The sequence below is a fragment of the Gossypium hirsutum genome, chromosome A01, assembly GCF_007990345.1.
Source record: "Gossypium hirsutum isolate 1008001.06 chromosome A01, Gossypium_hirsutum_v2.1, whole genome shotgun sequence".
In the NCBI taxonomy this organism is placed as follows: domain Eukaryota; kingdom Viridiplantae; phylum Streptophyta; class Magnoliopsida; order Malvales; family Malvaceae; genus Gossypium; species Gossypium hirsutum.
The window spans coordinates 119,347,495-119,463,761 of record NC_053424.1 but is presented as its reverse complement, the minus strand read 5'-3'; the positions used below and the strand labels follow the sequence as shown (position 1 = coordinate 119,463,761).

At 34.4% G+C, this 116,267-nt stretch overlaps 15 protein-coding genes and 1 long non-coding RNA gene across 33 annotated transcripts; 3 read left to right on the top strand and 13 right to left on the bottom strand.

Moving 5' to 3' along the window:
- The first annotated feature begins 10,450 nt into the window (after positions 1 to 10,450).
- Positions 10,451 to 13,760, top strand: LOC107958074 (ammonium transporter 2). The gene is made up of 4 exons (XM_016893740.2): positions 10,451 to 11,223; positions 11,316 to 11,601; positions 11,677 to 11,780; positions 13,170 to 13,760. Exons 1-4 carry the CDS (start codon positions 10,579 to 10,581, stop codon positions 13,602 to 13,604), a joined length of 1,470 nt encoding a protein of 489 aa, XP_016749229.2. The 5' UTR covers positions 10,451 to 10,578; the 3' UTR covers positions 13,605 to 13,760.
- A 630-nt stretch (positions 13,761 to 14,390) lies between these two features.
- Positions 14,391 to 17,095, bottom strand: LOC107958073 (BAG family molecular chaperone regulator 4). 2 transcript variants are annotated; one of them, XM_016893738.2, is made up of 4 exons: positions 16,732 to 17,095; positions 16,036 to 16,355; positions 15,786 to 15,932; positions 14,391 to 14,840 (listed from the first exon to the last, which is right to left on the bottom strand). In XM_016893738.2, the coding sequence occupies exons 1-4, from the start codon at positions 16,889 to 16,891 to the stop codon at positions 14,637 to 14,639; spliced, it is 831 nt and encodes a 276-aa protein (XP_016749227.1). In that variant the 5' UTR covers positions 16,892 to 17,095; the 3' UTR covers positions 14,391 to 14,636. The 2 variants fall into 2 exon arrangements, with proteins under 2 accessions (XP_016749227.1, XP_016749228.1); XM_016893739.2 differs by lacking the exon at positions 16,732 to 17,095 and adding an exon at positions 16,490 to 16,652.
- Positions 17,096 to 20,934: 3,839 nt separating this feature from the next.
- On the bottom strand, positions 20,935 to 22,080 carry LOC107958072 (cytochrome c-type biogenesis protein CcmE homolog, mitochondrial). The gene has a single exon (XM_016893737.2). It carries the CDS (start codon positions 21,974 to 21,976, stop codon positions 21,221 to 21,223), a length of 756 nt encoding a protein of 251 aa, XP_016749226.1. The 5' UTR covers positions 21,977 to 22,080; the 3' UTR covers positions 20,935 to 21,220.
- Positions 22,081 to 22,898: 818 nt separating this feature from the next.
- Positions 22,899 to 24,305, bottom strand: LOC107961287 (UPF0098 protein CPn_0877/CP_0992/CPj0877/CpB0906). The gene is made up of 2 exons (XM_016897459.2): positions 23,592 to 24,305; positions 22,899 to 23,170 (listed from the first exon to the last, which is right to left on the bottom strand). Exons 1-2 carry the CDS (start codon positions 24,027 to 24,029, stop codon positions 23,096 to 23,098), a joined length of 513 nt encoding a protein of 170 aa, XP_016752948.1. The 5' UTR covers positions 24,030 to 24,305; the 3' UTR covers positions 22,899 to 23,095.
- Positions 24,306 to 26,265: 1,960 nt separating this feature from the next.
- LOC107958071 (receptor-like protein 7) lies at positions 26,266 to 29,682 on the bottom strand. Its single transcript, XM_016893736.2, has one exon. The coding sequence runs from the start codon at positions 29,680 to 29,682 to the stop codon at positions 26,266 to 26,268; it is 3,417 nt and encodes a 1,138-aa protein (XP_016749225.2).
- A 3,758-nt stretch (positions 29,683 to 33,440) lies between these two features.
- LOC107960718 (receptor-like protein 9DC3) lies at positions 33,441 to 36,723 on the bottom strand. Its single transcript, XM_041097595.1, has 3 exons — positions 36,067 to 36,723; positions 35,325 to 35,833; positions 33,441 to 35,073 (listed from the first exon to the last, which is right to left on the bottom strand). The coding sequence occupies exons 1-3, from the start codon at positions 36,721 to 36,723 to the stop codon at positions 33,441 to 33,443; spliced, it is 2,799 nt and encodes a 932-aa protein (XP_040953529.1).
- A 1,229-nt stretch (positions 36,724 to 37,952) lies between these two features.
- LOC107960717 (receptor-like protein Cf-9 homolog) lies at positions 37,953 to 51,721 on the bottom strand. The gene is made up of 8 exons (XM_041097557.1): positions 51,673 to 51,721; positions 50,354 to 51,263; positions 49,715 to 50,238; positions 48,338 to 48,505; positions 46,072 to 46,178; positions 43,977 to 44,822; positions 43,675 to 43,932; positions 37,953 to 38,405 (listed from the first exon to the last, which is right to left on the bottom strand). Exons 1-8 carry the CDS (start codon positions 51,719 to 51,721, stop codon positions 37,953 to 37,955), a joined length of 3,315 nt encoding a protein of 1,104 aa, XP_040953491.1.
- An 8,619-nt stretch (positions 51,722 to 60,340) lies between these two features.
- On the bottom strand, positions 60,341 to 63,363 carry LOC121219408 (receptor-like protein Cf-9 homolog). The gene is made up of 4 exons (XM_041097524.1): positions 62,394 to 63,363; positions 62,073 to 62,155; positions 61,794 to 62,024; positions 60,341 to 60,652 (listed from the first exon to the last, which is right to left on the bottom strand). Exons 1-4 carry the CDS (start codon positions 63,361 to 63,363, stop codon positions 60,341 to 60,343), a joined length of 1,596 nt encoding a protein of 531 aa, XP_040953458.1.
- A 1,962-nt stretch (positions 63,364 to 65,325) lies between these two features.
- Positions 65,326 to 72,830, bottom strand: LOC107958070 (RNA polymerase II C-terminal domain phosphatase-like 2). Of its 8 annotated transcripts, XR_001700575.2 has the most exons (18): positions 72,325 to 72,812; positions 71,771 to 72,241; positions 71,204 to 71,414; positions 70,774 to 70,931; positions 70,604 to 70,674; positions 70,406 to 70,511; positions 70,227 to 70,316; positions 69,832 to 69,973; positions 69,324 to 69,730; positions 69,194 to 69,251; positions 68,614 to 68,747; positions 68,305 to 68,358; positions 67,956 to 68,052; positions 67,390 to 67,544; positions 67,152 to 67,292; positions 66,714 to 66,787; positions 65,966 to 66,083; positions 65,790 to 65,872 (listed from the first exon to the last, which is right to left on the bottom strand). XR_001700575.2 is itself a non-coding variant. In XM_016893734.2 (16 exons), exons 1-16 carry the CDS (start codon positions 72,592 to 72,594, stop codon positions 65,764 to 65,766), a joined length of 2,607 nt encoding a protein of 868 aa, XP_016749223.2. In that variant the 5' UTR covers positions 72,595 to 72,830; the 3' UTR covers positions 65,326 to 65,763. The 8 variants fall into 8 exon arrangements, 2 of the variants coding, with proteins under 2 accessions (XP_016749223.2, XP_016749224.2); XR_005928798.1 differs by lacking the exons at positions 65,966 to 66,083; positions 67,152 to 67,292 and adding an exon at positions 65,326 to 65,566 and having other exon boundaries at positions 65,661 to 65,872; positions 69,832 to 69,964; positions 72,325 to 72,830; XR_001700570.2 differs by lacking the exons at positions 65,966 to 66,083; positions 67,152 to 67,292 and adding an exon at positions 65,326 to 65,566 and having other exon boundaries at positions 65,661 to 65,872.
- Positions 72,831 to 74,222: 1,392 nt separating this feature from the next.
- Positions 74,223 to 81,716, bottom strand: LOC107958069 (putative serine/threonine-protein kinase). 3 transcript variants are annotated; one of them, XM_016893731.2, is made up of 7 exons: positions 81,181 to 81,716; positions 80,897 to 81,023; positions 80,359 to 80,471; positions 79,921 to 80,131; positions 78,650 to 78,887; positions 77,037 to 77,187; positions 74,223 to 74,836 (listed from the first exon to the last, which is right to left on the bottom strand). In XM_016893731.2, exons 2-7 carry the CDS (start codon positions 80,976 to 80,978, stop codon positions 74,492 to 74,494), a joined length of 1,140 nt encoding a protein of 379 aa, XP_016749220.2. In that variant the 5' UTR covers positions 80,979 to 81,023; positions 81,181 to 81,716; the 3' UTR covers positions 74,223 to 74,491. The 3 variants fall into 3 exon arrangements, with proteins under 3 accessions (XP_016749220.2, XP_016749221.2, XP_016749222.2); XM_016893732.2 differs by having other exon boundaries at positions 81,177 to 81,566; XM_016893733.2 differs by having other exon boundaries at positions 80,897 to 81,017; positions 81,181 to 81,566.
- Positions 81,717 to 84,873: 3,157 nt separating this feature from the next.
- On the bottom strand, positions 84,874 to 87,297 carry LOC107958068 (mitochondrial inner membrane protease subunit 2). Its single transcript, XM_016893729.2, has 5 exons — positions 87,006 to 87,297; positions 86,117 to 86,329; positions 85,965 to 86,037; positions 85,357 to 85,516; positions 84,874 to 85,277 (listed from the first exon to the last, which is right to left on the bottom strand). The coding sequence occupies exons 2-5, from the start codon at positions 86,280 to 86,282 to the stop codon at positions 85,170 to 85,172; spliced, it is 507 nt and encodes a 168-aa protein (XP_016749218.1). The 5' UTR covers positions 86,283 to 86,329; positions 87,006 to 87,297; the 3' UTR covers positions 84,874 to 85,169.
- Positions 87,298 to 88,591: 1,294 nt separating this feature from the next.
- On the bottom strand, positions 88,592 to 90,032 carry LOC107958067 (chlorophyll a-b binding protein CP29.1, chloroplastic). Its single transcript, NM_001327669.2, has 2 exons — positions 89,497 to 90,032; positions 88,592 to 89,121 (listed from the first exon to the last, which is right to left on the bottom strand). Exons 1-2 carry the CDS (start codon positions 89,992 to 89,994, stop codon positions 88,762 to 88,764), a joined length of 858 nt encoding a protein of 285 aa, NP_001314598.1. The 5' UTR covers positions 89,995 to 90,032; the 3' UTR covers positions 88,592 to 88,761.
- A 4,962-nt stretch (positions 90,033 to 94,994) lies between these two features.
- LOC107958066 (high mobility group B protein 1) lies at positions 94,995 to 97,568 on the top strand. 2 transcript variants are annotated; one of them, XM_016893724.2, is made up of 8 exons: positions 94,995 to 95,177; positions 95,734 to 95,803; positions 96,362 to 96,484; positions 96,574 to 96,631; positions 96,724 to 96,768; positions 96,920 to 97,000; positions 97,109 to 97,180; positions 97,284 to 97,568. In XM_016893724.2, the coding sequence occupies exons 2-8, from the start codon at positions 95,736 to 95,738 to the stop codon at positions 97,350 to 97,352; spliced, it is 516 nt and encodes a 171-aa protein (XP_016749213.1). In that variant the 5' UTR covers positions 94,995 to 95,177; positions 95,734 to 95,735; the 3' UTR covers positions 97,353 to 97,568. The 2 variants fall into 2 exon arrangements, with proteins under 2 accessions (XP_016749213.1, XP_016749214.1); XM_016893725.2 differs by having other exon boundaries at positions 95,175 to 95,302.
- Positions 97,569 to 98,139: 571 nt separating this feature from the next.
- LOC107958064 (probable envelope ADP,ATP carrier protein, chloroplastic) lies at positions 98,140 to 102,061 on the bottom strand. The gene is made up of 10 exons (XM_016893722.2): positions 101,589 to 102,061; positions 101,073 to 101,129; positions 100,840 to 100,902; positions 100,672 to 100,728; positions 100,483 to 100,566; positions 100,125 to 100,193; positions 99,933 to 100,045; positions 99,682 to 99,851; positions 99,277 to 99,355; positions 98,140 to 98,510 (listed from the first exon to the last, which is right to left on the bottom strand). The coding sequence occupies exons 1-10, from the start codon at positions 101,925 to 101,927 to the stop codon at positions 98,384 to 98,386; spliced, it is 1,158 nt and encodes a 385-aa protein (XP_016749211.1). The 5' UTR covers positions 101,928 to 102,061; the 3' UTR covers positions 98,140 to 98,383.
- Positions 102,062 to 103,767: 1,706 nt separating this feature from the next.
- On the bottom strand, positions 103,768 to 108,860 carry LOC107958063 (vacuolar cation/proton exchanger 3). Of its 7 annotated transcripts, none has more exons than XM_041115896.1 (12): positions 108,440 to 108,860; positions 107,766 to 107,833; positions 107,622 to 107,650; positions 107,230 to 107,426; positions 106,936 to 107,148; positions 106,075 to 106,203; positions 105,563 to 105,679; positions 105,419 to 105,471; positions 105,107 to 105,224; positions 104,387 to 104,477; positions 104,242 to 104,306; positions 103,768 to 104,119 (listed from the first exon to the last, which is right to left on the bottom strand). In XM_041115896.1, exons 1-11 carry the CDS (start codon positions 108,704 to 108,706, stop codon positions 104,245 to 104,247), a joined length of 1,344 nt encoding a protein of 447 aa, XP_040971830.1. In that variant the 5' UTR covers positions 108,707 to 108,860; the 3' UTR covers positions 103,768 to 104,119; positions 104,242 to 104,244. The 7 variants fall into 7 exon arrangements, 6 of the variants coding, with proteins under 6 accessions (XP_040971830.1, XP_040971827.1, XP_016749209.1 ...); XM_041115893.1 differs by lacking the exon at positions 108,440 to 108,860 and adding an exon at positions 107,931 to 108,355; XM_016893720.2 differs by lacking the exon at positions 108,440 to 108,860 and adding an exon at positions 107,931 to 108,354 and having other exon boundaries at positions 105,107 to 105,181; positions 105,418 to 105,471.
- Positions 108,861 to 110,505: 1,645 nt separating this feature from the next.
- Positions 110,506 to 112,021, top strand: LOC107958062 (uncharacterized). Its single transcript, XR_005928777.1, has 2 exons — positions 110,506 to 110,703; positions 111,176 to 112,021. It is a non-coding gene; the product is annotated as an uncharacterized lncRNA (long non-coding RNA).
- The last annotated feature ends 4,246 nt before the right edge of the window (positions 112,022 to 116,267 follow it).

Sequence of the window (116,267 nt, the reverse complement as noted above, 5' to 3'; positions counted from 1 at the left end):
TTGTTTGAAAAGTCAAAAAGGGTGGGCACCGAAAGTAGAAAGTAAAATTGGTTGGCAAGTTGGGTTAAAAGTTGGCATGGGATAATTGCAATTTTGGTCCCTAATTGTATAGGGACATTGCAAGTTGATCCTTGAACCTCAACTATAAATAGGCCTAACCATTTCTTACTTTCTTCATCCCACACTTGTCATTCTCTACTTAAGGCAATTGTTCTCTCTCCCTATTTGTAAACTTTCACTTGTATTTTTGGAGTGAAATATATTTGGTAGTGCCCGAGGACGTAGGTAAAATTTGCTGAACCTCGTTAAAATTCTAGTGTTCTTTATTTTTGTTCTGCATATTTTGCAAGTGTCATTGTAGTGATTTATTGTGCTATTAAATTACGATAGAGGGATATTCTGGCTAGGAAAGATCTGGTATGTAAGCGATCCTCGTGATCCACCTCTCTTTCCTGGGAATTGAACTTAGTGTGATTTTTCAGTACAATAATTTTACTCTTTCACACGCTTCCGCGCAACAATTGGTACCAGAGCCAGGTTCGTACTTGGGGAATACGACCGTTTACGGTACTATTCACGTATACGGCACTATTCACGTATACGGTACTATTTACGTATACGGCACTATTCACGTATACGGTACTGTTCACGTATACAGTAGTTGAGATTGAGGAGAAAATGGCAGCAGCATCGTCATCAGCAAGGACTACTGTGACAAATGCAAAATTTGAAGTAGAGAAATTTAACAGTACCAATAATTTTGGTATGTGGCAGTGTGAGATCCTGGATGTCTTATGTCAGCAAGAGCTGGATATAGCCCTTGAAGAAAAACCTGACAAGATGGATGACAAGGAGTGGGCCAAGATCAATAGACAGGCGTGTGGTACAATCCGCCTATGTTTGGCCAAAGAGCAGAAGTACTCCGTCATGAGGGAGACATCAGCGAAGAAGCTGTGGGATACATTGGAAGAAAAGTTTCTAACGAAAAGTCTTGAAAATAGGTTTTATATGAAAAAGAAACTTTTTCGGTTCACGTATGCACCTGGTATGTCGATGAATGACCATGTGAACTCATTCAATAAAATTTTAGCAGACTTGCTAAATTTGGATGAGAAATTTGAAGATGAAGACAAGGCATTATTGTTGTTGAATTCCCTTCCTGATGAATATGATCATCTTACCACCACATTGCTTCATGGGAAAGATTTAATCACATTTGATGCAGTCTGTAGTGCGTTGTATAGATCTGAGACTCGAAAGAAAGATAAAAGAGATCACAGAGATACAACTGCAGAAGTCTTAACAGTAAGAGGTCGTTCACACAGCAGCAAACCTGGTAGAAGGGGTAAGTCCAAAAGGAGACCCGCCAAAGATGAATGTGCCTTTTGTCGTGAGAAAGGGCATTGGAAAAAGAATTGTCCTAAGCTACAAAAGGGCAAGGCTATTTCTAATGCATGTGTAGCGGAGCATGATGAGGAGTCAGACTTTAGCTTGGTTGGCATGGCAATGGCATGTCAAACGGATGAGTGGATATTGGATTCGGGATGTACTTACCATATGTGTCCTAATAAGGACTGGTTTTCTAGTCTTGAAGAACTAGAAGGTGGAGTTGTTTTTATGGGCAATGATAGTGCCTGTAAGACAATGGGTGTAGGTACAATCAAATTGAAGAACCATGACGGCTCAATCCAAGTTCTGACAGATGTTCGCTATGTACCCAGCTTGAAGAAAAATCTCATCTCATTAGGGGCCCTAGAATCTAAAGGGCTCACAATCACTTTGAGAGATGGATTACTAAAGGTAGTAGCTGGGGTATTGACGGTGATGAAAGGCACTAGAAGAAATAACTTGTACTATTTAAATGGAAGTACAGTTATTGGATCAACATCAACAGCTTCTGCGAAAGATGCAGATTCAGAGGCTACCAGGTTATGGCATAGGCGATTGGGACATGCTGGTGAAAAAGCTTTGCAGACTTTGGCGAAGCAAGGCTTGTTGAAAGGTGCAAATTCTTGCAAATTGGAATTCTGTGAACATTGTGTTCTGGGCAAGCAGACGAGGGTAAAATTTGGTTCAGCAATTCACAATACGAAAGGAATTCTGGACTATGTTCACAGTGATGTGTGGGGACCTACCAAAGTGGCTTCTTTGGGAGATATGCACTATTTTGTCACTTTTCTTGATGATTATTCAAGAAAAGTATGGGTGTATCTAATGAAAAGAAAAAATGAAGTTTTGGATGCATTTCTGAAGTGGAAGAAGATGGTGGAGACTCAGACAGGTCGAAAGGTCAAACGACTTCGATCAGATAATGGTACTGAGTACAAAAATGATCCATTTCTACAAGTATGTCAAGATGAGGGCATTGTGCGACACTTCACTGTTCGAGATACACCACAGCAGAATGGGGTGGCAGAACGCATGAATCGGACTATACTGGAGAAAGTTCGATGTATGTTGTCCAATGCTGGATTGGGCAAGGAATTTTGGGCTGAGGCAGTTACATATGCGTGCTATCTAATTAACCGATTGCCATCAGCTGCAATAAATAGAAAAACTCCTATGGAGATGTGGACTGGTAAACCTGCTACTGATTATGATTCTTTACATGTTTTTGGTTCCACTGCATATTATCATGTAAAAGAATCTAAGTTAGACCCAAGAGCAAAGAAAGCATTATTCATGGGTATAACTGGTGGTGTAAAAGGATACCGTCTCTGGTGTCCTGATACAAGGAAGATTGTTTTCAGTAGAGATGTAACTTTTGATGAATCAACCATGATGAAGAACGAGGATTCACAAAAGGATGACAAAACCAGTAGTACTTTGCAGCAGGTGGAGTTTGAAAAGGTTAATGATGATCCAGCTAATATTGAAAGAACAAATGATGAAGAAGTTTCGACCCAAGAACTTCTACAGCAACAAGATTCAATTGCATATAGGAGGCCAAGAAGAGAGATTTGTAAGCCTGCTCGCTTTGATGATATGGTGGCCTATGCACTTCCAATTGCAGATGATGATGTTCCTTCCACTTACACAGAAGCAATAAGTAACTCTGATGGTGTAAAGTGGAAGCAAGCTATGAATGAAGAAATGCAGTCTCTTCATAAAAATAGGACTTGGGAGTTGGTGAGACTGCCCAAGGGAAAGAAGGCAATTGGATGCAAATGGGTATATGCAAAGAAGGAAGGATTTCCTGGTAAAAATGAAATTCGATACAAGGCTAGATTGGTAGCAAAGGGTTACGCTCAGAAAGAAGGAATAGACTACAATGAAGTGTTTTCTCCAGTTGTGAAGCATTCGTCTATTCGGATTTTGCTAGCCTTGGTTGCGCAATATGATCTTGAACTAGTTCAGCTTGATGTGAAGACCGCGTTTTTACACGGTGATTTGGAAGAGGAAATCTATATGACTCAGCCAGATGGATTCAAGGTTGCTGGAAAAGAAAATTGGGTTTGCAAACTGACAAAGTCGCTTTATGGATTGAAGCAATCTCCGAGGCAGTGGTACAAGCGATTTGATCAGTTCATGAAAGGGCAAAGGTACACAAGAAGTAAATTTGATCATTGCGTGTATTTTCAGAAGCTACAAGAAGGAACTTTCATATACTTGCTCTTATATGTTGATGATATGCTAATAGCATTTAAGAGCAAAGTTGAGATTGAAAGATTGAAGACTCAACTCAATCTCGAGTTTGAGATGAAAGATCTAGGAGAAGCTAAAAAGATTCTCGGCATGGAAATATGTAGAGATAGAGCTCATGGCAGAGTTAGCTTGTCTCAGAAGCAGTATTTGAAGAAAGTACTACAGCAGTTTGGCATGAACGAGCAGACCAAACCTGTAAGTACCCCGTTGGCTTCTCATTTCAAGCTTTCTGCACAACTATCTCCTTCGACGAATACGGAACGAGAATACATGTTGCAAGTTCTGTATTCTAATGCAGTGGGTAGCTTGATGTATGCAATGGTGTATACAAGACCCGACATTTCACAGGCAGTTAGTATAGTGAGCAGGTATATGCATAATCCTGGAAAAGGGCATTGGCAAGTTGTGAAATGGATTCTACGGTATATTCAGAAGACCGTGGATGTTGGATTACTGTTCAAGCAGGATAATACACTTGGTAAAGGTGTTATTGGGTACGTTGATTCTGACTATGCCGGTGATTTGGACAAGCGAAGATCAACCATCGGTTATGTGTTTACACTTGCTGGAGGACCAATAAGTTGGAAGTCTACACTACAGTCTACAGTTACATTGTCAACCACAGAAGCCGAGTACATGGCTGTAACAGAGGCTGTAAAGGAGGCTATTTGGTTACAAGGTATGGCTAAAACCTTGGGGTTGGTTCAGGAGCATATTAACGTGTATTGTGATAGTCAAAGTGCTATTCATTTAGCAAAGAATCAAGTCTATCATGCACGTACAAAACATATCGACGTACGATTCCATTTTGTGCGGGAAATTATTGAAGAGGGGAAAATTTGTCTTCAGAAGATCAAGACTGCAGATAATCCCGCAGATATGATGACCAAGGTGGTAACATCAACCAAGTTCGAACATTGTTTGAACTTGATTAATATCCTACAAGTTTAACAGTTGAAGAAGGCACTATCAAGTATTGTTGTCAAAGGCAGAAAGAATTGTGTGAAGATAAGATTATCCTAATCAAATCTTCAAGGTGGAGATTATTGGAACCCACCCATTGTTTGAAAAGTCAAAAAGGGTGGGCACCGAAAGTAGAAAGTAAAATTGGTTGGCAAGTTGGGTTAAAAGTTGGCATGGGATAATTGCAATTTTGGTCCCTAATTGTATAGGGACATTGCAAGTTGATCCTTGAACCTCAACTATAAATAGGCCTAACCATTTCTTACTTTCTTCATCCCACACTTGCCATTCTCTACTTAAGGCAATTGTTCTCTCTCCCTATTTGTAAACTTTCACTTGTATTTTTGGAGTGAAATATATTTGGTAGTGCCCGAGGACATAGGCAAAATTTGCTGAACCTCGTTAAAATTCTAGTGTTCTTTATTTTTGTTCTGCATATTTTGCAAGTGTCATTGTAGTGATTTATTGTGCTATTAAATTACGATAGAGGGATATTCTGGCTAGGAAAGATCTGGTATGTAAGCGATCCTCGTGATCCACCTCTCTTTCCTGGGAATTGAACTTAGTGTGATTTTTCAGTACAATAATTTTACTCTTTCACACGCTTCCGCGCAACACAAAACATAGGATTCAACATCAAATTCAACATTAGATATTTTCATTTCCTCCATTTCCACTAATTTTTGAGCTTTTTCATATAAATCAGTAAGCTGACGTGGCTTTTTTTAAGAGCATATTTCAAATATTCTTGGCCTACAGCTATTGTAAAAGTGTCTACCATCCATTGTCCAGTCAAATCTCTAGTGCCCATGGTCGTGGTATGGAAACATTTGATATAGCCCCGCAAAGGCTCGCTAAATTTTTGCCTACCAGATAGAAACCTTCAGGAAGAGACATATCATCAATTCATTATTTGGTTAATTAATCGTCTTTAAAATTATACATTGTCAGTGCATCAAATATTAACCTAATAAATAAATTAGTATAGTAGTGAAAATCTTCCTTTAATCGTATTTCGATAAGGACAAAATTTGTTATTTTATAAATTTTATGCCACGTTAGGTTTTATTAAAAACGTCTCATATTGTTTAACGGTAAAATTAAAATTAAAAAAAATTATTACTTACAACGTACTATGCGTTATAATTTCATTTTTTTTATTTTTTTTTGATAAAATTTAAGAAGAAAAGAAAATTCAAATCGAAGAGTACGTAGGTCAAAGTTTTGAAATGGATAAGTATAAATTTATTTTGTTTGTCGTACCTTAATTTAAAACTCTAACCGTGATTATACGCACCAATAAACTATTGATTTAGAAAATAATGACTTATATGGATTTCTGTTAGAATCAAATTTGAAATTCAAAATTTTGTAGCGGATTCATTCTAATCCAAAATTGTTTCCATGTAGAAAATTTTAAGAAAATAATGTTAATTTTTTAGTGTTTAATTCGGGTTTTAGATTTGATTTAATGAAAATTAATAATTAGCTAATAATATTAGCAATCAATTTTCATCAAATTAACCTTAAAAATCGAATTAAATCACATTTTTAAATTATATTTGACATATTTAATATAAAATTAAACAAATTCACAAATAATAATAAATTTATGCTATTGAAAAAATCATGAGAAATTCAAATCTAATAATATTAACAATTAACTTTCATTAAATCAACCCTAAAACCTGAATTAAACACTAAAAAGTTAACACCGTTACCTTTACATATCAAAAAATAACATAGGTACCACATTAGAAAAAAGTATCACTTGAGTACCAAATAATAGATTGAACCTTAATTATTAGATTATTTTTTAACAAAACTTATTTAATATCAATAGGGTTAACCAATTTTTTCAATTTAAATGATATATTATAATTGAGTTGGATTGGGATAAAATAATTGAGTTTGGTTAATTTAAAATATAATATATATTTATTGAGGAGAGGCTACCTACTTTTGAGGTTTTTGAAATTTTGTTCATTGGGAGCTGGCTAAACCCTCAATAGATTGGTATTGTCTTCAATTGGAGGTTCTTTTGTCAACATTGTGGAGAGTTCGAGTGTCTAAGGCAACATGTTCAATAGAGCAGTCATATCAAACGGGGATGCTCACATCCCTAATTAGTTGGTGCCTATCATGCACCACTTACGATTTGATCTAATGAGATGTTCACTTTGTTGAACTCGACGCTTTAGGCACTTGAGCTCTCCACAGAGTTAGGAGACAAAATCTTGACCAAGGACAATATCGACCCATTAAAGGGCTTGTTAACTCTCAACAAACGACACTACGAAGACTCCTCCGAAAGGAGTCGACCTCCCCTTAACAAAAAGGTCAGGAAAGCATTCCTTGGTGAACTAGGAGAACAAGACTGATGTGTCCCCCATTCCTTAAGTTCACTCGCAAGCTAGGGTGCATTACGAGATCCTGATGTGTCCCCCCTTCCTTAAGTTCACTCGCAAGCTAGGGTGCATTCTGTGTTAATCTCTGCTAGCGGATTACCAGTGATAATGATGATAGCACCTTGATCGAAGCAAAACATAAGGTTCAACATCAAATTCAACATTAGATATTTTCATTTCCACCATTTCTATGGACTTCTAAGTTTTTCATATAAATCAAGGACGTGATGTGGCTTGGTTTTTTGTAAGAGCATATTTCAAATAATCTTGGCCTACGGCCATTGTAAAAGAATCTACCGTCCATTGTTTTGTCCAATCTCTAGTGCCCATTGCGGTATGGAAACATTTAATATAGTCCTACAAGGGCTCACCAAGTTTTTTGCCTAACAGGTAGGAGGTTCATTGGTGTGCTCGTAACAGTTTTGAGTGCTTGAAAATGACACAAAAAATGGTGTCCTAGCTACTCGAAGTTGCAAATAGAATCTTCAGGAAGAGAAAGTTCATCAATTCTTCGCACTTAACAACGCCAGATACTCCCATGACACTTAGTGATCATTGTTCTGCATTAATTGTTTAATTGGGTTCTTATTCTCTTCATAAATTGAAAAAAAAAATTATACTTACAGCACATTATATGTTATAATTTATGCTTTTGTATTTTTTTTAAAAAAATCTGAGAAAAAAAGAAAGTTCAAATTCTATCCTTTCAAAGAAGAGTAGATAGGTCAAGTTTTGAAATCATTCTTTAATTTAAAATCTTAACAATGTTTACACGCGCCAATATACTATTAATTTAGAAAGAAGAAACTTAACTAAAAATAGTTTAATGCATTGCATAAGGATTAAATTGTTGCTAATCACATCACTCACATATACTACATTCAATACTACATTTAATAATGATGTAGTAAAAGTTCAAAGCTCGAGCTATCGTAAGAGCTTAAACAATGGAGAGAACTTCGAGGATAAAACATCGAAAGTTTCCTCATCTCTTTTGAGTTATGTACAATCACATTAAAAAGTGCCGATTCATCTCTAATTCTCTATGCCGCATCTACAAGGATTTCCCAAATCAGAATCATAACTATAAGATAAATTTAATACATTGGATAAGGATTATATTGTTGCTAATTACATTACTCACATATACTAAGTTCAATAACAGGGAGCTGCCCTTAAATTGGGCTTTCATCCACAGGTCAATGGGCCAAGCAATGCACAACCTGGGCATAGCGAAAAGACATAAAAGTCAACTTCCTCAATGATTCATCTATAAAGAGACAAGTCCAAGCTATCACTATTAAGTTTATTAATAAGAGCTAAATTGTCCGACTCAATAATGATGTAGCAGAACTCCAAATCTCAAGCCATCATAAGAGCTTGAACAATGGCAAGAGCCTGCATCGAAGGTTTCATCAAGCTTTCGTGTGCAGCTTTTAAGCACATTCTCGTACAATCACACCAAAAAGTGTCGATCGATCTTTAACTCTCTACGTTATATTTACATTGAGCTTGAAGTTTGATCATTCTTGTTTTCGCTTGAAACAACCATGAAAGCTGAAGTTCCCACTTAACTTGATTATTTCCTATGAAAGCTAGTGAATAATAAGTTTGTACAAAAGTCAAACTTGCATTACAGGGTTTTTTGATTAAGGCAACTTGTCCGTTCTATAATCACAAATAATAAATCTTAAAATTATATATAAACTTTGATTTAATGTACAATTTTATACATAAATTTTAATTTGATTGGATTCAATTCTCACAAATTATTAACACAATTATTAATATAACATCATTTTATATTTATATATTGCATACACAAATAATTATATTTATTCAATATAAAAATCATTTGATATATTTATTTAAATGTGTATAATTGAATCGAAATCAAAATTTTATGTATACATTTGAACTGCAATCAAAATTTCATAGATATAATTATACCAAATCAAAATATTTCATATATCAAATTATATATTAAATCAAATTTAATGTATATAAATATGAATAATGTGTTTGAGACCTTCGTTTTTGGATATTTGTTTCATTGGGTTTCACTTTGATTTTTGGACCCACTTACTATTGCCGCCGTTGTTTATTAGGATGGAGCCCAAATGATACACCATTGGCTCCATCTTCTTTTAAAGACCCTATTAATTGATATCAATAAATTTATATTTTTTAAAAATTTGATTAAATAATTATTTAACTATTCGAAAGTTTTTATTTCAGATTTTTTTTTAGAGTTATGTTAGTAAGCTCCAAGCAATAATTCAATGATAGGTACAGTAGATTAATACGCATCGGTGAGTAGAAGAGCATACCCTAAATTCAAGTCAAATTGACAATGTCGAAGATCGAAGAAAAGAATTGTTTAGATTTTAGTTAGGAGCGGAGCCAAAAAAATTTTGAGGGGGATCGGAATAAAATTGTATATTTTTATGATAGCAAAAGTGAAATCTTATAATTTTAATAGCTTATATCTTTATAATTTTAAATGATTAAATTAATTTTTTCTCATTCTTGAAAAGTTAAAGTGTAATTTTATCGTATATTAATTTAAATTTTTAAAATTTTAAAACTATAAAAAAATTAAAAATAAAAATTTTTATTTTAGAGAGGCGGGAACACCTGCAACTTTGAATTAGTGAAGATAATACATAGAGAAAAAAACATAATATAATAACGGTTTTACCAATCTAATCAACCTGCTAAAAATTTTATCGTATCTTTTTACCACTGGAGTCCGTGTTTTGCTGGGAAACTGTCTGAATTTAAACAGTTGAAAAAGTACTTGAGTAATAACACGTGTGCTTTTAAGTCAAGTTCAAAATTCCGTAACCAAATCAATCTCTTCGTATGTCTACTTAATGTATATTTATTCATCCTAAATCTTTAGTATAATTACAAACAACCATTTTACATTTCTTACAAACTGATCCTTTGTCCAAATATATCAACAAAAAAGAAGAATCTACAACTATTCAAACGGCTGCCTATTTTACCAGTGTGAACGTAATAAAAAAAAAGGGTTTATTTTTTTGTTCTTTGCTTTGTTGGTTTGGAATTTCATTAAGATTCAATTTCATACTATCATAAGTTGTCATCTTAATCTCACATATATTAATAACAGATTAATTATTGACGTAATGATCAGGATGTTTATTGTTTTAAATATAATTTAAGTGTGAATTGTGTTAATCGCGTTGCTGTTAAGACTTTACTCTCTTTTAATTAACTCTAATTATGTAAAGTAATATTAGGGATTGTGATTGTTTATATTATATTGTAATTAAGTATTAAAGATTACGATTATGATTTTGGTATTATATTATACTAATTATGATAGTTGACTATACATGATTTTTATTCTTGAAGTAGGAATCTTCCAAAAAATTTCCCAAAAAAATAAATGGATTATTTATGTTAGAAAATTAAAAGCATCTCCAAAATGTATTCTCACTTCACCTAACATATATGTATATAGCTACACATTAAAGAAGATATTTTGTTCAAAAAAAGATTCTGGTCTGCATAGCCGACGGTAGGTTTTCCGATGGCTGCCGAACAGATAGCTTATACAGTAAAAGAATTCGCCCCAGCAGTACCGGGATGGCTAAACAAAGGAGACAATGCATGGCAAATGACGGCATCGACATTAGTGGGGATTCAAAGCATGCCTGGTCTTGTCATCCTCTACGCTAGTATTGTTAAAAAGAAATGGGCCGTCAATTCCGCCTTCATGGCACTTTACGCCTTTGCTGCAGTCCTCATTTGTTGGGTGCTTTTATGTTATCGTATGGCCTTTGGTGATGAACTCCTCCCTTTTTGGGGTAAAGGTGCTCCGGCTTTAGGACAAAAGTACCTTCTTGGCCGAGCCAAGGTACCGGAGAGTAAGCACAGAGGCTACAATGATGTAGATGATATCACCGAGCCTTTATATCCCATGGCTACCCTTGTGTATTTCCAATTCACTTTTGCTGCTATTACTCTTATTTTGCTCGCTGGTTCAGTCCTTGGCCGTATGAATATTAGGGCCTGGATGGCTTTTGTGCCTCTATGGCTTATATTTTCCTACACTGTTGGAGCTTTTAGTCTTTGGGGTGGCGGCTTTCTTTATCATTGGGGTGTCATTGATTACTCCGGTGGATATGTTATTCACCTCTCCTCCGGGATCGCCGGTCTCACCGCCGCATACTGGGTAACATAACATAAACTACACAATCCTTTGCTTATTTGTGTATATAGATATAAATATCAAGTTCCATAACTTTCTTACAAAACATGGCACAGGTTGGACCAAGGCTAAAATGTGACAGAGAAAGGTTTCCACCAAACAATGTTTTGCTAATGCTTGCTGGTGCTGGCTTGCTATGGATGGGATGGTCAGGTTTCAATGGCGGTGCACCATATGCTGCAAATATTGACGCTTCAATAGCAGTACTAAACACAAACGTCTGTGCAGCAACAAGCCTTCTTATCTGGACATCTCTTGATGTTGTGTTCTTTGGAAAACCTTCCGTGGTCGGAGCTGTTCAAGGAATGATGACAGGCCTTGCTTGCATCACCCCAGGAGCAGGTTCATAATTTAACCCTAAACTCTAAACTCTAAATCTGATTCAAAAGCTTAAAAACCGTATTGTTTTCATTCCAGGTTTGGTGCAATCATGGGCTGCTATTGTCATGGGGATGCTTTCAGGCAGTATTCCATGGGTATCTATGATGGTCCTCCACAAGAAATGTAGCCTGCTACAAAAGGTTCCTCATCTTTGTTTCTTTGGGTTAAATTACATTTTAGGGTCTGAACTTGCAGCTATCCTCACATCTGGGTCTAATCTTTTTTTTTCTCAGGCCTGAATTCGAGAACAATAGTAAAATTCAGGGTCTAACTTAGACAAAGAAAAATATTCATACCCAATGTGAAAATAATTACCAAAATTAAAGTCTCACATAATGATTTAACCTTTTTCCTGTGTTGACTAATTTGATGGCTTAGGCTGATAACTTTGAATGTTCCAATCACTTTTTCTACATGAAATTCAATACAAAGTTTGACCCCTGAAAAAATCTAGAAAGATTAGGTAAGTGGTATTAAAGCACTAGTGGTAAAATGTCTAAAGTCATTGAATTTAGGAATCCACCCAACCCCTCACATTGGCGACCATTCCTGGACCTACCATGGCCTCAACTTGCAAACCTTGGTGCTTCATTAAATATATATCATATACAACCAAAACTATGGTCCCTTGTATCTCGTGTAGGATTTTATTAGAATATTGTTTGTTGCATCCATTTTCTATATCATATTAAAGGTTTCTAATCATCCTTTTTTGTCGTCTTCCATGAGAAATGAGATTTAATTTTGAACCACAGTGTTTAAGGCCTCCAAGTTTGATTGGGTTAATTTAAATATTAAATTTTGATTAATTTTGGGTTTTCAACCTTTAATTTTTGTTTAACTTATTTTGTGCTGCTTATTCTAAGTTGAAATAAATATGGATTATAATTATTTTGGGTTTAGTTTATTTCGAGTTTAGATCAATTAGGATTCGAATTAGATAAATTTAAGTTGAACTTTTGCAATCAAATTAAAATGAGTCGAGTTTAAATTTAGATTGATTGGATTGAATTTTCATATTCAAATGAAAATTGACAAGTCCAAATATTTTCACTTACATAATCAATGCTTTGCACCCTTCGGAATTAATTCATTCTGGGTTCTTGTCTTTTAAGGTTATGATTGTCTTGTGTTTAATTCATTTTGAGCACAAGTCATTTGGGTTTAGAGTCAGTTTTTATATCTTGTTATTATGGGTCCATATAATTTTTATTAGTTATGATCACTTAAAGTTTTGGTCATTTTGGGTTACTGGTTTAGATCGTTTTGAGTTTAGGTTAATTCAAGTTTGAGATTGTTAATTTTTTATGATTAAATTAGATAAAATTTACTTTAAATTTAAATTGATCGTATTGAATTTTTAAGTTTAATTGATTGGATTGAATTTTTAAGTTTACATCAAAATTGACAAATTAAGGGTAATTTCACAGTGTAATCAATGCCTAGTTATTTTCTAAGATACTATTACTGGCCTTTTTCATGTCTTGAAGTTTGAACTTAGGCTATGAAGTGCTTGTATGTCACCACAGGTAGATGATGCTCTTGGTGTATTTCACACACACGCAGTGGCTGGCCTGTTGGGCGGCCTCCTCACCGGGCTATTAGCAGAGCCAGACCTATGCAAGCTAATACTACCATTCGACACAAGGGGTGCATTTTATGGTGGCAATGGAGGAGTACAATTCTTGAAGCAAATAGTTGCAGCCTTGTTCGTCATTACTTGGAATGTAGTCTCTACATCAATAATCCTTCTGTTTATAAGGCTGTTTATACCATTACGAATGCCCGATAACCAGCTCGAGATCGGTGACGATGCTGCCTATGGAGAAGAAGCATATGCTCTTTGGGGTGATGGTGAAAAATATGACCCAACAGAACATGGTTGGCACACCTCTCAGTTCTCAGAAGTGGCAGCACCTTCACCTTATGTCAATGGTGCAAGAGGAGTAACCATTAATCTTTAGGTGCAGTCAATTAAACATTTCCTGTAAATATGATTTTATAGGTAGAGGTCTTCAACTCTTTGCTTATTGAATTTGAGAAGTGGAGATTATCATTTCCAATGCTTTGAATTAAGCCTCAATGTATTTTTGATATCCGAGTTTGATATTATTTTTTTAATATATTACTTGTATTTTTTTTGTCTAATTTGACACATGTATTTGGTAAAAATTATATATTTTGGGTACTTAAAAGTAAACATTGTTAACTTTTCAGTGTTTTATTCAGGTTTAAGGTGATTTAATAAAAATTAATTGCTAATATTATTATATTTAGATTTATCGTAATTTTATTGATAAAATAAATATATTATTAATAGTGAATATATTTAATTTTGTATTTAATTTATCAAATATAATCGAATCACAAAGTGATTTAATTCGGATTTTAAAGATAATTTGATAAAAAGTTAATTGCTGTTATTATTAGTTAATTATGAATCCTCGTCAAATCAACTTTAAAATCTAAATTAAACACAAAAATATTAAAATTATTAATTAAAAAATAACACAAGTACCACATTATAAAAATATTAAACTATCACAAGTAGCCAAACTATGGATTAACTATTATGGCTTGAATTAATGTACCCCGAATAGGAAATCGATTCTATTTTACATCTTCGAATCATTTCAGATTTGAATTATTTTAAATTTTAAAATCAAACACATAAAATTAATAAACTATTTTTTTTTTCACAATATTTTTCTGAAAACATTTTTCAACTGCAACAATGGCAAAACTATCAGTAAAGGAAGGATTAGTACGGCACTATTACATTACAAGACTAAGCAGTTTTAAGTATTTTATATTATATCCCAAGCAATAATAATCTGGACATTCAGTTGTCCTTTCAAGGAAAGTAAAAAAATCCTCTCAACTTGAAAACTAAAATAAATGCCGCACCAAAAACCATTACATAATAACCCTGCATGCTGCATATATCATGTTCTGCAGTTAAGTTTTTATAGGCCAAAGAATGGAGCAGATAGTAACTAATCAAACTTTTCCCACTCCTCTGTAACTGTTGTCGACGATGACATAGGTTGTGGTGGTGGAGCAGTCGAACTTCCCATTCCAGAGTCAAATGTCTCCCATTTCGTTGTCACCGAGGCAGCTTTGTTACTGTCGTGAAATGGATTGGAATTTCTGGCTTTCATTTTGTCCAGTGTCTCGTGGAAACCTTGGACACGACGTACCTGGCCAAGAAAAAAAAAACAATTTGATACAACAGAGTGGTGCTTGACACATGATCAAACAGGAGATTATATATTTGCCTAATCTAAAAATTTGCATAAAATCCATTCCTCTTTCAACACAAAAGTAAAAGATGATGCTCTGCTAGAATTCGTGCACCAAAATTATGTCTAGATTATGGCCAAGAGAGAACAATAGCAGTTCTATATTTCTCATATAGAGTAGTCATTGGCAGGCATGAAAATGCAATTAGAGACTTATTAGACATATTCCCAATATCGGTAAACGTATCATTGAAGCCCCTATGCTAAGAGTAAGACTGCATTTTGCCCCCTCTACTCAAAAAAGGGCAAATTAGACCTTGTACATTATATTAAAGAGCAAACTGATCCTTCTATTAAAAATTCCATCCATTTTTGCTATTAAAAACTGATTTTTGTACATCAGCATAAGGTACATGCGACATGGCACGTGTCACTGTCTAATTATTCTGTTAGCCATGGAATTTTTAACAGAAAGGACAAATTTGCTCTTTAATCTAATGGATAGGGACTAATTTGCCCAATATTTTAGTAGAGGAAGCAAAATTCAATCTAACTCCTAGTACAACACCCTCCATTATACTTTTACCTCCCAATAACCAAATAATAGGAAAGGATACAAGTCACAAAACATTCACAAGACCTAAACATTCTTTCGTAATAGCCAAGATCTCTAAATGGCCATCAGATTTCAAAATCCTTTCCGGCAATATGCAGCATAAGGACACAAACAACTTAGATTAAATGATATAAACACACATCGATACTCATCCATGAGGACTATAGTTTACTAATCTTAGAAACTCAGTTTAAGTTCTTTAGCCATCAGTTAAATATATGTATACTGAAAAGATGAAATAAGTAAATGAACATTGTGTTAGCAACTTCAATGCTTACAACACCAACCTCAGCCTTCCGTTGTAACTTAGCTTCTCCTTCAGCTTCGATCCCATCCAATTTCAGCAACTCTCTCATGAGTAACTCTGCCGATACATCAAATTCCTCAGCTGCGATCTTTGTCCCACTGTTCACAGCCACTTCTATTGCAGCCACCTTTCCAAATAAACAATAAAAAGAAAAATCAAATTAAATCTCAATTGAGTATAGTAACCTTCGACGTCTATACAAAATCAACACAACAAGCATACAAACTCACTCTTTCAGAGAGCTTGTCAACTTCATTTCTGACTCGAGCAACCGCAGCAAAAGCCTTTGACATCTCTTCAGTTTCCCTGATCTCTTCAACCTTACTTTCCTTTCTAGCTATTGATTCTTCAACCTTCTCTTCAATATTCGCCATTTCCTCGACCTTTTTCACTTTGCTTGTTGGATTTTCTAAAACCAAAATCTTGGATTTATCCTTCATACCAGCAGAGCTCAAATGCACATTATCTTCTTTCTCTTTACCCCTAAATAATACCCTTTGTTTATCAGGTTCCAAACCCGTTTTTTCAGCAATTTGTTTCTTCAATTCCCCTATAATTACCCCATGAAAACAACACATATCACTTTCAATCAACATAATAATTTACAGTTCATAACAGTGATATATCAAGCAGCACAACAATCCATTTCAGAACATAATAAATGAAATAAAAATAGAATAATACCAGAAGAAATTTTACAACTGGAAGATCCAAGACCCATATGAAAGGCATAAACAAAAAGAAGATAAAACACCTAATAATCCTTCATTCATTTTCGCTTCTTCCTTTACTCATCATCCTTTAACGACGAAAATAGCTCTAATTAACGCCCACAGTAACAATTTACCACGACGCGCATGCATGGAACCAATAATTACCCAAAAAAGTTTAGGCGGTAAAGAAAGGTACAAAGGACGAGAAATTACCGACAGTGGAATGGGAGGGGGCAAAGAGTTGATGCTGGGCCGAACCATAAGCGACGTCGATCTTGATCATGGGCCCGGAAGAAGAAGTAGCTGCAGTTTCGTGATTGTGATGAAGATTATTATCATCACCATCTCGGCGGACCAGTATGCCCCCTGGCATGGCCTCACCTTTCCCAATGGGTTTTTTTTGAGGTTGCAAAGATTATTGGGTACTGATTTACACACACAGAGCAAAATGAAATAAGAATACGTAGATATGTTTTTGCTCTCCGTTTGGGAAAAGGGATTTCAGAGTTTCAGTTCGGCTGGGATTGAAGTAACGTGTTTATGCTGTAGCTCTAAATTCTTCTTTAATATAATCTGGCCCAGTTTTTCCCTTTCTAAAATATTTAAGGCTTAGGAGCCTTCTAATTTTTCAAAAATAAATAATAATTAATTAAGTCCAACATCCAGGTAGCAAATTCATCAATTAACCTCTTTGATTACCCATTTCTATTGTTAAGTATTATTATTATATTAAGGTGACCATTAACTATCACTAAGTTGACTATTATAAAAGCTTATAATCGTTAATAGGATTTCCACATCCTCAACAGAGGCGGATTTAAGGTGTTAGCAGGGGTTTGTTCCCCTAAAATATAAAATTATTATTTAAGTTCTTAATTTTTTAAAAAAATTTAAATTAATAAAAATAAAATTACACTTAAACCCCTAAAATTAAAATTACTCACTGAACCTGATTGTTCATTCATAAAACTCACTGAATCTTCAAGAGAGCAAATAGAAAACCTTTATTTAAGCAACCCCTTTAAATATATATCCCTACTCTTTGTGTGATTACTAACCTTATAATTCTACAATATAAAAGAAAAAGAAAAAAAAAAGCTATTTTACATTTATATTACTTCTTTTTGGATCTACCACTTGGAAGAGATTTCCATGTATACCGAATAAATCCGAATTGTACTAATTTAAGAAAAAGGGGGAGGGGTAAATATCATATTTACTCTCACGTAGGATTAATGGATTATTGATTGAATTATAGACAATAGTTCCTTATGAATTGTGAGCCACAAAATCGCAAACAATGTTGTATTGGTGCAGGCAGGCAAGGGCCATGGATACTGAATTAGCATCAGATTATTGTCTCATTGCCAAACTTTGCAGCATTCTTCCCACATGATTCTTCCATACACTACCATCTGAGCTGTAATTGAATCCGAAAAGTAAAACTATTCCAATCAAGCAATCTTATTTTCACTCAGATGGTTCTTACCTAATGCACAACAATATTGCATTATCACAGTGCAAGTGAACAAATTTCGTTGGCATCGAGAAATGGCCAATGAACCTAGGCTTAGCGTCTGCCACTTAATTCCCGAGCCAGGTCTTAGGTAAGGAATCCTGGCAACTCAATTGAATTAGGTGTAAGAAACATCAGTTACGCCGCTGGACCTAGTCATTCAGGGGTTCAGCACTTAGTTGAATGAAACTGTGCCTCAGAAGAGATCTGAGCCCAGCGCAGAAAGGACTGCTTCTCTCACCAGTTGGAGAACAGAGCTTTCAGGCATCGGGATCATAGTTTTAGCCTATGACTACGCTCTGTGACTACCTCCATTAACATCATCTATTCACCACCAAGATGAACTCGGCTCCAGTATGTTATCATATATGACGGGAGGATATTCAGTAGCACAGACACAGTAATCATACAAGAGTTAATATCATATCATATCATGTCATAAGAAAAGGTTTAGGAATAAACAGAGCTTTCAGACATCAGGATCATGGTGTAACCTAAAACTAAGGTCTGTGACTACCTTCGTTGACATCATCTATTCACCACCAAGATGAACTCTGCTCCAATACACTATATAAATGACAGTGGAGGATATTTAGTTGCACAGAGTAATAATACAAGAGTTAATACCATATCATAATATAAGGTTTAGGAATAAAGAGAGCTTTTATCCATGGCGGAACCTACCTGACCACACCTGGAACAGGTCCTGTCTGAATAACCAATCCACATTCAATCATTCAAAAATTGGTAAATGTCCACAGACCTCCACATACATTTAAAACCCCCCTTTCTTTAAGAGGGAGAAGGATTGCACCATTAGCACACACAAAACGGAAGATGTAAGAAATATGTTACCCTTGCAAGTAATTTTACGCTAGCATACCTGACAAGACTTTGCAAATTGAAGAGATAAAGAGATTCCTTATCACAGGCAAATGGGCAAGACCCTGCAACTTTGCATATATTAATTTGTTCCAAGCAAATACAGAAAGCAGCTCTTAAACTTTCATTTTAGAGTTGTTCAAGCAAGAAAACCCAATCTCAAAAACAAAACTATCACTCTCTGTGCATAATGTTCTCTTCCTCCTAACAATTGTTTGAATCTTCATTTGAGGGTTATCGGTCCAGATCTTTGACATCCAATGAGACAAAGAGAAAGGAAAAGATAAAACAGAAAAAGTATTGTATTAAAATAAAAAATTTCCCAAATCCTCTGTCTATGGCCATGTTTATGTCTGAATACCATAATCATAGCTAAGGAACAAGGAACACTTAAACCATCTTCAATTATGATAACTAGAAGTTCACTAAAATGAAAATCTCATAAACCATTTCAAAATTCCTTTATCATATAGTTATAATTCCTGTCTATTTGTACTGTCTGCACTATTCGAACGAGAATTTTCAATGGAAGTTATTATCATATCTTTTTCATCGTTTATGGAAAATTCAATATCCATTATGCTTCAGAAGCTTCTTTTAATCTCCCACCTCAACAACCAAAAAGTAGGAGGAAGAACTATGACCAGATACAAAAAAAGATTAAGACAGAAAAAGATCAACGATGAACAAAATAAAAAGAGTCTGCTTCAAATCCTAAATGAAACATAATTTCCATAGAGTATCAAGGTGTCAAAATAATGGAAAATACAGAAGACCAGGTGATAACTAATATCATGCTAGCATGCAGCTGATACGAGGCATTCAGCAGGGATAAAACAGGTTGCCTCTTCCATATTAACATGAATTAACTAAAGACTCTCACGATCACAAGCTTAGTTCATAATGGCCATTAGACTCATTACTGATAAGATGTTCCTATAGCTGATAAGTGATAAGGAATCAACTTACAGCAATTCTCTGATACTATCATCCAAATACCAAAATTTGTACCATATAACCATTTTCACTTTTCCAGTTCCATTAAATTTGAAGGAGAGGAGAATAGAAGGTTAAACCAAATTCTAGATCAAATCACATTAGGGGCAGTACAACAACATAATTACAAGGGGAAAAAGGCCTCAAATGATTAAATTTCAGCCTATTCCTCTTCCTCATACTCACTACTGTTATAATTCCATAAGAAATGTAACTCTCCATCTACCAACCTATAATTTTAACTATCAAAATCCAATAATCCTCAAATAATTTAAATACCAATGTAAGGAAAAAGAATCAGACATACCAATCAAGCTACAGATTACTTTGCTCCTTCAATTATGATGACTAGGAATTCACTAAAATGAAAACAACATAATCCATTTCCCAATTCCTTGACCATAGTTGTATTTCCTGTCTCTTTGTAATGTTTGCATTATTCAAATGAGAATTTTCAACAAAATTTATTGTAATTATCTTAGTTTTCTCATCATTCACAGAAAAAAAAAAATCTTCCATGATTCACAAACTTCTTTTAATACCCACCTCAACATCAAAAAGTAGGAAGAACCATGTTCAGATACAAAACAGATCATGAGGGGGAAACATCACTGAACGTTATCAACAATAAACTAAACAAAAAGAATCTGCTTCACAATCGATGTGAATCATAATTTCCATAGAATTATCCGAAGGTACAAAAAACCAGGAGAAAACTAAAACTGTGCCAGAAAGCAGCTGATACGAGGCATTTAGCAGGGATAAAACAGGTTGCCTGTTCCACATTAATGTGGACAAACTAAACACACTCACAATCATAAGTATAGTTCATAATGGTCATTGGACTCAAAACCAATAAAAATGTCCCATAGCTGACAAGGAATCAACTTAACAGCAATTATCTAATACCATCATCAAAATACCAAAATTCGCACCATATAATCAGTTTCACTTTGCCAGTTCCAAATACAATTTGAATGAGAATAAAAGCTTTTAAATCAAATTCTCGATCGAATCATAAATAATGTAAATTGCGAGGATGTATTATTCAAGCTAAAAATGACAAAGAAAACAATCACCATTGGTGACAGTACAACAACATAATTAAAAGGCGTAAAGAAAAAAAAAGGCTCAAATGATCCAATTTCATCCTCTTCCTCATCCTCATAATCACTATCTTGTTATAGTTCCATCAAAAATGTAATTATCTCATCTATCTATTCAATTCCAACCTATAAGTTTAACTACCCAAATTGAGTAGTCCTCAAATAATTTAAATTCCACTATAAGAAAAAAAAATCGTACCAATCAAGCTACAGATTCCTTAGCTCCTTCCAGCCCATCCTCAATCATCTTCTTGTTCTTCTCAATTGCAGCAGCAACCTCTTGAGGCATATATTTCTCATCATGCTTAGCAAGAACTTCAGTCGCCGAAAAGTAACAATCACCGCTCCTTGCTTTCGACGAAACGCCCCTTGTAGAAACGTCCCTTTTAATCTCTTCCGTGAACGGCTTAACGAATCCTTCAACCACAACGGAATGTCCTTCTCTAAACAAATCAGGTAGCGAACCTTCGTACCTAACCAGAATATCAGTTATCAAATCGGTAATGACGAACTCCATTTCTTTAGAAGAACTGGGTTGAACCACGCTTCCTTCGAGAACCAGACCACCGAGCCTGAACTTTGTTTTCGATGGGTTTTTCGTGTATTTCTCGAGGGCGTCGGTTGGGGTAACGTAAAAGACTAATTGGTCTTGAAAATTGTTGAGGACTAAAACTACAAAACCCGCGACGCAACTGAAGGTTAATGCGTAAGTCCAGAGGCGGCGGGTCTGGAGCTGGCGAGCTCGGGCCCCGATGTCGACTTTTTTGGGTCGGGTCGGGATCCGCCGGGTGGAAGTGGAGAGGAAACGGAGGGTTGGAGACATGAAGTAATGGTGAGTAGTAGAGATGGGAAGGGGCGCGGGGTGAGAGATCGACGTTGGAGATCTGAGGGTGGAGAGAGTTGAGCAGTTGCGGAGGAGATGGGATCTGAGACGGAGAGCGGCGAGCCTAGTGGCCATTGGGACTCGCTTTTGCTTTTCTCGGGAAAATGATGGAAAATTCTGCGGAGAAATAGTCTCCCTTTTGGTTTCCTCGAGAAAAAAGAGAAGGAAAATTCTGGCGGCAGTTTGGGTTTTGTTAGCTTTGATGGCGTGGTAAGCACGGGTGACTATTCCTTTTTGGTTAAAATCTGCGACAAGTCCCTTTAATCTTACATATTTGAAATTTAGTCTTTATTTTTATTTCTAGTAATTTAGTCCCTTTAATAAGTTCATTTACTTTTCAGATTTCAAATTTTAGTTCAAATTATTATTTAATAACATTATTAAAATAGCAATATTCTTCTTCTTTTTTAATTCGATAGTGTCACATTTTAAAATAAATACTCACTTAGTATAGTTATATAATAAAAAATATGATATTGTAATTAACAGGAATTTAACAAAAGAGTTATAGTGGCGTTAATAATTGAACTTGTATTTTTAAATCCGAAAATTAAAGAACCTAAATTTCTTGAAATAAAAGTAAAAAGACTAAATTTTAAATATATAAAAAAGTACAAGGACCTAGGACGTATTAAAAAATAGCCATCCTAAATTTCATTGACACTCTTTTTCTTTACGCACACGTACTTATAATTTGATTTGTATACTTTAAATATATTCCACAGATAAATTTGAATTAATATTTAATATCTAAATTGACAGATAAATTGACAATAGGATTTAATTAATCAAAATCGAAAATAATGTCTAGAAAGCAAGGCAAGATGGGGACTGCTTAACCAATTTGTTTTTTTGGTGAATCACAAGAGGAAGGTAAAACCCTAATAGTCATGTGATTAGTACAACTCGAATCCAGACCACATCTAGAGCGATAAACACCTTAACTATCAAATCAACATATAAGGTTGAAAGGCTTAATCAGTCTAAGCACAAGAAATAAAGAAAAATGCATATTTTCCACTCGGATTAATCACATTAATGTCTGCATGATAAGGTGCAAAATCAGCCTAACATATGAAGCCTCCCATGTTTGGAGGCAATTAAAGCAAAATACATTATAAAAAGAAAAAGAAAATACAAAAATGTAATAGCTTATACATGTTTTAAACTTTAGACAAATAACTTGATTTGGGGTTAAAACATGGTGGTCATTTGTGCTTCCCCTATCACGTGTCCTTCAATGTCCTCAAGCAACTTCTCCTTCGTCACCTACATTAAACCACCAAATCATATTCTTAATGAAATTAATTGTCACTTTATATATAAATGGGTTTATTGCAATTGAGTCCTTTGAAAGATCAGTATTCTGTCAATTATGTTCTTTTGTTAGTTTAATCATGAGTTTTACTTATCTTATTCAAGATGGCAATCAGGTGGGGCAGGGCCATTTTTTACCACTCTCACCCTGACCCGATATGCTTCTAACATAATCCAAGTCAACTCAAAAATAAATATTAATTTATCTGTCTCAGAAAAAAATAAAAGATATACTTCCGACTCAATATACCAGAATTAAAATTTTCCATAAGAACCTGGCTCCAACGATATTCCACCCATTAAGATAACGAAAAGACTAATTTGTTGATAACGTGAGGATTGCATGTGTGCATGGATAAGATTTAGAGCTTACTTTGTTACCATGTTTCAACTGCTCATCCAAAGCAAATAGCCTGAATTGGAAACGATGACCATGAGAGGGCAACTTAGGTCCTCGCCAACCAGGGACTTTATAATCATTATGACCTTCTTTGAGAGAAGCATAATCACCACCGACTTCCTCTTCTTTCCCAGAGAACCCTTCAGGGAGACCTTTCAACTTCGGCGGCATATTAGCCACCACCCAACATGTCCATGGCTTGATCGGGTCACTAGGGTCCGGTGCATCGATATCTTCCACAACCAAGGCCATTGACTGAGTCCCATCCGGCACATTGTACCATTCTAGTGGGGGAGAAAGATTCTTTTTTGCACCTTGACCTTCGTCGGTGTATTTTCGTGGTAATTTTCCTTCGTGGTTTATGGATGGGGATACTAGCCTGAACTGATCTTGAGCTTGCTCACTAGCCATGGCTTAGACAAAATATAAATAAAAATAAATGTTTTGTTTTTTTGAATCTAATTTTGATTGGAATTTGTTGTTTGGTTGTGGCTTTTTTTTCCGAGGAAGATTGTTTATATATAGGGAGGATACTGGAAGGGAATAGCAAGTGGTGCGACAATTTTCATGGTGGCGAGAGAAAATGCGAGAAGCAAGGTGTGGAGACACATGGAGACTAGAGAGATATCGATCGCTCTAATGAGTCTCATCAAATTGGCTAATTTGTTTACGAGCTATGGTTTTTTGGTCTTATTAAAATTTGATCCATGCCCAATAGTTTTCAATGGATGGAAAGCATTAACTAATAATAAGTATTGGGTATAGCCCGTATAGGGGCGAATTTAATGGATAAATAAAGGCTTTAGCACCCTTAAATGAAAGAAAAAAAAAATCTTTTAGTCCCTTACTAAATATTATAAATAAAAGTTATTATGTGGTAAAATTATATTTTAATCTCTCAAAATAAAAAAAAAGTATCTATTTAATCCTTTCAAAAGTGATGAAATCATAAATTAATATAAGATAAAATAACTCTTTAATCTCGTAAAAAATTATAATTTAATTCTGTTCTCCAAAATTTTTTTTAGATTAACCTTTAATTGGGTACAGTAGTAAAATACGTTGCATTCTCAAGAAGAGAACTTAGATTTGAACCCTAAAACTGACGTATCATAAAAAATGAATGCCTTTTGTTGTAATAGATTGATCATAACGTAGGTCCAAATAAATATTTATGATGAATTATCAACTCTTATTTAACAAAATTTAATTCCATTAATTTGTACTCAAATTCATCATAAAAAATAATAATCCAAATCTAAATTGTTTTGATTTTAAATGAACCAAAACATAAAATTGACTTTAAATCTAAAATAATTTGAACCATAAATAACTCAAGCAAGTAAATTAAAATGACACTTGTTGAGCATCAATCAGTTCTTTTAGGAAAAGTCTTTAAAGTGTCGTCTATGGAACAATTTATCGGACCCCAACAATCGAATGCATTGTCCCTATTTTAAGATTTTGGCTCTCATACTCTACTGAGAGCTAGTGTGCCATGACTTAAAAAATATAAAATTACTAAAAGCTTACTGACGTTAGGCGTAATTCATTAAGGGCTAGTTTGGCAATACTTTTGAAAAGTGCTTTTAAAAAGTGTTGTGGAAAAGTGTTTTTGAAAAATTTGATTTAAAATTTGAGGGTTTAGCATTGCTGTCAAAAAGTACTTTTGAGAAATAAAATGTCCATTTTAGACATGTTATTATCAAGTAACAAATATATATTTAAATAATATTTAAATTAGTTAATATTATTATATTTTAGTAAGAATATAAAAAAATTATTATAACTTCTTGTTAATATTTTAATATATAAAATATAAATTTTAAATATTTTTAAGCAATGAATATTAATTATTTATAAAGTTTAATTAGAATATATAAATTATATTTTAAATATTTAAATATAACTATTAAATATTTGTAATTAGTATATTAAAAAATATTTTTTTTATTTTTAATTAATGATTTTAATATATCTGTAATTAGGTACCAAGAAAAAAAAGAAAAATACTATGTTATTGGAGGGGTGAAAAAGTAATTAAGTACTAAAAATATTTTTGGAGACGAAAAAAAGTTTTAAAAAGTTAAAAATTTCAGTCTGTTCTGCACAACTTTTCTTCCAGAATAGCTTTTGGAGGCAGAAGTGCAATGCAGAACTGGCCTAACTGCTAACTGCTATGGACTATCATACAAATGGCTCCATCGGTGACCATTAGAACAAAGAAAAGGCTCAAACCAAAAGCAACGTTGCCATGGCTGCCGATTAAGGAACAAATTAACGATTTTTAGGAGGGAACAGGCAAAGGGAGGCAACGAACGAGGACAAGCAGGGATAGATTTAAAAGTATCCTCACATATTGGTTTCGAAAATTCTGATATCTATTGTGCATAAATTCTAGAGCTTGTTTTTATCCTTTATGAGCCTTTAGATGTTCGATGTAATTCCTGAATGAAAATTATTCATAGTTTGCATTTGCTTACGAGGGAAGTTGAGCAGCGGGCAGAGTAGGACCTCTGACCGAGTATATTAAGAGTTGAAAATTGCTTTCAATTATTTACTGAGGATCCGAATTTAAATGTTCATTTTTCATTACCCCTTTCCATGGTGGATTCCTTCTTTATCTATGCACAAAAAAATGAAGGATCTAAGGAGAAAATGAAGAAGAAGTGGAAGTAGAAGGCGATAGATATGGTGAATCATAGCAGGTACAACATAGGTCATGAATTACCTTCTTCATGGTGTTATTGTCAAGTTTGGAGCAAAACACACAGTATCTCCCGCAAAATTCTTCCGTGGTTTCCTTGCTTTCTTCGTCTTCGTCTTCTTCATCATCGTCATAAATTTCTGTCTTGTCTTCCTCAGGATTTTCATCTGCCTCAACCTTCAAGTCACTAGGACGTGTGTAAGTGAGACCCACCTTTGGAAGGATGATCTCAAGGATTTTATCAACGTTGCCATCAACCCATTTACTTGCTGTCTTCCAAAGTAGTAAGGGTACAGCAAATGCTGCTGCTCCTGCACCAAATCCCACCCCCAGGAATATGAACAGCCAATCTAATCCATCCACTGATTGTAATTCCGGCACTGTATGTGTTGTAGGTCGAAATACATTTGCACACTTTACAGTTAGAGGAGCCCCACACAATCCAGGGTTGTTCTCAAATGAAGCTTTTGAAAACGTTTGAAGCTGGGTGCCAGTTGGGATCTGTCCAAATAGCTTATTGTTCGAGACATTAAGAAATGAAAGGAAATTGAGGTTTACAAGCTGCAATGGAATCCCACCACTCAAGTAATTACTTGAGAGGTCCAAGGACTCAAGCTGTTGCAGGTTCCCTAAAAATGATGGCATTGACCCTGTGAAAGCATTATGTGAAAAGTTTAGGCCATAAAGTTCTTTGAATGTTCCAATGACTTCTGGTATTCGCCCTTCAAAGTTGTTACAAGAAATGTCAATGGTGGTGAACACGGTTAGGATCTTCACCAGCTCCAACTCTAAACCTTTGATGGTAACTGTTATTGCATCTTGATAGTAATTTGGATAGAATTCAAGAAACTGAAACTCAAGATGTTTGACCTTTGACTGGTCTTCATTCTCAGGAACCTGCATACCCTTCCAGGTCGCCAAACATTTTTGATGCAGTTTACCGCTAAAATTATTGGATGCTAAGTCAACAATCTGAAGCATTGGCCAGCCAATATTGTTCTTGTGACAATGAATACTGCCATTGAATTTGTTAGATCGTAAAACAAGGATACGCAACTTAGATATATTCTTCAAATGGCATGGGAAGCTGCCACTGATCTGATTGTTGCCAATCTTTACAACCTCCAGCTTTTTGCAATTCCCCAGTGATTCTGGAACCTTTCCTTCCAATCGGTTCTGATTGAGATCTAGAGTTTGCAACTTACAACTTTCTGGAAAAGTGTCAGAAATGATGCCACTGAGATTGTTTCCCCTTAGATTCAGTACTCCAAGAGATGCACTCATTCGAGTCAGGCATTTAGGAATTGGCCCACTCAAGTAATTATCAGACATATCAAGTACTCTGAGATATAAGCTACTGCATATCGACTTGGGAATACTCCCCTTGAAGTTATTGCCCGAGACAGAGAAGAAATAAGCAAACTGGAGGAAGTCACCGATCTGAGCTGGTAAAACAGAGTTAAAATTGTTGTTTGAGTAATCCAAATAGGTGGCACTTGATGGAAGAATTTCAATTTTCCCTTGCAATCGATTGCCATGCAGGTCCAAAACATTGAGACTAGAATTTATATTCTCCAAAGATCTTTCAAATTTTACAAGGAAGTTTTTAGAAAGATTTAGGTATCTAAGGCTTCTCACTTTCCAAATCCAATTCGGTATTTTCCCTTGAATCTGGTTGTTTGAAAGGTCTAGATAGGATAATCTAGACTGATATGTCAAAAAATCAGGGAACTCCGTTAAGTTGCAAGATATCAACTTCAATGTGGTGATGTTAGGGAAAGAAAGTGAGGAAACATTAGTATCAGTGGCATCAATAGACAAACTGTTATATGAGAGATCAAGAGAGGAAAGATTCTTCAGGTTCTGAAGGGCCCTCATCGGAATCAAACCACTGAAGTTGTTTGAAGAAAGTGATAGGAACTTCAGACCACGGAGTTCAAACACAGACATTGGGAATTGCCCTTGTAACTTGTTGCTACTAAGATCAAAGGTGTCAAGCAAAGAAGAGGCCCTACAATGAAGGTCACCAAGGTTACCCTTGAATTGGTTCTGAGAAAGGAAAAGTCTTCGCAGTGATGGAATGCAAAACAAATTTGGGGGAATGGTTCCACTTAACATGTTGTTTTGTAAGTCAATACTTACTAGTTTAGAAAGGCCGGACCAGTTGGTGGAATCAATTGTGCCCTTTAACTGATTATGAGCAAGGCTTAGTTGTGTAAGATTTCTGGATGATGAGAATGGTGGTATTGGACCAGAAAAATGGTTAAAGGAAAAATCCAGATACACAAGTTGGGTAAGGTTCTTCATTGTTTTGGGTATGGCTCCACTGAAATTGCAACCCACAAGCTCTATTCTTGTCAATTGCTCAAGATTACCGATAGATTCTGGTACTTGTCCCCTGAAATTTGTGCCACTAAGTGTGAGAGTTTGAAGAGAAGCATTGAGAGGAAAATTTTGAAATGAACCTTCGAGTAATTTGTTGGTTGACAAATCAAGAATTTGCAATGTACGTATCTGGAAAATATCTTCTGGCACTCTTCCACGCAACCCAGTGGCAGTAAGACGAAGGGAAGTCAAATTTTCAAATTCTGTAAAGAATTGTGGAACTGAAGCCGACAAATTGTTATTGTCCAAGCGAATTACCGAGAGAGATCGGAGACTGGAAAGTGAAGAAAGTATAGGTCCTGAAAGATAACAGTAGGACATGCTCAATTCTTGCAACTCGGTCAGCGGCAATAAAGCCTTGCACCACTCATTCCCCGTAGCTGATATATTTACTCCATCAAGATAGAGAAATCTCAGCCTCTTGAGATTTTGAACAAGCATCTCTAGGTTTGGCTTCTCAAGTTTCAATGATCTTCCAAGAAGTGAAGATACAGATAAATCAAGAGTGACCAACCTTGTCAAGCGTGATATCTCTATTGGAATTTTCCCTTTAAAGCCAGCATTGGACAAGTTAAGATAACTCAAATTCTCCAGCTTATCAAACACAGTAGGAAAAACTGGCTTGAATTTGTTATAAGCCAAATTGAGCCACTGAAGATGTTGAAGACGGAAAAGACTACTTGAATTGTCAATTGAACTTGAAATTGATCTGCTGTTCAAGTCAAGACTGATAACATGACCATCTCCATCGCAATGTACACCATCCCAGAAACAACAATCTGTGCTTTGATTCCATTTCAGTGGCACCAGCTTTCCTGATGAAGTTGGATTGTAGCTGAAGCTGCTTTCAAGTTGACGCAACAACCGACTCTGATCATTTTGACATTGAGCCGAAACCAAAACCACATCAACAATAAGCATAACCAATACAAAAGAATTCAAGAAAAGCAATGAAAAGAGTGACATCCTCATTAGTATCAATAATGAGAGATACCAATACAACAAAGAGTTATGAAGAAGATAGCAATGGCACTAAGTTGAGGAAGGAGCAAGTGCACAACCACGAGTTTTCAGCATAAACCGTTTGAGTGGCAGCCAATTAAAAAACCAACCCTTTTAGTAAAATGTAGAATGAAGGTGGAAACTCTGAAAATAGAGAAGAAGCGAAGAAATGGGGTGGTAGGCAAAAGAAAGAACCGTCAAACCGTGTGTACATAGTTTTAGTTGTAGACTTTGGCTTGTCAGTATCAGCACATGACGCGTTGTTTCGTGGGATTTTCTTTAGCATTTATTTTGTTCAATAGACTTCGGTTGAAGTTTGTAGCTTCTTTTAGCAACTTGGAAAAATCATACCAAGGCTTTGATTGGTGTTGACGCAAAACTGCTGCCCTTCCTTGAATTTAATATAATCAGAACATCCAGACTATTTTTTGAGGTTGATTGAATAGGACCAGATCGGTCGATTGGAAAGAGAACAAATTTGAATATCAGTTTAGAGTGAATATCAGTTTAGAGAAAGGGCCTTGAACTGGTTGGTTCAGAAGTCGGTGCAGACCAATTGTACCGAGCAAAAAATTTGTCGGACCAGATTTTTAATATTTTGTATTTTAATGACCTATTTAATCGAACTAGACGAACCAGTAAATGGATCACTTGATTGGTTTGACCATCAGTCTATTTTTAAAAATCTTGCTATTTCTAGTTAATTATAATTAGGGTAAACTATACAAATTGTCACTCAACCAACTTTAGTCCTTTTTTTTTACTGATATAATAACACATTTAATCTTTAATACTTACATATTCTATCAATTTGATCCTTAAACTTCTTAATTAAAACATTTAGCTTAGCCCAAGTCTATTAATTATTCAATAAATTAAAGTGACAGATAATCTTAAATTCTTTAATTAATCCTATTTATTGAAACAGGGAAAAGTAAAAAGGTAAGTGTATTTTGTGGAAAAGAAAAATAAAAGTCAATGTCTTGAGGAAGGTGTAATAATAAATCAAATACAATCATTTTCAAGCTTCACTGATTTTCTCTCATAATGGCGTGAAAGCAAGTTATCCAGACTTTTGGACCGTTGTCAGATTGGTCCTTGCTTGCCTTGAATGAAACAACACAATTAGAGAAGAGAACATGTTGTTAATAGTTGCAAGATTATTCTAACTGCAATTACTTAAAATTATTGCAATCAAAGATGTAGACGTTATTGGTATAGAATTCTGCATCTTCCAATTGTCACATTATTAGTAACGCTTGTTAAATTAAGTGGTAAAGAATTCCATGTCTCTTAAATAAAATTTTGAATTTAAATTTCATAGACAATAAAATTAACTTTTAGAATATTTGGCTTTTGGGTTTAACTGCAATACATGTGAAGCTTGATGTATCATGTTTTGTCCCTCTTTGTCTTCTTTCTTTGACCATAAGCATTTCTTTTCAGTAATTTATCATGAAGAAATTTCCTCCAAGTAACACTACTTTGATTACTAAAAGTTAGTATAATGGTTACTGAAATAGAAGTTTATGACAAATAAATTAACCCAACCGATATAATTTTGATTAATTCGTTTTTATTTAACCGAATAAAAGTAATAGAAAGATCAAATTTACAATGTAGCTGCACAATGAAAAGCATTGTGTAGACTAAGTCAGAACTCACTTATTATATATATTTTTTAGTGAGTTACAAGAGAAGAACAAAGCTTTAATAGCAAGATGACTAGCTCAATTTGAATCCAAATTATATTTTGTACGGTGAATACGTTTTAATTCGAATTTTGATATCTATACATGTTTTTTTTTCCAAATTAAATCATTTTAATGTTGATGACTATAATGGAGTTTACTTCATACAGTCATTGAATCCTCCATGAAGATCCTAACCTTGTAGTTGATATGAGAAAAAAACAACACATGATTTAGAATAAGAGCCATACGATCAAATCAATCCTCCAATTGCAGACATTTATTATCAACTAATAAAACATTAAGACTACTAATTTCAGAGTTGGTGGCAGCCCCTGTGTGCTTTTAGATGTGACTGCTATCACGGGGCTTATTGACTTGGAATATTGGATGCTTGGAACACATGCCATTGCAATGCAAACCAGCTGGTTCTCTCATAACTCCCTTCCTATGCGCATTACAATCTGAATTCATATCTTCAACTTGAGGCCTTCAATTTTAACTTTGAACCTTCACAGTGAAGGCTTGATGAATTTCCATGAAGTCTTCTCAACTTTTAGCTGTATGATCCTTATATTCTTTGTCTATTTCTGTCATTTTGATGCAATGCATGTGAGGCTTGATGTATCATGTTTTCTCTCTCTGTCTTTTTTCCTTGACCATAAGCTTTTTTTCTTCAATAATCTAATCTTGAAGAAATTTACTCCAAGCAACTCTACTTTGATTACCACAATTTTCCATCAATGAATTGATTATAGAACCAAGTTTTGGAGTGAAACATGGGCACCAACTGCTGAAATATATATTCTACGATAGACTTAAGGAAATTGGTAGCCTTACCCTATCACCATTAAAAGGTTGGTTGAATCAAATCCATACACCTTTTTTCTCACTAATAATATGCCAAAACCATTGACTTCCAAAGTCTTTCTTCCTTTTTTATCATTTCATTAAGATTGGTTTTTAGTTTTTTGAATATCAAAGTTATATATGAAATTTGGTTTAATATGCAATTTGATACGTAAACTTTAAATTGGTTCAATTATACATATGAAACTCAAATTGTGGTTCATATGTATACATAAAATTTTGATTTTGATTCAATTGAACACATTTAAGGAAACGAGCACATACGTTTATTTTCATATTGGATCAATATTAATGTAAAATAGTGCTAATTCGATCATGTTGTTAATGATTTGTGAAAATTGAATCAAATCAAAATTTCATGTATGACATTGCACATCAAAGTTCATGTATAGTTTTGATATTTATCCTTTCAGTAATTTAGTCCCTCTACTTTTCAAATTTTAAAATTCAAATCCAATTGTTAACACCGTTATTTTATTTTGTTAAATTTGTTGGTGTGAGATTTAGAAATTAAAAAGAATATTCACTTGGTAGCCGAGTGACTAAAAAGATAACATTGTAACGAATCTAAATTTAAAGAAAAAAAATTTAACAACTTTAACTAGAACTGAATTTTGAAATCTAAAAAGTTGACGGACAGAATTTCTAAAAATAAAAGCATATACGTAATATTTTTCATTGATGCAAACAGAAACCAAGTAATATAATCACTATCGGCCATCCTTACTAGATCAAAAGAATAGGAAAATTTCATAACAATTTAAGCAAAATTCATCTCTGATTATGGTTGCTCTAAATATAAGTTATTTCAGATATGACATAATGCTAAAATTTGATTATGTTCTAAACGTCCAAACCAGACAAGAACAGGTGAAACTGAATTGTTATATAACAATTATCATGCAAATATTACGTAAGTGGATAGCTTGTGCTGATGAGCCTTCTGTCATTACTCATGATTGCAATGTTCAGCTAGATAAGTGAAATCATTTTTCATTTGCCGGAAACTGTAAGAATGCTAGCCTAGTTTCAAGCACAACATAGCTGGAAGACATTATTATTTAATCCAAAAGAAACAGGATAATCTTATTACAAGGAAAATAAAAGCATACAAAAACTAGAAAATACAACGAAGACGACTTCTTTTAACCTAGTCCCTACTCTTTGCTAGTGCCTCCTTTGGTTCCGGGTAGCTCTCCTCCCATGCTTTCTGGTTTCAAGAGGCAAACAAGGGAAAACCCAGGAAAGAGCACGATCCATGCGCTCAAAATACCATTTCCTCCATCTCTTCCAAAAGATAAGAAGTGTAATGGAAATTCCGAACCCAAAGCAAAACCCTGTCTCAGCACTTATATAATTCCAGTTGACAGTGCTCCTAGCATCCGGAGGGTTGTCTGTTTTAGCTGGTGGTAATCCGCATGTTGCCATTAAAGGAGGTCCACACAATCCAGCATTGTTCTCAAATGAAGCTTCTGAAAATGATTGAAGCTGGGTGCTCGTTGGACCCACCAGCTTATTATTTGAGACGTTAAGAAATGAAAGGAAATTGAGGTTTGCCAGCTGCAAAGGGATCTCACCATGTAGACTGTTGCTTGAAAGATCTACAGACCCGAGCTGTCGCAGGTTTCCAAAAAATGCCGGGATTGGCCCTGAGAAAGCATTTTGTGAAAAGTTGAGGGCATAAAGTGCTTTGAATGTTCCGATCACATTTGGTATTGGTCCTTCAAAGTTGTTGCATGAAATGTCAATGGAGGTGAACTCGGGCAAGATCTTCACTAGCTTCAACTCTAAACTTTTGATGGTAACTGATATTGTATCTTCATATCTTAAAACATCGTTAAGATAAGTTGCAATTATGATATATACGAGCTCTGATTGGTCTTTATCTGGGTTAAGCTGCATTGCCTCCCAGATCCCTAAACATGTCAGATGCAGTTTACCACTAAAATTGTTGGATGCTAAGTCAAAAATCTGAAGCATTGGCCATCCACTACTATTTCCGGGACAATCAATGTGGCCATTGAATTTGTTGGAACGTAAAATAAGGACATGCAATGTGGCTATGTTCTTCAAATGACATGGGAAAGAGTCATTGATCTGATTGTTGCCAATGTCTAAAACCTCCATTCTTTTGCAATTCTCCAACGATTTTGGAACTTTTCCTTCCAATCGGTTTTGATTCAGATCCAGAATTTGTAACTCACAACTTTTTGAAAAAGTGTCAGAAATGATGCCACTGAGATTGTTTTGCCTTAGATTCAGTACTGTATTCGGCACGTTCATCTGAAAAAGGCATTGAGGAATTGGTCCACTCAAGGAGTTATTAGACAAATCAAGTACTCGAGGATACGTAATGTTACACAGCGACGGCGGGATACTCCCATGAATGTTGTTATTTGATATGGAGACGAAACTAGCATACCGGAGGGAGTCACCAATGTGAGCTGGTAAAACAGAGTTGAATTTGTTGTTTGAGAAATCCAGATAGATGACACCTAATGGAAGAATTGGGATTTGCCCTTCCAATTGATTTCCACGCAGGTCCAAACCAATAAAACTAGATTTTATATTATTCAAAGGTCTTTCAAATTCTACAAGGAAGTTCCCAGAAAGATTTAAGAGCCCCCAATATACTGTTTTCCAAATCCAACTGGGCATTTCCCCATGAATTTGTATTGGAAATTGGCCAACCATGCTGCTGTTACATTTTGTGGTTGAAGTGCATGCAGCTTGATGACATGCTGCAGCACATATGCTTGCTGTAACAGCAAGGTTTCTCTTTAGTTTCATTCTAATTAACCTAGTTTAAAATGGACAAGTTGATGACAACTTGATGCATTAGGTGTTGAATGACTAGTTTAGGTGGCTTGTTTATGTGTACAAGCAATGTTTTAATAGTCCCAATGCTGATTAGTGGGGTTAGTTGACTATTTGGTGATGTATTTGACTATAAATGTATGTTTTTTCTAGTTGAATGAATGAGCTGAATGAGCTATCAGCCATTAGCTCCCTTGCTGCACATTTGTGAGCAAGTAAAAATGCTTCTTGCACCTTGCTTCATGTTCTGTGCTCTTGTTCTCTCTTTTGTTGCTGCCTCTTGCACCAACAATTTGGTTGTTAGAAAGGTCTAGTTGAATTAAACTGGACTGATTTTTCAAGAAATTAGGAAACTCCATTAAGTTGCAAGATGCCAAAAACAATTTGGTAAGTTTGGGTAAACAAAGTGAGGAAATATTAGTAGTAATGGCATCAATTGACAACCTGTTATATGAGAGATCAAGATACGAAAGATTCCTCAAGTTCTGAAAGGCACTCATTGGTATCAAACCGCTGAAGTTGTTTGAAGAAAGATCCAGTAAAGTGAGACCATGGAGTTTAAACACAAACATTGGAAATTGCCCTTGTAACTTGTTGCTCCTAAGATCAAGGGTATCAAGCAGCGAAGAGGCCTTAACATGAAGGCCACCAATGGTGCCATTGAATTGATTTTGGGAAAGATCAAGTGCCTGCACCGATGGAATGCCAAACAAAGTTGGTGGAATGGTACTGGACCAGAAAGCCTGTTCCAGGAAAAATCCAGATGGACAAGTTGTGTCATTTTTTCAACTGTTTTGGGTATGAATCCACTGAGATTAGCGTCTAGAAGAGTAGTCAAGTTTGGGAATTCTAAAAAGAATTGTGGAACCAACCCAGATAAAATGTTTTCGTCCAAGCGAATTATTGAGAGAGATCGAGGCTTGGAGAGTGAAGAATGTATAGGTCCCGAAAGATAACAGGCGCGCATGCTCAGCACTTGCAACTTAATCAGTGGAGATAAGGCTTGAGACCATTTATTCCCCGTAGTCGACATATTTATGCCATCAAGATAGAGGAATCTTAGCCCCGTGAGATTTTGAGCAAGCATCTTTAAGTTTGGCTTCTCAAGTTTCAATGATTCTTCCGGAGAAGAATATCTATCTATAGATAAATCGAGAGTAACCAACCTTGTCAAGTGTGATATCTCAATTGGAATTTGCCCTGTAAAGCCAGCATAAGACAAATTAAGATAACTCAAATTCTCCAACTTATCAAATCCAGCAGGAAAAACTTGCTCAAACCGATTAAAAGCCAAATTGAGTTGCTGAAGATGTTGAAGACGGAAAAGACTACTAGAATTGTCAATTGGACTTGAAATTGCTCGATCACTCAAATCAAGACCGATGACATGACCACCAGCATCGCAGCTTACACCATCCCAGGAACAACAATCCGTGGTTTGGTTCCATTTCATCAGCCTTCTTAATGGGGTAGGAAATGCAGTAGAATTTAAGTTGCTGCTCAAATTCAATTCTAGCAACAACTGTTTCTGATCACTTTGACATCGACCAGAAACTAAAACCAAGTTGCTAATGCAAAAGAAAGCTGCAAAATATGAATTGAATAAGAGCCATGAAAGAAGTAAAATCCTCATTTTCAGTGAGATTATTGAAAGATGAATGAAAATGGTAAGGGATGTTGAGAATTTAAAGAAATGGGGAAGGGAGAAAGCTGAGATGCTATAGTAGTGTGAATGCTCAATGCTGCAATGTTCTATTGGAGAAGAAAATTGCAAACGTTTCTCTTGGCTTTGTTAAATCATTCAATTTTCAATGTTCAAGTTTCAAAATTGGGAAACCTCAATTATGAGAGACCTCAGCAAAAGTATCTGATATGCAACTTCACATCAAATGCTTGGCAGCTTCTTTATTTTTATTTTTAAATAATATTTTATTTCAAGTTAATGTGTAGACATGTTTAATAATATTTAAACTGTATTTATAGAATTTTAACATGCATTTTACTATTTTCATAATTTTTTAACATAAAATTGAAACAGAATGTAGCATTTAATGAAGTAATTATTAGTAGGTGTAAGAATTCACGACATTAAAATTGGAATTTCAAAATTCAGATTGAACGAAATAAATTTAATAGTGTTAATAATTAGACTTGAATTTAGAAATCTAAAAGCGTAGAGGGGACTTAATTCTTGGAAATAAAAGTACAGGTAGTAAATTCCCAAATTACAAAGACTACAGGGACTTATAGCATATTTAAACCTTTTATGTTATGGCATAAACTTCTAACTTTTCAGTTTTCATTGCTAAAGAAGCTGTTGTGCTTGCATTTTGCTTTTCTTTTCATTGGTGCAAACAGAAACCAAGTAATATAATCACTGTCGGCCATCCTTAGTTTGTCACAAGAATAGGAAAATTTTATAACATGAAGAATAACTTGCTTCTCTGATAATGGTTGCTCTGAATATAAGTTGTTTCAGATTTGACATAATGCTAAAATTTGATTATGTTCTAAACCTCCAAACCAGACAAGAACAGGTGAAGCTGAATTGTTGTATAACAATTATCATGCAAATATTACATAAACTTTCAGATTCTGTCACAAGTGCCATAGTGGATAACTTGTCCTGATGAGCCTTCTGTCATTACTCATAATTGCAATGTTCAGCTAGATAAGTGAAATCATTTTTCATTTGCCTAAAACTATAAGAATGCTAGCCTAGTTTCAAGCACAACATAGCTGGAAGACATCATTATTTCATCCAAAAGAAACAGGATAATCTTATTACAAGGAAATTAAAAGCATGCAAAAACTGGAAAATACAACGAAGAAGACTTCTTTTAACTTATTCCCTACTCTTTGCTAGTGCCTCCTTTGGTTCCGGTTAGCTCTCCTCCCATGCTTTCTGGTTTCAAGAGGAAAACAAGGGAAAAGCCCAGAAAGAGCACGATCCATGCGCTCAAAATACCATTTCCTCCATCTCTTCCAAAAGATAAGAAGTGTAACGGAAATTTCGAACCCAAAGCAAAACCCTGTCTCAGCACTTATATAATTCCAGTTGATAGTGCTCCTAGCATCTGAAGGGTTGTGTGTTTTAGCTGGTGGTAACCCGCATGTTGCCTTTAAAGGAGGTCCACATAATCCAGCATTGTTCTCAAATGAAGCTTCTGAAAATGATTGAAGCTGGGTGCTCGTTGGGATTGGGCCCACCAGCTTATTATTTGAGACGTTAAGAAATGAAAGGAAATTGAGGTTTGCCAGCTGCGAAGGGATCTCACCATGTAGACTGTTGCTTGAAAGGTCCACAGACTCTAGCTGTCGCAGGTGTTGCGCGGAAGCGTGTGAAAGACTAAAATTATTGTACTGAAAAATCACACTAAGTTCAATTCCCAGGAAAGAGAGGTAGATCACGAAGATCACTTAAATACCAAGTCTTTCCTAGCCAGAATATCCCTCTATCGTAATTTAATAGCATAATAAATCACTACAATCACATTCACAAAATATGCAAAACAAATAATAAAGAACACCAGAATTTTAACAAGGTTCAGCAAATTTTGCCTACGTCCTCGGGCACTACCAAATATATTTCACTCCAAAAATTACAAGTGAAATTTACAAATAGAGAGAGAGAATAATGCCTTAAGTAGAGAATGGCAATTATGGGATGAAGAAAGTAAGCAATGGTTAGGCCTATTTATAGTTGAGGTTCAAGGATCAACTTGCAATGTCCCTATACAATTAGGGACCAAAATTGCAATTATCCCATGCCAACTTTTAACCCAACTTGCCAACCAATATTACTTTCTACTTTCGGTGCCCACCCCATTTGACTTTTCAAACAATGGTGGGTTCCAATAATTTCCACCTTGAAGATTTGATTACGATAATCTTATCTTTACACAATTCTTTCTGCTTTTGACAACAATACTTGATAGTGCCTTCTTCAACTGTTAAACTTGCAGGATATTAATCAAGTTCAAACAATGTTCGAACTTGGTTGCTGTTACCACCTTGGTCATCATATCTGCGGGATTATCTGCAGTCTTGATCTTCTGAAGACAAATTTTCCCCTCTTCAATAATTTCCCGCACAAAATGGAATCGTACGTCGATATGTTTTGTACGTGCATGATAGACTTGATTCTTTGCTAAATGAATAGCACTTTGACTATCACAATACACGTTAATATGCTCCTGAACCAACCCCAAGGTTTTAGCCATACCTTGTAACCAAATAGCCTCCTTTACAGCCTCTATTACAGCCATGTACTCGGCTTCTGTGGTTGACAATGCAACTGTAGACTGTAGTGTAGACTTCCAACTTATTGGTCCTTCAGCAAGTGTAAACACATAACCGGTGGTTGATCTTCGCTTGTCCAAATCACCGGCATAGTCAGAATCAACGTACCCAATAACACCTTTACCAAGTGTATTATCCTGCTTGAACAGTAATCCAACATCCACGGTCTTCTGAATATACCGTAGAATCCATTTCACAGCTTGCCAATGTCCTTTTCCAGGATTATGCATATACCTGCTCACTATACTAACTGCCTGTGAAATGTCGGGTCTTGTACATACCATTGCATACATCAAGCTACCCACTGCATTAGAATACGGAACTTGCAACATGTATTCTCGTTCCGTATTCGTCGAAGGAGATAGTTGTGCAGAAAGCTTGAAATGAGAAGCCAACGGGGTACTTACAGGTTTTGTCTGCTCGTTCATGCCAAACTGCTGTAGTACCTTTTTCAAATACTGCTTCTGAGACAAGCTAACTCTATCATGAGCTCTATCTCTCCATATTTCCATGTCGAGAATCTTTTTAGCTTCTCCTAGATCTTTCATCTCAAACTCGAGATTGAGTTGAGTCTTCAATCTTTCAATCTCAACTTTGCTCTTAGATGCTATTAGCATATCATCAACATATAAGAGCAAGTATATGAAAGTTCCTTCTTGTAGCTTCTGAAAATACACGCAATGATCAAGTTTACTTCTTGTGTACCTTTGCCTTTTCATGAACTGATCAAATCGCTTGTACCACTGCCTCGGAGATTGCTTCAATCCATAAAGCGACTTTGTCAATTTGCAAACCCAATTTTCTTTTCCAGCAACCTTGAATCCATCTGGCTAAATCATATAGATTTCCTCTTCCAAATCACCGTGTAAAAACGCGGTCTTCACATCAAGCTGAACTAGTTCAAGATCATATTGCGCAACCAAGGCTAGCAAAATCCGAATAGACGAATGCTTCACAACTGGAGAAAACACTTCATTGTAGTCTATTCCTTCTTTCTGAGCGTAACCCTTTGCTACTAATCTAGCCTTGTATCGAATTTCATTTTTATCAGAAAATCCTTCCTTCTTTGCATATACCCATTTGCATCCAATTGCCTTCTTTCCCTTGGGTAGTGTCACCAACTCCCAGGTCTTATTTTTATGAAGAGACTGCATTTCTTCATTCATTGCTTGCTTCCACTTTACACCATCAGGGTTACTTATTACTTCTGTGTAAGTAGAAGGAACATCATCATCTGTAATTGGAAGTGCATAGGCCACTATATCATCAAAGCGAGCAGGCTTACGAATCTCTCTTCTTGGCCTTCTATATGCAATTGAATCTTGTTGCTGTAGAGGTTCTTGGGTAGGAACCTCTTCATCATTTGTCCCTTCAATATTAGCTGGATCATCGTTAACCTTTTCAAGCTCCACCTGCTGCAAAGTACTACTGGTTTTTTCATCCTTTTGTGAATCCTTGTACTGCAACATGGTTGATTCATCAAAAGTCACATCTCTACTGAAAACAATCTTCCTTGTATCAGGACACCAGAGACGATATCCTTTTACTTCATCAGTTATACCCAAGAATAATGCTTTCTTTGCTCTTGGGTCTAACTTAGATTCTTTTACATGATAATATGCAGTGGAACCAAATACATGCAAAGAATCATAATCAGTAGCAGATTTACCAGTCCACATCTCCATAGGAGTTTTTCCATTTATTGCAGCTGATGGCAAACGGTTAATTAGATGGCACGCATATGTAACTGCCTCAGCCCAAAATTCTTTGCCCAATCCAGCATTGGACAACATACATCGAACTTTCTCCAGTATAGTTCGATTCATTCGTTCTGCCACCCCATTTTGCTGTGGTGTATCCCGAACAGTGAAGTGTCGCACAATGCCCTCATCTTGGCATACTTGTAAAAATGGATCGTTTTTGTACTCAGTACCATTATCTGATCGAAGTCGTTTGACCTTTCGACCAGTCTGAGTCTCCACCATCTTCTTCCATTTCAGAAATGCATCCAAAACTTTACTTTTTCTTTTCATTAGATACACCCATACTTTTCTTGAATAATCATCAACAAAAGTAACAAAATAGTGCATACCTCCCAAAGAAGCTACTTTGGTAGGTCCCCACACATCACTGTGAACGTAGTCCAGAATTCCTTTCGTATTGTGAATTGCTGGACCAAATTTTACCCTCTTCTGCTTGCCCAGAACACAATGTTCACAGAATTCCATTTTGCAAGAATTTGCACCTTTCAATAAGCCTTGCTTCACCAATGTCTGCAAAGCTTTTTCACCAGCATGTCCCAATCGCATATGCCATAATCTGGTAGCCTCTGAATCTACATCTTTTGTAGAAACTGTTGATGTTGATCCAATAACTGTACTTCCATTTAAAAAATACAAGTTATTTCTTCTTGTGCCTTTCATCACCGTCAGTTGCCCAGCTACTACTTTTAGTAATCCATCTCTCAAAGTGATTGTGAGCCCTTTAGATTCTAGGGCACCTAATGAGATGAGATTTTTCTTCAGGCTAGGTACGTAGCGAACATCTGTCAAAACTTGGATTGAGCCATCGTGATTCTTCAATTGGACTGTACCCACTCCCATTGTCTTACAAGCACTATCATTGCCTATAAGAACAATTCCACCTTCTAGCTCTTTAAGACTAGAAAACCAGTCCTTATTAGGACACATATGGTAAGTACATCCTGAATCCAAAATCCACTCATCCGTTTGACATGCCATTGCCATGCCAACCAAGCTAAAGTCTGACTCCTCATCATGCTCCGCTACACATGCATTAGAAATAGCCTTGCCCTTTTGTAGCTTAGGACAATTCTTTTTCCAATGCCCTTTTTCACGGCAAAAGGCACATTCATCTTTGGCGGGTCTCCCTTTGAACTTTTCCCTTCTACCAGATTTGTTGCTGTGTGAACGACCTCTTACTGTTAAAACTTCTGCGGTTGTATCTCTGTGATCTCTTTTATCTTTCTTTCGAGTCTCAGATCTATACAACGCACTACAGACTGCATCAAATGTGATCGTATCTTTCCCATGAAGCAATGTGGTGGTAAGATGATCATATTCATCAGGAAGGGAATTCAACAATAATAATGCCTTGTCTTCATCTTCAAATTTCTCATCCAAATTTAGCAAGTCTGCTAAAATTTTATTGAATGAGTTCACATGGTCATTCATCGACATACCGGGTGCATACGTGAATCGATAAAGTTTCTTTTTCATATAAAGCCTATTTTCAAGACTTTTCGTTAGAAACTTTTCTTCCAGTGTATCCCATAACTTCTTCGCTGATGTCTCCCTCATGACAGAGTACTTCTGCTCTTTGGCCAAACATAGGCGGATTGTACCACACGTCTGTCTATTGATCTTGGCCCACTCCTTGTCATCCATCTTGTCAGGTTTTTCTTCAAGGGCTATATCTAGCTCTTGCTGACATAAGACATCCAGGATCTCACATTGCCACATACCAAAATTATTGGTACCGTCAAATTTCTCTACTTCAAATTTTGCATTTGTCACAGTAGTCCTTGCTGATGACGATGCTGCTGCCATTTTTCTCCTCAATCCCAACTACTGTATACATGAACAGTACCGTATACGTGAATAGTATCGTATACGTAAATAGTACTGTATACGTAAATAGTGCCGTATACATGAATAGTATCGTAAACGGTCGTATTCCCCAAGTACGAACCTGGCTCTGGTACCAATTGTTGCGCGGAAGCGTGTGAAAGAGTAAAATTATTGTACTGAAAAATCATACTAAGTTCAATTCCCAGGAAAGAGAGGTAGATCACGAAGATCACTTAAATACCAAGTCTTTCCTAGCCAGAATATCCCTCTATCGTAATTTAATAGCACAATAAATCACTACAATCACATTCACAAAATATGCAAAACAAATAATAAAGAACACCAGAATTTTAACGAGGTTCAGCAAATTTTGCCTACGTCCTCGGGCACTACCAAATATATTTCACTCCAAAAATTACAAGTGAAATTTACAAATAGAGAGAGAGAATAATGCCTTAAGTAGAGAATGGCAATTATGGGATGAAGAAAGTAAGCAATGGTTAGGCCTATTTATAGTTGAGGTTCAAGGATCAACTTGCAATGTCCCTATACAATTAGGGACCAAAATTGTAATTATCCCATGCCAACTTTTAACCCAACTTGCCAACCAATATTACTTTTTACTTTCGGTGCCCACCCCATTTGACTTTTCAAACAATGGTGGGTTCCAATAGCAGGTTTCCAAAAAATACCGGGATTGGCCCTGAGAAAGCATTATGTGAGAAGTTGAGGCCATAAAGTGCTTTGAATGTGCCGATTACTTCTGGTATTAGCCATTCAAAGTTGTTGTATGAAATGTCAATGGTGGTGAAAATGGTCAGGATCTTCACTAGCTCCAACTCCAAACCTTTGATGGTAACTATTATTGCATCTTGATAATAAAATGGATCGAGTGCTTCGCCTTCAAACCGGAGATCTTTAAGCTCCGATTGGTTTTTATCCGGATTAGGCTGCATAGCATCCCACGTCCCCAAAAATGTCAGATGCAGTTTACCACTAAAATTGTTGATGCTATGTCAAATATTTGAAGCATTTTCCATCCAATATTGTCTCCAGAACAATCAATGTGACCGCTGAAATTGTTGGATCGTAAAACAAGGACACGTAACATGGCTATATTCGTCAAATGGCACGGGAATGAGCCATTGATTAGATTGTTGCCAATGTCTAGAACCTCCAGCATTTTGCAATTGGCCAATGATTTTGGAACCTTTCCTTCCAATCGGTTTTGATTGAGATGTAGAGTTTTTAACTGACAGCTTTCTGAAAAAGTGTCAGAGATAATGCCACTGAGATTATTTCGCCCCAAATTCAATACTCCAAAAGACACATTCATCTGAAAGAGGCATTGAGGAATAGGCCCCCTTAAGGAATTATTAGATAGATCAAGTACTTTAAGAGCTGAAATGTTGCATATTGACCGAGGGATACTCTCATGAAAATTATTGTTTGAAATGGAGAAAAAATTAGCAGACTGGAGGAAGTCACCAACGTGAGCTGGTAAAACAGAGTTGAAATTGTTGTTTGAGTAATCCAGATAGATGGCATGCAATAGAAGAATTGGGATTTTCCCATGCAATTGGTTGCCATGCAGGTCAAGAAACCCAAGAGTAGAGGTTATGTTTTTCAAAGGTCTTTCGAATTCTACAAGAAAGTTCTGAGAAAGATTTAGATAAGAAAGACTTTTTGCTTTCCAAATCCAATTGGGTATGCCCCCATGAATTTGGTTTTTTGAAAGGTCTAGGTAGTTTAAACTAGTCTGATTTTTTAGGAAACTGTTGGTGCTGTAACTGAAACTAACAGATTCAGTACAGACTTGTCGAGCAAGTCTCGAGACTTGCTGAGCAAACAAGAGAATTCGAGCAAGAGAAAGGAAGAAAAGCTAAGAGAAATGAAGAGAAAAATTGATGAACAAACTGAACTTCATTCATAAAATTGAATAATGGCATAATGCCAATACATAAACCAAGCACTAAGCTTGTCAAAAACAGCAAATAATTACCTAAACATCACCTACTCCCACTAATTACATGGAAACTTGAAATTTTAGCTTGGAAACCTATACAAAGTTGTGTTTACAGCTCATACATAAGCTAATTACATCAATCAACAACCTAACTTAGTTAGAAATGAACTAAGATTACATTTCATTGACTAGAAATTACAAAATAAATAAAATAAGCTTGCATCAGCAGCTTCTGCATGTCTTGGTCTTCATGGCCTGCATGCTATCGAGTTTGCTGCATGCTGAACCAACTTCATCACTCCTCCTTGGTTTGCATGGAGCAAACACCTAACTTCTTCCTTAGACATTCGAACCTTGTGACACTAAAGGCTTTCGTTAAAATGTCTGCAAGTTGATCCTCTGAATTACAGTGGATCAGCTTTACTTCCTGAGCCTGCTCCATTTCTCGAACAACATGTAACTTGATGCTAAAATGCTTTGTTCTTCTATGGAACACTGGATTTTTAGCAATTGCTACTGCAGATTGGTTGTCACAGAAGATCTCAGTAGCTTCCTCTTGATGCACATTCAAGTCAGCCAATATTTTCCTTAGCCATATGGCTTGGTTGACAGCACTTGCTGTTGCCACATACTCTACTTCAGCAGTAGATTGAGCCACTAGACTTTGCTTCTTCGAGCTCCAGCAAAACATGGCTGAACCAAGGTTAAAAGCATACCCTGAGGTGCTTTTCATGTCATCTATCGAGCTAGCCCAGTCACTATCAGTGTAGCCAACCAGCTTCAGATTTCCTTCTTTGCTGTACTTCAAACCATAGTTTAAAGTGCCTTTGACATATCTCAGCACTCTCTTTGCAGCTTGGAAATGCTTCTCATTGCAGTAATGCAAGAACCTTGAGAGCAATTCTACAGCATACATAATGTCTGGTCTAGTGGCAGTCAAGTATAGCAAGCAACCAACTAGACTCCTGTAGGTTGTTTCACATACTTTCTCAAAATCACCTTGGCTCGATAGTTTTTCTCCAACAGCAACAGGTGTTTTAGTTGCCTTGCTGTTTTGCATGGAGAACTTGGTCAGAATCTTTGTGGCAAAGCTTCTCTGGCTTAGAAATATCTCATTCTGTACTTGAGACACCTCCATTCCAAGAAAATAGGACATCTCCCCAAGATCAGACATTTCAAACACTTCCTGCATCTTGGTCTTGAAATCAGCCAGCACTACTCGATCTCCTCCTGTCACCAGAAGGTCATCAACATACAGGGACACAATGAGTTGTATTTGTGTCCCTTGTTTCTTGACATACAGTGTTGGCTCACTCTTGCTTCGATCGAATCCCAGATCAGTCAAGTAGCCATCGATTCTGCTGTACCAAGCCCTTGGAGCCTGTTTTAATCCATATAGGGCCTTCTTCAGTTTGTAGACCATGTGCTCTCTGCCAGCTATTTCAAACCCTTGTGGTTGTTCAACATAGATGTCTTCATCTAAGAAACCATTCAGAAAGGCTGATTTCATATCAAGTTGATGGATTTTCCATTCGAGCTGTGCTGCTAAGGCAATCAACAGTCTGATGGTGTCGAGCCTGGCCACTGGTGCAAAGGTCTCCAGGTAGTCCAGGCCATACCTTTGACTGAACCCCTTGACAACTAGCCTTGCTTTCAGTTTGTTCAAGGTTCCATCAGCATTGTGCTTGACTTTGTACACCCATTTCACCCCAATCACCTTCCTTTTGACTGGCCTTTTAACCAATTCCCAGGTCTGGTTCTTCTCAATCATGCTGATCTCCTCAGCCATTGCCTGCTTCCACCCTTGCTGAGCCTCAGCCTCTTCAAAGTTGCTTGGTTCAGCTATGGCTACATGAGCCCTTTCATAAATCTCAGTCAATGGCCTTGTTCCTCTAACTGGTTCATCATCAATGTCTATTTCTGGAACATTTTGGTCTGGCTCAGCTTGGTCTGTTGCTAGTTCTTCAGAAACTTCTTCAGGTTCATGTCTTTCCCAGTTCCAACATGACCTTTCATCAAATACCACATCCCTGCTAATTGACACCTTGTTTGTTGAAGGATCCAAGATCCTATAGCCCTTCTTAACAGTGCTGTAGCCCACCAGTACACCAGGTTGAGCCCTTTCAGACAATTTGTCCCTTTTAACAGCAGGTACATGTGCATAACAGATGCATCCAAAGACCTTCAGATAAGCCAGTGATGGCTTGAAGCTAAACCAGGCCTCGAATGGAGTCTTCTGATCCAAAGCCTTGGTTGGAAGTCTATTTTGAATGTATGTTGCAGTGTTAACTGCTTCTGCCCATAGTGCTTTAGGCAGATTCTTCTGAATCATCAAGCACCTGGCCATATCCATCAAACTCCTATTCTTCCTTTCACTTACACCATTCTGCTGAGGTGTATATGTGTTGGTAAGTTGATGTTTGATGCCTGCCTTATCACAGAAGGCTTAGAACTGAGCTGAGGTGTACTCAGTCCCATTATCAGACCTTATGGTCTTCAGCTTGCAGCCTGTTTCAGTCTCAGAAGCAGTCTTGAACTTCCAAAACACTGAGGCCACTTCAGATTTTTGTTTTAAGAAGTAAATCCAGCAATATCTTGAAAAATCATCAATGAACAGTATAAAATACCTGTTTCCACTTAATGACTCAGTCTTCATAGGGCCACACACATCAGTATGCACCAGTTGGAGGTTTCAGAGGCTCTCCAGGCTTGATTCGAGGGAAATGGGAGTCTGGCCTGCTTTCTTAATTGACATACTTTACATACATCATCATGGTCCACTGAGTTGATGAAATTTTTAGCCAGGTCCTCTCTGACCATTCGGGCCATCAATCTGAAGTTGACATGTCCCAATCTTTGATGCCACAGCTTGGATTCATCTGAAGTGGCTGTGTAGGCAATGTCTGACTTTTTTGTCCAGTCAACCACAAAGCTCTTATCAGCCATAGGGACTGCCATCAGTTTGGATCCACTTGGATCACTGATTTGGCACTGGTGGTCTTTAAACACAACTGAATAACCTTTTTCCAGCAACTGAGCTATGCTGAGCAGGTTTCTATCAATTTCAGGCACCAACAGCACATTTGAAATCACTTTGGTACCTGTAAGGGTGCATATCAGCACATCACCCTTGCCTTCAGTTTGAATAAAATGACCATTTCCTATCTTGACTTTAGTTCTGCAGCTTCTGTCTAAAGACTTGAAGATTGCAGCATCAGGTGTCATGTGGTTGGTGCATCCATTGTCTAGAAGCCAACCAGATGAGGACCTTTCCTGAGCAGCTGAGCATGACACAGCAAAGACTTGCTCCTCTTGATCACTGTCCTCCTTAGCTACTCGAGCCTCAGCTTTCATCTGTTGAAACTGATTCTGCCTCGATTTGGTCTTACTCTTGCAGACTCTCTCAACATGACCCTTCTTCTTACAATACTGACAAACAGCTTCTGGATTAAACCAGCACTTTTCTTCTGGATGACCAACCTTTCTGCAGTGCTTGCAAGTCTGACCTTCTCTCCTTGCAGCATCATTCTTTGGTTTGTCTCTCCAGGCCTTCTTGCCTTTGTAGGCAGTATTTGTTCTTGCCTGAAAGGCACCTTCTTGGTGCTCCTCCAGTCTGCTTGCTCTCCTCTGCTCTTGAGCATATAAAGCATTGATCAACTCTGTCAGGGAGATGGTGGACAGATCCCTTGAGTCCTCGAGAGATGAGATTTTTGCCTCATACCTCTCAGGCAGAGTTGCTATAACCTTCTCCACTATCCTAGCTTCATTGAACTGCTCTCCAAGGAGCCTGATGCTGTTAACCACAGCCATAATCCTGTCAGAATATTGCTTGACAGTTTCTTCTTCCTTCATCTTCAAATTCTCGAAATCTCTCCTCAAGTTTAACAACTGTTGCTGCCTTGTCCTCTCTGTCCCTTGAAACTCTTCCTGCAACTTGTCCCAGGCCTGTTTTGGTGATTCACAGGCCATAATCCTTGTGAAAATCACATCAGACACTGAATTCTGGATGCAAGACATGGCTTTGTGCCTCTTGGTCCTCTCATCAGCATGCTGCCTGATCTGAGCCACTGTTGGATTGCCTCTAAGTGGTTCTGGTTCAACATCTAAGTTGACCACCTCCCACAGATCGTATGCCTGCAGGTAGGTCTTCATTTTGACCACCCATATATGATAGCCTTCTCCATTGAAGACTTGAGGTGCAGCTGGTGAAAAGCTTGATGAAGCCATGTATTTGTATAACAGATCCCTTAAGAAATAGGCTCTAGATACCAATTGTTGGTGCTGTAACTGAAACTAATAGATTCAGTACAGACTTGTCGAGTAAGTCTCGAGACTTGCTGAGCAAACAAGAGAATTCGAGCAAGAGAAAGGAAGAAAAGCTAAGAGAAATGAAGAGAAAAATTGATGAACAAACTGAACTTCATTCATAAAATTGAATAATGGCATAATGCCAATACATAAACCAAGCACTAAGCTTGTCAAAAACAGCAAATAATTACCTAAACATCACCTACTCCCACTAATTACATGGAAACTTGAAATTTTAGCTTGTAAACCTATACAAAGTTGTGTTTACAGCTCATACATAAGCTAATTACATCAGTCAACAACCTAACTTAGTTAGAAATGAACTAAGATTACATTTCATTGACTAGAAATTACAAAATAAATAAAATAAGCTTGCATCAGCAGCTCCTGCATGTCTTGGTCTTCATGGCCTGCATGCTGTCGAGTTTGCTGCATGCTGAACCAACTTCATCAGAAACCAGGGAACTCTGTTAAGTTGCAAGATCCCAACATCAAGATGTTAAATGTGGGGAAAGAAAGTGAGGAAATATTAGTAGTAGTGGCATCAATAGACAACCTGTTATATGAGAGATCAAGATAAGAAAGATTCCTCAGGTTTTGAAAGGCAGTCATTGGTATCAAACCACTGGAAATTGACAGGTATTCTAGACCATGGAATTCAAACAACGACACTGGAAATTGCCCTTGTAATTTATTACTTCTAAGATCAACGTAACGAAGCAGTAAAGAGGCCTTACCATGAAGGTCACCAATGCTGCCATCGAACTGATTTTCGGAAAGGACAAGTTCCTGCAGTGATGGAAGGCCAAACAAAGTTGGTGGAATGGTTCCACTTAACTTGTTTGTTTGTAAGTCAACACTCACTAGCTTAGAAAGGCCTGACCAATCAGTGGAATGAATTGTGCCATTTAATTGATTACCAGCAAGGTTTAGCTCTGTAAGATTTCTGGATGATGAAAAATTTGGTATTGGACCAGAAAAACTGTTTGAGAGAAAATTTAGATAGACAAGCTGGGAAAGTTTCTCCACTGTTTTGGGTATGGGTCCACTAAAATTACAAAATGCAAGCTCTATGCTTGTCAACTGCCCAAGGTTACCGATAGATTCTGGAATTTGCCCCCCAATATGTGTGTGTAAGTCTTAGAGCCTGAAGAGAAGCATTAAGAGGAAACTTTTTAATCGAACCTTCCAGTACTCTATTGTTTGACAAATCAAGAGCTTGTAATGTAGGTATTTGAAAAATTTCTTCTGGAAGTCTTCCGCTCAAATCATTGTCATTAAGATGAAGGGAAGTTAAGTTTGGGAATTCTGCAAGGAATGGCGGAACCAAGCCAGACAAATTGTTCTGATCCAAGCGAATTACTGAGAGAGACCGAAGCTTGGAAAGGAAAGAATCCATAGGTCCTGAAAGACAACAGTGAGACATACTTAACACTTGCAACTCAGTTAGTGGCGATAAGGCTCGGCACCACTTATTCCCCGTGGCTGATATATTTACGCCATCAAGATAAAGAAATCTTAGCCTCGTGAGATTTTGAACAAGCATCTCCAGCTCCAAAGATCCTTGGAATAAAATTACAGATAAGTCGAGGGTGACCAAACTTGTCAGTAGTGAAATCTCAACTGGAATTTGTCCTGTAAAGCCAGCATTTGACAAATTAAGATAACTCAAATTCTCCAACTTTTCAAATCCAGTAGGAAAAGCGTAGATGAACAAATTAAAAGCCAAATTGAGTCGCTGGAGATGTTGAAGACGAAAAAGACTACTTGAATTGTCAATTGCACCTAAAATGATTCCATTGCTCAAATCAAGACCGATAACATGACCACCGGCATCGCAACTAACACCATCCCAGGAACAACAATCCGAGGTTTGATTCCATCTCATCATCTTTCCTGGACTAGTAAATGTAGTGTTGAAGCTGCTTTTGAATTCAAGCAACAACTGTCTCTGATCACTCTGACATTGGCCAGATACTAAAACCAAGTTGCTAATGCTAAAGAAAACTGCAATATATGAATTGAATAAGAACCATGAAACCAGAAAAGTTCTCATTCTTTGTGAAGATATTGCAAGATGAAAGATAATTGTAAGGGAAGTTCACAATATAAATAAAGGGGGAGGGTGAAAGGTTGGATGTGGAGTAATTGCTTGGCTTCTTTGTTGTTCCATTCTTCAGCATTTATTTTTGTGGGCTTCTCCTTAGCAACTTGGAAAAATCAGACCAAACACATTGATTGGTGTTGACTCAAAGCTGCTGGCCACCCTTCAAATCAACCTTAACCAAGTCATCCAAACCACAAAAGGTAAACAAAACAAAGCTAAATAAAGGATATAAAAAGCAAGCATGAAGAAAACACATGATTCAGAAGAGCAACCATAAAAGAGTTAAGTGTTTGTAGTAATCGCATTTACCTCTCATGTCTTTTAATGGAGATGACAGTGCCGACTCGTATCTTTCCATGAAGTATTATGAGAATATGACTTAATAATTTGTTTATATTTCAATATATGTAACTTGTCTCTTTTGGTTTCTCATCACTAGGATAAAATTCATATGTACCATAATTTTTATAATTTTAATTTATAAACCTCTTAATTTTAATTTACAATTTCTTTAATTTCTATGCCATTAGTTTGTTGGTCCAATCGGTTCAATCAATTTGACTAGTACGACCAGTTCGAATGGTCCGTTTGATTCTATTAAATAGATCATTAAAAAATTCATAAAAATAAAAATATTGAAAAATAAAAAAGTAGTTCAACCGCCCAATCAACTGGTCCATAACGATTCTCAAGTCCCGATTAGACTAGCCAGTCTAGTCCGGTTCAAAAAACAATACTCAAAATCCTTATAAATAATTTAAGGCTTAGAATTAGTTGAAATCCAAATCTAAATTTGATTTATCCAGACAAAGAATTTGAAAATAATGAATTCACAAATAATAAATTTAAAAGCTAAAATTTTGAAATCCAAATATACATTCCAATACGCAAATGCTTCCTAAAGATTTTCTTAGTATGTCGTGCAAATGAAATTTCTTTCTTATTTATAATAGTTCTTATGTTTCTTCGTAGAGACATAACTATTTAATAAATGTTTGTTTGAATATTCATGTCTATTAACAATGAACATAACTATTTATTAGATATTTCTTTTTGCCGATGATCACGTAATATAATTTTTAGTAACAAAAGACAATTCATCACTTTTAAGTAGTGACAACTCTTAAATAATGACTAAGTGATATGAGTACTATAAGTTACAATATTTTATCTACAACTATTAAAACACTATATATATTTAAAATATTCTACTTAAATTTTAATCTTCAATAATTTTTCCTAAAGAAATTTCCTCCAAATAGATAAATGAACCATGTTTTGAAGTAAAACAAGGGTAAAAATATTATAAGGTTCTTGTATTAAGAGTTCATATTATATTTTGTCTTATCTACTTAAAAAATAGATAAATTAGCCCTTGTACATTAGATTAAAAAGCAAATTAGTCCATTTCTATTGATAAAAACTAATCAATATACGTCAGCATGAAGTATAAATGGTATGCCACGTATCATTGTCTAGTTATTCCGTCAGCCACACTAATTTTTAATAATACAAATTAATGAAATTTTTAATAGAAAGAATTAAAATTGCTTTTTGAAATAACGTACAAGAATTAATTTAGTAGAGAGGGCAAAATATATTCGAACTCTTAATATAAGAATCCTCATAATATTTTTACCATAAAAGAGGTGTTTACGACAAAAAGCATAGATGTGTTGCTACGAAGATCAAGCATAGTAGAAGAGAGTGAAGACCAAGTAAAGCTTTTTGTACGAAAGGAAATTATTTTCAGCTACCGTAAAAGAGGTGTTTACGACAACAAACATAGATGTGGTGCTACGAAGATCAAGCATAGTAGAAAGGAGTGAAGACCAAGTAAAGCTCTTTGTACGAAAGGAAATTATTTCAAGTTGAAAATAGATATAAAGATTCATGATTCAATTTCTGAAATATTCTGCAGTAGACTTAGATGATCAGATGAGAGGAGACTGAAGAAGGAAACTGGTAGCCTTACCCTATCACCATTAAATGATTGGTTGAATGTCCATATCAAGAGAAGCAGTCCATTTTGAAAGCTTAAATTCCATGTCTTGGCTGAACCCTGAATTAATTCCATACACCTTTTCTCACTTATAACCAAAACCATTGACTCAAAGACCTTATCGGTGTTGACTTCTTCGTTGGTTGTTCCATTCTTCAGGTTTTATTTTTGTGGACTTCTCCTTGCTTACAAGTTTTTGCAACTTGGAAAAATCAGTCCTACAGTCATAAAATCCGACTTATCTCCATCCTCTCCTCTCTTTTGTCCATCGCTTACCTGTCTCTTTAACAATCCCTCACAATTCTGATTTCAGTATTTCTATTGTTTTGTAGACAACTTTTAATCACGTTTATTTATTTAACTTTAAATGAACATAAATAAGTTGAACAAATTTTGTCCTTGTTTAATTCGTTCAATAAATGAGTTTCAAAATCTTATTCAGGTTTATTTATTTAACTTGATAAATGAATAGAAATTGAACTGTTCATTCATTTATAACCCTAGATATGCTACTACGTCGTAGAGGATCGAGTGAGACTTGAATATAAAGACCAAGAAAAGCTCTTCGTATTCATGTTGAAAATAGATATAAAGTCCATATCAAGAGTAGCAGTCCATCTTCTCTCTTTTCTTGGTGAGGTTATTGAAAGACGAAGAATAATTGCAAGGGATGTTGATAATAACAAATGGGGGGGCGAGGAAGCTAGGATGCTATAGTAGTGGTATGAATGCTCAATGTTGCTGCGCCATTACTATTGCCGGATGATTCGAAAATGTGAATGGAGAGAGTGGAAAATAAAATTACAAGCTTGATACTTGATGGAAGCTTTTGATACACTAATGGTGCATCATCAATGAAGCGATAACCTAGTGTCACCATGATTAAATAGATAATGGGTCTTTTACACTGATTTTATCCATACCTAATAACTTGTTGACTGGTTCACTGCCAGCAAAAGTGAGTCAGCTACACAAACTCGTGTTGCTCACTGCCATTCTAAAACCTGATTGCAAGTTTCCAAGTGAGTACATAAATCAACTCATTTTGGTCGATAAACTCATCAATAAGATTGCTCCTAACTGTTAAGAAATGGCTTAAAATTGGTAGTGGATTGTTGTTGTTGGTAGTGGGTTGTTGGTGGTAGTGGATTAGTGGATGGTTGTTGGTGTCCATTTTCAACCACAAATCTTTGCCAAAGTTTTGGACAATTATGTCCTTGAACTCTCTTATAAATAGAGAGGTTCATTAGCCATATAAATCATCCCAAACCAAGAGAGAGCAAAGCTTGTTCTTTGAAAGCTAGGATTTTAGCTTTCGGGTTTTCTATAGGGGTTGAGAGTTGTGAGGTTCTCGGGTTGTGTCTTGAGTGTAAAACACTTGTAATCTTCATCTTGTTATAGTGAAATTTCTTTTCGCCTCTGCCCGTGGACGTAGGCATTAAAGCCGAACCACGTAAATCCTTGTGTTCACTTTATTTTTCGTTCCGGTCAATTTACTTGTAGTCATATCGGAGTTCTCGAATCGATCCTTTCCGCAACAAATTGGTACCAGAGCGTAGTTGAAGGAGTGATAATATTTTCTGAATTGCCCTGTGACTGCAGCTTTGTCTGATCTTTCACATCAGGAAGAAAATATTATCATTCATTCAAAGGTTCCAAATTATGGCTACAAGTGTTTCATCGACTAAGTATGATGTCGAGAAATTTACCGGGAAAAATAGTTTCAGTTTATGGCGCATCAAGATGCGGGCAGTGCTGGTTCAACAAGGATTGCTAAAAGCATTGTCTGGTAAAGATAAATTACCAAGCACGCTTTCGGAAGAGCAAAAGGATGACATGCTAGAAAGAGCACATAGTGCTATTCTGCTATGTCTAGGAGATGAAGTGCTACGAGAAGTAGCGGATGAGAAAACCGCGTCCGGTTTGTGGCTCCGGTTAGAGAGCAAGTACATGACGAAGTCATTGACGAACCGGCTCTACCTCAAGCAAAGACTCTATGCCCTGAAGATGGAGGAAGGTACACCTGTTTCCCAGCACCTGGATAAATTCAATTCCATTATCATGGATTTGAATAATATCGATAACAAAATCGATGATGAGGACCAAGCAATAATTGTTTTGTGTTATTTGCCTCCCTCGTATGAGAATTTTGTTGATACAATGATGTACGGTCGTGATGACCTGACTCTAGAGGAGGTGAAAAATGCCTTAAGTTCCAGTGAGTTGAGGAAGAAAATCACTGGTAAGGTGGTCGAAAACAATGAAGGCGAAGGCTTGGTTGCTCGAGGAAGATCCAAGGCAAAGGGTGGAAGTTCAAGTAAAAGCCATCCTAGATCGCAGTCCAAGAAGAGAATACAGTGCTACTACTGTAAGAAGTACGGGCACATGAAGGTAGATTGTCCGAAAAGGAAGGAGAAATCAGAATCACAGGAGCAACAAAATGATCGTGCGAATGTAGCTGATGCAGATTCTTCAAGTGATGCCGAGATCGTTCTTGCAGTATCCGACTCTTACGCTGGTGGGAGATGGATTCTTGATACGGGAGCTACATTTCATATAAGTACTTCGAAAGATGCATTCTCAACATACGAGAAGCATTCTGGTTCAGTACTAATGGGAAATGACCACGCATGTCAAGTCATGGGGATTGGCACAGTTCGTATAAAGATGTTTGACGGTATTGTTAGAACTCTAACTGATGTTCGGCACATTCCAGAAATGAAGAAAAATTTGATCTCTTTGAGTACGTTGGACAAGAAAGGCTTTCGGTACTCTGCTGAAGGTGGAGTTCTCAAGGTATTCTCGGGTGCTTTGACTGTGATACGTGGTAATTTGGAGCGGGGCCTTTACTTCCTCGATGGTTCCTCGGTTACAGGTGTTGCGGGAGTGTCATCATCAGATGATCTAGATTCTGACACCACGAAGTTATGGCATATGCGGCTCGGGCATATGAGCGAGAGAGGCTTATCGGTGCTAAGCAAACGAGGATTATTGTCTGGGCAGTGTACAGGAAAGTTGAATTTCTGTGAGCACTGCGTCTTCGGTAAGCAGACTCGGGTAAAGTTCAGCACTGGGATTCACAAGACAAAAGGCACAGTGGATTACTTCCATTCTGACCTTTGGGGGCCTTCTCCGACAATTTCTAAAGGTGGTTACAGATATCTGCTTACCTTTATCGATGATTACTCGAGAAAGGTTTGGGTGTATTTTCTGAAGAGCAAGTATGAGGTTCTCATCAACTTCAAGCAATTTAAAGCTTTGATCGAAAATCAAACAGGAAAGAAGATCAAGCGATTCCGGACGGATAATGGCTTGGAGTTTTGCTCAGGTGAATTCAATGAGTTCTGCAAAAATGAAGGAATAGTGAGACACCGCACTGTTCGTCGAACACCACAACAAAATGGAGTTGCAGAACGCATGAATAGAACTCTCTTGGAGCGAGCTCGTTGCATGCGATCAAATGCTGGGCTCGGTGAAGAATTTTGGGCTGAAGCTGTTAATACTGCTTGTTATTTGGTTAACAGATCTCCGTCAACAGCTATTGAGCTGAAGACTCCTGAGGAAGTATGGTCTGGTTCTCCTGCTGATTACTCTGGTTTAAGAGTGTTTGGCTGCCCTGCGTATGCTCATGTAAATGAGGGAAAACTCAAACCGAGGGCGAAGAAATGCATATTTCTTGGATACGGCCAAGGGGTGAAAGGATACAGGTTGTGGTGTCCTGATCCGGTTTCGTCCAAGTTCATCATCAGCAGAGATGTGACTTTTGATGAGTCATCCATGCTTCGATCCACCACAAATTCCCGGGAAAAGGAGGAGTCAGATAGAATGGGAGATCACGGTGTTGAGAAGCAGGTGGAGTGTCAGGTGGACGCTCCAATTCCTACGGAAGGTACTTCAGTCCAGGATGATCAAGTTGAGGTGCAAGATTCCGATGAAGATGAGTCACCTCAAGAAAAACCATATAGCATTGCCACTGGAAGAACGAAGAGACAAATCAAACCAAATCCGCGTTACGCTAATCTGGTGTCTTTCGCGCTCAGTGTGGCGGAGTCCATTGGTATAGAACCTTCCAGTTATAATGAGGCTGTCACGTGTGATGAGTCGGCACAGTGGGCAATTGCTATGAGTGAGGAGATAGAATCTCTTCACAAGAACCATACTTGGGAGTTGGTTAAGCCGCCAAGTAACCAGAAGATAGTTGGTTGCAAATGGGTCTTCAAGAAAAAGGAAGGCATCCTAGGGGTTGAAGCAACTAGATTCAAGGCACGATTGGTTGCTAAAGGCTTCACTCAGAAAGAGGGGATTGACTACAATGAAGTTTTCTCCCCAGTCGTAAAGCATTCTTCCATTCGTGTATTACTTGTCATGGTGGCCAAGTCTGATCTAGAACTTGAGCAGCTTGACGTAAAAACGGCGTTCTTGCATGGTGAGCTCGAGGAAACAATCTACATGCGTCAACCAGAGGGTTTTACAGTTCCTGGTAAAGAAGACCATGTCTGTCTATTAAAGAAGTCTTTATATGGATTGAAACAATCCCCAAGGCAGTGGTACAAGCGGTTTGATAGCTTCATGATTCAGCATGGTTACACAAGATGTGACTATGATGCTTGTGTCTATCATCGGAAGCTCTCAGATGGTTCGCACATTTATTTGTTGCTGTATGTTGATGACATGTTAATTGCTTCCAAAAACATGTCGGAAATCAACAAGTTAAAGTCGCAGTTGAGTGGTGAGTTCGAGATGAAGGATCTGGGTGCTGCCAAGAAAATTTTGGGCATGGATATTCACAGAGATCGCAAGGCGGGCAAGCTTCGTGTGTCGCAGAAGAACTACATTGAAAAGGTTCTTCAACGCTTCGGCATGGATAAAGCGAAAACTGTGAGTACTCCGTTGGCACCACATTTCAAACTCTCTGCAGAGTTGTCACCACAATCTGATGAAGAAAAGCAGCAAATGTCTCACATTCCATACTCGAGTGCAGTTGGAAGCGTGATGTATGCAATGGTTTGCACTCGTCCAGACATTTCACATGCAGTTAGTGTGGTCAGCAGATACATGAGTTGTCCTGGCAAGGAACACTGGCAGGCCGTGAAATGGATTCTCAGGTACTTGAGAGGTTCTGCAGATTTATGCTTGGTATATGATCAGAGTGACTGCACTAGCAGTGTCACGGGCTATGTGGACTCTGATTATGCTGGAGATCTGGACAAAAGAAGATCTCTGACGGGTTATGTTTTCACTTATTCTGGAGGAGCCATTAGTTGGAAAGCTGTGTTACAGTCTACCGTAGCCTTATCTACGACTGAGGCGGAATATATGGCGTTAGCAGAAGCAGTGAAAGAAGCATTGTGGATGAAAGGTCTAGTAAGCAGTTTGGGTTTACAACAGGATTTCACTGTTGTATTTTGCGATAGCCAGAGTGCCATACATCTGACTAAAAATCAGATGTTTCATGAACGGACCAAACACATTGATGTCAGATATCATTTTGTTCGGGAACATGTTACGCAAGGTGACATTGTTATCAGCAAGGTTGCTACCGAGAAGAATCCTGCAGATATGTTAACTAAGGTGATCCCTGCATATAAGTTCAAGCATTGCTTGGACTTGATAGGTATTCGGGATTGATTAGCGCCAGAGAGGCGTTTGGAAGAGGTGATCCAGTTCGAGGAATTCACTATGATGTTCAGCTTGGTAAATTTCAAGCCAAGGTGGAGATTTGTTAAGAAATGGCTTAAAATTGGTAGTGGATTGTTGTTGTTGGTAGTGGGTTGTTGGTGGTAGTGGATTAGTGGATGGTTGTTGGTGTCCATTTTCAACCACAAATCTTTGCCAAAGTTTTGGACAATTATGTCCTTGAACTCTCTTATAAATAGAGAGGTTCATTAGCCATATAAATCATCCCAAACCAAGAGAGAGCAAAGCTTGTTCTTTGAAAGCTAGGATTTTAGCTTTCGGGTTTTCTATAGGGGTTGAGAGTTGTGAGGTTCTCGGGTTGTGTCTTGAGTGTAAAACACTTGTAATCTTCATCTTGTTATAGTGAAATTTCTTTTCGCCTCTGCCCGTGGACGTAGGCATTAAAGCCGAACCACGTAAATCCTTGTGTTCACTTTATTTTTCGTTCCGGTCAATTTACTTGTAGTCATATCGGAGTTCTCGAATCGATCCTTTCCGCAACACTAACAAACAATTCATTATGAGGTAACAAGCAAAGCAAATTCAGATATGAAATTAACATTCTTCAAGCAATAGTGTTAGGATGTTTATGGGTTCTCTTCTCTGCATACAAGTTATTTCAGATTTGATATAACGCAAAATTGATGTCAAATTTTCACGATGGAGAAGAGCTAAGGTTCTTCCATGATCTAATCTAAGTGGTTGGAAACCAGTAATCGAATTTACCATGTTTATAAACAAGACAAGAAATTACATTACAATTATCATGCAAGTATTAAATTAACTTCTAGATTCTGTAACCAAGTTTCATACTGGTTAACTCGTCCTGATGAGGTTTATGTCATTGATGCAATCATGTTTCAGCAAGATCAGTGAAGAGAAGGCATTTTATGATTTTCTTAAAACTGAAAGAATGCTAGCCTAGTTTCCAACACAACATATCTGGAAGGCATATTTTTTCACTTTGGGATAATTCTACTTATTTAATCCAAAAGAAACAGCATACAGTTGAAAGTTGAAACTCGAACCAGAAACCAGAAACTGGATAATACAAGGAAAGAGATAGCTAAGTACCTCTTTTAACTTATTCCCTACTCCTTAATCCCAATTGTTGTTGGGTCCTCCTCCTTTGGTTCTGCTTTTCTCTCCTCCCATGCTTTTTTGTTTCACGACCAAGACGAGGGAAAAGCCTGGAGAGAGCACGATCGATACGCTCGAAATACCAGATCCTCCATCTCTTCCAATAGATAAGAGGTACAATGATAATTCCAAACCCAAAGATAAACCCTACCTCGACACTTAAATGATTCCAGCTATAATGCTCCCTGTCTCAGAATCTGAAGGGCTGTCTTCTTTAGCTGGTGGCAATCCGCACATTGTCTTCAAAGGAGGTCCACATAATCCGGCATTGTTTTCAAATGAAGCTTCTGAAAATGTTTGAAGTTGGGTGCTCGTTGGGATTGGACCCACTAGCTTATTATTTGAGACGTTAAGAAATAAAAGGAAATTGAGGTTTGCTAGCTGCAAAGGGATCTCACCGCCTAGGCTGTTCCTTGAGAGATCCAAGGACTCAAGCCGTTGTAATTTTCCAAAAAAATGATGGGATTGAACCTGTAAAAGCATTATGTGAAAAGTTAAGGCCAAGAAGTTCTTTGAATTTTCCGATTACTCCTGGTATTGGCCCTATTGAAGTTGGCCTGCATGCAGCCAAGAAGCAGAGAAGCTGCCCGAGCCATGCATTTGCAGCTGAAGTTGATGCTGCTGTTCTATTCCATTTTGTTTTGTTACTTCAATTGATGTTTTGTAACTTGGTTTAAATTAGAACTAAGTTGTTAATGTACTTGATGTATTTTTGTTGACATTTGAGCTGATAAATCAGCTTTACCAAGTGTGCAAGTTTAGAAGTTTCAATGTAATTAGTGGAGTTCGGTAATGTTTAGGTGATGTTTGTCTCACTTTGACCAGCTAAATGTCTGGTATATGTATTGGCTTTGTGCCTTCATTCAATGTTAATGAAATTTACACATCTTCTTCTTCATTTTCTGGTTTTTACTCAAGCATTTCTTTTCTCAAATTCTTGTCTGATTTTGTTTGTTTGCTCAGCAAGACATCGAGCCTTCAAGCTCAAGTCTCTGTTAAACTTCTTCAAACCAATTTCTAAGTTCTAACAGGCCCTTCAAAGTTGTTGTATGAAATGTCAATGGAGGTTAACACGGTCAGGATTTTCACTAGCTCCAACACTAAACCTTTGATGATAATTGTTATTGCATCTTGATATTTAACACCGCCTCCAAAATCTTCAAATTGGAGATGTTTGAGCTCTGATTGGTTTTTATCCGGATTAGGCTGCATAGCCTTCCAAGTCCCTAAACATGTTAGATGCAGTTTACCCCTAAAATTATTGGATGCTAAGTCAAAAATCTGAAGCATTGACCATCCACTATTATTTCCGGGGCAATCAATGTGACCGTGAAGTTGTTGGATCGTAAAACAAGGACACGCAACATGGTTATATTCTTCAAATGGCATGGGAACGAGTCTTTGATTTGATTGTTGCCGATGTCTAAAACCTCTAGCATTTTGCAATTCCCAATGATTTTGGAAACTTTCCTTCCAATAGGTTTTGATTGAGATTGAGAGTGATGCCACTGAGATTGTTTCGCCTTAGATTCAGTACTCCAAGAGATCAGCTCATCTGAAATAGGCATTGAGGAATTGTCCCACTCATGGAATTATTAGATAGATCAAGTACTTGAAGTTTTGTATGATTGCATAATGACTCAGGGATTCTCCCTTGAATGTTATTATTTGAGAGGGAGAAGAAAGAAGTAAACTGGAGGGAGTCACCAATATGAGCTGGTAAAACAAAGCTGAAATTGTTGTCTGAGTAATCCAGATAGGTGGCATATGACGGAAGAGTTGGAACTTGCCCTTGCAATTGGTTGCCGTGCAGGTCAAGAATCCAAATACCAGAATTTATGTTCTTCATGGGTTTTTCAAATCATACAAGTTCTCAGAAATATTTAGGTACCAGAGATTTATTGATTTCCAAATCCAATTGGGTATTTCTCGATGGATCTGGTTGTTTGACAGGTTTAGGTAATTTAAGCTGTACTGATTTTTCAAGAAACCAGGGAACACCGTTAAGTTGCAAGATGCCAATTCCAATGCGGTAAATGTGGGAAAAGGTGGGGAGATATTAGTAGCAGGGGCATCAATAGACAACCTGTTATATGAGAGGTCAAGATCAGAAAGATTCCTTAGGTTTTGAAAGGCACTCATTGGTATCAAACCGCTGAAGTTGTTTGAAGAAAGATCCAGTAAAGTGAAACCATGGAGTTCAAACACAAACATTGGAAATTGGCCATGTAGTGAAGAGTACCAAGCAGTGAAGAGGCCTTACCATGAAGGTCACCAATGCTGCCATTGAATTGATTTTGGGAAAGGAAAAGTCTCCGCAGTGATTGAATCCCAAACAAAGTTGGTGGAATGGTTCCACTTCGCTTGCTGTTACTTAAGTCAACAATTTCTAGCTTAGAAAGGCCTGACCAGTCAGTGGAATGAATTGTGCCGCTTAACTGATTATCACCAAGGTTTAGCTCTCCAAGATTTTTGAATGATGAGCAAGATGGTATAGGTCCTGAAAGATAACAGTCGGACATGCTCAACACTTGCAACTTAGTGAAGGGCAATACGGCCCGACACAATTCATTCCCTGTAGCTGATATAGTTATGCCGTCAAGATAGAGAAATCTTAGCCTTGTGAGGTTTTGAACAAGCATCTCTAGGTTTGGCTTCTCAAGTTTCAATGATGTTTTAGAAATTGGAAATGCAGATAAATCGAGAGTGACCAACCTTGTCAAGCGTGAAATCTCAACTGGGATTTGTCTCTTAAAGTCAGAATAGGACAAATTAAGATAACTCAAATTCTCCAACTTATCAAAACCAGTAAGAAAAGAGGTCTTGAACCAATTAAAAGCCAAATTGAGTCGCTGAAGGTGTTGAAAACGGAAAAGACTACTTGAAACGTCAAGTGGACATGAAATTCCTCGAATGCTCAAATCAAGACCGATAACATGACCACCAGCATCGCAACTTATACCCTCCCAGGAACAGCAATCCTTAGTTTGATTCCATTTCATTAGCCTTCCTAATGGGGTAGCAAAAGTAGTAGAGCGGAAGCTGCTGCTCAAATTCAATTCGAGCAACAACTGTCTCTGATCGCTTTGACAATGACCAGAAACTAAAACCAAGTTGCTAATGCTAAAGAAAATTGCAAAAAATGAATTGAATAAGAGACACGAAAACAGTAGAGTCCTCATATTTTCTTTTTTGTGAGGTTATTGAAAAATGGAGAAAAACTGTAAGGCATGTTGACAATAAAAAGGAATGGGGGGAGGGAGAAAGCTAGGATACTATAGTAGTATGGTATGAATGCTCAATACTGCAGTGTAGACCAAAAACGTTTTTACATTTGATTATTGGTTTCAATCATATTGGAAATTATGGAAGACCTCATTCAAAGTCTCCGGTTTGCAACTTTCAGAGTACTTGGAGGGACCTCAACTGGCTTACACATTGAACTTTCCTTCCATTCTTCTTATACCAAGAAAAAAAACGTTTTTTTCTTTCAAAATAAACATAGAGGATCCCTTAATTCTACCAAAGAATAATAGATAAGGGGTCTTTGGTCCCTATACTGCTTTTATCCATGCCTAATAACTCCTTGTTGACTGGTTCATCGTTCGCACAGGTCGATCAGCCAGAAAATCTTTAAAAGTTGGACTTCAAAAAATAATAAATCATGGTGTGGAATAATAAACTAAATTAATATACTTGATAATAAGAAAATTTTGGAAAAGTAATAATAACACCTATTGGTAAGCAATTTTTTTATTAAAAAAAGTACTGATGCTTTTGAGTAGAAGTAAATGATCCATAACTCTTCTATCAATTTCTAATTTTCATCCATTGCATTAACCTTCATTTCTTTTTATTTTAAGGAACCATTCTTTCTTTCTTTATCTTTTTTTTCTTTTTTTGAAGTAGAAGTAACCATTCATTTCATTGTTTTTATAAATTTTACATTTATCGTTTTTAACATTTTATGGATATTTTATTTTTATTCATGACCATTATTAATACATTTCATCAATTTAATTTTGTTTGAAAAAAATTTATTTGAATTATTTTTTATGTGAATTATGAAAAACTTGAAATTAATAATTTGAAAAAGTTGAAAATTGAATGCCAAAAAAAAAACCAAAAGAATTAAACTTTGTTTTTAAAATAATAAAATAATGTTTCTAAAACAATATTCTTTCAAAAATAACAAAAAAATAATATTTAGTGTAGATGTTCTCTATATGTTATATCTTTAGAACAAAGAACCCAACCTAAAATAATAAACTTAAATGCTCAAGGAATAATTGGCCAAGAAACCCAAACTTCAAAAACTCTTAAATAGTACCTATCACAGCATTACACTTAATTCAATAAACACCCAAGCAAAACAGAAGGGCGGGCAGTAGAGTAGAATCCTTAAGCATGACCTTGTCGAACTAAGAACAATAGCCTTGACTAGTAAAAAAAAAAAAAGAATCAAGCACTCTCATGTAAAAAGATAATCCACAGATAACCCAAGAAAATAAAGCAAAATTCATTCAACTATTCCATTATTCAAAAACATCCGAATGTGTCGTGGAATAAAAACTCCAACGCCCCTCTACTACACCTCATGTGGAACGTAAACGGTACTAATTCTCAAATTTTATCCAAATGCAGTGAGAAATTATAGGACCATGAATGCCAAAAATACATCGGCAGAGATGGGATGATTTGGATTATATTGAAAATTGAACAGATTTTATATGTATTTTTTCATACAATGAACTTTGAATAGGCTAAGGCATAGAGACAAGAATATGGGAAGAGGACCACCATGGGTACATGTTCTAGTTAATTAACTAGGATAGCGTTATGCTTAGTTTGCTTAATTTCTCTTGTACTTCTTGGATTGAAAAACTTGGCAATGCTTCATTTTTATTTAGAGTCATTTCTGCTATTGAATTTTAGGGTTCTCTTTTGTGCTGTCTCAAGTGAGAAACTTGTGAAAATGAAACATAACTAAAATTTATTACTCATAATTTTGTCCTCTCAATTATAACTTCAATTTGATTTAACTATCATAATTATCACACTTTGTCACTTTTATGCAAATATTTAAAATTTTAGAAACTTACCACTAACCACAAAGATCATAATATGAAATGCTAATTCCACGATGAATTTGAAACTTTTGACAATGAATGGTATAAAAGGGGAATACATCAAATCTGCAAGTACCGAAATATACTTGCACATGCATATGCAAGCATGAAGAGATGCAGAGAAGAGGAAACAATTTACATTTTAAGTCGTATTATCGGTGATCTAGAATGTAAATTACCCGAAGAGAAGAGATAGGATTGGGGCCGAAAAATTCGTATCGGTCATTGAAATTGTGATCTGAGAATAAAGCTCTGCCTTTGATCATACACATTGCAGGAAATGTTAGGTTAAAAAGGATCACAAAAAAATTTAAAGATTGCCTCCATATTTCCAGAAGAGATCTATTTACCTCAGAATTAGTTATAAATCCTAATTCTGCAAAAAAGGTTGGTATCTCTGATGCACATCTGCTATGCAAAATTCATGTCATCTCAAAACCTTCTCGTGGCTTGTCATGAAATGGTATGCTCATTTTTTGATTGCCGTGAGGATGATAGACTACTTCCTAATCTTCGCAGAACTCCTTCCTTTGACCGTTTGCTCGGCATAGATTCGGACAATCTGCAAATAGAGATAACTAACGTTAAGAAGCAAAACATTAGTTTCTTAAAGCCTCAAAGCTCAAAAAAAAAAATCCCATCCTTTGATGCTAACTACTATTCCATTCAAAAAGTGAGTCCACGTTGGTGATGGATAGGCGAGAAACCAGGAAAGTTTCCACAATGAAACCCAGTCACTGTCTGATGAAGATTTGAAATAGCAGTCCTAACTCCTAATCGTAGATAAAAGTGCAAATAAGTAAAAACATCTCTCTGATGTAAAAGCCATGCAAACCCTAAGATATGGAACAAAAACACTGGAAAAGATTAGGTTCTGAGTAAGAATGACATGGGAAGGCACATGAGCCTTGAATGTGGACATGTTAATTCTGATTTGAACTCATAAATCCAACCTGGTCAACCGACCCAACTTGACCCAATTTAACCATAAGAAGCCAACAACCCAAACCTGTTCAACCCGAACCTAAAACAATTCAAATTCAAAAATTGAAACAACCCAAACAGAAAATAATCTGACTCGAAAAACCTTAGCATCAAACCTGAATCACTCAAACCCAAAATAACCTGAACTTGGAATGACCCCAACATAAAATTGATCCAAACATGAAATTGATCTGAAGCGAAGTGACTAAAAAATTTTATAACACGAAATGACCAAAGCCAAAACTAATCCCACTCACCCAATTGACATATCTACTTGAATGTACTTAAATATGCCACTCAAATAGATAGAACTCAGTCGGCACTTGGTCAGTGAACCCTACTTTCCATAATTTTCAAGGCTAAGGGCCTAAATACATCCTACAAATACAAGAGTAGATACAAAAGGAAAACATATATACCTTGGTGAATTGGCACGTTTTTCAACTGGTTGATTTGCTATAGTGGATGAATTACTCCCAGGTTCTTCAGCAGCCTGATATTTAGTCATCAAACAAACAAGTCGGTTAATCTATACCAGTTGAAATCAATGAATGCAATGTTTTCCGATCATTCACGAAAAACAAAAATAATTATTAATAAGCCATTCTAAAACCTGATTTCAAGTCTCCAAGTACCTAAATCAACTCATTTTTACTTGACACTTGAGAACATGATTGCTTGTAAACATCTCCAAGTATATAAATCAAACTCAGTAATCATGGGATATTAGCAGAGGATTCACATTCAAGGAAATTACGTCCACATATTACATCTACAAGAGGGAATAAATATCTGAAAGAAATGTACTGGGAGTACTTGGATAATGGGCAAACTAAAGACTGACACCAAGCCCTTACCTCTTAAAAGGATTGAGTGAGCCAATTAAGGCAACAGTAGCAGACAATAAGCTGGCCCACTCTCCTTGAAGAGTTTTAGCTCTTACATCTTGGTGCAATTCAAAGAGGAGTGGTTTCTCTCCATATAACCACTACCTATATCTGGAAAAGTTTTGCCCAGATACCGTTTATCCAAGCATCACCTTTTTTATAAACAAAGAAATCAAATCAAGTAATGAAAGCCATCAGGAATGCTCACCTCAGAAGTATTATCTTTAGGAAACCCTTCTTTTATTGCTTCATTGGATGCAGGATTCACGTCCCATAGAAATCCATTTTCAGTTCCAAGAGAGAGATTATTGAAATCTCTATCCACAGCTCCCGAACGAGGCGCTATATATGCTACATATTTTTCTGAGATGCCATGTATATAATTAGTTAGGTACTTACTGCACCTTCACTTGATGTCATAGTTAAGAAAAACACAAACTGGAAACAAAAAAAACCTGCATAATCTACTAATACACCCGTATTATAACACAATCATACTTTTCACCAAGTATGATGCATGAAAATATGCATATCCATAGCCCTAGAAGGTTCCAAAAAGCACTAAAAGGTTTAAACTCCTTTCATGAAACTAAATAGAACTCATGGGACCTTTGAGAAAGTTAAAAAAGATGAATACACTTATAGCCTAAGGACTATATTCCTTATCATTCATTTCTGACCAATCATATTGAAACCAAGATGAATGCTTGCAGTCTTGAAACAAATAATTATAATAACAAGTACAGCAAGAGAAACAACCAAGAATGAACGCACCTGCTAAATTATGAAGCGCAAGCTCAGCAGCTTGCTGCTGAGCATCCCTCCTTGTCTTACCCATTCCAACACCAATCTTCTCCCCAGTGAATAAAACCTAAATAAAATAAGCTGGAGAAATGAGATGCTTTCTGAAAAGTCAAAACAAATTCACAAACTACAATCAGAGAAGGTAAAGGAAATAAGGGAACAAAGAGTATTAGTGAAGCTAGTTTCAAGAAAAAAATACATGTCAATACCACCAAAAACAAAGCATTTTCACAATATTACAAGGCGCATACACAGTTGAAAACTCAGATCAATCCAGAAGAATTCCATTTATTAGCAAGGAAGTACAGCTTTCACTGACCTCAACAGAAAACTGCAAATCCTTACTGGTGCTTACCACAGACCTGAACTCAACCTGTAAAATACAAATTTGAAAAACAGTAGATTGATTAAACAAGGCAATCAAGCTTAACTATAAATAACCGTGCACCTAAAGAGCTGGTCCCCCCTATATTGTTTTTTGTACACTACTTTACACTCATCAACACCATTCACAAGAAAAGGAACCATAAATAAATTGAGACAGACATACTCATGAATGGTCATTGAAGTCATATACGATAAAAAGGAAATTTAATGAATGAGATCCTAACCCTCAAAGTAATGGTACCTTTGAACCACATCTTCGTCCAATTTCTTGTAGAACACCTATCGACAAATGGGAGGGTAGAAGATTCATTTTTGCACCTTCAGACTGCAATTCTCTAGTAATAGAAGGCAGATGATTCTGAGTTCCACCTATCTCTGCAAGTGAATTCAAACAATCATTTATGGAAGTTACTACCCAATTATCTAAAACCGCCTTTACTCCAAACAATAATAATAGATGTGCATGACAAACCTTGGAACCATGTCCTCCCACAATATCTAAATTCATCTAATTTAATGCAACAATACAAAAAGACCCAATTCAACTCCTCCATTCCATGTTCAACTCTTCTACCTGCTTTTGGATTTTCTAGACAGCTTCTTTTCTCATTTGAACGAGTATTTATCAATTACACTTTAACAAGCATATTTATCTCCATATACTCCATAACTTATCTGCCATGCATAGTAGCTCTGGTTATTCGTTATTCAAACTATTTTACCTAGTAACATATTTACAAGACCACAAGCCTCCTTTCAATAGAATATCAATATCATGCAACAACTGAATGACACAAGACAAGCGTAATAGCTTCAGAAACCTGATAAATGAGCAGTAGGCAGAACATTCTGCTTTGGTGTATCCAGTCCAGTACGTGCCTGAAGCATACAAGACAAAATTTAGGATGCACACAGATTAATGAGATAATTCTAGAGGAATTTTGATCAAACCTCTTCAATCTTCACTTGGGATGCATACGATGGTAAACCAGTGGAAACAGAACCAGGTGCTGTATGAGAAAACGGATTCTGATAACCTCGCAATTTATCAGATTTTATTACATCAGATTCTTGTGCGGTGCCTGATGGTCGATCATTTAGATGTGATTCATTGATGTCTTCTTCCACCAACCAACCTCCCTGAGGCACTAGTGATGATGATGATGTCTGTATCGGAAATTTAGGTAGGAGTGGAGGTTGGATCGAGCTCTGATTCCTTAAGTCTAAACTCTCTTTTATGCCAAGGGCTCTTCTCTTCATGTCATAATCACCTTCACTACCATTGTTATCTCTTCTTACAGAAGCTCCAAGCATCATAGGATTTGAAAGCAGACCAGGAGCTCCAAGTATACTAGGTTCTAAGATACAGTTAAAAGTAAAAAAATAAGGCCAAATACACTCCAACCGAGTAAATAATGCCTTCTACTCAAAACAAAATAACATTAAACTGAAACCCTACTCTGAGAAGGCAATGGTGCTACTGAAAATCCAGGACCAACAATATCTGTAACAGATGGCTGAGAGGTTTCAGACCGCAACTCAGGGTTATTTGTAACTGGACGAGTGGAAGAGTCCAAAACATGCTTCTCCTCCTGAATAAACTAGAGATATTATAATAATGAAAGTTAAGGGAAAAAACACATTTCAAATAATAAAAAACTCAAAATGGCAACACACATCACTAGAAGCAACTGAAAAGAATGAACTTATCCAAAAGATGGCAAAGTGCAACACAACGTTATCATGTGTATAGTTTATTAATTGTTGTTAGAGCCCTTATTCAACAAAAGTAGTATCCAGACCAAGGACAATTGGCAAATTTATATTCATTCACCAAGCAACTACCAAACTTACCGACTGATTCATCCTCCGCTCAACTTCAGCTCCATTCATTCCTTCACAGATAGGAGCTCCACTGTTCCCATTTGAAGCAAAACTAGCTTCCTGCAATCAGTGACAAGTAAATACTTGAAATGCAATTGGAAATTCAAAGATTCTCATAACTAATTATCATATATGGTCAATTTAAGTACCTCTGACATCAAATAGTTGCTCACATCAGGGGCAACAGGCAGATTTACCACCTCATTTTCATAAAAAACTTCAGACATCTTCCGTAATACATTCTCATCAAACTCTCTAAATAAAACATACCATCAGAAGTTAGAAATGCAGACATCAAAGGATGATAATGAGGGATAGCCATCTACCACACAAAATTAATGGCTTACTTGAAAAACAAACCCCTGGCATTGCATGCAACATTTCTTGCCACACAGAGGACTGGAACTGCATTTGCTGTCTAATAAAGAGGGAAAAGATTTTCCATAAAAAAATCAGAACAGGAAAACAATATCTCAGATTATTAATAAGTTAGCTCACAAATAAGCACAGCATGTACCTCCGCCTGAGGAGCATAATACGGAGCAAATGGAGGAACTACATGAACTCGAGGTTGATCCTTATCCTCCCAGACCTTTGAACGATCATCAATTACCATTGCCATCTGTGGATGGCACTTGCCATCACGGAACACATTTAGCAAAGATTTCCTGGAACCTGTAAAAGTCATTAAGAAAACAAAAAGACATTACATGGTTGCTAAAGCAGTCCTCAAAGTGGTAGCACCAACAAGAAAGGGAGGCTACCTACTACTACTACAGGTTCATTGCTTGAAGAGACAATTTTCACATATGCTAATAGAAAATTAAGAATCAGAAACTCAGATTCCAAAAAGAATTAGAATTAATTTCTAAAATTTCATCATTTGAATGATAGCACACCATGACTCAAGTACAAAAGAAGATAGTTAAACTTGTTAATCGACTTACCAGATTTGACACAAACAACACGGTCCAGTAGTTGTTTTGAACCTATCAGATGTGCCCCAGGATCAAGAAGCCTCCACATCTCTAATGCATAATCTCTTTCAGCCATAGTACAAACATATACTTCAAAGCGCTTTCGTCCTTTCGCAGTCAAATAGCTTCTCAATTCCTCCCACGCTGGTCGTAACCTCACCAGCACACTGGTATCCCGAATCTGTACAAAGAAAACTATTCATAAATGAGAAAGCATACACAACTTCATATTCCAAACAGAATCCTTTATTCATTCTTTGTTTCACGTGTTACATTATGCATTTATCAAAATGCCTGTATCACGGAAGGACGATCAGCTCAGTAAATTCCACATGATACAACATAAATCCCAATTTATTTTTATCATTAAAATATGCCAAAAAGGGATGGAGCTTCATTGTTCTAACTTCTAAAACAACCGATGGAATCCATATCGATATTATGTTTCTATGAACAATCGTTGAAGAACACAAATCCACTAATATATAAACAACTAAATCAACAAAAGCACATCAAGTCAATAATTGTTTCTCTAACCTCAGGATTGATACGAGTAAGGACAATATTTCTGTCTTGCAACCTAATCACAGGCCGAACAACTTTCTCATGGCCATCAGACAAAGGTGGAACCTCTTCCATCTGAACTTTAAACATTTTTCCATTATCAACAACACAATCACTCTCCGCGTACTGCTTCAACAGCAACCGATCATCTATATACCTTCTCAATTCAGCCGACATCCCTGAATGACGAATCGGATCACTCTCCCGCGCAATCCAACCCCTAAGCACTTCGATCCTATCCTCAAACGACTTCATCGTGTTGGCAACAATCAACGTTTCATCGAGATCGAAAACAATCGCGAGACACCTCAAGTTAAGCATCCCTAAGCAAGAATTGTACAGTCCCGTAGAAACCGAAAAGCACCAAAAACAAGGAAACTTCTTCTGTTTACTCGGCATTGCCACTAAGTGCACCTCTTCATCTCCAACCAAAACCACCGCCGTCTAAAAAAATAAAAAAAAACCACAGTCAAAACTAATTAATTAAATTATTTTTAAAAAAATATATTTAAAAAATTAGAGGAAACCTTGAATTCGTAAAAGCAAGAGGCGTGAAGATGAATCAAATGCGGCTGTTCTACGGGAGAAGGGGATTCGAGCTTGCAACGAACGGGAAATGAGGAAATCGTGTGGAGAATCGAAAGAGGAATGCATCGTTCGCTGGTAGGGGAGATGTGGTGGATACGAATTTCGTTATTCGGGAACTGGAAATTCGAGTCCGTGATAGGGATAGTGTTCAGTTCACCCAAAAAAAAGTCTCCATGATACACCATGGATTTAAACCCTAATCGACTCATTTTTTCCTTTAAAAAGGCGAAAAATTCAAAATCCCAGTTGGATTCGATAATATTAAGGAAGAAAAGTGGGATGGCAAAACAGTAAAATGTAAAGAGATTTAAGGCTTAAAGATTAAAGAAGAATCCGTGAAGTGAACTTCTTCATTACTCTCTCTCTTTTTTTCCCTCTCTCTCTCTTTGTATTTTTTTTCTCCCTCTTTGGGTTTTTTTTTTTTTTTCTGGCTGGGTTTCAAAGTATTTATAGCGGAAATGATGGGTTCGTTTAAATAGGAGGTGAGGTTTGGGTGAAATTACGAAAATACCTGAATGTACGGTCCGGTTTGGGCCAGTGAAAATCCGAATCAGATAAATGAAAATCTTCATGATTTTAGTTCTTGAAGTGTGTACAGTGGGGAACGTGGGACTCCGTAACCAAATCCAAATAGTCGCACGTTAAACGTCGATTTTCAAGTTTTAGCTTAGTTGAGATTTTGATTGAATTTTATTAAATTTATCTTAAAACATAAAATTAGATGGTTAACTTTAAAAAAAGTTAAATTATGATTAGGGACTTGAATTTAACATTTTTATATATTGGAGTATGATTTTTTTTCTAAATTAAATCTTAAATTTGACAATTGTTTCAAGTCCTCAAAAGTTATTTCCTTTAAAAAATAGAAAATTGTCAAAATAGTCACTTTTGTTTATCTCAAGTTACATTTTAGTCACTTTTGTTTATCTCAGGTTACGTTTTAGTCACTTATATTTAAAATGTTACGTTTTAGTCACTTACATTAATGTGTTGTAACATTTTAGTCACTGAGTCGTTAATTATCGTTAAAGGTATAACGGTAAGCTGACGTGGCACATTAAATCATCATTTCAAACAAAAATTTCAAGTTAAATAATATAATTGGTCCCCATATTCTTTTCGTTTTGAGAATAAAAAAAGAACATTAAAAGAACATAAAAGAAAAAAATTTAAAATAGCTCAAAATGAAAAAATATGAGGATCAATCGTATAATTTAACCTAAATTTTTTGTTTAAAATGCCGTCAGCTTACCGTTACACCGTTAACGGCAATTAACGGCTCAGTGACTAAAATGTTACAATACGATAATATAAATGACTAAAACATAACATTTCAAACATAAGTGACTAAAATGTAACTTAAAATAAACAAAATTGACTATTTTGATAGTTTACCCTTTAAAAATTACAATAATCAAATTATGGTAAAAGTATCATATAAGCCATTGTATTACAAGTCAAATTATATTTTTCCTCTTTTACTCAAAAAATAATCAAATTAATACATATATGTTAGATCAATAAACAAACTTATCTGTTAAAAAATTTATATTCCTAATACAATAAACTCCATAATAATTTTTACCATCAAATTGCTATATATGTTGTTAAAGTAAATATATGGAAATTTTACTCCTAATACAAGGGCCTCTATGGTACTTATTTATAAATTAGTGTGGAAAATCAAAGGGATTAATGAAGTAAAGAGAACAAAATGCAATTTTACTCCTAATACAAGGGCCTCTATGATACTTGTACCTAATTAGACCCTCATTTTTAATAGCAAAGAGATTAATTAGTTCCTAAGTTTATAGTACAGGGATCCTTTGAAGAATTTAACCAAAGAAAAAAAGCACTATATTGTGAATGATCAATTTTGGATACACTAATTTCAAAAATAATTACACAAAACACAAATGGGGTGCTACAGCCTTTGAGCTTCCGGCTTTTACCCATTCTGTAATAAAAACCAAATGGGTCAGTAGGACGGTAAAGAGCTCGATGTTACTGAAGCAAGATTTTAACCTCGAGTCTTGTGGGTGAAGAAAATAACTCTGAAAGAGTTAATGCCTTTGACCCAACTCGTAATAGTGAACTACATGATCATCACCTAGGAAGCATTTCTGTTATACTATGAGAGCTAACAATGTTAGTAGAAGAAGAAGGTTCCATTGATTGTTTGCCTTTAGTCTTCAAAGACGACGATGTTAACTCCGACGATGTACGGCGATACCCTTTATAAACACCGGCCTCGGTTAGCAGCTTATCGTTGAGGTGCACGTCTTTGGATAGCATTTGCACCACTTGATTCATTGTGGGTCTTTGATGTGGAGATGCTTGGGTGCAAAACAAGGCGACCTTGATGAACCGTAGCACTTCATCTTCTGGATATTCAGTTAGTTCTGGATCAACAATGTCTAAAAGCCTTTCTTCTTGTTTGAGTTTCCACGTCTGCGTCACATTGCAGTTTTAGTCAGCTAACGATGTCGAGACCATCGAGGTCAAATTATGATTTTGGTCCCTCTGATATGCTAAAATTTAAGATTTAGACCTATACTTTATTTTTGCATATTTTGGAGCTCCCTTGTTGCTGTGTTAATTATTGAATTTGCCCTACTTTTTTGGTAAAAAAGACCTTTTTCAGTCTCTCTTGATATCGATATTTAGCTGGTCCCTCTCAAAAAAGCGAAGCAATTTCATCTATGTCAACTTAGGATAAAGGACAATTAATCATTGTGTTAATATTTCCCATCAATTGTATATAATTTCGATTGATATAATAACAAATGTAGCTCTAAAAGTTTACACATCCTTTCAATTTGGTCTTGATTAACAAATTTAGCCTACAAAATTTATGTAAATGTGTAAATATTGAGACTAAATTTGTTGAATCTTTAGAATCAAAACCAAATTGACAAAATACGTAAACATTGAAGGCTAAATTTGCTACTATATCAATCAAAATTGTGTATAATTGACGGAAGACATAAACACTGTGTTGCTCACTTTTAAATTTGATAGGGATTAAATTGCTCCAATTTTTTTGAAAGGGATTAAATTGAGAGAGACTGGAGAGGTTTTTTTACCCCTACTTTTTTATTGTCGTTATTTAATCCAAATAGCTAATACACACATAAATTTTTTTGCTGGAAAGGATAATTTTAAGAAGAAAAAAATAAATTATAACTTTAGAGGGACCAAAACCACAAAATTGACCAATTATATAAAGCCTGAGTTTGGATTAACTAACGACCATAAGTAGTCAAATTACAGTTTTAGTCCATGTACTATACTCAACTTGATGTTTTAGTCTCTATACTTTATTTTAGCATAATTTAGTCCTCCTATTATTAATGTTATGCATTAATCTAAAACACTAAAAATTTCCGTTAATAAGCTGATATAGAATTTTTTTTTTAAAAAAAGTCCAAATCATGGGGGTGCAGCTGGAAGATTTTAAAATGACAAATTAGTGAAAATAATTATTTTGATATCCATAATTTCACTTTTTAATAAGAGATAATGTAGTTTTTGGTCTTTAAACTTAGCAAGTAAGCTATTCTGTTAATGACGGTGAAAAAGAAAAATGGGATAATGTAACTTTTGGCCCTTAAACTTGACAAGTAGGTACACATCAACTCCTGAACTTGACAATTAGGTTCATTTTGATACCTGTATTTTCTTTTTGTTCACTTTGACAATTGAACTTGACAACTAAGTCCATTTTGATCTCTAAACTTGAAATTTGTAAAAGTTTGATGATGTTGCACTCTGAGTTTGAAAAATAAAAAAATTTTGAATGATGATGTAGTACAATCTCAAAGTGTCATATTCAATGTTTTAATAACCGAACCATGGTTGAACAAGTTAAACCACTAATCTAGATTCAACCAGTTTGATCAGTTCGATCGTCGAACAAACAATAATTAAATAAATAATTAAAATTTTATAAAAATCTAAAAAAAGTAAAAAAAAAATCAGTTTTAGTAATAAAAAAATCAGTTTTACTTGGCTTTTTAGATTTTTATTTATTTTTTTAACTATTGTTGGTCCGACAGTCGAATCGATTGAACTGGTTAAATTGAGAACTAGTGGTCTAATCTATCCGGTTATTAAAACACTGAATATATGACACTTTGAGATGGCATTATATCATCATCTAATTTTTTTTTCAAGTGATGATACCTTTATATTTTTCAAGTTTAGGGATTATAGTAGACCTAATTGTCAAGTTCAAGTGCTAAAGTGAACCCAGTTGTCAAGTTCAGAGATGAATATGGACTTACTTGCCAAGTTTAAGGGCCAAAAATTACATTATCCCCCTTTTTTCCACAGTGATTAATAGAATGGACTTAAATGAGTAACAATTTTCAAGTTCAGGAGTCAAAGTAGATAAAAAAAAGTTTAAGGACCAATGTGAACCTACTTGCTAAGTTCAGGAGCCAAAAGTTACATTATCCCTTTAAATAACACAAGTAATTTCGAGTTTTGGATCTTTAAAACAGCTGCATCTGACTAGAGGAGTTTTTTAATAATAGGAGGACTAAATTACATAAAATTATGACTGAAACCCAAATTGAATTTAGTATGGGGATGAAAATCATAATTTGAGATAAGATAAAGTGATGAAAAAAAGGATTTAAAAAGATACCCATTCAACAAGAAGCATCAATTCCACTCCAAATGCAGCCTTAGTACTGCTTTTTCCACTGACTATTTCAAGTATCAGAACCCCAAAGCTGTATACATCTGCCTTCTTGGTTAATTGTCCCAAAAGGGCATATTCTGGGGCCAAATATCCACTGCATAAAATAAAGTATGGCTTAGGAATAAAATACACTGAATTGTATCATTTTATCACAGAAAAGAGTATCATGTGTTAGATTTCACGTTTGCATGAAGTTGGTCTAACACAGTGGCTTAAGCATTTCATTGTGGGGTTAATTGCATTAAATGCCCCAAATCTATTGAGTCAAATTTTAAATTGGTGATAAACTTCAAAATATTCCAATTTAATCCTCAAACTAAAGTATTGCTCCAATAAGGTCTTACACTAGATTGAATTTGACATAGTTCCTTTTCTAAGCACGTATAACTTAATGAATAATTTTATACACTAGATCCAGTTTGATGTCAAAGTTGATGGCTAAATTAATAGAAGAACCTAATTGAGAGACGATACTTAGTTTGACGATTCAATTAGAATATTTTAAAGTTTAGGGATAACTTTAGAATTTGACTCATAGCTTAGGGACATCTGATTGAATTATCTCCTTCTATATAGATATATTCGTTTCCACAATCATCAACAATATATATGAGAGAAATCTGGAGCTAAACATGATGAACTACACTTAATCTGCCAATATTTTCTAATATCTGCTTTGTATATAGTTGTTGTATGTGTCTACCGTGCTATGGAGATGGAAACCTAGCTAGATCGTTTTCGGGATGACATCTCTGATATCACACTTTGTTAAGTGTTGCATGATTATTAACATGTGAACTATAAATGATCTACATGTGGCCTTTACATATCTCACATACTTGCCCACTGGACTTGCGGATTATATAAGTCTTTCCCCATGACTTACTATGGAGGAATCATAGTAAAAGTAATATGGAGACCCCTGTAGTAAGAGTCGAATTGCATTTTGTCCCAAATACTAAAAAAATAAATAACTTAGTCCTTATACATTAGATTAAAAAGCAAATTGATTCTTTTTGTCAAAAATTCCATCCATTTGTATAGTTAAAAACTAGTCTGGATGATGGAATAACAAGATAGTGAGGTGACATGCCATGTGTACCTCATGCTGACGTAAATGAATGAAATTTTTAACAGAAGAATCAATTTACTCTTTGATTTAATATACAGAAATTAATTTATCTATTTTTTAGTAGAAAAAGTAAAATGCAATCTGACTACTAGTACAACCTCTTGCCAAGGAATCACTCCCAACATAAAAGAGAAAAACTAAAAGGAAGGGTCTCCTCTTCTGCTCTCCTAAAGACCATCTGCGGCTCCCATGCTAGGGGACCTTCTCTAACCTATGGCTCTCGGCTTCCAAGGGAACCGTGGTTGATTATCAAACCATATTTGTGCGTCACCAATACTAAAAGCAGGTTTTATCATTTGTAAGTCGTGAATCAATCAAAAAACCTTACCTAAAACAAGATTTTTCATCAATGAACTTTGAAACAGTTACATAGCTAAGGCAGGTCATTCCAAAAGATGCAAAATGCGAAGAGAATCATGCTTACACTGTTCCAGCAACTCGAGTACTTAGATGAGTGACATTGTCTGGGAAAAGCTTGGCTAGCCCAAAATCACCAATTTTAGGATGAAAATCCCCATCAAGAAGTATATTACTAGCTTTAATATCCCTGTGGACAATACGAGGTACAGCTTCATAATGAAGAAATGCAATACCAGAAGCTGTACCTAAGCAAATGGCTGCTCTTTTAGGCCAATCCAGAGCTATATATTTACTTCTTGAACCTGAAAATAACATTGCTTGACATTAGAATACCCCGAAAATCTTGAAAACTATCTATGTTTTTCCTCTCAAGTACAATGCATGAGACCCATGTACTAGGAATTAAATTGCATTTGGGCCATTATACTAAAAAAATGGACAAATTAATCCCTATACATTAGATCAAGAGCAAATCAATCCTTTCTATTAAAAAATTAATCCATTTCTACTATTAAAACCTACCATGGCTAATAGAATAACTAGATAATGATACGCGGCGTGCCATGTGTACCTCGCGCTAACGTATAGGGATCTATTTTTAATAGTAAAAATGGATGAAACTTTTAAGGGAAGAATCAGTTTGTTCTTTGATTTAAAGTACAAGACTAATTCATCCATTTTTTTAGTAGAAGAAGCAAAATGCTATCCAACTTCTATTACAAGGGCTTCCATTGTATTTTTACCATTAGATAGGCTAAACTAATATACATAAATACGTAATGTAATATTTTCTTCATAGTTCTTATCCTAGAAAATGTCAAATTATGGCTGTGGTACCTCTACTATACTCAAATTTGAGATTTACTCCCTATACTTTAGTTTAACATAATTGGATTTCTAGTTAGTCCAATATTTATTATTGTTAACTATTCCAAATAAAATACTAATGTGATTTTTTTTTACAAAATACGCCCTCCAACACAAAAGAATCAATATCAAAGTGACGAGTTAGAAAAACAGTTTTTAAGAAAAACTCAGGCTAGAATTTTAACTTGAATAGTTATCACTGATAACTATTTGAATTAACCAATGACATCATCAAAGTAGAGGACCAAATCATGTTAAATTAAAGTACAAAAACTAAATTCCAACTTTGAGCATAGTAGAGGGACCAAAATCAAAATTTGACCCTGCAAATAATCTATGTTCTTAAGTGAGTAGTTCAAATGAAAGGAACTAAACAAAGTTTGGGTCAATAATAATATGTTGTATCTCCCAGCTATAGTTCTTAATTCATTCTAACTTGTATGAAAAGCATAGGATTTAAGTAGTTACCAAGTAAAACACTAGCAAGGCTGTTATTCTCTAGGTATTCATAGACCAAGATCCGATGATTGTCGTCAACACAACAGCCGATTAGTTCGACAAGGTTCGGATGTCGAATGTTCGATATCATATCGATCTCCGTCACGAACTCGTGAGATCCTTGTTTGGACTCTGCAGACAGTGTCTTGATGGCTACCTGAGTGCCATCTCTCAAAACTCCCTAAGCAATCATAAAAGCAAAGTTACCGTTAGGTGTCTTTCTCTGCTAATAGTGGCATTAGTACCACAAAGAAGCATTCATCTCAAAACCACAAAAACCTCCTCTCACACGCATAACACATATACATACATACATACATACATACATACATACACACACACACACATACATATGCAATCAAATAGACATCTGAATGTTTAAAAAATAGCAAAGGGTATTTTGTTTACCCTATAAACAACTCCATAGCCACCTCCACCTATTCTGTTTGATGGATGAAAATCTGATGTTGCTGATCTCAATGAATTATATGAAAAGAGCCTTACATTGGCAGTGGCAAACTCTATAATGCACAAATACAACACCAAATACACAAAACAACATGAGAATTTTCTGAGGTAAACTTCAAAAGAAACTCATTTGAAAGCAAAAAAAGATACTTTTATAATGCATTTAATGAAGCCAAAGTTAATTGTTCTTCAACGTTCTGCAGATACTCCTTCAATTTTCATTTTAATAAGGAAAAATCCACCTTTCTTTTTAGCCAATATTTCAATTTTCAAAGATATACCAAAAGAAACCATAAAACCATGAATTCACACAATACCAAGAAGAGCAGAATTAGGTTTCCAGCCATTTACAGCCTACATTGCTTATATATGTTTATTAAAGTAACTAACCAAGAGCTCAAAACCAAAGATTTGAGCTTTATAAGTAGCCTAAAAAAAGCATATCAATAAATCAACTGAAATAGACTCAAAATCTTACCTTGACCTTGTATCTGTTCTTGGCGATGCTTTCCTTTGAAACAATCAAACAAATACCTACAATTCATGGGAAAACACCACATACCAATTCAAGATCTTGTAAGCTGTGTAGATACTCTCAGCTGATCCTGAACCAAAAGCAATCATTAGTCATAAACTAGAAAAAAGGCGTAATAAAGAAAATTGAAAGGTACCAAGTTTCATAACTTAAAGCAATGATATGATAACAGCTCAAAAAAGGATAAAAAGTGAATTAAATGCAGCGAGGTGAATTCACCAACCTACCAAACACAGTGAGTCAAAATAGGCTGAGTTCCCAACAAGGTGTATGTTGAAATTTGAAGATGGTGAAGCAGACATAACAAGGAAACAAGAAGATCCATTTATCATCATCATCAAAGGTATAATAACATGTTGGGTTGTAAAATTTGACTATGGGGGATTTGATAAATAAAGGGAAACAAAGAAAAGTTGGTCATTTAACAGAAAAAGGAGTGAAAGAGAGACATTGAAAGTGACAACAAACATTGGGTTGGTTTCGACAAGTAAGGCAAGACACGATATAGAAAACCTTGTTCACAATTTGCTGATTAAAAAGGGGAGTTGGAAGTTGGTGAATTTTATGGTCAGTGGTTTTGCTTTAAACCAGTAATGTTTAGCTATATGTTTTTCTTTATTTTGATGGGCAAACTTCATTGACTTTAACCATTCATACACCCTTTTATTTTTACATGGTGCCAACAAGAACAAATATAAAAAATTTTACTTGCAAAGATGAACAAGGAAAAGAAAGGGTTTTTTATTTTATTTTATAAAGTTCCACAATACAACCAAGTCAACCTAATATATATATATATATATATTTGGCTTTGAATGAGTTTTATATTTGTCTATTTGACATTGTCTTTGGCTGTCTGTGAAAACAAAAGGGTTAATTCATAGAAAGTGCTTAAACTATGACCTATATTTTAATTTGGTCCCCAAATTTCAAAATGTTCCCATTGAGTTTTCAAAGTATCACTATGTATCAATTAAGTTCTTCTATCAACCTTGTTTAGCTTGAATGTTAAATCTTAGCTCAAATCATGCATGAAGCACATTTTAATATATTTGTATTTATTGCATGACCTATTTGGATTTGATGTACTTAAAAAAAAAAGCAATTTTTGATGGCGCTTATTGGGTTTCGAAGTGCCATCCATCTGAAGTTGATTGAACCCTCAAAAGATCATCCATCAAAAGAAACATCAAAATTTGCTCTTGGTGAAATTTGAACTTATGCCCTATAACATATAAAGCATTGTTGGGTAATTGCATACCGCTCAAGCGCCTAATTAGGCACTTTCGCTTTGTAAACTTGTCACCTACATTTGAGCTCTCGATAAAGATAGGAGACAAATCCTTCACCGAGAACAATACTGAGACATCAAGAGGTTTGTTGATTCGCAACGAACGATATATTTCAAATATTTCATATCAAAGTTGCCATATAATAAGTACATACGTGTTTATAATTTAATTTGCATGTTTCAAAAATATTCTACGGCAAGCCCGAACTAGTATTTAACATCAACATTCATAACTAGTTAATGGAAGGACACCTAAACTATAATGTTTTAATGTTTAAGAACTAATTTAAAATTTGAGTGATAACTTAGAGATGTTCAGTGAAATTAACCCAAACCAAACATGGCTGGACGGACCCCGGACGGTGGACTTATACATATGTGAAAACATATGGGCAACGGCGGCAGTAGAAATAACATTTCAATTTTTCAAAGTCATTGGAATTTAAAATAATCAAAGCCTCAGTCCTACAATAATGGAACTACTTTTAACATTTATGATGGAAATTGCAAAGCCTTGTTTCTTTCCTAGTAATCCCACTGGTCGGTCGAATTATTTGATGAAAAATTAGTCGATATAGAATAATTGAATTGACTTTTAAGTTAACTGTTTAAAAATCGATAAAATTTTTAAAGTTAAGATAAAAAAAAACCTGGTTGTTGAATCGATTTTTTTTAATATAGCTTAATACATAATTTACTATCTGAAATTTAATTTTTTTTATAATGTGGTACATGTATTTGAAAAACATTATATATTTTTTGTACTAAAATAATAATAATATTAACTTTTTAGTGTTTAATACAGGTTTTAGATTCAATTTGATGAAAATTCATAATTAGCTAGTAATAGTAGTAATTAACTTTCATCAAATCAACCCTGAATTTGAAATTAAATCACATTTTTCGGATTGTATTTGACAAATTAAACAAACTCACAATTAACATTAAATTTATTATATTAACAAAATAATGAAAAAATTCAAATCTAATAATATTAGCTATTAACTTTCATCAAATCAACCGTAGAACCCGAATTAAACACTAAAAATTTAACAATATTACTTTTGGGCATCAAAAGACATAGCTTTTATCAAATACAAGTACTAGACTGAACCCAAAATGTCAAACTTGAGTACCAAATGGTATATTAATATTTATAATTTTTTAAATTATTTATTTACTACCGACGATGGAACTAATTGAATAAAAATCGATGGTTTGAACGATTCAATCAGTTGTTCGGTTTTTAAAATATATTTTTTTACCCTTTCCTTTTCTTCTTACAGTGATTCTTTGGGTTGAATTCCCTAATTGAAACTGTTTAGTATGATTTTGTACATAAAAATTTCAACTGGTTTTGGTAATATAGTTTGAAATTTCAATGGAAAAGGAGTTGAAAAGGCAAACCATGTGATGAAACAACCATCATTTCTTTTCTTTTCAACCTTAAAATTTTTAGTTGCAAGTTGCAACATTGAATTGCCTACTCAACTGGTAACTATATTTTTCTTTATAATTTTTGTGGTGGTCATTCCACTTCCAACTTATATATATATATAGGTATATATATATGCAAACTTCTTTTTTTGAGTTTTGCAATTAGAATAAGCTTCTTCTGAGTTGTCTATATTGTTGAAAAGAGATTGCATTTGATGCATTATTAATGTATACATTTATGTTATTGAAAAATATTTGTATTTGATGTATTAATAATATAAATTTATAAATTAGTAGTGAGAGAAATTATTTGATGGATTCTTTTCACCACATTATTCACGGTTTATTTCTAATTATTTAATGACATTTCAGCAAAAAAAATTTAAATATCATTGATACATAAATTTGGTAATTTTTTTCCTAAATCTCGACCTTAAACCTTAAACCTTGAACCATGAGTTCAAGGGTTGGAGTTTGAGGTTTCAGGTTTAGGGTTCAATATTTAAGTTTGGGATTCGAGGTTCGAGGTTTTGAGTTCAAGATTTTGGGTTTTGAGTTCGATGTTCGAAGTTTATGGTACAAAAATTACCAAAATTATATATTAATGACATGAAAAATTTTATTGAAATGTCATTAAATAATTGAAAAGGAACCATGAATGAGCAACGGTATCATTGTATTAGGGGTCAAATTACAATTTGTTTTCTTTATTTAAAAAATATGCAAATTAATTTCTATGCGTTAGATTAAATGGCAAATATATTATTTTATTAAAAATTTCATCCATTTTTACTATTAAAAACCGATTCTTGTACCTTAACATGAAGTATAAGTAGAAATGATTAATTTACTCTTTAATCTAATGTATAAAAATTAAAATACAATCTGACTCTTAATATAAAAATCTTCATGGTATTTTTAGCCCTTATGGCTATAAACTTTGAGTAATAGAGCATGTTTGCTCTCAGCTAGATCTTTGGAAATTCGCTATGGGATTATAGAACTTGAAGACGTTTCGGTTCAATTTACAAGAACAAAAGTAATCCCATCATCACGACCAGCCCAACTCATTGGACCATGTCGTTTGATCAATTGGTATTTGTTTTGTAAAATATATTTCTTTGTATACGAGAATCTGAGTTTGAATACGTGTAAGTACATCTAAAGGAGACAAATCCTTTAGAGACTTGTGAGTACCAAAAGAGAACAATTTTGATTTGCGTGTTAGGATACAGGTTTGTGACACTCATCCTTGATGGAAATCCAACTAGCTTGAAGACTACAAACAGACAGAGAATATGCTACAAACTAATTGAATTTAACAATTGGACATTCTGAAATGTTGTTAATTATATCAATGGAAACAAATGTATTAGTTGCCCATGAAGAACTCTGCCATGGCATTTGACAACTGCTTAAAATGAGGGTAAAAAGAAACCGTAAATCCAACGAAAAAGAAGGGAACAGCGGTTCAGAATTCAGATGTAATTAGGAGGGCGAAACTCTGTTTCGAGAAGTTTTTCTCTCGACGCTGCTTACTCGATTTGGAGGCCACAAAATATGGGTGACCCTTCCTTTAACCAAACCCAAAGGAACCTGCAAATGATAGCCTGTTCGAGTTAAAGGAGTTCAGGCGGTAATATTAAGGAATGCAACCATGGTGGAACCAACTTACAGGGCCAAAAGACCTCGAGTCTAAGCTGGAAGCCAAGTTGTCTCCCTCGACCCAACAATGTCCTTCTGGAATATGCACCACGTCGTAAATAGTCCCAACCCAATCACCTGGCAAGCCAACAATTCGCTTTATATGTTTCTCCTTATGATTATCTGGAGAGCTGCAAAAGCATACAAAGAAAGCAGCATTGGATTTCAGGAACAGAATCGCATGCATCAAAACATCGAATCAATACTTGGGCAAAATACTTATAGAGCAACAAAAATGCCTGAAACCAGATTAAGTATCATTTCATTAACAGAAAAACCAAAGGTGTTATCAAGGTCATGCCAAAGAGACTCATGAAAATGTGATTGTTTATACTGTCAATTTCTAGAGCGTCTCCTTGCCTACAAGAAGAAATACTAGAGCTGGTCCATAATGAACAATAGTTCGATAACTCCGTTCCAAACTCGGAAGTAGTTAATGGTTATATATAACGTTGGCATGAAGAAACCAAAAATGAAAAGCCAACCCCAAAGGTTGCTCCATCAAGAGGTGCCAGTATTTAATAAGAAATCAAGAGCAAAGATATTATTCTATACAATCTATATCAATGAAAAAATTACCAGAAAACTATCACGTCACCGTGTGAAAATTTGTAATTGCTAAGGCACAACTTCTCGACCAGAACACGATCATCTGCAGCCAAAGAAAGGATCAGCCACTTACAATCAAGAGTGAAGCAAAACATTTCCCTCAACTCTGCTCAATGTAATACCACTTAATGACTCAAGCAAGGAATTGGTTTTAGGATTAAATGTGGGAGACATTGAGGCACCCCGGACCGGGACAATACTGGAAAATAGATCTGAAACTGTAAGTGAGATAACCCCAACCGTGAAACACTTCTTTGCAACATTCCATAAAACACTAGGGGTTCCCATGTCCAAGTTTCCAACAACAGACGAATCCCGGGCTAAAATGGAACCATCTGCATTCACAATTGACATCAAAACCAAAAACAGAAATTGGAACAAAATACAATATTTTCTCTAGATTGACCGAAAGTTAATCTTGGTTAATGCAAAAAAAAATTCCATCCAAGTTGCCAATGAATGCAAAATGACATATGGATATCCTAGAAACTCCTTAAAACTTGAAAATGACAACACGAACAAACAATTAAACAACAAAAATAGACACGATCAGACCGTATACCATGGATTACCACGTTTAAGAAATGCCCAATAGTTTGATTAGGCAAAAGCCAAACATCGAACATCTTATTTTCAAAAGTAAAGGAGAACTATAAACATAGATGCCGAGAGCTACAATATCTATTCTACATGAGCTGAAAGTTAATCTCGGTTAATGTAAATAACTTCCGCCCAAACTGACAGTGAATTACATGTTACAAAATCGACAAATGGGTATCACAGAACTACCTAGATTTTGAAAACGACGACACGGGCAAACAATTAAACAACGAAATACGCATGATCAGACCATATATCATGGATTAACAAGTTTCAGAAATGTCAATAGTTCGATCAGGAAAAACATCGAACAAGTTATGTGCAGTGGAAGCTGAATATAAAGGTGAACCATTAAAGCACTTGCTGGGAGGTAAGGACAATGAGAAACATCAAAAGGATGAATTGAATTACCCAGAGAGCAAGAGAATCAGTAAGGTAATAGTAAAAGCAAGCACAAGTCCCTGGGTTTTAGCTTATTTTGGTTATTATTTTCCTAGCGGCTGTCAGCAAGCATGTAGTTTGCAGCAGTTTTCACGTTGAAAATTGCTAAAAAGGCAAAATTAGCCTTTGTCAGTAATAGTACAGGCTCCACAATGAGTTGGGTTGGGCTAAATTGGTTTCTTTTTAAGGTTAAATTTTTTTCGGAAAACTACACTTAAAGTTACTAAACTATTAGTAAATTTACGTTTTGATTACTCAATTTAAAAAAGTTACAAAATGATCCCTTCACAACATAATAAATAGTCATTTTTCAAATTATTTGCATTTATGTTGGAAATATTGCATTTTATGGGAACTTTGAGGCATATTCTCAATAGGTAAAGGTGGAGAGTTGAATCATAAAATTATAGTTTTATATTATACTCCGTGAGACCTTTATAACGATATATCATATGTTCAAAATGGTTGAGTGATGAATGAGAAATTGATGCTTAAATTAAGCTACTTGGAAATATTTGTTAAGGAAAAAAAAAGCTTATATCTCACATTAGTTAAATACTAAGTGTGAAATGTGTTTATATATAAGAACCCTCTTAAAAGGAAATTAAATAATTAAGATTGGAACCTTGCCTCACGTGTAGGGTTGTAGATCCAAACCATAAGGGTTAGGGCGCATCCGCACAACATGGGTGATGCGAAATATCCAGATTGGTTAGGCCTACGAGTGCATTTATTTATTTATTAATTAATAGGGCAAGCCCCTATAGGTTGTATCCGAAGAGATATTTTTATGTCAGCAACAAAAGTTCAAGGGGTTAATATTAATATCTCACCATACTAAATGCCTATAAAAGGCTATAAATTTTGAATAATTTTTCCTACACGCATAGTCTTTTACACTGAATTTCTTTTGCTCTCAAAACTCTTCTTTTCCTATTCATATTTTTCAACGTTCCGATAATAGAAAAATGCAACATTTGTTCGTTGATCGCTGTAGAGGTGATATTGCTTTGATCATTATGTTATTGTATCCTAGGAGACATTTGACCAACATTTCTTTAAGTACCTTAGGAGCGGCTGAATCCGTCTTAAGGAAACTATATTAAACAAGCCTCAACATTTAGTAAATCTTTTCTCTTATTTTCTATTTCAACTTTTCTTACTATTTTTATTAGGTTTACATATTTGAGAATTTAAATATGAATTATTCTATTTATATTTTATTTTATATATAAATAATTGTCTATTTATATTTATATATTTTATTCGTTCACGTGTTTTATCCAACAATTTATAATAGAAAAATTAATTTAGTCATAAGTTAAAGCAATTTAATCTTATATATATAAAAGTTAAAAACCTTGATTAAACTATTCAAGTTTGAGTATGAAAATACTTCACTAATTATTTGCAAGTTTGGACCGATTTGTTGTAATTTTAATTAACATATCAAACTCTCCATGGATGGAACTTGTACACAAAATAATTTTTTTGAATTGGTTTGTAGCTTGAGTCCAAATTAAATAATATTTTTTTAAATTAAATTAAATTTTAATATAAAATATTGTTAACATTTTATAATACGTAAATAATAAAAATAAATTATCATACCAACCACATCTAAACCGATCAGATACCTATTAACATACCCAAGTTTTTCTTAACAATGTTAACATAATAGTACATTGAGCAAAATCTACATAAAAGCAAAGGAATATGGCTTTTTTTAAGAGGTGAAAGTGTCAATAATGGTAGTATGAAGGGGGTCACTCAAGTGAGTAGCCCAATTGTTGAGAGGACCTTTGCCTGTTGCAGCAGCTTGGACAGCAAACCCCAAGAAAGCAACCATGGCAAGGCGAGCATGCTTGATCTCAGCCAATTGTAGAGTTGCTTTCTTCTCCGGGTCGGCGGCTAGGCCAAGAGGATCAAAGTACTTTCCTCCGGGGTACAACCTCTTCTCAGGGTCAAGCTCGGCGTTCCTTTGGAACTCGATGAATCCGATCACCAATACTTCTATCCAAATCAATGTTGTCATCGAGAAGGGAAGGGGCTGGCCGAGATACGATGAACCCTCAACTAACTCAACCTGAAAAAACCAAATGACGGTTAAAACATATGTAGTTATATAAATGATTTAATTATAGTTTTTTTCTCCTTAATAAACATAATTTGATCCTTTATTTTTATAATAATAAAAAATCGATTAAATGTTAATTCGATTGACATGAGTATTGTTATCAATAGAGAAAGACTAAGTTGAAGTGCGTTGAAGCTAGAGGGATAAAAGTAATTCTAAACATTGTGTTAAAAAACACAGATATAATCAAAATATATAACCTATAAATTAGGAATTAAATTATAATTAAATCATTAAGATGTTGGTACATGGATTAGTTGATTAAAATATGAAATTAATCAAATAAATTATATTTAATTTTTTTAATTAAACTGAAAGACTAACCTTGCCAGCATCTTGCCATGTAACACCAGTGAGCCATTCAACGGTAAGTGCACCAAGCGTAGCCAACATGGCCCACCGTCCATGGATCAATTCACACTCCCTAAACCTCTGTAGACCAAAAACCTCGCTGTAAGGCTGAAACGGCGTCGCCTTCACGTCGGCAACTTCGGTCCTAGTTCCAATGATCTCACCAGCCATATTCTTAGCCAGGTTCTGGTCCAAAGAATCCAAATCATATTGCAAGTACTCCGCTGGTTTCCCTAACCCGAACGGGTCGAACCCGTAATCACCCACCAAGCTTCCATCGAGCCAATCAGGAGCCACCGCTCCTGGGTACCATAGAGGGCGGTCGGAGGTTTGTTTCGAGGCTTTCTTGGGAGCTGCTTTTTTGCCGCCAAAACCAAACCTGGCGACGAATCTCCCTGAACTTGTGTAGACGTCGGGGAAGCGTGTCCCCATGAAGGAGGATGTAGCAGCGGCGTTTGTGACTGCAGCCATTGTTATGAAAATGTTGGACTATGTTGGTGGTGGTGATGTTTTTTTGTTTTTTTAATTCTTTTAACAAGTGATGTTATTAATAATGAAAGTGGAATATGGAGTTATTGAGATTTTATCCATGAAGGGATACTGTGACCGCTGGATGAAGAAAGCGTATCTAACTGACGGTCGAGAAAGTATAGGCCTTATCTTAGCCTTATCTGTTGGCTGTAGGGGTCCCTTGAAATTTGACTGCTTGTTGTCACCAATAAGTTTGTAGTTCTACGTCCCTATATATTTCAGACTTTTAAAATTTAGTCCTTATGAATTTAATTCCTCAAATTTAATATTTTTATTTATTTAAATTTTAAAATCTAATTGAAAATACTATTAATTTGATTTCATTAAATTAGTGTTAGTATTTCTGCATTGATAGAGTATAAATTTATACATTATCATTCAATTATATTAAGACACATCATTAATAAATTTTAAAAAATTAAAAATAAATATAATTATTATCTACATCAACAATTTTAAGTTATTAAAGTCCTACATATTCAAATCCAATTGAATACCATTAATAGTATTATTTATTGGACTTTAATTTTTAATCAAATAAGTAGATTAAATTCTTGAAAACAAAAGTAAAAGGATTAAATTTCAAAACTTTGAAGAGTATGGTGATTGAGGGCGAAATTAAACCTTTTATGTTTTTCCTTGATTTTTCTTTTCACGTGGTTGATGCTGATTGGATGAGGAATCCCTTGATCTCTTTGAATATCTTAAAATAATGATAGAAAATAAAGAATATTTTATATAGAAATAGTTAAATGTCATGTACAATTTTTTTTATAAATTACTGTTATTGTAAAAATAAATATAAATAACATTAATAATCGGATTAAAATTTCTAAATTGAAAAAGTAAGAGGGTTTAATTTTAAATTTCACCAAAATATAAGTCATTTCCATATATACCATCTTATCATGTGTATGTATATGTATGTTAAGTATAGTCAATACATAAAATTCCACAATGTAAAAAGTATTACATTATTTACATTTAATATAAACGCAGCAATAAATTAATTAAATTTAAATATATTTTTTATATGATACTCTTGAATTAGTAATCACATTAATTTCGATAAAATTCGAAGTCAAGACGAGTTAAATTATTTAATTTAAAGATAATGTTCTTTTAACACTATTTTATTAAGTACACTTCAAATACATCTCGTATATTCTTGAATTAGTTAATTTAATTTTCATCCGAGAGTAATTTATCATAAATTCATACATTATCAATGGATTAACGATTAATTTATATAATTTTCAAATAAAAGTGTTCAATGGCTGGGTTAGGTAGCCGAACAGCCTAATTGATCTAATTAACTCAAATTATAGTTTTTAATCTTTTAAAAAATTAAAATATTGAAAATATAAACTTATATTAATATTTATATTTTTATAATCAAATTTAAATAAGATATTCTTAAAATTATTCGATTTAAACCAAAATAAAAAAATATTTTATCTCGACTTGATTTGAAATAAATTAAACTACTAAAATAAACCTAAAACTTAAGCCCTAATAAGATAAATAGATTGTTCTTTGTCCAAACTAGATGTGCTCATGGCCGACTCGGGCAGGGTCTAAGCATGATATGAACATATTTTCTACTTACCCAAGCATGGTCTGACTCAAAATATGGGCCTAAAATTTTGCCCAAACCCGTTCATATTTGTAAGAGACTAATCCAACCTCATTTTAGGCTCGCCCATATTATTTTAAAATTTTTAAAATATTTATATTATATTATTTTAATATTTAATAATTTTATATTAACATTATTTTAATATTTACATTGGAGTAGTATTATATATTTAATATAAGTTTATTTTTTTAATGTGTTCTAAACGGGCCGAGATCAGGCTTGAATGTTCAAGCACAAGTCCAACCCGTATTTTTAAACCGGCCTAATTTTTTTGCCCAAGTCCATTTTTCAGGCCTAATTTTTTTGCCTAAACCCTCTCAAATTTTAGATAAACTTTCTAGCCTGAACGGATAACTCGGCTCATAAATAGGTTTAGTCCAAACTAGAGTTGTTCATGGCTGAGCCAGGTTGAGCTATAGCTCAATTTCAAAAAAAAAAAATCAAGCCTAAGCTTATTTTCAAGCCGGCTTTCTAACATCCTGATTTTGGGCTTAGTTGAAACAGTGGTTTCAGGACCACAAATTCAACGAGAATTTCACGGAATGATTTCATGAAAATTTCGTTCAAAAATTTCGACGTTTGGGCACTCAATTTGGTCAAAAGGACTAAATTGTAAAAAGTGAAAAAGTTGAGTTTTACATGTTAGAAGTGTTTAATTGTTATGAGTTTTTAAATCAAATGTCCTTAAATGGTAATTAGACCATTTTGAAGTTTGTGGACAAAAATTGGACATGGATAGAATTTTTTTGAAAGTTTAGTAGTAATGGCATTTTGGTCATTTGTATATTAAATGAAATAAAATGGGAAAAATAACACAGAATGGTCATCTTCTCCATATGGAGGCCAAAATTAGCATGGGGGAAGCCATGGCTAGGGTTTTCAAGCTTTCCAAGCTCAATAATCAAGAGAAACAAGATTCAAGTCGTGATCGAGGGAAAAACAAAGTTTACAAGGAATAGGCCCGATTGCTAATATTTTGTATCGAGGTAAGTTCGTATGATAATAATAATGCAATGTTATGTTTGAATTATATTTCTTACTATTATTGCATATATTGTATGATTTAATATATTGGAAAAGTTGATGAATGGTGTTTATGATGTGGAAATATGACAAGAAAGAATGGTACATGAAGTGCAAGAAAATGATGATACATAACAAGTGATATATGAAATATGTGATTTATGTTATGTAAATTCTTAAAAGCTGATTTTCTATTTGAGTTGTGTCTTATTATACTATGAATGGACAATTGGTACTATGGATAGTGAGATCGACACTTCGAGTAAGTTCGTATATAAATAATCTATCGATTCTTTTTTATGTTAATATATTTTGATATCATATGAAATGTGGCTGCCTATCAAATGATTATTTGATGTAAATTATGAATTTAAATTGATTACGGACAATTTAGTAAAATGTTGAAAAGTGAGGAATTTCCCAGTTGAACCTTCGGAATAGAAACGATACTAATGAGCTATTGTGAGGTCACGTGTGTAGTACTAAGTACAGGCTACTACGTGTACTAGATAATTGGCCGCATGTGTAGTACTAAGTGCAGGCTACTATGCGTACCTGATAACTTCGATCACGTGTGTAGTACTAAGTGCAGGCTACTACGTGTATCAGATGGTTAGGTCACGTGTGTAGTACTAAATGCAGGCTACTACGTGTACCGGATAATTGGTCGCATGTGTAGTACTAAGTGCAGGCTACTATGCGTACCAGATAGCTTCGGCTACAAGTGTGGAAATGAGAAAATGTGCAGGCAATTGTGTATCTGTTATTATTCCGATGAGTTCAACGGGAAATCAATTAAGTGAAAATAAATGTGAAAGTGATTATGTGATGAACAAGTGCAAGTATATGTTTATTTGAATTTATGAGCAACATGCTCGATATTTGAGCGAACCTCGGTAAAATGGAAGAGATTAAGTGAAATTGTGCAAAAGTGAACTTTAGTAGTAAAACAGTGTTGGACAGCAACAGTGCATGAATTTGAAAATTTACCAAAAATTGTGTAAGTTGAATTAAATTTCAAATAAATATGTAATTAAATTTTATTGAGTCTATTTTCACATAAAAGAAACAGGGGAAGCAAAAGAATTCCATATTATGTGATATTTGAATTCTTGTGAGACAGTGTTTGAATGAATTCGAGATCCCCTGTTCTGACTTGGAAAAATTGTTAAAAATTATATAAAAATAATTTTGGGGTGTAATTTATATGCCTAGAATCTTGGATGAGTCTACTTTTAATAAAAACAAACGAGAACATCATCCGAGTTTTGTACTATGAGATAAATAAGTTTTAGTGAAGAAAGGTCGAAGCTGTTAAACAGAAAAACAGGGGAGATTTTGAATAATAAACTGTACTTATTGGCTGGACTAAAAATTCTGAAAATTTTATGGTGGAAAGATATATGAGTCTAGTTTTTGGGAAAATTTACGGATCTTAATTTGGAGTTTCTTAACTCTAAATATAAATGATTTAGTGACTATTACTCAAGAAAACAACTTAACCATAACATGTGTAAATGTACAAATGAGTTAGTTTTATTGTGGGAAGCATGTTAGTAAATTGTTTATTATTATTTCATGTGAGCTTACTAAGCATAAAGCTTACCCCCTCATTTCCATTTCTTTTAGTGTTGTCAGGTTAGTTCAGGGTTGGAGACCGTCGGAGGCAGCATTACACTATCAAGCCAACACCTTGACAGTATAAACACATATGCTAGATTTATCAAGTGAGTGGCATGTATAGGGACCTAATTTTATAACATATGTTATTATTATTTGGCCAAATATATTGGTCTTTAGTGAGCTAATGATTCTGACTTATAAATCTAGCTATTTATGTTATGTTTGATATTGGTGATGTGCATATGCTTGGTTGTCATGCATGGTTGGTAATAAGTTGTTTAAGTTGTTTAATTGATGAATTAAGTTTAGTAACACTTCGTGCTTGACTCCGGCGATGGTCTTGGGTACGAGGGCATTACAGGCTTGACCCTTTTAAAAACATAATTTTATTGGTAAAAATTAATAAAATATTAAAAATATATTTTATATTTTTTTATATTTTTATATTTAAATTTTAAAAATATTTTTTTATTTAAATCATATCCAAACTGAATCAAACATAAAAAAACATTATCTAAAACCAATCTAATTTGGGTCAAGACTATCGAGCTCGATCCATATTCAAATCTAGTCCAAAAAAGACTTAAATTAATCGGGTCAATCGAGCTGATCTCACCACCGATCCACAAATAGGCCTGTACTTAAGCCCTAAAACAAGTAAACCGGCTATATCAAGATTTTCACCGCCATCTGCCCCCACTTTCTTGTTTTTCAGTTTTTTTCTTTTTTCTCTGGTCTTCGATACTATTCTTTTTAAAAACTCTGCATGCTGTGGTTTTTTGTTCGCTTTGTTTTTTTCTCTCAAAAGCATCGCCAATTGGTTATTTTCTTTTATAAGGTAGTGTTGTTTTCTTTTTCTGGATCCGATTCCTTATTTGTTCTTATTTGCTTTTTTTGTTTGTTTAATTGTATATCTTAATCAGATGTTATTTGCTCTGTAACCTCTGTTTGCTCGCTTACACTGTAAGTTTATATATAGATATATGAATTTTTTTTGTTTATGCTTAAAAGATATGTAGAATTGTGAATTAAGTAACTAAATTTAGTTCAACTTCATTGGAAATGAAATTTTGGAAGATCGTAACTCTCTTTTTGCTTCGTTTCCCTGTTTCATAGAAGAATGATATTTTTTTTAATCAGGAGATAATAATTTAATTGGATTATTTAAGCGATTTTTTTAAAATAATAATTAAGTTGTTATTTTCATGTAATTTTTAAGCTGTGATTGATTTCAAGTTGAATTTGCTTGACTAGTAGCTAGTCATTACGAAACATTTCAATTATTTTCTTGATTTCACTTTGCTATTTTCCTTAATCGAAATTTTAATTTTCCTAGCGTGTTTTTGTAAATGATTATTGATATATATGTTTTTTATTTGTTTGGTTTACTGAAGAAATGACGGGAGCTAGAAGCAAGGCTGCCAAGAAGAACACGGGCGAGGCCTTGAAGCCTGCTGATGATAGGTTAATTGACTTGGTTCTGTTCTTTTGTTTGCTTAAAAATAGACTAGTTTTTTCCATTTTTTTTTTGGTGAGAATTTGCTTTTTGCTGTGCTTTCGAGTTTAGGGGAGACCAATCGGTTTGGTTAAGTTGGTTTAATTAAAAAAATTGACTTCACCAATCAATATCATTATATAACCGACTAATAGATGGATTTAGGTCTTAACTACCCTAATCAAACCGTCGGTTAAGTCGATTAAACCAAATTAGGTTGTATTTGAATTTTGGTTGAAATTTTATATACTATAATTATATATATCTTATAATCGATGATCAATTGACATAATTTATGTTAACAGCTTACAAAATCGCCTTAACCATCATAAGAGGTTTGACCGAACGCCGTTGGTTACGTCGGTTTGAACCAACTTTTACACACCCTTAGTCCAAGCTAATGTGTTGGGCGGTGAATGCTAAATCATTGAATTTTACTGATACTTGATGAATGTTTAAATATGAAAGAGTCCATGCATTGGGTACAATGGTACTCAAGTGATTGATTATGGGTATTTTTCTTTTAGAAAGATTGGGAAACGAAAGGCTGCTGTGGATAAAAGTACCATACGAAGAGCCAAGAAGGAAAAAAGGGCTAAGAAAGATCCAAACAAACCAAAGAGGCCTCCTAGTGCGTTCTTTGTGTTTCTGTATGTATCTTGAACTTTGAGGTATAAATATGAATGACTTTTGAGAGTTGTGATTTTTATTGTGTTTTTTTTTTTGGTTGAAATGCCAGTGAGGAATTTAGGGGTACTTTCAAGAAGGAAAATCCTAATGTGAAGGCTGTATCAGCTGTAAGTGAATTACTACCCCTTTGAGCATGATATTGGATGCATGTTTTGTAAATGACTTTGGGGGTTGTTTCTTTGAACTTCTTTGCTTGAAGGTTGGTAAAGCTGCGGGAGAGATGTGGAAATCCATGTCTGAGGAAGTAAGTGCTGGAAATCTTTTTATATGGATAGCAATGTGTTCTAGTTTTTGGTGGGCATTGATTTTTGAATGACAGAAATTCTGTGTGGCTTACTGTTTTGAATTTATGCATATGCATTATCATTATGATTTTAATGCTTGTATTTATAAAGGAAAAAGCCCCTTATGAGGTCAAATCTGGACAAAGGAAGGTTGAGTATGAAAAACAAATGAAAGCCTACAACAAAAAACAGGTAAACGAAGTTCAAGGTTATTTCTTTTATTTCTTGTAATAATTTGCTTGACTTAGCTACTTTAACCCCCCCCCCCCCAATTTTTATTTTGACAATCATAATTTGTAGGAAAATTCTGGTAATGGCATCGGAGATGATCACGAGGGTGAGGAGGATGAAGAGGATGAGGCTAGTGAAGAGGTAATTTCATTTTAATCATTAGGACTTTACTCGACCTGTGATCAGGTCCAAATTTGTTTATGTTGTTTTTCTATTTTATATTTATGATGCTTTACTCTTTCAGAAAGGACAACATCTGAAACACGAGGACGATGATGAGGAAGAAGAAGATGATGAAGAAGAGGAGGATTGAAAGTGAATGGAGGATTTGGATATAAAATAGTTTTTAACAGTGCAGAAAGATGTTAGGTTTTGTTTGGTCATGCGTATAGGTGAAATATGTTACCTCTCTGAAATATCTATAGTATAGTGATGCTTTACTATCTTTATTGCTTTGATCCAGTTTATATTTCTAACATTAAGCTACATGTTTTAGTTAAAAACTAACATACCTTGTTTTTAGTTTTCACCAATTTGTTTATCCTTGGTTATAGTTATTGCTCAAAATGAACTTTTTTTTTCCCAATATTTATAAGATTCGGATATCTATAAACAATTTAGTTAATTCAATTTTTAAAATAGATTTTGCTTATTTTTATGTTTATAAATTTGTAGATATTTCACTTGCTGTTATCTCTATTTACAACAATAGTGCAGGCAAAATGATTACGTGATACATAAAAAAAAATGATTAAAAGACTAACACGACTAATGCGTGCTGAAGTCATGTGTATTGGTGATCACATTTTGATATTTCGATATGATTTTGTGTTTGATCTGGTTTGGAGTTCGGGAAAGTGGTCTTTTTCGGCTTGAATCTCTTTCAAAACGTATTTTGAATCGCCTCAATCGATTTTCTGTAACTTAAGTTACGATCAATACGTTGAAGCATGTATCGTTCGAGAAAGATCCTCTGAGATAAACTTGGAATTTCGACTTTTAAAGCACGTGATTAGCTTTGAGTCGAATTTTAAAACTAATTTTGGAGTTTTAAATTTGTTAAAATTTAGTAAAAATACATAAACATGACATGAATCATCTGATGGGCCAAAATTTTTCTAGTGCAAATCACACAGAGTTATCTGCTAATACAAACACAAATTTACGTATCAGTACGGTGAAACTTAAATTGCAATTACACCTAAAAAGGAATGGCAGCTTTCAATTCTCACTAGCATATAGATGATCTAAGTGAAACGTAATTTCTCAGAAATAATAGGTAAGCTCTTGCACAAAAATTGGATAGCAAAAAGAAGAGTAAAAATGAGATGAGTTTGCATACTATCAGGATGATTGCTCAACATCTGTTTCCTGCTTTGCTTTCTGGCGATTTTCATCCACCATTTTCTCAAATTGTTTCTCACTAGCCGCAATTAGACGTTTGACAATGTCAAAGGTTGTAAGCCTAATGCTGCAGTTTAAACAGAGTAACAATTAATTAACAAAATATGTCTCAGGTTAATCCAACTTGAACTTCATGATCATTTGTTGGTTTAATTGTGGTTTTAGTCCCTTTACTGTACTAAAACATGGGATTAATCTGGTCCCTCTACTTTTATAATACTATTAGTAGGTTCAAACTGATAAAGCCGTTAGTTGTTATCGTTAAAGTGATTATGCAATTTTTTTAAAAACAATCTAAAGCAATTGGTTGACATGTAAATTTATTATTAATTTAACATAATTGACTGGATTTTCATGTAACATTGACTGTATACTCAAACAATAGCAAAACATGTCCATGTCATTCCTTTAAAGATAGTAACTAATGGTGTTATCACTTTGGACCTACTAATAATATAAAAGTAATGGGATCAACTTATGCCAAACTAAAGGGACTAAATTCTCAGTTTCAGCATAGTAGAGGAACTAAAACCATAATTAGACCCAAATTGTTTCCAAATGGAGCAATATATCTGCAATGATAATGACATTGACTATCGAAATCACTTATATGTTAGCTAGCTGGGTTCTATTTCCTACATAGGTCTTAGATAAACCAAGTCCACAATCCACAAGCAAAATCGTGCAAGTTTTCACACAAGGCATTATCAGCATTGGAAATTGACTGAATAAAATGACTAAGGTCTCAAGAAATTCTACTCTAAACTGAACAATGTGAGTATGGTGCAAACATCGTCTTGTTTCAAAAATAAGGGGAAGGAATGGAAGTGAACCTGCTATTTGGAAGGTTTTTCAATGCATTCGGAACAAAACCCCTATACAAGCCACCCACTCCATCGCGTTCGATAATACCTACACAAGCAAGAATATAGTATGGTTAGTGAAAGTGTGAAACCAACTAGCCTGCAAGTTTTTACCCACTTTCCCTCCCTAACAATTGAGTAAAGGAAACATTAATTTGATAGTATTATGGACTACAATAAACACTGATGGTTGGAACATTAACAACAATAGTTGATTTCTAATATTCTAAGTCAATGTAGCTCTATATGGCACTCAAGAAGAAAAACCACGCAATACTCTGGTCATAAATGCCAAATGCAGCTGAGTTTTTGTACATACATTTTATATCGACTTTGTTATCAGTCATGGCAGTAAAAGTACTATCATCGACTTACCTGGAATGGCATCCATGACTGATTTGTATGGTGTACCCCTCATTTGCATTTGTCTTCTCACTGTGTCTAAAGGATAGCAGGTTAAGGTGGCTGCAGCAGCTGACACTACAGCTGTCAGTAGAGATGCTTGAGTCTTTTGGCGATATTTCTCAGGCAAAGCTCTCTTTACACTGTTATAAAAACAAGAATTTTAAGACAAATTTATGTTCGGGTTCTCATATGATGTATTACTAAGTGTCATTGGGACTCACAGGTCAAATATGCAAAAGTTCACAGCTATATAAGGAGCTATGCCAATTAGAGAAGGTACAAGACCATAATAAAAGGATCCAAAACCTTCCTCTCGCAACATGGTCAATGCAACCTGGAAGAAACAAATTACGGTTTATCTTCCAAAAAGTTGTCATCTTCATGTGGTAACAATGAGAGAGTTAAGTATATACCTCAGACATTTTCCGATACCCAGGTTCGACAGCCAAACGTAATCTCAGGACATCTAATGGATATGTAATCTATACGTAAGAACAAAGAAGTGCAACTGTGAAAGACTGAAATTTGTAAAACACACTGAGCAATCAATGAGAAAAAAAAGGATTCATGGACAAAAATGATTAAAAGAGAATTCCAAAAACCAAATTTAACCGGTCATGGATATATTTGAATTGCAGATAAATTTTCTCCCTGAAACACAAGACCCTTTCTGCTTTTCCCATTTATTGTCAATAGCCAAAAGCAAGAAGCATAATAGGAAAACTTACACTAAACAATAATATAAGAAGACTTGATTATTGAATCACTTACAAATGTAGATGTCATGCCAGCACAAGCTCCAGCAGCAAGTCTTCCGAGAACAGATAGCTCGCCATCTTTTCCCGTGAAAAGTTTCTAGAATTCAATAGGAACTAGAAATCAAACGACTAACTCCATCAAGGGACACGCAATAAGCATCAATACAATTCTAAGATTACATTATGCATATTCTTTTATTACCTTATAAGTTTCATAAGCAAAGAGCTGGACTGCACTGTAAGGTACAACTCTTATCACCTGAACCATTTAATACTAAATCAATGTCAACAGCAGCTCAGTAAACCATCACAATTACATTATCGAAATCTAATCCCAAAATAAAGAGTGGAAGTAAAAACTACAAAGAACCTGAGGAAGATTGCCCTTCCAGTACCCTTTAATTCCATCATCCTTCCCAATCGATACAATCGCCTGCAATTTACTCCCAATCAGTCACCAACATTTAAAATACAACCCAATAAAACTACCTTAATCAGCTGAATTTCAACAAACATATAATTACCAATTCCAGTAAAGATAGAACATGCAGAAATATAACCAAAGATACCTGAGAATTAGAAAAATGAACCCAAAAAACTTACCTCAATAAGACCAATAGATTTTTTTGCACTCTCTTGCCCAACTCTAACACCTTGTGTCTGCCAAAAGAAAAATCATTTTGAAATGGTTAAAAAATGTTGCAAGTCCCTGCACTTCAATGATGTTTGCAATTTAGTCTTTGTAATTAAAAAGCAAAAAAAAAATACTTTTTAGATTTAAAATTCTCAATCTAATCATTTGATTCTATTAGTATTCTCCATCAAAAATTGCCGTCCATACACATATACGATCGTACATGATGAATTCCATAAGCATAATTTATGAAAAATTAATTCAATAAACAATGGATCCATATAGTTATGAAAATTTTATAAAATTCTCAATTCAATAACACAATCAATTCTTCAAACAAAAAAAGCTAAATTATCCATAATTAAGATAATTTATTCTAAATTTACACTTACGTCAACCAATAACTAACTAACTAACTGAAACTGTTATGTAGGATCTTTAAATCTCTAATTTAAATCAAAAACGGAAAACTACAGGCTAATAACCTGCATAAGAAGCTTGACGCGGTCAAGCGGAGCCGTGACGGTTTTAGCGACGGCACCAGCGACGGCGCCGGCTGCGAAAATGGCAACGTCTCTAGGTACGTAAGCTAAAGCGGCCAAAGGATGGTTGAGGAGCTGAGTTAGAGTTGGCGCGAAATCTCGTCGTTGTTCTCTCTTTTCTGCCATCGAAATACAAGCGAATTTACGAGCACTGCCACTGCCATTATCGAGATGGTAAGCGAGGCGGGTGTTTCGATGAAGAAAGTCATCGCGCTTCGCTGTGTCGAAAAGGGTAAGGCCAGGTATGGTTTCGAAGCGTAAAATTGGTTGGTTTTCTCTCATGGCGGAAGGGTAGAGTGGGAACTTTAGGAGGATTGTTTGAAAGTAGAGAAGGGATAAGGCAGTACAGAGGTTGTTTTCTGTTGCAGTGCTGAGAGAGAGAGGGAAAAGAGCGCAAAAATGAGAAGTCTGAAAAACTTGCCTTTTATAATTAAGTCCCTTGAAATTGAATGGCTTAACGACCGAATTGGCCCCTAAATTATACTATTTTCTCACTTAAGTACCTAAAGTTTTTTTTTGTTAAAAATAGTACCTACACTATCAATTTCGTCTCATTTTATCCCAAAATATATGACAACAAATAAAAAATTGTGCCGTATATCATATTCTTATTGGCTGATATCGTGATTTGGTGTAAAATGAAATAAAATTGATAATTTAGGTATTACTTTTTACAAACACCTAAATGAAAATTTTGATATAATTTAAGGGACAATTTTACATTTAACTCAAATTGAATATATGACAATCAGATGAGTGCGGACCTATGGATAGAATTTTAAACTCAAGCTCTGATTGGTGAATTATGATGGTGATAAGAATGACGACGATTTTAAACTCAAATTCATCTATTTATTGTATTAAAAACTAACATGACTAATGGAATAATTAAATAATAATATATGGATCGTCTCATATACAGGGTGAAAATGTAAAATTATTATTTAAGTCTTTAATTTTTTTTAAAAATTTTAAATTAGTAAAGATAAAATTGTACTTTGGTCCCTCTAAAATTATAAAAATTTGATTTAATCATTTACAAATTATAAAGATATAAACTATAAAAAATTAAAACTTCATCCGACCCCTTAAAAAATTGTTCTGACTTTGTCCCTGCTTGAATACTTCATATTAATGTACAAGTGATAATTTTTAACAGTAGAAATAGATAAAATTTTTAACAGAACCAATTTACTATTTTAATCTAAAATATGATAATTAATTTACTCATTTTTTGAGTAAAAGAAATAAAATACATGATATTTTTACCCAATTTATTGTAATTGTTAGCTTGATTTTTCTTTTCTGCCATGTAACAAATGAGGTTTAAACAGTATCTTCTACTTAAAGAGACATGATTTAAATTTTATAAATTTATCTAAAAGAAAGAAAATTAAAACTCAAAAGAGGGGAGATTATATATCCTTTGATGACATGAAGTTAGCCATGGTCCATGGACATAATCACAAGGTATAATCAGATGATTCAAACACTTTAAAAAATTTAAATGAATAATTTAATAAAAATTAAAAATTCATGAATATTTTAAGATGTCAAAAATTAAGAAAAATGTATATTTATAAAAGATCAAAGATAAAATGAATAGATGGATAATGCGTTTGAGTGCATTCGAACTTACGTCCTCCTACGTTGACAACAATGCCAATACTAATATATAAATTTTTTTTCTAGTTAATTAGAGTTGAGTTACTAATTTGATTCCGCATTTCTAATAATTAATTGTATTAAAATTGTTGTAATAACTTTAAAAAATTAAAATTTTAAGCTAAAAGTCAAGAATAAAAACTTTATAATCTTAAAAGTCAAGAATAATTAATTGTATCGAAACAAATATAATTTTTCAAAAAAATAGAATTTAAGTTATTGAGAAATTTTTAATTCAAACTCAAAGTTTTAAAACAGTTAATATCATTCGGGATAGGTTACTCGAGGGTTCCAATTCTGTTTTAGTCAGGAAAATTTATAAGCTATTGGAATTTTTAAGACACTAGAGTTTTCAACATATTTCTCGGGAAGATAATAAACTCGTAAATAAGATTATTAAGACAATACGAGACAGGAGAATTAGCTCACGACTGATTGAAAATCTCCTCATGAAGAATTATTTTAATGATCATTTGCGTTTGAATTGTATTTACTTTTCAAACAAACAAACAATGATTTCATTTATCAAACTTGCATTACAATATAGCTATCATTTGCTACTACTTTAAGGTCATAATTTAGAACCAAACCACAACTGAAACCCCCCTTAAAGAACAAAATAACAAAACACTGAGATAGATCTATACACAGACAAAACAGTACACTGTGTACTCATATATAGCCTGTCTTCATCAAGCTTCAATGGTATATATCAACCTTCATTTGTCAGCTTTCCGACAGGGCCACGCACTACATAGCAAAAGAATAACAAAATGCATGGAAATCTTTGTCCCCAACACGTCCAAACCCTGCATTATTCATCAGTAATTTATACTCTCAGTTAATATTATACGTACAATTTCATAATATTATCTAGTGAATATATATATGTATATATATGTATATAAGCTGTTTTAAAAGAAACACTTACTTTTCAAGCTCTGAAGATTCTATCAATGGCTGCTTTAGTTCCTGAGTTTATGGTGCTTAATTGGTCTGAGATGAAAAGTGGGAAAATATTATTATATATATAGTAATTAGAAGAAATGGGAATTAATTAATATTTTAATCCTTACTCAGTGGTGTTTTGGATACATAAAAGCAAGCTCCAATAACTATGTAGAGCAGTAGAAGAACCAGTCCTTTCATGTAGTGAGAAGTGCCGTCCTACAAAAAGTTCAATAATGCAAGATTTTAGCTCAATTTAATCCATAATTTAACAAGAATTTCAAATTTAGTCCTTATATTTCACTATATCATACTTTAGTTCACTAATTTTATAACGATATCAATTAATCCAAGTAGTAGACACGGTTAATTATTTTCTAACACAAAATAAATCCATTTCAGCATGAAAAGTTGAGAAGGGTATTTCTAGTCAACATTCTAACCAGGGGCGTAGCCAGGGGCACTGGCATGGCCCCGGCCCCCTTAAAATCGAAAATTGCAATTTAGGTTTTTAAAATTTTTTAAAAATTTTAAATTAATAAAGGTAAAATTGCACTTTGGCCCTCCCTAAAATTATAAAAATTCAATTTAATCATTTACAAATTATAAAAATATAACCTATAAAAAATTAAAATTTCATCCGGCTCCCCTAAAAAAATTTTCTGACTTCGCCCTAATTCTAACCAAAATAGCTAATTGTGCAACTATTAGAATTGACTAATTAAAATATAAATATAGATAAATTTTTGTATGTCAAATTAAAATATAAAAATTAAAATCTAAATTTAAGTATAATATAAATATCAAAGCTAGAATTTGATCCATATGTATGAGTAAGTGTTAATTACTTGTAACGTGAAGGCCACGACGATGATTGATAGGGCAAGAGAGCCAGTTTCGAGGAGATTGAAATTAAGATCCATCTTAATACCCATAATCCAAGCCGTAATAACACAAAGTGGGACCGGAAACCATAATATTAAAACGAATCAATGTAGTTCTTATACTATTAAAAAAATTAAACAAATTTAATTTAACATAGTTAATATTTATTGTATAAAAAATAACAGTAAATGTTAATTTAATTTTTTTAATAATATAAAAATTAAATTACCTATCAATTGCATTCACCATTCTAAAATACTATATAATGGCTTACCACAAACATGGAAGTCTGAGTTGCAGATCCTAATGCCACACCTAAAGAAATATTCTGCAATTAATTTTCAATGCCATAAAATTTTGTCAACATATTGTAATTGATAAAAGAAAAAAAAAAGAAAAGGGTATTTAATAATGCTGACCAGCTTGTTTTTAAAAGCAAAAATGATAGCTCCTGCATGTTCAGCTGCATTTCCAACAATAGGTAGCAAAATAATGCTGATGAAGCTAACAGATATTCCCCAAGAATCTGAAGCATCCTGAATTTAATTTTATCATATAGTTCAGTTAATTTTGCATTAAAATAATCAAAATTTCATTAAATATAACCAAACTAATTGGACCGCTATTTCACGCATACGAAGTTAACAAGTTGGTACCATTTGTGGTCAGCGCAATTAATATTTTATACTCTAAAGGGTCTATAACCAATAGTAAGGTATGAAAAAAAATTTTTAGTTCAATTGACATAGACATTGTTGTCTATATAAAAGGATGTAGGTTTAAGTGCGTTGAAATACATTATTCTCCTAAACATTTACTATAACTTTCTCACTATATTGTGAGCATCTACTTTTAATGACCCTAGCTTCACTATCGCTAGCCATACTCTTTATCTAACATTTAACACTAAAAATGATCTAAAATGATTTACCTCAATCGTTTGCACAACATATTCAGAGAGCAAAGAGATGGCAGCAGTCATTCCAACAAGCCAAATAAATCCACTCCAAAATCCTGGTTCTTCTTCTCCTCCTCCTCCATTTTCGTCATTGTCCGATTCCTGATACAGTTGCATCAGTTTATATAGGAACAAAGCCAAAGTTTTTGTTTAGGAGATTAAGATAAAGTTCTAAACTTTTGTGGGGTTGGAAGCTAAAAATTTTATTCTAAAAAGACTTAGATTACATAATTAATTTTAAGAGGGCCCAAAATTAAAATTACAAAAGCTTCATTTATTTGAATGATTAAATGACTTAAAATGAATGATCAATACTTGATAGGGACTAGTAATAATATTTTCCCATTTAACCAAGGGGCCAAGACACTCCCTCCCGGCCTCCCCCGTTGGCTTCGTCTTTGATATATATCTCACCACCAACAGCAAAAATACCATGGAGGTACAAGTGAATCAGATTATAATTTGTCTTTTTTATTAAAAATAGGTAAATTAGTTCCTGTAAATTAAATCAAAGAGTAAATTGATTATTATGTTAAAATTTTAATCCATTTCTATTGTTAAAAATTAATACTTGCATGTTAGCATGATGTACGCATAACACGCCACCGATCACTGTCCGGTTATTCTATGCTACACTAATTTTTAATAGTACAAATAATAAAATTTTTAACAAAAAAGATCAATTTACTCTTTGAATTAATGTATAAGGATTAATTTACCCATTTTTAGTAAATGAGGTAAAACGCAATCTAACTCCAATACAGAGAATCCTTGATACATTTACCCACCACCAACAAATTGCAGAAACTGGGTTTAAGATGCTATTGAATTTACCTCTTGAGCTTCGAACAATTGCCGGTGTGTGAATAGTTGGAAAATCAAGTAGGAAAGATAAGCAATCAACATCACAATGCTGCTGGCTCTCGACAACTGCAGTATCGGGTCGACCGTGACGGCGTCGGATGCCCCACTCATTCGAAACAACATCGGCAGCGAATGGCACAATAATGCGAGCAATAGAAGGAGAGAGTTCACATCGGCTTGTCTCTGTCAAATTCAACACTGTGTTAACAAAAGGGACTAAAACTAAAATTTTACCAATATGGAATTTGACAAGCGGTTGCTTACTCTATCAAATTTCTGTTCCAGCCTGAGGTTGGCAATGCCGCCACAAAAGAGAGAAGTCCCAAGAACCAAAAGCAGGTTTGAAAGGACTGAACCCAATAGGGAATACTTAACCACGTCTATTTTACGTTGGCTTAATGCAAATATTGCTATGATCAGCTCAGTAGCATTGCCACAGGTTGCATTCAACAGCCCTCCCACTGCACCAGGGACAAATCCAAAAATCCTTTTAACAGGGCTGGAATTTAATTATAATTTAAATTACGATATAAATTTATTATGTATTAATTTAATTTTAATAGTTAATTTTAATTGAATTCGAAATAATTCGAAGTTTAAAATAATTTAAATCTGAACTAAAAATAAAATAATCAACTTGAAATAAAATAATTTACCTGTTGGACCAGTGTAATAAGCAATTTGCCTGCAAGTCACATAAAGAGAATGTATACTTGTCAACTTCAAGTAAAAATATGTAAAAAATTAAAAAAGAAAAAGAAAAAAGAATTATCTGCATAAATAAATAAAATCTGCCTTACTCAGTGAGAAAGCTAACTCGTTCAGCCAGTGGAGTGAGTCCAAGTAAACTCAATGCAAAAACCCAGGGCCGTTTTAATAACAAAGTAGAGGGATTAAATCTCAAACTTCAACAAAACAAAGGGACTAAAACCATAAAAAAGAAAAGAGAAAAAAAAAAGGCTCACCCTTGCGAAACCATAGCAATCAGCAACAATGGCCAAAGGAATAGCAGGGAAAAGAACAGAGAGTTTAGTCCCTAAAATGACCTCCTGTAGATTAGCCAAGAACTGCCTAAGTTTCCTACATGGAACCTTAGAAACCAGGGTCAAATGCGACTTTTTACGTAACGAAGAAGATGACATGTTATGTGCAGTCCTCCCATGGCGAATTTCCTTACTTAAACCCTTCAAGTTTCCATTTTCCAGTAACCATGGTTCTCTCGAAGAAGCCATTTCTTTTTACGTTAAACAGCGGCAGAAGAAGAAGAAGAAGAGTAGTGAAGATGGTGACAAAAAACAACCGAATGAAAGAAGAAGAAGAAGAATAGCGAAGATGGTGACAAAAATAACCGAATGAAAAATATATAGGGATGAGTTCGAGAAATAAGATTATATGTATATATATGTATATATATACATATAAAACCAAAGGGACTAAAACCATAAAAAAGAAAAGAGAAAAAAAAAAGGCTCACCCTTGCGAAACCATAGCAATCAGCAACAATGGCCAAAGGAATAGCAGGGAAAAGAACAGAGAGTTTAGTCCCTAAAATGACCTCCTGTAGATTAGCCAAGAACTGCCTAAGTTTCCTACATGGAACCTTAGAAACCAGGGTCAAATGCGACTTTTTACGTAACGAAGAAGATGACATGTTATGTGCAGTCCTCCCATGGCGAATTTCCTTACTTAAACCCTTCAAGTTTCCATTTTCCAGTAACCATGGTTCTCTCGAAGAAGCCATTTCTTTTTACGTTAAACAGCGGCAGAAGAAGAAGAAGAAGAGTAGTGAAGATGGTGACAAAAAACAACCGAATGAAAGAAGAAGAAGAAGAATAGCGAAGATGGTGACAAAAATAACCGAATGAAAAATATATAGGGATGAGTTCGAGAAATAAGATTATATGTATATATATGTATATATGTTTGTTTATTTAGTATTATAAAAATATTGGGAGTTAACTAAAACGAAACTTCGAGGAAGCTTCATATAAGAAATCAGTTAAGGGAACCACCTCCACAGGATAATAATAATTCTCTATGTTTGGGCATATTATAGAAAAGGTAAATACCTTAAATCTTTGTTTTTATTATGGGTAAATTATACTTAAAATCACTAAATTATTAGTAAGTTTACGTTTTGATCATTCAACTTTAAAAAGTTATAAAATGGTTATTGAATTATTTAAAATTTTTATTTAAGTCACTGGGCTGTTAAGATTTTTTCTTTTTTAAAAATTTGGTTAGTGATTTCCAAGTGACAATTTGATGATCAGTATAGTAGATCAATACTCATCGATGAGTAGAATAACATACCATAAATGTAAGTCAATCTAATAGCCAATGTCGGAGATTAGAGAAGAAAGTTGTTTGAATTTTGATTTGCATATTCATGATGTCTGAAGTTGTTGTTTCATGAAAAAAAAACACTAAACTGTAAAGGGATAGGAAGGAGAAGATGGCGAAATCTCGAAATAAGATTGCGGATCATATGACAAAAAAAAACACAACTTAATTATTTTGGCCATATAATCCGCAACCTTATTCTGAGATCTCGTAATGTGACGAAATCTTACTTTGTTACTCAGTTATATAAATATATATTTTTATTAAAATATTTCATATATTCAATTTTTAGATAATGTTACATGAAATTTTTATTTTAAATATTTTTTATATTAAAATTAAAATATAAAAATTATATCAATTATAAAATTAAAATGATTTGATCGATCATAAACATTATTAACTCATTGATATTAATGTTCACTCTGAATCAATCTTGACTATACAAAATTTAATTAGAATATTTAATAATATGATAACTATAAAATATGAATCAAAATTATAAATGAGTAATATAATAATGAAAAAATAAAGAGTACATTTGTATACAATTTAGTGCAGTTATATGCACGAAACTTGAATTGTGATTCATTTGTATACGTAAAACTTAGATTTTGATTTAATTGTACATATTTAAAGGAATAAATACATACATTTATTTTTATATTGGATTAATGTAATTGTTTGTGCATACAATATATCAATCTCAATTGGTGTTAATTCGATAATATTGTTACTGATTTGTGAAAACTGAATCAAATCAAAATTTCATGTATGAAATCGCACAAAATCAAAATTCATGTATAGTTTTAATATTTATTCCAAAAAATTAACACCCTATCTATCAAAAAAGGAATAATCGTATTTTCCCTACTTAGAACTTCCCATACTCCCTCCCCAACTCATAAATAGGAGGATAATACGTTTCAACGTACTCGAATCCACGTTAAATGCATTGGGCAACAATACACATAATAATCGAGCTAAGATTTAATTGACCAATTAAAATTTTATTTTAATATATTTTATACATTTTATTAAATATTCATAATTTATTTATCTATATTCTAAATACGTGATTTGCATATATGTGTATGTGTAATAAATTTTATGTACTACACAAAGCGTCACATTAAACATGGAAAACACCAAAACAAATTAACCTTTCAATTCAACCAAAAGTCAAATTATGAAGGTAGGAAGAAGGTTCCACTTAAAAGAACAGTTAAGAACAAGTCTTTTCTAGTCCTATATATGTGTATGTGTTTTCGATGTACTCTACGAAGTTTTTTCAGACACAAGCTGGTAAATGTTTTGCTCTAAAGAGTGGTCTGTGAAGAAGGTTTTAGGGTTGGAGATAGATTTCAACGGCGTCGAGTTTTTCTAAAAGCAAAGGTAAAAAGTTACATACAATTATTTGTTCTCCAATATTATTAATATTTATATATGCTAATCATTTGAGGGTTTCTTTTTATTATTTATTTTCAAAAGAATAAAGTTTGGTGGGCAGGGGTGGTAGGTTGTTACTTGTTAGTAATATTCACCTGTCATTCTGCACGAAAATTTCAACTCTAATTTAATTTCAGCATTTTATCATTAATTATTTGGGTTAAAGTTTGTTATAGGAGAACGTGAATTTGGAGAAGGAAAGTTATACATATATTTTTGGTAGAGATTGAGTTATATATATATTTTTATAATATAAAATATAATTTTATTATTTTTATAATTTTTAAAATAATTAATTTAAAATTTTATCATGAATAAATTATAATTTTACTATTTATTTATTTAAATTTTTATAATTTTTTATTTTATTTTAGAAGACTCAGAATCCTTACTTACTCTTTACCTTTGGTGTCTTTAGTTGTTTGGACACTGTTCATTAGTAGGCCATTTAGTGGCGGCGCAAGAGGTTGGTAGGGCTCGGACATCCTAAAATAATAAATTTTTAATTTAGTCTCTTTATAATTTATAAAATTTTAAATTAGCAATGGTAAAATTACATTTTAACTTCTCAAAAACGAAAAAAATTGATTTAGACCTAATTTAGGAATACTTCTCAAAATTACTTTTGGGATGAAGCTGCTGAAAAAAGTATTTTTGGGCTAATTTTTTTATTTTTAGAGAAGTACATTTTCTCTTAAAAAGTAACTTGTTTAGAAATATTTTTGTTCTAAAAGTACTTTTGAGAAGCATTCTTAAACTGGCGCAAATCTTTTAAAAATTATAAAGATATAAATTATTAAAACAATAAAATTATATTTTTAGTATCATAAAATATATAATTTAATTTTAACCTTTAAAAAATTTTCTAACTTCACTGTTATTGCTGCAATTAGGCCAGTTGGTAACCATATTGTTGGTCCTACAACTTTGATTGCCCAAGGTCCTTTATGGCAAAATAACTAATCACAGGCAATTAGCCTGTTATCCCATGTGGGCGACACTCTTTATTAAATGTCGAAATTACATAGATTTGAGCTTTCTTGAATCGTGTCTCGGGTTGTAATATTATTCCTATGTTAGTATAACAAATTGTCTGTAATGAAATTCATCAATAAATTTTGCTGTGAGGGGACCAAGTTGTGGGCAAAAAAATTGGAAGGAAAAGACTTGAAATTTGATAATGTTGTTTTCATCAATATTTGCCAATGGTTGTTAGCATTATGCAGGTCCATTTGCTATAATAGCCTCTTATTATTGATATCAATCTCTTCTATTATCGCAATAAAAACCTCTTAATTTATATTTAATAATTTGATAAGGTATAATTTTATGTGTCATCAATAAATTAGATAACGATACATTATAAAGATAATTTTAAAATTAAATTTATTTTTAATTATGTGACGTCAAATATTAACTCTATATACATATTCTAATTTTCCAATTTATTTTTAGAGTTATTTCCCAACCAAAAAAATTGCCCCCACAAGAATGTTGTAGAGACAATGTTAGCTTCCAGGAAATTTCCTCTATCACATCTGAAACTGTAGATTCTTGATGCAAATCATGGGGCATCAGCTGGTTGATGATAATTCACACACATTAAAAAAGAAAATATTTTTTCGTAAGATTTTAGTACTTAATAAGTGTTGTACAAGATATATATAAAATCTCAATTCAGGATCTGACACAAAATATTCATAGTTTAAGTAATTTTAGACACTTCATTTAACAGATTTTTTCTTTATTTTATAGACCAAAACACTATTCTCTTTATTTTGACCTCCGTTAATATTGTGTATCAATAATAGGATATTAATATCATGTATTCCTATTTTAGGAATTATTGGTGCACAAATTAGTGGTAATATTTGAAATGTAAAGTACTTTTTATTTTTTTTAAGTATTTCACATAAAAATATGAAATATAATTTTTCAAATATATATGCATATATTAATTCAAGTAACAAAAATGACAGTTTCCTCGAACTTTCCTCTGTAGCTCTTGATAAGGGAAAAAGGAAATAAACATATAGTTTTTCAATTGCTTTTGAACTCATCCATGTGTTTACGGGGTTATCTTCTGGAAAATGGGTCAGGTGAGATACTGTTTTCGGAAAATGAGAGAGTTTATGTATAATTATAGGTTCGAAAAATGATTTTAGATAAAAAAAATTAGGCTCATTTTCTAAACGAGCCTTGGGTAAGATTTTTTTGTCCAGGCTCTGCTCGGTTTGGCTCGAATTTGTAAAAAACAAAAATTGTTGTTGTTTTGTCATTGTTTTGTTGTTATTTCGTTATTATATTACTACTTTTTTGTTGTTATTATTTGTATATTATATAACTCTTCTTTTATTGTTAGTCTTGTTACTATTTTAGAGACATTTGTTTGTTAAATTGCACCTATCTTACTGTTATTTAAGTATAGATTTTTTTATTTTAATATTTTTATCGTATTTAATGTATTATATTTTTAAATTTATTTTTATATAAAAATAATAATACAATTAACCCAAACTAGATTTAAAATTTAATATTTTTATCTGAATCGAGTATGCATAAAATTTTAAAACTATTTTGAATCGAGAAATAAACTTAAAATTTTGCCTCAAGCTGATCCAGTCTGACACATCAATATCTCTGATAACAACAACTCAAACAAACAAGAACTTCTATTTTGAGAATATGTTATCATCAATTTTGTCTTTTTGGAATAAATTTAAGTGATATAATGTAATATAATGTGTCTATAAAAAATAATTTTCTAATTATATTATTGTGAAATGTATATCAAATATCAACCAAGATAATAAATAGCATTTTTCAGTCTGTCATAACATGTGATTCTTGGATGTATGTATATAGAGAGAGAACTAAAATATCAGCACAACCCAGAGCTTGTGTCCAAGATTGTTGCTTTTTTCTGGTTTATCATCCTTTGATGTCCACATCATTTTCAAGATGGTGGTTCTCAAAATTTTCAGGCGTTAAATGATAAATCTATCGTACTGAGGTCAAGATTACTACTTGCTTCTTTTATCTTCGTTTCTGACTGAAAGGTTTATATATTGATAAAAGATCTCCTAAGTAAGTTTGATATGATTTGGTGTATGATCAGTGTTGAACATGTAAGAGATAAGTGTTTGATGAATCTTTTAGGGTGAGACAATGCATTTACCATGTATTGATCAAACTTCTTTTTATTCTCCTTCATAGCTTCAACGAGGTGGTATTTGTGTGTGTGAATTTAGTTCTTTTACTTTGTGAATTTAAAAAATTTAAGTTTAGTTGTTAATATAATCGAATTTTTTGAAAAGACGTTAAAACTTTTTATTAAATCAAATTACATATGATTGTGTTAGGTATAGATTGTTTTAACTCGATTTATGGTTATGGTCATGCTACTATGTTTAAATTTAGGATTTTAATGCCTCGTTTGGTTACTAGTGTAATAGCATAAAGAAAATACTTATTTATTACGTATGTATTACCAGGTAAAAAAATAAGACTTCTTCAAAATAAGTGAAAATTTTTCCTTCTCTTTGTTAAAATTTATTGGAATGGTTAAATACTACAAATTGAATTAGTTTATTGCTAAAATTCTGGTAAAATACATTTTTTATACATAAAAATATATATATTGACATGATAACTCAGAATGTGTATTTTGAAGAAAAATTTTGTGATTGAGGAAAATAATTATTTAAATTCATTAACTTCATTATTAAAATAGAGAATTCAATTATATTAAAATTAAAATATACAAATTAAATCCCAAATTATAGTAGAAGGATCAGAATTGAAATTTAAATATTATAATGGCCCATAAAAGGAAGAAAAAAAAAGTGACACTTACATGTGTAATGTAAAAGGCCTTAGGGCTTATATGGACATGAGCAAACCCAATGCTATTAAACAACCAATATAACTCTGATCAAGGAAAGAAAAAACAATTGCAATCAACCTAAAATTAGGGGTGAAATTAGAAGAAATTTTTAAGGAACTAAAATTAAATTATAATTTTTATGATAGTAAAAATATAATTTTAATATTTTAATAGTCTATATTTTTATAATTTAAAAAAAATTAATTCAATTTTTATATTTTTAAATGGAATCAAAGTACAATTTTATTTTTATTAAATTAAAATTTTAAAAATTTTAAACTGTTGCACTATTTAATATGCCAAATTTTGTGGTAATTTTTTTTTCCATAAAACAAAACGTATTATTTAACAAAGCAAACGTGCCTTGTAGGATAAAAATATAGATTTGAAAAATGGACTCAGACAAAAAAATAAGACACATTTTCTAAATAGGTCAAACCTCAAGTAGGATTTTTGGCTTAGGCTCGACTCGAATCAGTCTAAACTTTCTTTTTTTTTTGTTATTTTGCTACCATTTCGCTATTATATTGCTATTATTTTATTATTATCTGAATATTATATAAGTTTTGTTTTGTTAATTTTGTTATTATTTTAGAGGCATTTGCTTGCGAAGTTGTAATTGTCTTAGTGTTATTTAAGTATAAAAACTTTTTTAATGTATTTTCGATTTGTTGAGAAACATTTATTTTAATGATTTTACTATATTTGATGTATTATATTTTTTTAAATTTTTTTATATAAAAAATAATACAAGCGGGTTGTGCTTGAGTTTAGCGTTTTTAATCTGGTTCAGGCTTGAGCAAAATTTTAGACCTATTTTTCAAGTTGAGCCTAGAAAACAGGTCTAAAATTTTGCATCAACCCGATCCAAACCCAACCCGACTCATGATCAGATCTACTAAAAAATTTTGGTATAAATTTAAAAAAAGTTAGTATGCACTTTTTTTTCGAGCGCACTCCTCTATCTTATTTAGTATATATGTGTAGTTAATTGTGAATATATTAAAACACGAAACTAATAATTTTTGTTATAAAAATCAGATCAATGATCAAACAGTTTGATTTTTTTTCGATTCAATTGATTCAACTAATTAAATATAAAATATTTTTTAGAAAGAATCATAAAAATAAATAGTTGTAACGCCCCCTAACCCTATACCGTCATCGGAACAAGGTTACGAGACATTACCAGTCAGTACAGTCCAATTTCGGTCATTAATTAAAATAAATATTTACACACATCCTAGTTTTAAGATGTCGTCTCTTTAATGGGCCCTCGCGGTCCAATATGAACAGTAAATTCAATTCGGGACTAATTTAGAATCACTACAAATTTTTAGTAAATTTCAAAATTCATACTACATACCGTTGCCAACCATAATTTACTCATTTCATGAGTAAATCTACAACCTAAATGACTCTCATAAAACATCCTAGGTACATGCCATTACCAATAATTAACACACTTTACCTTAATGAATTCGGGATCGAACTGGGATGCTGATTCAACGTTCTATCTTTACTAAACCTGCGCACGGAAACAAACCGTACGCTGAGTATGGTATACTCAGTGGTATTTCCATAATCCGAACACTTAATAATATAACAATTAAACTTAAAATCA

Coding starts and splice junctions, on each gene's coding strand:
- LOC107958069 (XM_016893731.2), bottom strand. CDS start 80,978: ATGTGGTGTTTTCCCATGAATTGTAGGTATTTGTTTGATTGTTTCAAA. Junction 80,472..80,896: donor AGAACAGATACAAGGTCAAG/GTAAGATTTTGA, acceptor TGTGCATTATAG/AGTTTGCCACTGCCAATGTA. Junction 80,132..80,358: donor GCTATGGAGTTGTTTATAGG/GTAAACAAAATA, acceptor ATGATTGCTTAG/GGAGTTTTGAGAGATGGCAC.
- LOC107958073 (XM_016893738.2), bottom strand. CDS start 16,891: ATGCCAGGGGGCATACTGGTCCGCCGAGATGGTGATGATAATAATCTT. Junction 15,933..16,035: donor TTGACAAGCTCTCTGAAAGA/GTGAGTTTGTAT, acceptor TTATTTGGAAAG/GTGGCTGCAATAGAAGTGGC. Junction 14,841..15,785: donor AGTTACAACGGAAGGCTGAG/GTTGGTGTTGTA, acceptor TTTCTTGGCCAG/GTACGTCGTGTCCAAGGTTT.
- LOC107958064 (XM_016893722.2), bottom strand. CDS start 101,927: ATGAGAGAAAACCAACCAATTTTACGCTTCGAAACCATACCTGGCCTT. Junction 100,567..100,671: donor TTGCTTATGAAACTTATAAG/GTAATAAAAGAA, acceptor ATTGAATTCTAG/AAACTTTTCACGGGAAAAGA. Junction 99,852..99,932: donor AACTTTTGCATATTTGACCT/GTGAGTCCCAAT, acceptor TTTTTATAACAG/TGTAAAGAGAGCTTTGCCTG.
- LOC107958066 (XM_016893724.2), top strand. CDS start 95,736: ATGACGGGAGCTAGAAGCAAGGCTGCCAAGAAGAACACGGGCGAGGCC. Junction 96,485..96,573: donor AGTGCGTTCTTTGTGTTTCT/GTATGTATCTTG, acceptor TTGAAATGCCAG/TGAGGAATTTAGGGGTACTT. Junction 97,181..97,283: donor AGGATGAGGCTAGTGAAGAG/GTAATTTCATTT, acceptor TTACTCTTTCAG/AAAGGACAACATCTGAAACA.
- LOC107958072 (XM_016893737.2), bottom strand. CDS start 21,976: ATGGCCACTAGGCTCGCCGCTCTCCGTCTCAGATCCCATCTCCTCCGC.
- LOC121219408 (XM_041097524.1), bottom strand. CDS start 63,363: ATGAGGACTCTACTGTTTTCGTGTCTCTTATTCAATTCATTTTTTGCA. Junction 62,156..62,393: donor CTACATGGCCAATTTCCAAT/GTTTGTGTTTGA, acceptor TTGAAAAATCAG/TACAGCTTAAATTACCTAAA. Junction 60,653..61,793: donor GCAATCATACAAAACTTCAA/GTACTTGATCTA, acceptor ATGCTTTTACAG/GTTCAATCCCATCATTTTTT.
- LOC107958071 (XM_016893736.2), bottom strand. CDS start 29,682: ATGAGGATGTCACTCTTTTCATTGCTTTTCTTGAATTCTTTTGTATTG.
- LOC107958067 (NM_001327669.2), bottom strand. CDS start 89,994: ATGGCTGCAGTCACAAACGCCGCTGCTACATCCTCCTTCATGGGGACA. Junction 89,122..89,496: donor CATGGCAAGATGCTGGCAAG/GTTAGTCTTTCA, acceptor TGGTTTTTTCAG/GTTGAGTTAGTTGAGGGTTC.
- LOC107960718 (XM_041097595.1), bottom strand. CDS start 36,723: ATGAGGATTTTACTTCTTTCATGGCTCTTATTCAATTCATATTTTGCA. Junction 35,834..36,066: donor CTCCACTGATTAAGTTGCAA/GTGCTGAGCATG, acceptor TTCCTGGAACAG/GCTTTCTGGTCCAGTACCAT. Junction 35,074..35,324: donor AGCACAGAACATGAAGCAAG/GTGCAAGAAGCA, acceptor ATTTTAAACTAG/GTTAATTAGAATGAAACTAA.
- LOC107958063 (XM_041115896.1), bottom strand. CDS start 108,706: ATGGCTTCTTCGAGAGAACCATGGTTACTGGAAAATGGAAACTTGAAG. Junction 107,834..108,439: donor ATTGCTATGGTTTCGCAAGG/GTGAGCCTTTTT, acceptor TTATTAAAACGG/CCCTGGGTTTTTGCATTGAG. Junction 105,680..106,074: donor ATGTTGTGCAAACGATTGAG/GTAAATCATTTT, acceptor AATTAAATTCAG/GATGCTTCAGATTCTTGGGG.
- LOC107958074 (XM_016893740.2), top strand. CDS start 10,579: ATGGCTGCCGAACAGATAGCTTATACAGTAAAAGAATTCGCCCCAGCA. Junction 11,224..11,315: donor GTCTCACCGCCGCATACTGG/GTAACATAACAT, acceptor AACATGGCACAG/GTTGGACCAAGGCTAAAATG. Junction 11,781..13,169: donor AATGTAGCCTGCTACAAAAG/GTTCCTCATCTT, acceptor ATGTCACCACAG/GTAGATGATGCTCTTGGTGT.
- LOC107958070 (XM_016893734.2), bottom strand. CDS start 72,594: ATGAGTCGATTAGGGTTTAAATCCATGGTGTATCATGGAGACTTTTTT. Junction 70,675..70,773: donor ATTATGCTCCTCAGGCGGAG/GTACATGCTGTG, acceptor CCTCTTTATTAG/ACAGCAAATGCAGTTCCAGT. Junction 69,731..69,831: donor AGCACCATTGCCTTCTCAGA/GTAGGGTTTCAG, acceptor ACTGTATCTTAG/AACCTAGTATACTTGGAGCT.
- LOC107961287 (XM_016897459.2), bottom strand. CDS start 24,029: ATGGCTAGTGAGCAAGCTCAAGATCAGTTCAGGCTAGTATCCCCATCC. Junction 23,171..23,591: donor AGTTGAAACATGGTAACAAA/GTAAGCTCTAAA, acceptor GGTTTAATGTAG/GTGACGAAGGAGAAGTTGCT.
- LOC107960717 (XM_041097557.1), bottom strand. CDS start 51,721: ATGGAAAGATACGAGTCGGCACTGTCATCTCCATTAAAAGACATGAGA. Junction 48,506..49,714: donor CAACTTAACAGAGTTCCCTG/GTTTCTGATGAA, acceptor CTGCCTACAAAG/GCAAGAAGGCCTGGAGAGAC. Junction 38,406..43,674: donor CTTTCTCAGGGCCAATCCCG/GTATTTTTTGGA, acceptor CACCTGCGACAG/CTAGAGTCTGTGGACCTTTC.
- LOC107958068 (XM_016893729.2), bottom strand. CDS start 86,282: ATGGGAACCCCTAGTGTTTTATGGAATGTTGCAAAGAAGTGTTTCACG. Junction 86,038..86,116: donor CTTGCTTGAGTCATTAAGTG/GTATTACATTGA, acceptor CTTTGGCTGCAG/ATGATCGTGTTCTGGTCGAG. Junction 85,517..85,964: donor GGTGACGTGATAGTTTTCTG/GTAATTTTTTCA, acceptor ATGCTTTTGCAG/CTCTCCAGATAATCATAAGG.